The sequence below is a fragment of the Saccopteryx bilineata genome, chromosome 7 (genome assembly GCF_036850765.1).
Source record: "Saccopteryx bilineata isolate mSacBil1 chromosome 7, mSacBil1_pri_phased_curated, whole genome shotgun sequence".
NCBI lineage: Eukaryota > Metazoa > Chordata > Mammalia > Chiroptera > Emballonuridae > Saccopteryx > Saccopteryx bilineata.
The window spans coordinates 32774518-32918696 of record NC_089496.1 but is presented as its reverse complement, the minus strand read 5'-3'; the positions used below and the strand labels follow the sequence as shown (position 1 = coordinate 32918696).

Sequence of the window (144179 nt, the reverse complement as noted above, 5' to 3'; positions counted from 1 at the left end):
TCAGGCCCAACCCAAGCTGTTTCAAGTGTTTTTTTCATACAAATGGCCTGTCTTGGTTCATGCTTCAGATTTTCCTAAATTCCCCCAAACAAGCAGCATCTACCTTCAGCATGCCCTACCAGGGGTCCCCAAACTACGGCCGTGGGCCGCAATGCGGCCCCCTGAGGCCATTTATCCAGCCCCCACTGCACTTCTGGAAGGGGCACCTCTTTCACTGGTGGTCAGTGAGAGGACCACTGTATTTGGCAGCCCTCCAATGGTCTGAGGGACAGTGAACTGGCCCCCTGTGTAAAAAGTTTGGAGACCCCTGCAAAAACCTTTGGCTAAATGGCCCCAGCCTGAAACTAGCAGCAGCCAGCCTTGGTTCACAGCTTGGCCTCACCTGGGCACCTCCAAGCCCAGCACAGGTAGCAGCCATCTGCAGATTGCTTTGTGTTCATGCTGGGTGGCCCCAGCAGAACATAGGCAGGGGCTGACCTTGGCCTGCACCTCCTAGGGGGTCCCAGAGCCATCGCACCTGATGAACAGCTTCAGACCACGTGAAAACACCACCAGCCAAACACCTCCATAGGCAGGCCACTGCACAGCTGACCCTCCATGGAGGATGAAGGCTGTTGGTCAGTGGTTGCCACCAGTCCTTGTAGCTGACCAGCCTGGGGGTAAATCCCTCCCATTGACGGGCCAACAGCAACCAAGGCTCAACTACAACAGGAGGGTGCCCACAGCCCTCATGGGGAGAGCACCGTGAGCACCCAGCTCGGGTGACCAGGGAGGCTGTGCCACTGTAACCTGCAGAACAACTAGAACATAAAGCCACTCTAGCAAGCCTAGGAGATACAGCAGCTCTGCCTCATACATAGAAACAAACACAGGTTTTGTTCTCAAAATTCGGTGAGTCTTCATTTTACCAGGAGGGCATTCACACCATGAGAAGTTCCAAGGATCTTGCCTAAGGTCATGTTCCCTGATATGACTCCCAAACTAATGCTGCTGTAAGTTTGTTCACCTAACAGTCCCCTACAGTAGACTCCGTATGTATATACAGGTACATTTCTAACTTGTATACACAAAACTTGATATATACTTCAGCTGTGGTCAGTTGAAACCATCTGATTATCCTACATTTGAATATTAATTTTATTAGTTTGGTAATCTGTATCAGTTCATATTAAGCTTTAATTTATTTCAATACCTCAGTCTTCAGTTTAATTTGTAATTAAATCTGGTCTCTAAATCAAGTTACTCTCACTATACTCTTAGCCGATTTTGAAACTAAGTATACATTTAATATTCTGCTACATTTTTTATTTTGGTAACACATAAAACTTACCATTTAAACTATTTTATTTATTTTTTTATTTTTTTATTTTTTTTCTGAAGCTAGAAACGGGGAGAGACAGACTCCTGCATGCGCCCGACCGGGATCCACCCGGCACGCCCACCAGGGGGCGACGCTCTGCCCACCAGGGGGCGATGCTCTGCCCCTCCAGGGCGTCGCTCTCTTGCGACCAGAGCCACTCTAGCGCCTGGGGCAGAGGCCAAGGAGCCATCCCCAGCGCCTGGGCCATCTTTGCTCCAATGGAGCCTCGCTGCGGGAGGGGAAGAGAGAGACAGAGAGGAAGGAGAGGGGGAGGGGTGGAGAAGCAGATGGGCGCTTCTCCTGTGTGCCCTGGCCGGGAATCAAACCGGGACTTCCGCATGCCAGGCCGACGCTCTACCACTGAGCCAACCGGCCAGGGCTAAACTATTTTAGATGTATAATTCAATGGCGTTAAGTACATTCACAATGTTGCACAAGCATGATCGCTATTCATTTATAGAATGTTCTGCTCAATTTAAACTTCAAGATTCCATATTGTATTAGCTAAATGTTAAGTCCTGTATCACTGAAAATTTTAAAAATTTTGTGTTAGCACTGATGAAACCATTGTTTTATACAATTTCATTATACAATTGTACAATCAATGAAATTGTATTAAATAGAACCTTGAAACACTCTACCAAAGACCTCCTTCCAGGTCAACATGTATAATTAATGAAACACTCTTTTAAGTGTCAAATGCCTGGTACAAACAAAAACATTCTAAGTCTATGCTTTTCCCTCTGTTCATAAACCATCATTCTTTTACGGGCTAGTCATTTCCTAGATACATATATTTATACTAATAACTTCACTTTTTGACTTCCTATGATTTATTCACTTTTTTGTAATTAATTCTTAGTAAACCTATGCTGGGTACTTAAAAGTATACTTCTTTTCCTGTTTCTAATCCATTTTGGAAAAACTGTGGACATTTGACTTTGAAGCCTCTAAGTATCAAAAGATTTTTTTTTAACTTAATGTTGCCTTTAATAGTAATTTGAAACTTGATGTGCCTAGCCCTTGATTAATATTTGGTATGAAACTGAATAACCTCAAGTGTAAGAAAATATTTTAGAAATACACTTTAGAAAAGGTATAACGTAGTACAAAACTAGATATAAAAACACTGTCTGAAGTCTTCAGGGTTTGAGACTTGTACTCCTACTGTCCTGATAATATTAACAGTATGGTGTTAACAGATAGAGTAGGCGGTGCAGAGCCTGACTTTACCAACCTGAAATATCTTACAGTAAACTTTGTAACTGAAAATGCACCCTATAAATAAAAGCTGGTAATACTGTTTACATCATTTTCTCTTTTTTGTTGTTTACTAAGTATGAAAAACTTAGATAACATGGACTTGCTTACCACATTCTTAGGCTACAAAATTAAGTGTCAACACATAGAAAAAATAAGGGTCAACTTTCAAGGGACAGTTAAAACTACTATTTTATACAGCAAGTATATAAAATGTACAAGACGGTTGAAAATTTAAACTGATTTTTTTTTTAGCAAGTTTTATTAATCCATCACAGATCTAGTGATGCTTGTAGTATACACATGATTTCATACCGCTGAAGAATAAAATAAAGATGCTCCCAGGAATCAACTTTCAGGGCCTGTTGCACTTGAGCAGAACCAAACAGCTCTCGGACTATGCAGCCCAGCTGTCAGGCTTCCACACACCTGATGAAAAGCTGCGGCGGAAGTGGGGACACATGAAAACTCAAACACTGTTCTCCTAGTGCCTCGAGTAGTTTATTGGTAGTTATCATCCACATTTCTATAAATATAAACATTCTAAGTAACTGTCACTAGTGCAGGTACATTTAACACAGGGAAGGCTCCACAGGAAGCCATTTCTTTTGTGTGTAACAAGATTCAAGGCTCCAAAACTGGAAAAAGAACAACAAAACTTTGCTAACAAAGTTAATTTCTTTTGGTTACCTTTATTACAAATAACTGTTGGTTTTACACATAGAAATTATATTGATTTTCTCATATATGATCACTGGAAGTCAAGTCTTTGTCCGTAGATAATACTTAGATAAAGGCTTTTTCTCCTTATAATTTATAGGGTTTTTGGATTCCAATGTAAACAGCACCAGTGAATTTTCGCAAAACATAGCTTTGCTACCTTCCCCTTCATTTTCTATAATCGTGAATTCTTTTCTGCAGTACGGTATCATTTCTTCCTACCTTATAATCAGGACTGGACTGCCTGGGTAACACTGTTCAGTTTTTAAACAAAGAATTAAAAAGCTCAGAGCACAATATATCTCTTACATTTCCACTCCACAGTGCATCAGGTGCTGTTTATAAAGCTTTTGCGCTTCTCAAAACACTACAAAAATATATGAAAAACCACATCTGTGTTCAGCCAGTAAATAGTAACAAAACAGTTTACAATTGGAATACTTTAGAGGCCATCTATTTTAAGTACATCCTCTTGTCTGAATTCATCAATTGCTTTCTTTATAAATCCAGACATACACCCAAACATGAATTTATGATTAGTCTACCTGCCCAAGTATACTATATGAAAGAGTTAATTGTTAGGTTCTCCAAGTGAAAGTGCTCCTGATAACTATTTCTAAATCCCCAAAAAAGGTGTTTTAAACCTGTGTAGAAAGATGTATAGCTATTTCTAAAAAAATAGAAGACTACACACCAAAACATGCTTGGTTTGGAAAACTAATCCATGCACTTGAGAATGCCCCAAATACCCTACTTTATTATTTTAAGATAGACCAACTTAAACATTGTCTAGAATTAAGATATAGCATTACATTATTTCATTGCAGAAAAAAGTCAAAATTAATTTGGCCAAAACTTAAAAAAACCAAACACTTCTTCTTTATCCCTTACTGTGTGGGCCAATGTGATCAATATAACTGTATACATATTAATCTACCTTAACATTTCCATTCATTAGCATTTGATCTTAACATACATACAAAGCCTTGTAAGCAATTTCCTTGCGAAGGCATTCCCCCAAGACAAGCACAAAACACTAGGCAGACATTCTTCTTCAAAGTTTTATTTCACTAACTTGAGGTCAGATTTCCACAACTGTTTTCTGGTCAATTTCCTATCCTTGCTTGGCTTCCCAAAATGGCAGTACCGAGAGATTTGTGGGGTAGGGAGAAGAGACCATTTTAAGAAGCACTGCATTTACTCATCTTCCACAAGGCAACAGAGTTGGGCATCGGACTGTTCAACATAACAAATCTTTAACAGCATCCAGGAGGGCAGGCAGGCAAACCAGGCTGTAGACACTCTTCCACTTGTCAAAATCAGACCAGAGAAAACCTACTCCACACAGATACGAAAGATACCATCATTCATCTTTTCTTTTTCTGTTGCCGCAACATTTTTCTCCTTTTAATTATCATATCGTGTAGCTTCTCGAGTCCTTCCTTTAGTCCATCCCCTATGATTGCACAGGTGGGCTGCAAATGCCAGGGAGTTGATGAGCTCAGTTCACCCATTGCTAACAATTTCTCAATTTCTGAGAGAGACAATGAGTTTCTCAGGTCTTGTTTGTTAGCAACTATAAGTACAGGGACTCCTTGATTTTCTGATATCCTTGTTATTTTATGAAGTTCAGTTTTTGCCTCCTCCATCCTTTCAACATCAACAGAGTCCACAACAAATACAATGCCATCTGTGCACCTGGTATATGACTTCCACAGTGGTCTTAATTTCTCCTGACCACCTACATCCCAGAAATGGAAAGTGACTGTTTTAGAATTGCCCAAGGTTACTTTAATTTTTTCAGTGTTAAATCCTTTGGTAGGTACGGTATTTACAAATTCATTGAACTGCAGCCTGTATAATACAGTTGTCTTTCCAGCACAGTCCAAACCCAGAATAACGATGTGGTAGGACTGAAAGGAAGGCAGGCTGGACAGGATAGAAGTCTGGTCTGACAGTCCATTCCCCATTTCCAGTGGCAAGCAAGCGTTCCAAATTGAAATGCTTCCTTCTTACTGCTGGAGAACTTCTCTTCCTAGGGGATCCCGCTACACGACTGCTGAGGGGGAAAATGAATAAGTTATTCTTGTTAAATAATGTACCGTTTTTCTCTTTGTGCTAAAATAAGCAACACGAGGAACTTGATAAATAAAACTTGCTTCAGTAAACAAATTACGTGAGATGAAACGTTGGCAATCTGAGCCAAACGGGAGATCATTGTGATTGAAATTGTTTAACATTCAGTGAAGTTGTAGTAATGCATAATTTCCTCTACCTCCGAACCCCCAAACCGCAAAGATCTCATTCTGGCGTAGACAACATAGTCACCACCGGTCCAGGTCGCAATAACCACACAAGTGCCTTTTTTGGCAGAAAACTTGTCACACACATCATATCTTGATCTAATTCCCAAGGTCCCTGGTACCCTCTCACTTTGCCCCCCCCTCCCCAAAATAATCCACAAGGCTCACCTCCCGAACTGGAGTCTCCAAATGAGAAAACATTGGTAGGCGTTTCTAGGCGGCGGGGAGAAGCCACGCACGTCCGCTCAGTTTAGCTGTCCACGCAGCTCTGGCGCTGGCTGCACTAAGAGCGGTTTCAGGCTCCGACCACGCCCACTCCTCAGGGTCCACCCATGAGCCCAAAGCCCATTGGCCACCCGCTGGACTCGCCGTGCTAAGCCCGCCCCCGCGCCCGCGCCGGTGAGAGTAAGAGCCGCTCCCGGCGCGGCGGGGCTGGGCTCTCCCGAGGTCCACTGGCACCACCTGTTGCCCTCAAGTTAGAGAACGAGGCGCCCGCGGAGGGAGCCGCGCGGCCCGCCGGTCAGCTCGCCAGCGCGCCCGCCCCGCCCGCCGCGCCCGCCTCGGCGCACCTGCAGCGCGGGCCACGGCCGCCACGCCGCGGCTCTCACATCCGGGGCCCGCGGTCACTGCGGCGCGTTAACCCTTTGTCCGCTGGCGGGAGGGCGCTCCCGGCGGCCGAGGCAGCTGCCGGGCGGGAACGACCGAGCGGCGCTCCCGCCGGAGCAGCGCCGCCGTCCCCGCAGCAGGGTCCCCCCGCTCCGGCCAGCCTCCTGCAGCGGCTCACCTGACCCGCCGGCCGCGTGTCGTGTGGACCCCGCGTCGCTCCCAGGCGCTGGGCGGCGGGCCGCTACCTGCTGGGGCGCAGCCGCGAGGCCAGCCGGCTGCCTGCCAGGCGCTGCACGGGCGCGGGGGCCAGGCCGCCCTAACGGTGCTCGCCGACCGCGCCCCGAGCCCGCCGGCCCCGCCCCCTCCGCGCTCGCCGCGCCGGCCCGGTCTCCTAGCAACCACAAAACAAGGTCACGTTCGAACCCGCGAGGAGCCGGCGGTTGGCTGGCGACCTCGGGTGGGGCCTTCCGTGTCAGCCAGGAGCCGTTGCTCTGTGCAGCCAACGGCTAGCTGCGGGCGCGCCCCGCTCGGTGCCACCCTGCACCGTCTGTCCTTAGGGCACTGTACGGCTTCCTCGGGGCCGAGGCCGGTGGCGCAGGTCAGGGAGCAGAGGACACCGACGGGCGGCCCCCTTATATAACGGTGACGTGCACGTGCGTCTCAGTAGCTGCCCCGAGCGGCCTGGGCCAGACTAGTGTCTGAAACGCACCTTCCTTTTGCAGAGCAAATACTCTCTCTTCCACGTGATCCTAGCATTAGCACTGAGGTGGTGACGGGTAGAAACATCCCGGTTTTATAGCTAAGGACAGACACTGAAAAATGAAATAACTGTTTCTAACGACCCAAGGAAAAATAGGAGTGGTCCTGGAACGTAGTTTTAAAGTCTACTAGTCATTAAATGCGTAATACCTTCCATTGGATAATTCTGATTAAATGCAATTGTGTGCTTGACCTATAAATTTGCAAATATTTATGGAACACCTGATTGGCAGTGGGAATAATTCTATGTGCTTAGGGATAGAATAGTGAGCAAATGCAGACACTACTTATACTCTGGTGGAATATTAGAGTCTCATGGGAGAAAAAAACCAAATTTCCATATAAATAAACCTAATTACAAAATGTGATCATTGATAATATCAGGGACCATGTGACAATAGCAAAGAAAGGTACTTAAAGTTCTGGGAAGGCGTTTGTAAACATCTTTTTGGCAAGGATTGTAATCGTTTTAAACTTGGAAGAATCTGTATGGAGCAGTTTATTTTTAAAAGTTTGCATCTTTTAAATATGTATTGAAACATCCTAAAAAAAAGTACTGATTTTTCTCAGAATCATTATTGCTAGTGGTATTCATCTCCTTTATAACTAGTACAGGAACAATATTTGTCCTCCTATATTTTCAATAATAACTGACCAAGCCTAGGACTAAGCAAATGCTATTTCCAAAACAGCAACAGTATTTATTTGGAAATAAAGCTAGAAGTATTGAATTACATATTTTACCAAATTATTTGTTGAATCTAGTATAAGCTGAGGCTTGCCTTATTATAATTATGAAATCTCATTAGCCATTTACCATAATCAGCAAGCAAGTGATAAAAGGCTTAATGCAATGACTAGTCTCCTTTTCTTGGAAATTTAACAGAATTAATGATTAAACTGGAAAAACTTGCAAATTGTCATTAAATCAAGGCATAAATAATTATGTAAGTGCATAATTCAATGACAGGTTCAGCTTTAGTCAAGTAGGTCCTTCCCATAATAGTGGCAGAGAAGCTTTTTTTCAGTGACTTGCCTGGAGCAGAAAGGTTGAGATAGGAAAATACTGAGAACTTCCAGCCTTGCAGAATAATGTTCACTGAAATGCACTTTACTGTTAGAACCAAGCTTATAACTAGAATGGGAGGTGGGGGGCAAATTATAGCCTGTGGGCCAAATTCAAGAGACAGGAATGGTTTTTACACATGTTTAAAGGGCTGCAATAGGAAAGATAAGAATATGCATTAGAGACCATCTGTGGCCCACAAAACCTAAAAATATTTGCTCTCTGGCTCTCCATAGGAAAATAATACTCCTGCTCCATAAGCTATAACAATCACATGAAACTGCAACAAATGATATAAAAGGTGATGAAATTTATGAAATACACTGTCTATTTTGTTGCACAATGTTCCTGTTCTAGGCCAATTCAGATATTTTATTTAGATGCTATGCTAGGAAAATGTTCCCTTTAGGCTATATAGTTCATCAGCTGTGCTGGGGCGCTTAGGGAACTCAGGGATTCTGTGGGATAGGTTGGCTTTTCAAGGGGAACACAGCGCCATCTGTTGGAATGTTTGAAATACAACTATTAAAGTGTCTGGGCCTACTTAAATGGAGCCTTGTAATATTTCTTTTGGCCTGAGTCGCCATGAAAAAATTACTGAGACACTAGGGACTCTGTGAAACTCTGTCTTTACTTATGATATTCCAAACGTGACTAATAATGAGAATCACCAGGTAGTGCTTGTAAAAATATAGATTCCCGGTCCCCATTACAGACCTGGCCAAATCAGAGTCATTAGGAGAGGGGCTAGTGATCTATATTTTCAACAAAATAGCCCAGGTAAGTAATAATTAGACATTCTGAGGAAATGGGTAAGTTTTCTCCTTTTAAATAACATAATCTGATTTTTAAAATGGGAAAAAGACCTGAATAGATATTTTTCCGAGGAAGACATAAAAATAGCCAACAGTTACATGAAAAGGTGCTGAACATTAATCATCAGGGAATGCACATCAAAAGCACAATGAAATATCACCTCACATCTGTTAGAATGGTAGTTATATAAAAAAGTGAAGTGATATCTTGACAAGGCTGCAGAAAAAAGGGAAACTTTGTGTCCTGTTGTTAGGAATGTAAACCACTATGCAAAACAGTATGGAGGTTCCTCAAAAATTAAAAATAAGAATCCCACGTGACCCAGCAATTCCACTTCTCAGTATATAAGGAGATCTCTTCACTATCTTGAAAAGACAAACCACCAGGTTTATGGCAGCATTATTCATAATACCCAAAACATGGAAACAACCTAAGTGTCAGTGGGTGAGTTGATAAAGAAGTTGTGAGATATATATATATATATATATATGCTAATATATATAATATTTCAGCCTTAAAAAAGAAAAAAACTCTGCTATTGGCAAAAACATGGGTGAACCTGGAAGTCATTATGCTAAATAAAGTAAGTCAGACAAAGATGAGCACCATATGTCACCTCTATCTGAATCTTAAAAAGTTGAATTTGTAGTATTAGATTAGAGAGTAGAGGGGTGGTTGCCAAGGGTTGGGGGAAGGGAAAATGGGTAGACAGTGGTCAAGTCATACATGACTATAAGCTTCCAATTATAAGGTAAGTCCTAAGGATCTAATGTACAACATTGTGACTATAGTTAACAATACTGCATTGTCATTAAAGATGCAGAGAGTAGACCTTAAATGTCATCTTACACACACACACACACACACACACACAAATGGTAACTGAAACGATGGATGTTTAACCTTACTGTGGCAATGGTTTCACAATATGTACACGCATCAAATCATCATGTTGTATACTTTAAATTTATACAATGTTGTGTGTCAATAATATTTCAGCAAAGCTGGGGGGGAATGTGCTAGAAAAAGGCATTTTTCTGAGCCTTTTGTTAGAATAATAAAAGAAAAATTGATACATTTCATGTTTCTGAAGTGTATCAATACCATTCATAGTCATGGTAATTTATTCATGCTTCATTACCTTATAATCAGAAAGTGTTTTTGAGCTGGACTCCGTTTCTAATTGCCTCTTGAACTCCTCTGCCAAATACCCAGCATGTTCAAGACTTAATTATCACTTCATTACGCCTCCTGCTAAAATATGGCCCTCCTCTTTCAGTCGCTGTTTTGGTTGATGGTAATTCATTTAATCATCATTTAATAGCCTCAAGAAGAAACCTCAGAGTTATTTTTAAAATTGTCCAATGCCCCCCCCCCCTTTAATCTATTTCTTCTTTACATTCTATTTCCACTACTTACATCTGGTTCTCATGATGTCTCCCCTAAATTAGTCAGTTCACCTTCTAACTGATTTTTTCAGTTAATAGGCAGTGGCGCTGGGATTGGCCCCCTATGTCTGGCACCGGAGTCTATTCTCTTAGTCATTACACTCTATGAAGTCCACATTTCGGTTATTCACTCTGATTCACTGTAGTATAAAGCCAGGGTACAATTTTGGACAAGGCTGTAAAAAGAGGATGTCAGAAGGGAAGTACAACCCAAAATTCCTTTAGTGTGACTCCTGCATAAGAATCCACTGGAGCCACATGTCCAAAACCCTCCCCTGAGGTCCAGCTCCACACAGTCTGAAGTCACAGAAAAGTTCCTCTGGGAGGAGGAGGGCCTTCACGTGCATCTAGACACCAACTGCTCAGAGGCCCAGGGGTAGAAAGATGTCAAACCACACTCCATGCAAGCCCTATTTATTGCTTCCCATTTTTGGTCTTGAACCTGCCTCTTCTGGAATGATTGACAGTGAGAATGTCCAGTCCATCAGGGCCCCAGAAAGGCTAATATATTCATCAGAACAGATAAGCCTTAATTCGTTTCAGTTTAACTGGCATTCTGGATTATATTTGATTTCAACAGTCCTGTTCTACCCAGTCCTTTTTACATTTCTGTCTTCTATCAAGAACATTTTAATCATTTCGGTCACGGGTTTCTGAGGCTCAGTTTCTAGGTCTTTACTTTTTCCTTAAGCAATCTCCTCCAGTACGAAGTTTCTAAAAATACCTTACTCTCCCAAATTTGTCTCTAAACTCGGACGTCTTTCCTGAACTCCGCAACGGAATTTAAGCACCTCTAACAACTTTACCAGACTCCCCAGATTCAGCATTTCTCATCCTATACATTGGGAACTCGATGCACCTGCTTACTCAGAGCAAGAACCTAGGAACTGTCCCCACACAGCACATCTAATCATAGCAAATTCTGTGTACCCACACACCCAAACCCGACCACTTCTCCCCACCTCACAGCTGTCATTCTAGTTCATGTCCATTGTGTCTCTGGTCCTCTCATGTATGTGTAGTTTCTCTGTTTCTGGGAGAAAGCTGTTACCCTATACTTGCCTGAGACAGGCCTCCCCCCTACCCTGAACATCTTGTCTAAAGTATCTGCCCTGACCTTCCTTCCCTGACAACACTATCCCTTACTCGGCTTTAGTTCTTCTTCCTAGCACTTGTCTTTACCTGGTACAATGTGTTTTTGTTTATTGTGTGCCCTCACTAAGTGGCTTCTTTTCCGTTAAAAGTTCTAGCAGGCAAGGATAACGTCAACCATGTGCTGCCCTTAGTAGGAGCTGAGTGAATGTACTGAATGAATGTTTAATATTCTAAGCATAACAACTCAAATAGGAACCCACAGTTCGCCACAAAAACAAGTGATCATTTTAAAGGAACAATTCCATACAGAGAAAACAAACAAACAATAAACAAACAACTTGTACATATTTATTCTTAGATAGGCAGCAAATCCTGTAGAAATAGCTTTGAAGTCACCTTTACTACAAAATATATAGAATGCTTAGCTTCTCAGTGTCAAATATCTGCATTACGTGTAACGGTTATTACAGTATTTCTAAGGCTAATCATTAGGTACTGTCTATGTTCACATAACTAATGGGCTCATTAAAGTGGTTTTCTCAATCCCAAGAGCAGGAGGATACAAAGGAGTGTTTAGATCATTACAACTCATGAGGCAGAAACATAATTTTGAGAATCACAATTTCCCTCCACCTTCAAACCATCCGTGTTTTAAATATTTTAACTCAAGTTTCAGCCAAGTTTTTCTATTGTATTTTAAGCTTTTCCATTTTTATTTTGTTTTCACCCAATATTTCTTTCTTTGTTTTATTAAAGGTATCCATCCTTTGGTGGGGTTGGGGGGACAGTTATCAGAGCGTATGTGCATGGTTGACACTCACGCTGTCCCCCTTAGATAAGAAGGGAAAATCATTATTGCCACAAGTTGGGAATAGGCAGAAATTCCCCTTCTTAGTTCCATAAAATGTGTCCTTATACTTTTAATGTCAAGGGCTCATATATGCCTGGTATAAAATATGTGCTAATCACTCTTGAACTAACTATTCAGAACAAGCACCTACAGTATAATTACAAGTGCTCCCTCTTTGGTCAAACACAATATAGAGGGATTAGATAACCAATTTCAAATTCCCTCATCTAAACCAAACATTTGTCTAGTGAGGGAGATTTAGTTATGACTCAAAATAGAATTGATATTATATATCAATTGGATGCTTTTGGATGCTTAAATTAAGACAAAACTACATTTAAAAACCAAATAAAATGGTATATTGTAAAATACTGTCTTAAATACTCACCCATTATTAAATAATTCCTAACAATTTAAAGTACAATTAAATGAGTTTTGTGAATATATGTAAAACGAACAAACAATAGATTAGTTCTCTTTGCAAAGAGCTAACTGCTAAATAATTTTATTGGAACAATTTAGAAAGATTATGGTCTAATATCCTAGGGAAAGTAATGAGAAGAAAAAGTTGCATCAGTTCTCTTAATCCCATTTTATTCAATTATTAATTCATTTAAAAATTTTACCATTATTCTATAGAGCAGTAGACTAGTACTGAAAGAAGTGTTTAGAAACTATAACTAGGCCTGACCTGTAGTGGCACAGTGGATAAAGTGTCGACCTGGAACTCTGAGGTCACCAGTTCAAAACCCTGGGCTTGCCCGGTCAAGGCACATATGGGAGTGGATACTTCCTGCTCCTCCCCTTCTCTCTCTCTCTCTCCTCTCTAAAATGAAATTAAAAAATAAATAAAGAGGCCCTGGCCAATTGGCTCAGTGGTAGAGCGTCGGCCTGGCATGCAGGAGTCCCGGGTTCGATTCCTGGCCAGGGCACACAGGAGAAGCGCCCATCTGCTTCTCCACCCCTCCTCCTCTCCTTCCTCTCTGTCTCTCTCTTCCCCTCCTGCAGCCAAGGCTCCACTGGAACAAAGTTTGTCCGGGCGCTGAGGATGGCTTTGTGGCCTCTGCTTCTGGTGCTAGAATGGCTCTGATTGAGGAAGAGCAAGGCCCCAAGATGGGCAGAGCATCGCCCCCTGGTGGGCATGCCGGGTGGATCCCGGTTGGGCGCATGCGGGAGTCTGTCTGACTGCCTCCATGTTTCCAGCTTTGAAAAAATACAAAAAACAAACAAACAAACAAACAAACAAATAAACTACTACAGTACTTGATCTTTACTCTTGAGTCTAATGTGTGTGTGTGTGTAATGGTGTTGGAGTAGTTCACCAGGTGATAATCTGGAAGAAAGAAAAAGGAGTACTCAATATATTTTACTAATCCTAAAAAAGAAATAGCCAATTATAATAGTGATTCATATAATAAACTAAATTTCATTGCCTTATATTTACAATTTAAGGAAAGTTTGGATTTTGGATTATTTTAAGATTTGCTTCCATTCTGTGAGAGCTCATGTACTGATGAGAAACAACATTGTTTACTGGAAACTTTGTTCTTGACAAGTGATAAGAAAAGGTTATTAAGAAAAAGATGACAAAGTATGTCACACGTGTTTGACTATTAATATATCTTCCTTCTATAAATAAAACATTTTGGTTGCCTATGGAGAATATTTAAAAAATAACTTTTCTGTTGTGATGCAAAAGTGATAAAGTCTAGCACCATAAAAAATTAACGTAAAGAGTCTCTTTTATTTTCCTTTTTTAGAGAGAGAGATAGACAGGCAGGAAGGGGGACAGATGAGAGTCATCAACAGTTGCGGCACTTTAGTTGTTCATTGATTGCTTTCTCATACGTGCTTTGACCAGGGGGTTCCAGCTGAGCCAGTTACCCTTTGCTCAAGCCAGCGATCACAGGGTCATACCTATCATCCCACACTCAAGCTGGTAAGCCCACTCTTGTGGAGCCTGTGCTCAAGCTGGGTGAGCCCATGTTCAAACTAGTGACCTCAAGATTTTGAACCTGGGTCCTCTGCATCCCAGGTTGATGCTTTATCCACTGTGCCATCACCTGGTCAGGCAAAGAGCCTATATATTTTAGTTTAAATTTCTTCTACATATAGGAAATCTTTTATCTCATCTATGGTATAGATTAAATGCTTCAGTGCTACCACATATATGACATTTGTTATTTCACTTTGAGATTCAAGTTGCAGGACATAGAAAAAGATTTACGGCGCCCTGGCCGGTTGGCTCAGTGGTAGAGCATCGGCCTGACGTGCAGAAGTCCCGGGTTTGATTCTTGGCCAGGGCACACAGGAGAAGTGCCCATTTGCTTCTCCACCCCTCCCCCTCTCCTTCCTCTCTGTCTCTCTCTTCCCCTCCCGCAGCCAAGGCTCCATTGGAGCAAAGATGGCTCGGGCGCTGGGGATGGCTCCTTGGCCTCTGCCCCAGGCGCTAGAGTGGCTCTGGTTGCAACAGAGCGACGCCCCGGAGGGGCAGAGCATCGCCCCCTGGTGGGCAGAGCGTCGCTCCCTGGTGGGCGTGCCGGGTGGATCCTGGTCGGGTGCATGTGGGAGTCTGACTGTCTCTCCCTGTTTCCAGCTTCAGAAAAATACAAAAAAAAAAAAAAGATTTACGTCTTATAACACAAGTAATTGTTGATAAAATGACATGTATACAAAAGATCATAGTGAATGATTTTCGGTATTTTGATAGTAAAAGGATATAAAATGATTCATAAGTAAACCTATCTTCAACAAACTTAGTCTAGAAAAAATATAACAATAATCCAATGTAGAAAGAGAGAACGGCAATTGGAGAGGTACATATGTACTGTGAAAATGTCAGAAGACATGGATTTACAGTTTTAAAATTGATTTTAAAGAGAGGAAAGGGGGGAGGAAAGGAGAGGGGAAAAGGGAAAGAGAGAGAGAGAGAAACATTGATTTATTGCTCTACTTACTTACACATTCACTGGTTGTTTCTTGTATGAACCCTAACTAGGGGTTGAACTGCAAACATGGCATACTGGGTCAATGCGCTAACCAGCTGAGCTAGCTTTCAGTCATGAAGAGCAGTCACACATCTTCACATCATGGAAAAGGTCGTGTTGTAGGCGAGTCCTAACAGAAGTCTTTGAACCTTGTATGCAGGGGAAAGTCAGGGCAAAGGACCAGGAGGAAGAGGGTACCATATTCTAGGAAGGAGGAGGAAAGACTATAAGCAAAGATAAACACAGAAGAAACCAGGATGTGTTCCAAGGAAATAGCAAGTGATGTAATGTGAGGAATAAAACAAATGATTGCTTTTCCCTTTTCTTCCACCCTCTAACTTCGTCTAGCTAGAATTTTAACCAAATTAACAAAGACAGATTAACAGGAAAAGATCAAATTTTAATACAGGTGCATAGGAATTCACAAACACATGAGAATTCCCAGGACAGCGAGGCAATGTTGGGTATATATGACATTCTGGACAAAGGAGAAGGTGCGGGATAGAGTAGTAGATTTCAGAAGGGAGAAAGGGTGATTTGCAGGCAATTGAGGAAGAGTGGAACACTCGCCTCGGGCAAATCCTTACTAGGCACTCAGAAACTATAGGAGCAGCGCGTATCTACCTGAAGCCCTATATTTACCATACTTAATTCAAATTCAATGAAAGTGAACAGCCAAAGATTTTTTTTCCTGAAGCAAGTTTTTCTGTCTGAATTTTTTGAGCAGAAAAAGAGGGAGGGTCAAAAGTTCTTTCTGAGTCTTCCTTCTTAATAAACAGCTTAAAATCAATACCCCAGATGGCAGCTTCAGAGTGGCGAGGCTTTGGGTCTCTTGGGTATCACCCAACAGGAGCCAGGGTTGTGCGACATGAAGCAAATTCAGAAAGATCAGAAAGATCTCACTCTCTTCTAGGTTATCAAGCCACATATCTATGATTTCTGTGCTTTTCTATATGCATTTTGTGCTTTTTAAAAATAAGGACAAAAAGGTATAAAGGAGTTTAAGATGCTGGAAAGAATGATAGTTGATTGAGGCTTTTAGAAATATAAGTCTAATGTATGGTCTAAAGATTTTACAGCTTTCCAACCCAGATCTAATGAATCTAACTACCTCGGGGTGAGGTCTTGGAAGCTTCTGGAACAAGAAATAGGTGGAAATCACTGATTCAAGCTGAGGATAAAAGTAGGTGCAGGATAAATTTCCAGAGTTTCTGGCATAGATGCAGTGTAGGTCTAATTAGTAGCGAAGAGGGGAGGTCAGAAAGTTGGAGGAAAGCATATGTTTTCACATGCATAGCATTATATTTATTATATATAATTTTAAAGATTATATCACTTTATACAGTTCTTTAACTGTCAGAAGGGGGTCAGAAGTGATGGTGCCAAAAGAGATGGGGGTCAGAAGAAGAGGTGCATTTGATGTGGCAGGGGAGACAGCTTCTCTGTTTTGTATGTAATCCAGCCCAGTGTGTATCAGTATTATGAACTTTGTGTACAGAACTCAAGGGCAGCTTGGCCTGAGGCTGAGGAAGCAATGGCTACTGTTCCCACAGGAGTGGGAAGGGCGCCCTCTGTAGGTGGTACAGGATCAAAGGAAGACTTACACAGAACCTGAATTCTCCTGCATTGTACAGCTAGTCCAGCACGTGGCAACTGACAGGCAGTTAGAAAATATTTGTAGATTGAATAAATAAGCAAATTAAGTGTGTTTAGAGCCTTTGCACCTCATTTCCTCCTTGGGTTTTCTGGTGGGAGGTATTGAATAAAGTTAGTCTATACATAACACCAATAATTGTTAGATTAAACAGTACTTTACCGATATATCATCAACATATAATTTTTTTAGCTTCCTGAAGGTCACAAAATTCATTAAATCAAAAGTGTTTTAGTCATAAGTAATTAGAATTTGAGGATTATTTTAAAGTACTGAATATTTTTGCTGTGATCTGGTAAACAGATAAAGAAACTTTCTAATTTCTGCCCTTCCTCTCATGTAATTTAATAAGAAAACGGAACCCTCAACTGGACATTTGATAAGTCATTGGCACTTTTAGAAATATTAGTATTTGTTCAATAAATGCGTTTACAGTTTATAAAGTTACTTAAAACGTTTTCCTCACTTATCAATTATCCTCAAATTGCCTTACAGGAAAGCAAAATCTGTGATTTATTCTGACTTATAAACGGAGAAACTGAGGCTCCGGGAGGTTCAATGATTTGTTTGCCGAGGGTCACCAGGCTGGCGGTTTTGGAGATGTGGCTTGGCTGACGTCATGGAAGGAAGCTCTGCCAGTGACCACATGCTGAGTCACTCCGGGATGTGGAGTGTGAAGGAGGAAAGAATGTTCTCTCATAAAGTTCCCACTACAACAGATTAGGGCAGTGAAAAATCTGGAAGAGCATGTCCTTGCTTTAAAAGTACATTTCCTGTCTTTAGCACAATGATCCCTTACTATCATTCATTTATCATGAGAATATATTTATACTATTTAAAGATTAATAACTATCAGTCTGAAATGTATTGAGAGCTGGCAACAAATGGATGATGTTCTAATCCAAAAGGATTTCATGGTTTTAAAACATATTCAGATGTAGTTTCAAAATCAGGGAATGAAATAAGTTTAAAAGTTGAATCCTTATACAAAAATAACCAGTGTTGGTAGGCTGTCCTGCTATCTTCTATTTAAAGATAAAACTAACTTTTAATAGAAAATTGGGGGTTTTCTTAGTACCCCTGTGATCATCATATGTTAAATCAAGAGATGTTTGTATTTTCTTTAGAATAGTAATTTTCTGTGATATAAATTGGAAGTAAGCTGGATGCCTTATTACACTTAGAGGCAAAATGCTTCTTCAAGAGCCTAAAAATTAAATCGGTAAGTTATTCAGAGTGTGAAATCACCATTTTAAATTATAGCTTAAGACATTAAATAAAAATGTACTAAGATAGGTTCTCAAATATTTCTATAATTCTGAAATTAAACTTATCTCCAAGATATCCTAAACACAAAATATAATAAGGCAATGTTGCTTCAGGGAGAAGCTGAAATATTAGAAACTTTTGTATTGAAAACTTACAAAGACAAGCAGCAATTTGAAATCCTTATCTATATAAATAGTTTGTGATCTAGACCAAAAAACAGAACTCAAGCCTACTGTTTTAGTCTCACACTGTAACAAAACTTTATTTCATTCTAAAACAGATGCATAGAGAAAATATAAATGATCCACCAGACTATCTGGGGATGATTACAGATCTGACTGTGAGACTGTCATCCCCAGTGTGTGTGTGTGTGTGTGTGTGTGTGTGTGTGTGTGTGTGTGTGTGTATTAAAATCTGACCATAAGAACAATAGTTGCTAAACTATTAGTATCAAAAGATCAACTTGAAATGTAATGTTTGTACCTAAGAGAAATGTAATGTTTTATATGTAAGAGTGAAATTATAATTATTCCTTAGTTCTTTTTATATCTATAAATGGTAAATATAAATAACAAGTGTTGGTAAAGATAAGGAGAAAGGGAACCCTCATGCACTGCTGATGGGAATGGAAATTAGTGAAGCCACAACAGAAAACAATATGGAGGTTCCTCAAAAATTAAAAATAGAACTACCATAGGCCCCAGCATTGCCACTTCTCAGTATTTAGCTGAAGAAAACAAAAACACTAACTTAAAAAGATATATGCACTCTTATGTTTATTGTAGCATTATTTATAATAGCTAAGATGAGGAAATTACCTAAGTGTTTACTGATGGATAAATGGATAAAGAAATTGTGGTGAACATACAATGGCACACTATTCAGCCATAAAGAAGAGTGAAATCTGTCCATTCGTAACAACATGGATGGAAGGGCATTATGCTAAGTGAAATAAGTCAGACAGAGAAAGACAAATACTTTATGATTTCATTTATATGTAGAATCTAAAAACAACCACCTGTCTCTACCCCCCACCCAAATCCCCGAGCTCACAGGTACAGAGAACTGGTTGTTGGCTGCCAGAGGTGGGGAGAGGGAGAGGCAGGTGAAGGGGGGTAAAAAGGTAAAAAAAAAAAAAAAAAAAGGAAAGAAAAGGTAAACCTATCTGAAAAATATTAAGAATTTTGTATATTCTATTAAAAAAAGAAATTATAAAGGATAGGCCTGGTTAATAATTTCTACTTTCTGTCACTAAATGGATTTTTATTTAGTTGGAGCTTAGAGGTAGGCGTTGGATTAGCTTGTAATACAGTGATGCAAGGCAGACTGTAATTGGATCTTTTGAAGTTCACATAAAACTTGAAGCTCACATTAAACTTGCAAAGTATAATTATATGTAATAAAGTAAAAAATATATTTGCCCACCTGACCTGTGGTGGTGCAGTAGGTGAAGTGTTGACCTGAATGCTGAGGTCACTGGTTCAAAACCCTCAACTTGCCTGGTCAAGGCACATACAAGAAGCAACTAGTACAAGTTGATGTTTCCTGCACATCCCCTGCATTCTCTCTCTCCCTTTCTCCTCTCCCTAAAATCAATAAATAAAATCTTTAAAATATATATATAGCCTGACCAGGCGGTGGTGCAGTGGATAGAGCGTTGGACTGGGATGCAGAAGACCCAGATTTGAGACCCCGAGGTCACCAGCTTGAGCGCGGGCTCATCTGGCTTGAGCAAAAAGCCCACCAGCTTGAACCCAAGGTCACTGGCTCCAGCAAGGGGCTACTCGGTCTGCTGAAGGCCCGCGGTCAAGGCACATATGAGAAAGCAATCAATGAACAACTAAGGTGTCACAACGCGCAATGAAAAACTAATGATTGATGCTTCTCATCTCTCTCCGTTCCTGTCTGTCTGTCCCTATCCCTCTCTCTGACTCACTCTCTGTCTCTGTAAAAAAAAAAATATATATATATATATATATATATGTGTGTGTATATTGGATATATATATATATATTGCAGTGAAAGAGAGAGTCAGAGAGAGGGACAGACGAGGGACAGACAGATAGGAAGGGAGAGAGATAAGAAATATCAATTCTTCGTTGAGGTTCCTTAGTTGTTCATTGATTGATTTCTCATATGTGCCTTGACCCGGGGGCTACAGCAAACCGAATGGCCCCTTGCTGGAGCCAGCGACCTTGGGCTCAAGCTGGTGAGCTTTGCTCAAACCCGGGGAGCCCACGCTCAAGCTGGTGACCTCGGGGTCTTGAACCTGGGTTCTCCGCATCCTAGTCTGATGCTCTATGCACTGTGCCATCGCCTGGTCAGGTTATTTTATATATATAAAAGGGAAGATATATTTATATCTATAGATTGATATCATAGATAGATATAGATATATCTATAGACATAGATATTAAAATCAGGTTCCTAAAAATTAAGTACATTTTAATATTTTGGATCTGAAATTAGAATTATCAAAAAATTAAAATTTTTAATTGTTTAAATTTTATTCAAATATTAAGAAGTATGTTATTAACAATGAAGTTAGAATTTTTAATAAATTCTAAGAATATGGAAATATTTTCCCTTGGCCATTTGGCTCAACTGTAGAGTGTTGGCCAGATGTATGGATGTCCCTGGTTCAATTCCTGGTCAGATCACACAGGAGAAATGACCGTCTGCTTCTCTACCCCTCCTCCTTTCCTTTCTCTCTATCTCTCTCTTCCCCTCCCACAGCCATGGCTTTGTTGGAATAAATTGGCCCCCGGTGCTGAGGATGGCTCCATGGCCTCGCCTCAGGTGCTAAAACAGCTCAGTTGCCAAGCAACGTAGAAATGGCCATAGATGGGCAGAGCATCCCCCCATAGGGGGATTGCTGGGTGGATCCTGGTTGGGGCACATGTAGGAGTCTGTCTCTCTGCTTCCCCACTTCTCACTTAAGAAAAATAAAATAAATAAAAGTAAGAAATATTTTGATATTAAAAGTTATATGCAACTACTGATTTGAATACAAAATGGTACAGCTGTTTTGGAAACAGCGGTTCCTCACAAGGTTAAAGATAGAATTGATATATAAGCCAGAAATTCCATTCCTAGGTAGACATCTAAGAAAAATAAAAACATGTTCTCACAAAAAAATTGTGTGTGAATGTTCATAGCAGCATTATTCAAAATGTGGGAAAACCCAAATGTTCATCAAATGATGAATAAATAAACAAAATGTGCTGTATCTATACAAACAAATGTTACTTGGCAATAAGAATAAATGAAGCCTGACCAGGCAGTGGTGCAATGGATAGAGCATCAGACTGGTATGCTGAGGACCCAGGTTTGAAACCCTGAGGCCACCGGCTTGAGTGTGAGTTCACCAGCTTGAGTACGAGATCACTGGCTTGAATGTGAAATCATAGACATGACCCATGGTCGCTGGCTTGAGCCCAAAGGTTGTTGGCTTGAAACCCAATGTCACTGGCTTGAAGAAGAGGTCACTCGCTCTGCTGTAGCCCCTCTGGTCAAGGCACATATGAGAAAGCAATCAATGAACAACTATGGTGCCACAACAAAGAATTGATGCACCTCATTTCTCTCCCTTCCTGTTTGTCTATCCCTATTTGTCCCTCTCTCTGTCACACACACACACATACACACACACACACTCACACACACACTGAAATACTGATACACAATATAGCATGAAAACATTATGCTAAGTGAAAGAAGTGAGCCTCAAAGGACCAAATATTATATGATTCTACTTATGTAAAATGTCCGGTACAGGACATTTGTAGAGACAGAAAGTATGTTGGTGGTTACCAAAAGCTGGGAAGGGGGAGGGTTGGGGAAAAATGGGAAGTGACTGCTAATGGGTCTGGGGTTTCTTTTTAGGGTTATAAGTGTCCTATCATTGATTTTAATGATGATTATACAACACTGACTATTCCAAATATTATTAAATTGGTAAAACTAAAAGGGGGGTAATAGCAATAAGCCCAAAACTAATCAGTTTACACAATTAAATCATGTTTCTTTAAAAAGATTTACACACTTTCTCATGCACAAGAATATTTAAATCTAGTATATAGAGAGGTAAGAAAATCATTTTAATATTGAAACATCTGCTTTTCAGAGTAGATATGTAGGCTCCTATTCATGGTGTGCTCAGAAGAACTAACATTTTGGCTGAATTTATTATAATCCTTTTATTTCCAAGAAAAACATCTCATCAATCTTGAATAGATCTCCCTGAGTTTTTGTCTGAAAATATCTGGTCATCTGAAGGGCATCTGTTTGACAGGCAAATAATTCACATATACTAGCTGACTATCTCCAGTTACATATGCGAGACGTCATAAAAATAACAGAATGCCTTTGAGGGGTTAAGTTCAAAACTGTGTCCATTATGTGTTTTCATCTCACAGATAACCCACTCCAAAGAAAGCATTAAAATCACATCACTACAACATCAAAGAAGAGGACTAAACAAAGATTAACCAAAGGTATTTGGCAAGCCACCGTGCCAGTGGATAAAGACAGGAATCTCAGTTTTGGCAGCCGTGTTGTATACATTCTAATCCAGGCTGAACATTCGGACCCTGTACCAAGCTGAACACTCATGAGACTGGTAAGGCTTTGGCATAAACACAGACAGTGCTATGTATATGAATTTCTTTGGCAGCCTGGTATTTATGTCTTGAAAGTGAAACGTGCATATATGCAAAGACAGAGTATAGCAGTATATATGTACCATATTTATGGACTGCCTTCTTGGCAGCACTGTGCTAGGCTCAGGGGAAATAAAATGCATGATGATATTTATAAAAACATGCAGAAGAAATACTGTATGCTCTTTAACCATTATTATAAGAGACCTTACCACATGTAATTTTCCTTCATGATGTTAACCCCAAACAAAAACCCTTAAAAAATAACCTAAACAAATGTAATAAAATACATAGAACACTAAAACTTTGCTTTCCCATGTCCCTCTTCTAGGAACATAACTTTAAGTGACTTAAAAGGAATCAGGATGCCAGATTTCTCTTTTTCTATCCACAGACAACAAATCATTTCATACTTGGAAGGGGGAAATTATTGGTTCTCTTTTAGATTTTTGAGATAAAAGATGTTAAAGCAACTTTGGGAACTCTTCTGAGATCATAGAACTTTCTGGATAACCCGCTAATGTTCTGGAACTGCTGTAGGCAGTTAGACTGACCAGAACAGAGCAAAGATGACAGCCAGGTATGGGAGGTCCCAGGGCAGAAAGCCCCAGGTACCTAGCAACGGTCACAACTGGGCTGGGACCTTGTCCCCAGGGTAACCTTTCCTCCTCTAGCTATTGCTGGTCGTGTGGCACAGACCCTCCCCTGACCTCTCCTCCCCTGGCATGTTGCCAGTCATGTGGTTAGACCCCCTTCCAGGGAGAATGAACAAGGGGACCAGAGAACAGCCATTAAGCATTAAGCCCTCACGACACTGAGGTTCTGATGCACATCAAATACATCTGGGCCTCAGTTGTGGTTCAGCTCCAGGCCCAGAAAAGCAGCAAACCCATACAAGCAATGTCATGGCTGACCTCAGGACCAACTGCATTGACTAATGACCCCTTGCCATGGAGCTGAGCAATTGGTGGAGAACATGAAAAAGGACACACCTGGAAAGCGATGAATACCCTATCAAGATCTTCCCCAGAGATGCCCTATAATGCCCGTTCTTAAAGCTCTAAAGACAGAGGGCTCAGCTCCTGGTCCCCTGGGAGCATGCCAGTGCCTTTCCCGTGCTCCTCCTCTTCCCACAGCACGGTGCCTTTCCTTTCTCTTTCCTAAGCAGCAAGGGTCCCTGCTTTTGGAACTTGTTTCCTGAGCCCATTCCTTCTACAGTTCACTTCTTCTACCTCTGAGATTTTTAAAAATACTTTTTATTAATTTTTAATTTATTGTGTTTACATGGCTTCAAGTGTCCCACTGAATATAACTTCCTCATCCCCCACCCCTGTGTCCCTTTTTATACCCCCTTTGCCTCCCTCCCCCTAACTCCCTTCCCCCTTCCCTCTGGGATTTGCTGTCCTGTGATCAGTATCTATGTGTTATGTATATATAGTTTCACTAATTTCTTCACCTTCTCTGATCCCATCCCCTCATCCCCCTTTCCTCTGACAGCTGTCCCTCTGGTCCCTGTGACCCTGCCTCTGCCTCTATTCCACTCCTCAGTTTAATTTGTTCATTAGATTCCATATACATGTGAGATCATATGATATTTTCCTTTCTCTGCCTGGCTTATTTCACTTAGCATATTAATCTTCAAATGAGCCTGCACTCAAGCTGTCGGATGACCTCGGGTCTTGAACCTGGGTTCTCTGCATCCCAGTTAAACACTCTATCCACTGCGCCACCGCCTGGTCAGGTGGTCTAGTTTTATTTTTTTTCATGTACCTGTCCAATTTTCCCAACACCATTTACTAAAGAGACTATCTTTACTCAATTGTATGCTCTTACCTCCTTTGTCAAATATTAATTGACCATAAAGACGTGGGTTTAAAAAAATTAAAAAAAAAAGTAAAAAAAAAAAAAAAATTTTATTTACAGCAAAATGGTGGGATCTTGATAACATGATACGAAGCGAAATAAGTAAATCAGAAAAAAACAGGAACTGTATTATTCCATACGTAGGTGGGACATAATAGTGAAACTAAGAGACATTGATAAGAGTGTGGTGGTTACGGGGGGGAGGGGGGAATGGGAGAGGGATAGGGGGTGGGAGGGGCACAAAGAAAACAAGATAGAAGGTGACAGAGGACAATCTGACTTTGGGTGCTGGGTATGCAACATAATTGAAAGACAAGATAACCTGGACTTGTTATCTTTGAATATATGTATCCTGATTTATTGATGTCACCCCATTAAAAAAATAAAATTATAAAATAAAAAAAAATAAAAAAAAAAAGAAAATTACAAAACAAAACAAAAAAAAAAATATTACACCCAATCCATATGAAAATTCTCCAGGCTCTATCTTCCAAATATATATAGAATCATTTCACTACCTCCATCACTTCTATCACTTGCACATGGGTTCAAGCTATCATCATCTTTTGCCTGGATTATTTCATTAATCTCCTGTCTGATCTCCTTAATTCTTTGTTTTACAGCACCCAGAAAATTCTTTAAATTTATAACTCAGATTATATCTCTGTTCAAGTCCCTGTGAAGTTAATTTTCTAAATAAAATTTTTTTAAAAATTATGGGATATACAAAAAGAGATATTAAAACACTTGGTTCTGAAGTCAACAAACCATTCAATGGTTTTAAATAATACACTATCATGCATATTTTAAGGAATAACCATAAAACTTTGTATACAACAAAGAAAAAAAGTATGTATTCTCAACACCCAATGCATTTATTGGAAAAATAAATATTATCAAGCCATGTGCTACAAAAAAAAAAAAAAAAAAAAAAAGACGTGGGTTTATTTCTGGGTTCTCTGTTCTGTTTTGTTGATCTGTATGCCTATTCTTATGCTAGTACCAAGATGTTTTAAATACAGTAGCCTTGTAGTATAACTTGATATCAGGAAGTGTGATACCTCCCACTTTATTCTTCATTTTCAAGATTGCTGAGGCTATTCATGTTTTTTTTTGTTGTTCTGTATAAATTTTTAGGATATTTGGTATACATCCTTGAAGTATGCCATTGATATTTTAATAGGAATTGCATTGAATTTATAGATTGCTTTGGATAATATAGACATTTTAATGATGTTTATTCTTCCTACCCATGAATATGGTAGTATATGCTGCCACTTGTCTGTTAACTTCCTTGATTTATTTTATCAATGTTTTATAATTTTTTGAGTACAAGTCTTTTACCTCCTTGGTTAAATTTACTCCTAGGTACATTTTTGTTGTTGTTGCAATAGTGAAGGGGATTGTTTCCTTAATTTCTCTTTCAGACAGTTTATTGTTGGTGTATAAAAATGCCACTGATTTCTGAATATTAATTTTATATCCTTCCACCTTGCCAAATTTATTTATCAGGTCTAGTAGTTTTTTGACTGAGACTTTAGGGTTTTCTATGTACAGTATCATGTCATTGGCAAATAATGATAGTTTTACTTCTTCTTTTCCAATTTGGATGCCTTTTATTTCTTCTTCTTGTCTGATTGCTGTGGCTAGGACTTCCAGCACGATGTTGAATAAGAGTGGTAAAAGGGGGCACCCCTGCCTTGTTCCTGATTTTAAGGGGATTGCATTTAATTTTTGCTCATTGATATATGATGTTGACTTTGGGTTTGTCATAGATGGCCTTTATCATGTTGAGGTATGTTTCCTGTATTCCCACTTTGCTGAGAGTTTTGACCATAAATGGATGCTGGATTTTATCAAATGCTTTTTCTGCATCTATTGATATTATCATGTGTTTTTTATCCTTTTGTTTATATGATGAATCACATTGATTGATTTACAAATATTGTACCAGCCTTGCCTCCCCAGAATAAATCCTACTTGATCATGATGTATAATTTTTTTCATGTATTGCTGGATCCGGTTTGCTAATATTTTGTTGAGAATTTTAGCATCTAAGTTCATTAAGGATAATGGATTATAGTTTTCTTTCTTTGTAGTGTCTTTACCTGGTTTTCGAATGAGGATTATGCTTGCCTCATAAAAGGAGCTTGGAAGTCTACCCTCCTCTTGAATTTTTTGAAATAGCTTGAGAAGGATAGGAGTTAGTTTTTCTTTGAATATTTGGAAAAATTCGCCTGTGAAGCCATCCAGTCCAGGACTTTTGTTTGCTGGGGGTTTTTGATAACTGTTTCAATTTTATTAGTTGTAATTGGTCTATTTAGATTTTCTGATTCTTTCAGGTTGAGTTTTAGAAGATTATATGTTTCTAGGAATTTATCCATTTTGCCTAGGTTGGCCAATTTTTTGGCATACAGATGTTCATTATATTTTCTTACAATCCTTTGTATTTCTGTGGTGTCAGTTGTTACATCTCCACTTTTATTTCTAATTTTATTTGAGTCCTTTCTCTTTTTCTCTTGATGAGTCTGGTTAAAGGTTCATCAGTCTTGTTTACCTTTTCAGAAAACCAACTCTTGGTTTTATTGACCTTCTGTATTGTTCTTTAGCCTCTATGTCATTTATTTCCCTCTGATTTTTATTATTATATTTCCTTCCTTCTATTTCCTCTAGGCTTTATTTGTTGTTCTTTTTCTAGTTCTTTTAGATGCAGTGTTAAGTTGTTTATTTGAGCTTTTCCTTGCTTCTTAAGGTATGCCTGTAATGCTATGAACTTCCTTCTCAAGACTGGTTTTGCTGTGTCCCATAAATTTTGAGTTGTTGTATGTTTGTTCTTATTTGTTTCAAGGAAATTTTTGATTTCTTCCTTGATCTCATTTGTTAACCCATTTGTTATTTAATAACATGCTGTTTAGTCTCCAAGTGTTTGAATGTTTTTCAGTTTTTCTATTGTAGTTGATTTCTAGTTTCATGCCATTGTGATCATAGAAGATGCTTGATATGATTTCAATCTTTTTAAATTTATTGAGACTTGATTTGTGTCCTAACATGTGGTCTATCCTAGAGAGAGCACTTGAAAAGAATGTATATTCTGCTGCTTTAGGGTGAATGCTTCTGAAGATATCTATTAAATCCAGTTGATCTAGTGTGTCATTTAAGGCTGCTGTTTCTTTGTTAATTTTCTCTCTGGAGGATCAATCCATTGATGTCAGTGGGGTATTAAAATCCCCTACTATTATAGTATTGTTGTTGATCTCACCCTTTATGTCCATCAAAATCTGCTTTATATATTTAGATGCTCCTATATTAGGTGCATAGATATTTACAATGGTTATATTTTCCTGTTGGATTACTCCCTTTATCATTATTTAGTGACCTTCTTTATCTCTTACTATAGCTTTGTTTTAAAGTCTATTTTTTCTGAGATAAGTATTGCTACCTCAGCTTTTTTTACATTTCCATTTGTGTGAAATATGTATACTTTTTTCCATTCCTTCACTTTTAGTCTATGTGTATCTTTTGTTCTGAGGTTGATCTCTTGTAGACAGCATATGTACGGGTCCTGTTCTCTTATCCATGCAGCTACCCTATGTCTTTTGATTGGTGCATTTAATCCACTTACATTTAAGGTTATTACTGATATGTAGTTGTTTATTGCCATTTTATTCTTTAAATCAACAATCCTCTTTTTAAAAAAAATTTTTCTTTTGCTCTTTTTACAGAAGACCCCTTAACATTTCATGCAGTACTGGTTTGGTTGTAATGAATACCTTGAGGTTTTTGTTTTTTTTTTTATGTCTGAGAAGCTTTTTATTTCTCCTTCAGTTTTTTTTTTTTTTTTTTTTTTTTTTTTTTTTACAGAGACAGAGATAGACAGGGACAGACAGACAGGAACGGAGAGAGATGAGAAGCATCAATCATCAGTTTCTCGTTGTGCGCGTTGCGACTTCTTAGTTGTTCATTGATTGCTTTCTCACATGTGCCTTGACCGTGGGCCTTCAGCAGACCGAGTAACCCCCTGCTGGAGCCAGCGACCCTGGGTCCAAGCTGGTGAGCTCTTTGCTCAAGCCAGATGAGCCCGCGCTCAAGCTGGCGACCTCGGGGTCTCGAACCTGGGTCCTTCTGCATCCCAGTCCAATGCTCTATCCACTGCGCCACCACCTGGTCAGGCTCTCCTTCAGTTTTAAATGATAGCCTTGCTGGTTAAAGAAGTCTTGGTTGTAGGTTTTTGCTTTGCATCACTTTGAATGTTTTTTACCAATCCCTTCTGGCCTCTAGTGTTTCTGTTGAGAAGTCAGATGTCATCCTTATGGGGGCTCCTCTGTAGGTAATTAACTGCTTTTCTGTTGCAGCTTTTAGTATTCTTTCTTTATCTCTTAACTTTGACACTTTAATTATGATGTGTCTTGCTGCAGGCCTCCTTGGGTTCCTCTTTAATGGAACTCTCTGTGCTTCTTGAACTTGTATGATTTTTTCCTTCACTAATTTAGGAAAATTTTCAGCTATGATTTCTTCAAACAGGTTTTCTATTTCTTGTTCTCTTCCCCTTCAGAAACCCTTATGACGCAGATGTTGTTTCTCTTCATGTTGTCACAGAGCTCTCTTAGTTTCCTCAGACATTTTGAGCCTCTTTTCTTTTTACTGCTCTGCTTCCATGCTTTTGTTTATCTTGTCTTTTAAATTGCTAATTCAATTCTCTGCTTCATCCAACCTGCTATTAATTCCTTCTAGTGTAGTCTTCATTTCTGATACTGTATTTGTCACTTCTGACTGGTTCTTTTTTATGATTTCAATGTCCTTTTTGATGCTTGCTATCTCTTTATTTAGGAGCTCATTGTATCCATCCATTATTGCTCTAAGATCCTTGAGCATCATAAAAATTATTATTTTATACTCTGCATCTGGTATTTTAGTTACTTCCATCTCATTCATTTTTTTTTCTGGGGATTTATCTTGTTGATTCATTTGCATTTCTCTGTCTGCCCATTTTGTCTGTGTTTTAGGAAATGCTTTCTAACTTCGAAATTTTTGTGGTATCTTTATGATGAAGATGGGCTCAGTGGTACTATCCTGCAGGCCACTTGATTTCCTTGTTCTAGGAATGCTTCCTGACGGTACTATTTTCCTTTTTGTTGTATGTGAGTTATAGGTGCAGTTGGTCCTTTTGTGGGTACTGTTATCCCTTGAGGCTGGCTGGCTCTATGGTCAACCTTGATCATGTGTATTACACAGTGTGCAATGTCTGTCCTGTTGGGCGTATTTATTCTCCACAGTGTCTGGTGCCTGCTAGACTCCACCTTTGTGTGTGCTGCTTGTATAGGTAGTTGAGTCTAGGGTTGGTGCTCTCTGCCACACATTACTAGTAGTGTTGGCTCTAGTTCTTCTTGGATTAGCATCAGCTTTTGTTTGTAACCCACTGTGGGCTACCAGTCTGCAGTTATGGCACTTTTTGCTGTTTGTGTCTGCGCTGCGTTTTCTGTGTCTGAGTACTGTGGGAGGGGCCAACCATCATATAAGGATCAGCTTTCTCCTTCTTAGAGATGACAACAGCTCCATAAAAGCCCCAAGATCTATAAAATTTGTCTCCACTTTTCAGCTGCTCCTCCTTCTCTTGCAGCTGCCTGGTCTTCCCACAGACTCTTCTGTAGTAAGACTGTAGTCTGGGCTCAGATTGGTCTCATCCTACCAACTCCTCTACACGTTGCATACTTGGTGAATTATGGAAGCTGAGGTTGTGAATCCAACGTTTTCAGGAGTCTCTTGGTCGGGAGCTCAATACAGAAAATGTGGCCCCTACTCCAGAGCTTGATCCCTCAGCCACTTGCTGGATACTCAAATTTTATTTCTCCCCAACAAGGTGAATAGCAGGTTCAGACTGAGTGTTCTGACAGTTCCCTCTGCAGAAGTTCTTTCAGCTGGTGAGACCCCAGTCTCAGGGAGGAATACTGAGAGAGTCCTCTCCTGGGGCTGACTGTGCCCCTCCCAAAGGTGGCTAAGCCTCTTGACCAGATTCAACAATAGACTCACAGGGACCCACACTTTAAATGTCCATGTTTACCTTCTAGCATTCTGTTCTATTTTTTCATCAATGTCACTGAAGATTTGTTTAAATTCCAAGTCTCCGGGAAATAAATTTAACAAACAATGTAGGTCAAAAGAACTATGGGAATATTCATCTCCCCAATTTATTTTTTAGGATCATGGTCTTCCTGGTGCCTGGGCAGTCATTATCCAATGTAGCTGGTCCAGACATCAGCCCTGGAGTCATTTATCTGGTTTTACTGCTTTTCTGGGCTTAATTTTGTTTCAGAAAATGCTGAGAATGAGCTGGTCTTCTAATCTCAAGAAGGTAGAATATCATTTTTTTCAAACTTGTCAGTAAATGAGCTGCCCTTTCTTTAGGATCTTCAGCAGAATTTTCCCCCAAAATATACAAACACACCTGAAATTATTTTCTTGATGACAATGTCAGTCTGCTCTAGGGTGAATCATCCTTCTTGATAGCTTTCATTCGATCAGCTGCTCCAAATCCTGCCTACTATGTCAGATGTAATGCCAATAGCCGAGACCAGGCAGGTCCAAACTGGATTCAGGCAGACGGTAGAAAAACAGTCTCCCACCTCCTGCACTCCCTCTGTGATTTTCTAAATAAACCTTCTATTATACTTTGAGTTTTGACTCTGGATTATTTCTTAGCCAGAACTTGAATACCGAGGTTGCTATGTGTGTCTTATATTTTTCATGCACTTCATTGTGTCATGTTTTTCTTTTATGCCCCTATCCCTTTTTTAGAGGAGGGCAGACAGACAGGAAGGGAGAGAGATGAGAATCATCAACTTATAATTACAGTACCTTAGTTGTCATTGATTGCTTTCTCATATGTGCCTTGACTGGGGGGCTCCAGCTGAGCCACTGGCCCCTTACTCAAGCCAGTGATGTTTGGCCTGACCAGGTGGTGGCACAGTGGATAGATCACTGGACTGGGATACAGAGGACCCAGGTTCAAAACCTCGAGGTAGTCAGCTTGAGCATGGGCTCACCAGCTTGAGCACAGGGTCACTGGCTTGAGTATGGGATCATAGACATGACCCTATGGTCACCAGCTTGAGCCCAAAGGTACTAACTTGAAACCCAAGGTCGCTGGCTTGAGCCCAAGGTCACTGGCTTGAGCAGGGGTCACTTGTTCTGCTCTAGACCCCCAGTCAAGTATCACCTGGTCAGGTTCTTTCATGTCTTCTGAGTGCATATGTTTTTGCCATGATGCATTCAGAAATTATATAGCTGTGTTTTATTTTCTTTCTTTGTTGGGGCAGGTTAAAACATTCTGCAACACAACTGTACAAATATTTTAGGCTCTTACCACATTCTTCCTTATAATCTTGCCACCTATCCCATTTTTGAGATTGTCATTTGTAAGTATTAACTGAAGCCGTACTATATGCCTAGAAATTGGAGATGAGAAAAGCCAGTAGGTAGACTACAGAGACACAGTCAAAATACAATTTACATTAACCCACTAATCTTGTTCTTTACTTTGTGAGAAAGTACTCTTTAACCATTTCCTTCTCACTAGCCTTTAAGCAATCACAAATTTATATAGACTAGACTTCCAAGTTCTTTAGCAATATAATTTGATCAAAAACATAGTTGAACCTTTGCTATTTGGTTCTAGGTAGTTCTGTATGAAAGAAACCACAGCTAAAGGCTTTACCTGGACATAAACCTGACAATGCTATCTGCTTTCTCTCCCTTGAATTAAGAGCAGATACACTGGGCCTGACCAGTTGGTGGTGCAGTGAATAGAGCTTTGGATTGGTATGCAGAAGACCCAGGTTTGAAACCCTGAGGTCGCAGGCTTGTGCATGGGGTTGCTGGCTTGAGTGTGGGATCACAGACATGACCACATTGTCACTGGCTTGAGCCCAAGATCACTGGCTTGAGCAAGGGGTCACTCACTCTGCTGTAGCCCCCAGGTCAAGGCACATATGAGAAAGCAATCAATGAACAATGAAGGAGCTGCAACGAAGAATTGATGCTTCTCATCTCTCTTCTTTCCTATCTGTCTGTCCCTATCTGTCCCTCTCTCTAACTCTCTGTCTTCATCAGAAAAAAAAAAAAGAAAAGAGAAAACCCAGCTTCACTGGGTGGGGAAACAACATCCCTAACCTGAGTCTGGATTGGCTCACATGCCTGGTTGGGAATACTCAAGGAACATCTCTGGAACAATGTCCCAAGTGACAACTTTCTCTACTGCTATTTTGTTTACAAACAAATGTCCCAAGTTACTGATCCCTTAGTCCATTTAGATGAAAGGCCACCTGCTCAGAAAAGAGCAATGTTATATCTCTTTGCATCTTTGCTTCACACTGACTAGTTCTTGCCTGATTTCACCCATCTTACAGTACATTGCTAAAAGCTGCCAGCAACAGCCAACAATATTAATATTCTCAATTTTCCTAACCCCTTTCTAGGAGGGACAGGCTTGATCTGTCCTGCCTTCCTAGTTACTTCTGGTAATAGTCTTATTTGAATGTGTCACCACAAAAGGGATTACTGGTTCCCCAGCCCACAATATCTCTTTACTCTTCTTAAGGCAGGGCCACACGTTAGAACATTTTTGTGTAGAACTTCACTTCTGATAACTAGTTTTTATACTAATTAGGGTGCAGGCTGAATGGCTCTAAAGAGGGACTCCAAAATACGGAACTTAAATAAGATGGAAAGTTTTTGCTTTTTATCTCTCAGTCTTTAAAGGGACAGATCCAGTGGTGGTTGGGAAGCTCTCGCAATGCTGCCTGAGGCTTCAGGCTCCAGGCCCACAGTGGCTGTTCGAGCTCTCACCACTTCCGGGCCAGCAGAAAAGGGAATAGAAAAGGAAGGACAAAGAGTTTCCTTTTAAAAGAAGAGACTAGATATCTGCCTTTATAACTCAAAGACCTTTTGCTCACATGTCATCGGCCAGAATTCAGTGAGATGACCACACTTTGGGGCCAGGAACACAGAGAATATGACCTACTAAGTCACGCAGGTGTGTTTCCGTTACAGCACTAAATGGAGAAAAGGGAAGACTCGATGCTGGAGGCCAGTTAGCAGGTATAGTTACTACATTAATATAATTTGTCCTTCCCTTGCTTTTTGTTTGTTTGTTTGTTTTTTATTGGACATTACTTAGTGGGAAATAGCATGCATAGTTAGAAAGAGTATTTTTAGCTCCCAAACTGCATACAAAATTAATTATTTTTAAGATAGATTTCATATCTTTGGAATATTCAGACCATTTATCAGAACCAAGTCACTAACCAATAAAAGCATTTTTATATTTGCAATACATTCTGCTTCTTTATTGTTCTTAGTCCTTCAAGTGACACTCAGTTTTTTTCCGGAGCTAGTGGGAACACCTCTTTGAACCTCTTCAGGCGTCCCCAAACTATGGGCCGCGGACCGCATGTGGCCTCCTGAGGCCATTTATCCAGCCCTCCACCGCACTTCCGGAAGGGGCACCTCTTTCATTGGTGATCAGTGAGAGGAGCACTGTATGTGGTGACCCTCCAATGGTCTGAGGGACAGTGAACTAGCCCCCTGTGTAAAAAGTTTGGGGACCTCTGCTACGTTCTATGTTCTGCAAAGTTCAGTAACAATGACATTTCTTACTGATGTGTTTGATGACAGGAGACTATATGTGGTAAATGCAAAAGGTGAGTGAATACATAAAATGGTTAATATTCTTATAAGAGGTGGGGTTTTTTTTCCTTCCAGAAAGAAAGAATTTTCCCTACCTTCTGCATATGTGTAGTTTATTTCCATTTTCAATGCTCAACTCTGCATATATAACAAATCTCATCAAGCACAAAGTACTTCAAGCTAGTAATAATTTCTGGTATTCAGTTTTTTTTAACCATCATCCCATCCTCATCACCGTTCTTGTTTTATTTATTTTACTCAATCCTTAGGCTTCTTTCAATACCACCCCCCCCCACCCAAAGTTTCAATTAGGTTTATAACTTCCACTTCTGACATATATGTTTATTTTGTTTTGTTTAGTTTTTTTTTTTTTTTTGTATTTTTTTCTGAAGCTGGAAACGGGGAGAGACAGTCAGACAGACTCCCGCATGCGCCCGACTGGGATCCACCCAGCACGCCCACCAGAGGGCGACGCTCTGCCCACCAGGGGGCGATGCTCTGCCTCTCCGGGGCATTGCTCTGTCACGACCAGAGCCACTCTAGCGCCTGGGGCAGAGGCCAAGGAGCCATCCCCAGCGCCCGGGCCATCTTTGCTCCAATGGAGCCTTGGCTGTGGGAGGGGAAGAGAGAGACAGAGAGGAAGGAGAGGGGGAGGGGTAGAGAAGCAGATGGGCGCTTCCCCTGTGTGCCCTGGCCGGGAATCGAACCTGGGACCCCTGCACACCAGGCCGATGCTCTACCACTGAACCAACCGGCCAGGGCCTGTTTTGTTTAGTTTTTAAAATAAACTTTTCTTACATAGATTTTTGAGAGAAAGGGAGAGAGACAGAGAGAAGTATCAACTCTTTGTTTTACTTAGTTGTCCCATTTAGTTGAGCACTCATTGATTGCTTCTCAGAGGTGCCCTGACCAGGGGTGGAACCCGCCTCTGGTGTGCACGGACAATGCTTCTATCCACTGAGCCACCCGGCCAGGACCTTGTTCAGTCTGTCTTCATATTCTGTATGTCTTGAGCCCGGGCCATGCTCTTGTCAGCCTTCTCCTTCTCTTCTCATTTGACTGAACCTGGTGGCAGTTCAGTGACCTCTTCCCCACTGCCAGCAGCTATGTTGGTTTCTCCCCACTAGGTGCATACTGACCAGCGAAGGTCATCTAGTACGTGGCTTGTAAGGTGAGTAGGTAGGCAGATGCATTCTTAACCAATAGAGAAACTGAAGTTGAAAAGTAGTTAAGTGACTTACCTAATATTCCTGGTCTAACTAGTAAACTCCTGATGGCCTTTTAAATTTTAAGGACCTATCAAGATACCACACAGTGTTCTTGAGTGTTGCGCCATTGTTGTAATTTACCACACTGTCTCAGACAAAGTGGAGGAAGCCCAACCGTATCAACCTGTCCCTTCTATTTGGATATTAGGTTTCATCATGGAGGTGCCCACTAGAGGATCCGGTTCTATCCAGACTGAATGGAGGGGGTGGGAGGGGAACATGTCGAGAAAATTGAAGAAAATTACACCCTTTCTTTTTGGTTTCACTTAATAATTATCTTAAAAGCTAACAAGTACAGTACAAAGTATATTTTTTAAAAACCCATAGAGCTGGAAATTTTAGAATCATAGACTATTTTCACAAACTACAGGGTACCTGTAATCCTTATAAGAAAATAGAACATAATTTCCATGCTTTTTCTTATTAACTATTTTTTTTTTAAATTAAAGATTGGGCATTCCTTATTCTGTATTTCTGCCTGAACATTCTTTTGAACTTGTGACAATTTGGGCGCTGGGCTATGGAATAATTTGCTCCTTCATATCAGCTATGAAATTCACTGAGAAATATACTGTGCTTGGCAATGACCTCTTCTCCAAAGGGGTATTATCATAGCAACAGAAAGAGGGGTTCAGCGGATTCCACAGGGACAGTTAGGCATTATAAAAATTCTCTGTTTTCAGTCACTAATGACCTCTTGGGGCCAGCAATATTACAAGGAAAGAAGAAAATGCAGACTCAACAGAAGATTTAAAGATTGTTAAAAAAAAAAAAGATGTTATCTCAGGTGCCCTCAGTAAAAGTTTATGTAAAATAACACTTGCCCTTATAAAAATATATGACCTTTTTAGAAGCACTTTTATATTCAGAAGTCAAAATCTCAAATGCTGCTTCTCATTCAATCCTGAGTTGAATATTGTACACCATCAGAAGCCTAATGCCCAAACTCACTGATGACCCGCTAAGAATATTATCATTCTAGCAATGATCCTACTGGATCTTTAAATACATAAAATTCACAGATATCCTGTGACTGAGAATAGAAAAATGCTGCTCTGAAAAAAATCTGAAGCTCCAAATTATCTTATTAAATTAGATGTCTAGTTCAAAATGTTTTGGTTTTGATTAAATTCAAATGAGATAGTCTACCTTACTCCCTGGTCTCCTTAACTGTCCTACCTATAATTTTCTTTCAGGTACTGTTATTGCAATTGTACAGACAGCAGCTGACTTATGTGAACCCAGTATGAGAAATTTCTTTCTGCTTCTGTTTACAAGATTGTCAGGTTAGAACAAGACCAGCAATTCTGCAAGGATTAACACAGAGATGAAGTGCTGTCTAGATTTCCTCCAGCTATAATTATATATATAAATGTAAATAATATATATAAATAAAATATATAAAAATATAAATATATATAAATATATCTATATATTTAAATTATTTTTATTTATTTATTTATTCATTTTAGAAAAGAGAGAGAGAGAGAGAGAGACAGAAGGGGAGGAGCAGGAAGCGTCAACTCCCATATGTGCCTTAACTGGGCAAGCCCAGGGTTTTGAACCGGCAACCTCAGTGTTCCAGGTCGACGCTTGATCCACTACACCACCGCAGGTGAGGCATAAATATACATTTTTTAATTTTAGCAATGAAGGTCTAGGCTGAAGGTGGGATTGATGAAAGGAAATGGGAAAATCAACTGCATCGCAGGCCGACTCTCTATCCATTGCTCCACCGCCTGGTCAGGCTATATTAAGAATCTTGAGATGGGGAGATTGTCCAGGATTATTCAGGTGGGTCCGATGTAATGACAAGGTTCCTTATAAGACATGAAAATCAAAGAAGGAGATACTACTGACGGTCACACAGCAGTTTAGATAGGCAGAGTTTTGAAGATGCTACACTGCTGGCTTTAAAGATAGAAGTGGCCACAGGCCAAGGAATGAAGGAGGCCACTAAAAGCTGCAAAAGACAAGGAAGAGGTATTCTGCCCCTAGAGCTTCCAGGAGGAATGCAGGCAACCATGGTTACCCATTTTAGAATTATGAGCTCCAGAACTAAAGGACAATACATACAACACACATGTGTCATTTTAAGCCACTAAATTTGTGATAATTTGTTATAGTAGCAATAGGAAATGAATACACTGAGATTCAATAACATCAATTTTAAATATCAAATTAGAATATCAAAATAATAGTGCATAAAAATTTTAAATTACCTTATACACATACCTGTATCTATATACTTTATATATGTTAACAAGTTAGGTCTCTGGTATAGAGTTTCTCTTTCATGACAAATTTAGTTTAATTCAAAGATCTTATTTGGTTCTTATAGTGAAACATTATATAAAACACGAAACAGCTACCCTATCATGTGGCATGATCTTATTTTAGTTTCTTTTTTCTTTAATTTCACGGTAGTAAAAAATGCTTTGTTTTAGATTTGAAGTATGTTACTACAGGTTATGGGTTCTCAGCCTTGGTCCTACTGACACTTTGGATAAGACAATTCTTTGTTGTAGGGACTGTTCTGTGCACTGTAGGAGATTTAGCAACATCCCTGGGTTCTACCCACTAGACACCTGTAACACTAGATGTCCCTCAGTTGTGACAACCAAAGATGTCACCAGACATTGTTGCCAAATGTCCCCTAGGGAGATAAAGCAGTCCTGGTTGAAAATCACTACTTTAGGAAATGCACAATTTGGTGATTACTACCCCATAAGCATCCACTAGTCCAGTGGTCCCCAATCCCTGGGCCGCGGACTGGTACCGGTCCTTGGGCCATTTGGTACTGGTCTGCAGAGAAAGAATAAATAACTTGCATTATTTCTGTTTTATTTATATTTAAGTCTGAACAATGTTTTATTTTAAAAAAGTGACCAGATTCCCTCTGTTACATCTGTCTAAGACTCACACTTGGGGCTTGTCTCGGTCACGTGATACATTTATCCATCCCACCCTAAAGGCTGGTTCTTGAAAATATTTTCAGACATTAAACTGGCCCGTGGCCCAAAAAAGGTTGGGGACCACTGCCCTAGACCATCCCCAAGAATATTTAGTTATTTTATTAGAAAATTATCAGAAAGGCAGAGGTGGTGGTTTCCTTATAGTTCACATGGTTATACTGAAGGTCAACAATGCAGCAAAGCGTTGTCATGGATTCCCTCCATCTTCCTCCTGCCTCACTGGGCTCTTTCTGCATTCCCGGTTCCCACTCCACCTCGCCTCCTGCACTTAGATATGATGGATGTCCCAGGACTCGTTACCCTTTCAGATGTTTCTATCTATACTCGCACCCTGGGTCACCACATCCACTCTTAGGTCTTTAAATGTATCTATACACTGTCTCATAGCAAATATTTGTCAATGAATTCTCTGTTGAACTTGAACAGCCTACTCAACAACCTCAGTTAACTGTCTAATAGGATAATCATCAACAAACATGATCAATTCCTGTTTCCCCAGTGTAACCTTTTCCTCACAACATGTTTCCAAGCCTGGGAAATGGCAGTTACTACAATACTTGATTTATCATCTCGCATCCTAGAGCAAATACATTATATGCCTGTTGGTTCATATGCAGAACCAATCAGAATCCAGTATCCCTGGCCTACCACTGCCATCAGCTCTGCCTGGATTCTAATCAAAGCCTCCTAATGGGCCTTTCCATCCAGGCTTGCAACCCTGCAGTCTCACCTCAACTCTTTAAATTCCACAAGTTCTATGTGATATATGCCTCTACTACCCTTCTTTTTTTAAATTTTTTTTTTTTTTTTTGCATTTTTCCAAAGCTGGAAACGGGAAGGCAGTCAGACAGACTCCCACATGCGCCTGACCGGGATCCACCCGGCATGCCCACCAGGGGGCGATGCTCTGCCCATCTGGGGCATCGCTCTGTTGCAACCAGAGCCATTCTAGCACCTGAGGCAGAGGCCATAGAGCCATCCTCAGCGCCCGGGCCAGCTTTGCTCCAATGGAGCCTTGGCTGCAGGAGGGGAAGAGAGAGATAGAGAGGAAGGAGAGGGGGAGGGGTGGAGAAGCAGATGGGCACCTCTCCTGTGTGCCCTGGCCGGGAATCGAACCCGGGACTCCTGCACACCAGGCTGATGCTCTACCACTGAGCCAACTGGCTAGGGCCTCTACTACCCTTCTGACCTCTGCTTTCACCCTCTTCTCTCTCAATCCACTCGAGCCACGCTACTGCCTCACAGTTCCTTGGACAAGCTACGCAGCTTCTTATCCCTCCACCTGAAAGGCTGTGCTGGTCCCCACCCACAGTTGTGCCCAGAGCTCTGTACTGCTCATCAGTCATAGTTCTCCAGAGAAAGAAAACTACAGAAATTGGTTCACATGACCATGGGGGCTGAGAGGTCCCACAATAATCTGCAAACCGGAGACTTGGGACACCTGGTGGTGCCAATTCCAGTCCAAGTCCAAAGGCCTGAGAACCAGGAGAGCTGCTGGTCAGTCCAAGAGAAGGGGACTGACTGACATCTCACTGAGCATTAGGCGGAGAAAACCAATTCGACCTTTCTCCTCATGTTTGTTCTATTCAGACCCTCAGCAGATGAAACTGTGCCCACCCACACTGGGGAAGCCCTCTGCTTTACTCAGTCTGCCCATTCAAATGCTAATCTCTTTGAGAAACACCTCCACCAACCCACCCCGAAATAATGTTGAACCAGATATCTGCGCAGCCTATGGCCTCATCAATGTCACACATAAGTGACCTCACAGACTCATTCCCTCATTTTTTTCAGGCCTCAATCCAAATGTCAATTTGGAGGGGCCTTCCCTATCTGAGATAGGATCCCACATCTCACAATTCCTATCTCTCTCTAGCCTTATGATTTCTTTATTAGCAGAATATGTATTTGAGAATTTTCTTCTTTTCTGTCTCCACTCACGAGACGATAGCTCCATGTGACTATCTGCTCTCCGCTGTTTCATCGGGACTGGGACATACCTCAGAGTGAACACACACACACACACACACCCACATCATGTCAGGACAGCCTAGCATGTAGCAAATGTTATAAGAAATGATTGCACTCTATTGAACCTCAAAATTGGAAAACAGTATTAAAATATTTCTAGACTAGGAACACAGCCACATTTAACCTGCCTAAAAACACTATACTTTTCCCATCTAAAATATAAGTAAATAGGGCTATTTCTCAGTGTTTTCAGGAAGTAGCAAAGTCTTCTTTCCTTACCATGGACAAAGAGTGCTCTTCACTATGCTGTTTGGATATGCACATCTTCTTTATTTTTAGCTAGAAAAAGAGAGAGAGGAGGAGGAAGGGGTGGACAGATCGGAAGGGAGAGAGATGAGAAGCATCAGCCCATAGTTGTGGCACCTTAGTTGTTCATTGATTGCTTTCTCATATGAGCCTTGACTGGGCGGGGGGTGCTCCAGCTGAGCTAGTGACCCCTTGCCTAAGCCAGCAACCTTGGGCTTCAAGCCAGTGACCTTTGGACTCCAAGCAGCAACCATGGGGTCATGTCTAGGATCCCACGCTCAAGCCGGCGACCCCGCACTCAAACTGAGGAGCCCGCACTTGAGCCAGCAACCTCAGGGTTTGGAACCTGGGTCCTCAGCATCCCAATCCGACACTCTATCCACTGTGCTACCGCCTGGTCAGACTCTGACTGTATTTTTTTAATTTCTCAATTTTTGTTTTAATTAGGCAGAACACTGTTTTAAAGAACTTGAACAGATACACAAATAGATAACATTCATCCTTAAAAACAAACCTACACATCAACAGCCTAGGGGTAACACCACGGAACACAAGGAGCAAAAAGAACAAAGATTTAATTTCTGTTTATTCTAGAAATAGATTTCTATTTTAAAGCATTAATAGAATATTCAGTCAAATTTTATTTGAGGCCAGGGCTTTTAAGTCAAAGGGATGTTTTCCAGTTATCAACTACTGTGTCTGAAAGAGTTTTTGCTATATGAACTGTATATGAAAATATAGTTGACCTTTGAACAACACAGGTTTGAACTGTGTGGTCCATTATACATGGATTTTTTCCCCCCATAAATACATTCAGGCCTTCATTTCCATGGGTTTTGCATCTGCAAAGTCAACCAACCACATATTGAAAACAGTATTTTTGCATTCCTAACCTTGTGTCAAAAATATTTGGTGAGCCCTGGCCATATGGCTCAGTTGGTTAGAACATCCTCTGGAAGCACAGAGGTTGCCGGTTCAATCCCTGGTCAGGGCAAATACAGAGACAGATTGATGTTCCTCTCTCTCTCTCTCTCTCTCTCTCTCTCTCTCTCTCTCTTTCTCTCTCTCTCCTCTCTCTCCCCCTTCCTTGCTCTCTAAAATCAATAAAATAAACATTTAAAAAACACTTGGGGGAGCGGGTGGAGTGTTGGGTTTGGTATCCCTAATCCTCACATTATTCATCTTGAATACAGACATACCTCTGAGACCCTGCCGGTTTGGCTCCAGATCATTGCAGTAAAGTGAGTCTCGCGATAAAGTGAGTTGTACTATTTTTTCTGGCGAAGGGTCTTGCTTTCAGTTTGCAAAAAATAAAACACCTGTGAAGCGCAATTAAGCGAAGTGCAATCAAACAAGGGACGCCTGGATGAACCGCTCCCTGGCTGGCAATGTGGGGTCTAGTGTTGGAGAGAGCTGTATCTGTAACAGGCTCTATAAAGCCTCTAGCCTGGCTGCTTATTATAATAACCTGGGAGCGTTTAAAGACTATGAATGACTAGATCACTTTCCCCAAGAGTACTTACTTCTTCTTTTCGAATTACTGGCCTTTTAGTTCTTTCTCTTACCTTACTGACGCGGTTCTCCACTGGGGACATTTTCTCTTCCCTGTCCTCTCAGGAACATTTGGAAATGTCTGTTTCTTCCTGAATTATCTTTAGTAGTTTGTCTCCCAAGAAGTTCGCCCATTTCATCAATGCCAAATTTATGAACATGGAATTAACGTTCCTTGTTTTCTTTTTGTTCCTTGTGTTCTCCCGTTTTATTCCTGGTTTAAGCAATTTGTTTTCTCCCCTTTTCTGTATTAGTCCGTATTACTCATTTCCTTCTCTCTCTCTCTGTACTGTGGGTTTAATTTGCTCTTCTTAGTTTCATTTTTTTTTCATTTTTTTTTGTATTTTTCTGAAATTGGAAACAGGGAGGCAGTCAGACAGACTCCCGCATGCACCCGACCGGGATCCACCCGGCACGCCCACCAGGGGGCGGTGCTCTGCCCATCTGGGGCGTCGCTCTGTTGCAACCAGAGCCATTCTAGCACCTGAGGCAGAGGCCACAGAGCCATCCTCAGTGCCCGGGCCAACTTTGCTCCAATGGAGCCTTGGCTGCAGGAGGGGAAGAGAGAGACAGAGAGGAAGGAGAGGGGTGAGGGGGAAAAGCAGATGGGCGCTTCTGTGTGCCCTGGTTGGGAATCGAACCCGGGATTCCTGCACGCCAGGCCGATGCTCTACCACTGAGCCAACCGGCCAGGGCCTCTTCTTAGTTTCTTACGGTGGAAACTTAAATCACTGATGTGAGGTCTTTCTAATTATCTGTTTAAGATTAATCCTATAAATTTCCTGTTAAGCACTGAGTTTGCTGTTCCCCACACATTTTTGTGGGCTATTTTAAATTTTCATTGAGATAAGAATATTTTCTAATTTCCTTTGTGAGTTCTCATTTTATCCAAATTTTGGGGAATTAGCCAGAGACCTCTAACTGATTTCTAGTGTAATCCACTGTGGTTGGAAAATATAGTTTGTATGATTTCAATACTTGAAATTTGCTGAAATTTGTTTTATGGTGCAGAATATTTTCTCTAAGTGAATATTTTAAGTGCCTTTAAAAAGCAAACATGCTTATTTTATCCCTCTGAATACCCTGTCCAACATAAGTTATTTTGAAGTCAATTCTCTAATGGTTTTGCAAAATAAAACAAATACTAGCTAAGACAATAAGACAATAGTTCAGTTAGGTTCCTTTGTACCTGGTCTTTTGCTCAAAGTTAATATAATCATCTCATTGCTTATTTGAAATTCCTGAGATGTGTTACTTCTGACTAGAATACTTTTTTAAAATTTATTTATTTATTTATTCATTTTTTAGAAAGGAGAGAGAGAAGGGAAGAGAGAGAGAAGAGAGAGAGAAGGAGGGAGGAGCAGGAAGCATCAACTCCCATATGTGCCTTGACCAGGCAAGCCCAGGGTTTTGAACCAGCAACCTCAGCATTCCAGGTCGACGCTTTACCCACTGTGCCACCACAGGTCAGGCCAAATGTGCACTTTTTAAGAAGTAGTCTGCTTCCCCTCCCCACCATACCGATCTTAACTGTGTTGTATTCCTTCAAGACGTATCAGCTTTGGGTGTGAAATTAAAATAGCAACTCCCTAGTGCCCCCTTTTCCTTCCAGGAAACTTTTACATTATTCCTTTATTTCTTCTTTCCACCAACCCAGATAGATGCCTTTCTGTTCATTAAACGCAGGGCTCCTACGTCCGTTTGTCTGTCTTCTCAATAGAGCAGCTGCACTTGCTGATAAAAAAGATAAAAAAAAGCAGCGGGGATCACGCACTGCTTCAGCAGGGCAATGCTACTCCACAGCTGTGTCCTCCCACACTGCTTGTGCTAACTAACGGTGTGGCTGTCTCCTCAGGTGTTGACATCACCGAGTCCTCATGTTTGGGATTTGGGAAAGTAATCTTTTCACAGCTCAGGCTTAAAATAGTAGTTCTGCTTAAGATGATTTAAAAAAAAACCCAAAAAACTAGGCCAGTGGTGTCGGCAGGAGAGAGCCTGAAGAATCTCCCTGCCCCGTTCGACTTCAGCCCCATTATATCAGGCATGTTCCCACATCTGGGCTTTTGTGTTCGGTGTTCCCTCTGCCTGGTGTGATTGCAAGGTTCACTCCCTCCCCTGCCTACATCTGGTTACCTGCTCAGCAAGCTTCCCTAATCATCCTATTACAATTGCACTTTGCTTCCCTCTTCACTTAGCAATTCCCATCCCCATTCCCTATATTTCTTTCTTTGTAGAACTTCTAATATTTTATAATGTATATGTTTAGTGATACTGGTTTTGTTAGCTAGCCTCCTTTCTGACAAAAAGTCCATGACAATTCATATTTTGTCTTGTTTCATTCACATTGAATCCAAAGTGCTAGAATAGTGACTGCCACCACGTAGATGCTTAATAAATATTTACTGAATGAATGAGCAGTCCCTGGAAATGTAGCTTGTCACTGCTGCCTCACCACCTGCATGCCTCAATTCCCACAACACACCTGGGCCACTTCCCCATGCCAGGACCTGATCTGAAACAATATGCCCTTCATTTCCCCACAGGGAGGGCGAGATTCCTGAGATCACTCTCAGCTCAGGGTTCCATTTCCATGGAAGGGTAGCTTCCCCTCCTCACCCAATCTACCCCTGACCTACTGCCAAAGTTGGTTTCTACTTTACTGGAGCGCCATCTTCTGCCCCAACTCCTGTTTTCTGGGGCTGTTAAATCAAACAAGGAGGGCATTAGACTGAGGTAGCTTTAATGCCGTGGACATCTACACAAGCAAACCAAAATCTAAGCCTGTAAATGCCTCAAGGTTATAAAAATCGAAACCTAAGGACAACCAATCAGAACTGGCCAAATTTGTTTGGCTTCCCACTTTATCTATGAATGTTTCAACATGAACCCTGCTGGTGGACTTCCAGCCACTTCCACTTTGGCACCACTTGATTGCAACTGATTTTTTTTTAAGTGAGAGGAGGGGAGGCAGAGAGACAGACTCCTGAATTCACCCCAACTAGGATCCAACCAGCAAACCCCCTATGGGGGGATGCTCTGCCCATCTGGGGCCATTGCTTTGTTGCTCAGCAACCTAGCTATTTTTAGCTCCTAAGGTGGAAGCCACAGAGCCATCCTTAGTGTCCTGGGGCCAACTTGCTCAGGTCAATCGAGCCATGGCTGCAGGAGAAGAAGACAAATTGAGAGAGAGAAGGGAGAGGGGTAGAGAAGTTAATGGTCATTTCTGTGTGCTCTGACCAGGAATTGAACCTGAAACATCCACAACCAGCCAATGCTCTACCACTGAGCCAACTGGCCAGGGCCCCAATTGATTTTTGGTCAAATAAACTTTTAAAACTTTTGATATATGTCAGTTTATCTTTTACCAGGACTCTGATTTCATATGTACTATATGCTATTTATAATCTTTCTTAATAATGTAACCATGGAAAGTTTTCTAAGTTTGACTGCTAGTGAGAATAAATTATGAAATATTACATTCATATTTATTCATTCATAAAAGGATTTAACCTTAACATTAATCATGTAATTAACTCACATATCACACTCAAATAAACTGTCAAAACAAAGAAACTTTTTCAAAAGAAGTATTTTAATGATGAAAGACAGCATTAGTGAAGTTTTTTGCTCATATTTTTTTGTGATATTAAATGTACTGTAAAATATACATATATATACCGGTATATATCTAAGTGGATAAGAATTCAAATTGTTTTGTCATAAAAGAGCTATTCTCTTAAAGGCATAAAAGGTGAAGTTGCTCTCAGAAAATGACACCTAGGAGTTAATAATGATAAAGTCACAATGGCTAAAAAAGGAAAATAGACTTTTCAAGCCATCTTAACATAAACTTTACTGCAAATAAACTCTTCTTTTGAACACAGCACAGAGAAAGGAGAATAACTTCAGGAACATCATGGCTTTCTTCTCTGGCACCTTAGAAAACAACTTTGGCTAATGGCTCCTGAATAATAAAATGTCCTGACAAACTCCCCTAGCTCAGGCGTAGCATTTCCCTTTTAAAAGGTCATATAAAAAGGCATACATCAGTTTCAAGCAGAGCTAATAATGGTCCATAACAAAAGTTCAGTTTAGGTTATTTTAAAATATTAACATAAGAAAATTCCAGTTTAAAAAGAATTTCAAAACAATACTAGGCATTCAAAAAATAGCCATATAGCTGAGGTTAATTCTCTAAAGTCACAAGACAAACCCCCCTTTTTACTGCACACCATTACTGCATTATGGGACAGCTGCTCCATAATGTTTGCTTTTTCCTGCAAAAATCTGTTTACCACTTGCTAGAATCCCAGCCCAGAAACCAGCCTGTAAATGTGGGTGGCTCGTAGCCCTCTTTGATGATGATAATTGGGGTCCTCTTGTCTCTTCCAGAAGGGTCTGTTTCAAGGTACATTTTGGCTAAAAAGAAGTGCAAAGACATATAAATTTAACTAGTTTTGATTCATGTAACTACAGAATGAAACATTTTCCAATAAAAATAATCAACTAAATCTTCTTTGCCCCCAACTAGTCAAGCAATGTTCTACATGAACACTTAGAGATTTCTCTCATCGACTATAGAATGTATTATGAGAGTTTCACTATTGCCTGAAAAAAAAAATCCAAACTTCATGAAATTATATTTATGGCATAATTATTCTTATGTTTTTAATAACAAAACAATTATGCCAGAATAAAACAGCATTATTCAAGAGGATTAAAAAAAAGAAAACTAGGTTATAACAGTTATGGAGGTTGATACTATTTCTATAATAAAAAATTTAAGTGAATTCAAATTTTCAGGATAATTGATATCTAGCTTACCAGACTTCAAAGATTCTTTCTTTTCAACTTCATTAGCATCTTTGCCAATCCAAATAAAAATCTGAAAAACAAAGCAGTAATAGCATAGCACGTACTGTTTGGGGAATACCGACCCAGCGCTGGGCCCCACACAAAGTTCCTCTCACACGTTGCATGTCTAATCTTCACAACAACCCTAGAAGTTAGACAGGTTGACACGGAAGTGTGGAGACGCTAAACTCCTTAGGAGACATCTAACCTTATATTCACACAAGTTTCACTCCAGATTTCCAATTCTGATTTTTTGTGCTTATATAGCATTTTCTAGATTATAAAGTGAACTTTCTCAAAAACAACTTACTTTTATTTTTTTGTACCACCTCCCCCCTGGGGTGCATAAGACAATCATTATTTCTATATCATATGGAGGGGACCACACTCAGCTTGTTCGTGGGTACCCCACCCTTCCGTGATGAGCCTCTGATCAAAGCTTAGTGTTCTCCATGGTATTGCATCCTCTCACAATGAGAAAAGTGCTGTAATCTTAGTATTTAAATATAGGTTTTATTTAAGCTGTTATAATTATACATTCTGTATGTATCCTTCTCCTTCTTAAATATGTAGGTTGGGTACTTCAGTGCTGAAAATTTCTCCTGAATTACCTTATATGTAAAACATTTTAAAATCGCTTGTTGGCAGAGTAATTTTGGTCAAATTAGTTTTAATTGTGTTCTGATTCATACTGAAAGAGCTGGAATATTTGTTGGCAGGGTGGAGAACAAACCATGGCAACATGGTAATATGCATAAAATGTATGAGGTATGATTGACATATAACATTATATTAGTTTCAGTTGTGTCACAAAATGATTCGATGTTTGTATCTACTGTGAAATGATCACCACAGCAGTCAGTCTAGTGAACTGAATGACTTAGCAATTAAGGGCAGACCTATAAGTAACAATATTTTTGGTTGACTCTAAGCATAGTCCAAATTCAGATAACTGTTTCATAATTGTTCTATATTATTTAGTTTCTAACATACTTATTTTTTCCTTTTATTATTGTTCATCTATAATAGTAAATAGAGGTTTAAAAAAAAACAACTATCAGATGTGCCATGTTAAATCATCATTAATTTTCTCCAAAATAAACCTAACAGCGACACATCTGACTTTGCAGATTCAAAACTATTCTATGTGCTCCTTTCCTAGGGGAAAGGTCTCCTGTGACATCTTATAAATTCTCAAGAGAAATTCTGAATATTTCAGTCTCCCTCATGGCACTGTACCCCTGTTATACCCATTCATTACAGCCACTAATGCATTTATTAGTTAAACGAATATATAAATGTATGAAAAAATTTGGAATAAATTTTACAGGTAAATAAAAAAATAGAAGTTTTTTGCCTAAAATCATACAACTGCAGATAGTAATCATGGAATTACTTCAGTATTAAGACATGAACTTGCCGCAGGTCTTAGTTTTATTTTTTTGCCAAAATGTATTCTGTCTCCTTTAAATATTGCCTAAATCCATAGGTCTATTTATAATTAGACTTGCCACTTCTCAAAGCAGATTTCGTCAGCTCCCTACTACAAGTATACTCTTTTGTTATGAATAAAATATATTTTTACCTGTTCCCAAGCATCTAGTAACATGACATCATCTTCTGCTAAGTCATCCTGGGTGAACTCTCCTGGAACCTCTTCAATCTGAAATGGATAAAAAATTTTATGACCAAACAGTAAAATAGTATTTTCTCTTATATAGAGACAAGTTGTTTCACAGATCTGTGCTGCCTTCCTGAAGTCTCTAAAGACATTTGTGGACAAAAAAAAAAAAAAGATGGGGTTCCATGGACAATAACTGCATAGGGTGATATATATCATAAATTCCTATCTGGGCAGATGATGGTGGGTGGGCAGTCACATCCCAGGCCTCTGACTTCTTTAGTGAAGGGTTTTATGTATATTGTTGTGCATCGAGGTTAACACACCTTTGAAATGCCAGAAGTCGATAGTCCCTGAAGGAGGTCTTGAGGAAGAGAGCGTGTTAGTTGCCTATCCTGTAACACAATTGCCACCTTGCTTTTTATCACCTCCACATAAACTCTCTTACAGTCCCTCCTTAATTTCAAATGCATCCAGGAAGCTGCAAAATTATATGTTATTCTGAAGGGCGTTGGAGATCTGCTCCTGGCATATGTTATCAGTTTTGGCTCCAATAAACTCTTACAAAAATTCTCCACAGGTTTGGACATTTCTTATGTTGACACATTTGAGTTTATGGTCTGAGTATGAAATTGCCTTCCATTTTGTAGGTCAAGGTTATTTTAATGTAAGCAATAGCTTTGGTCATTTTTATAAATCAACAGTTTTCAATAAGATGAAATCATAATATTCCATACACAAAGTTTCATTTTCTTTAAGTGGGTTAAATTGTATTCTCCGTAGTGAACATTAAAGGATCATGTGAAGTACCAGTACCAGTACCAGTAAGTACATATTAAAGTTCAATATTTTTAAAGAACTCGGGATAAAACCCCCCTGGATCCTAGGAAAGTGCTGTGGATTGGATTATGGTTCCCAAATTTTCACTCCTTCCCTCTGCCATGGGGCTGCAGTACCATCAAATGTGGCCTTGGCCATGTCATACTGGCCAAAGTGACTCGGCAGGGTCCCTGTTGTGCCCCTGGAGTCTGTCATGGGAAAAACAGGCATGAACCCAACCTGCAGCCGAAGGAGAACCTCCCAGCAGACACCAGGATTGGCCCCATTTAACAGATGAGAAAACTACAGCACAGAGAGGGTAAGTAACCAGCCTAAGGTCACATAGCCAGTAAGTAATGTCACCAAGTAAATAATATTACAAAGGCAGATTGGCTCCAAATGCTATGCTTTTAACCAATATCAAAAACCTGCTTTCTGATGGTGATAAGATAAAACACTTTTTAGTAACATCCGTATTCTTGAAATTGTGAAGGGAGTGGGAGTTCCCAATATCAAACAAGGTAATGAGTAGGTACGGAAGAAAAGTGCATTTCTCTTATACGTGTGCCTGACAAAAAACAGAAAACAAACCCCAAAACTAAGAGATATTTTTATACCCAACAACAAATCCTAGGTATTATTTTTGTTAAATATATCTTCATTTAAAACAAACATGCTATTTTATTTATAGCAATATTAGCAAATGATACCAATATGAAATTATAGAACCATATGCTGACAAAAAAGTTGTTTGGATGCAACATCAAATGAACAATCAAAAGAGTAAAACAACAGATTTTTCAGATAGCAGGATCATAAAATACAGGGATCTCCTGAAAAGTCAGGGGCACATGTGGTGCTCAACAACCAAAGATTAATCACAATCCACTATTTACATCTTCAATGTTTAGGTCAAGTCACTTATAAACATCAAGTGTGGTTTGTGCCCGAGCAGTTTCTTCAAAGCATTTTACTTCTAGCAAGCATGTAGCTGGGAAAATACTTAGGAAACCTTCGTGTGTGTGTGTGTGTGTGTGTGTGTGTGTGTGTGTGTGTGTGTGTGTGTGTGTGTATTGAAAAATAAAGCTTATATTCTCCAGGACGTGGTGACAAAACCTTTAGATCAAGTTTTATACAGTAAAGGAGTTTGTTCCTTAAACAAAAACACTTGCACAACAGCCCAGCCTGGCAGACAGAGAAAGCATTTTTATGGTTAAGCTGAGAAGATGAGCTGCAGCCCACAGTGCTCCAGAGCCCAGGATTAAATCACTCTCGTCCATACTCTACCTCCAAACGCCTAGAATTCAAAGCCTATGAGTGACTGAAATAAAACATCCTCCTGATTTCAGTTAACTTGCAGGTACACAGATAGCTTTCTGTGATTTTGCTCAATGGTGACAATAGTCTCATAATATCTTTTATTTGGTCAACATGGTAAAACCTTTGATTACCCTTGGCAATTGAAGGGTAACATTTACAAAGTCTGATCAGAAACCACTCTTGTTGCCCACAAGTGTCAAATTATTCAACTGGCAAAGCCAACCACATGCTTGCTGACATGGGTGCAAGGTAGCTTGGTGGTTTTAAAAGCAGCTTGATTGATACAGCCCATCTCAGTATTCCTGGGCTTTCACATCCATTACATTATTAACTCTTCAAACTACCCTGTGTTGAGTGGAAGCAGTCCCCTGTGGTCTGCAGGTAAGTGAAAGCAGAGAACCAGAGCCAACACCAGAACGTGCCCAGCACACTCACGATGAACCTTCCGGTCTTGTTAGAACAGGCGTAAAGCCGAGGCGGGTGGTCTTCGGCCAGGGTCTCCAGCAGTGCGGAGGTCTGGTAGTCCTTCTTCCCTCCCAGGGAATTCCAGAACACCTCTGTGGAAGACACACTGAGTTACCCAATGTATTTTCAGGGGCATATGGTTGGTACTGCTTTACATGAACAAATCATATTATCTTACCTTGATTTTAATGTTAAAATAATACTTAAATACAGCAGGTACCATCACCCACTTTGGCAACTAATGGACTCAACCCTGATAATCTTTACAAAGTGACAGTTTATGGAAAAAAATAAATGACATGCATAGCAACATACCAAGTGCAAGTGCTGGTGAGTGGCCGTGGGCCCACACTACGCACCTGGTTCCTGTCCCTCCTGAATCCTTGTGGTTTTGCACTGGAGCACACTTGCCACGTGCCCTGCTCCTCTCTCCTCCTCCTGGCTAGCCCCTTTTCCTATCCAGGTGAAGCCATTATTTTGGTGCAGTTTCAGGACAAAAACATCATTGGAATTCAACGAGTACGCATCAACATCTACCTACAGTATGAAGAAAAAGAACACACTGATTCAAACTCATTGCTGCCCCCTCACTAAACGGGTCAGAGAAACTGTGACAGTGACAAACTATTATTCATAGCATTCGGTCCTGATCCCAGGAAATTCAGGGCAGCACCTGGACACCACTATGGTGTTAAAAACATGACAGCAGGCCTGACCAGGTGGTGGCACAGTAAATAGAGTGTCGGACTGAGGACCTAGGTTTGAAACACCCATGGTCATTGGCTTGAGCGTGGGTTCACCAGCTTGAGTGTGGGGTTGACAGCTTGAGAATGGGATCATAGACATGACCCCATGGTCGCTGGCTTGAGCCCAAAGGTTGCTGGCTTGAAGTCCAAGGTCGCTGGCTTGAGCAAGGGGTCACTTGCTCTGCTGTAGCCCCCAGGTCAAGGCACATATGAGAAAGCAATCAATGAACAACTAAGGTGCCACAACAATGAATTGATGCTTCTCATCTTTCTTCCTTCCTGTCTGTCTGTCCCTATCTGTCCCTCTCTCTGACTTTCTCTCTGTCAAAACAAAAACATGAGAGCAGGATCACTTTGGTCTGTGTTGGTTTAATGCTCAACTGCTCACAGATAATAGCATAGACCCTAAGAATAAAATTAGCCAAAGGCAAGTGATAAGTAACAAAGATAATATTCATAAGACCATAAGAATAAGAATGAGCTATAATTGAAAAAAGAAAGGAGGGCATAATATTTACAGATGACACACATAAGGCAAAGGTATTGGGCTCTCTCTGTCTTGCTAAAGAGAAGGTTTATGAAATAATCAAAGGCACACCTAAAGATCACCAAACAGGGATTTGTCCAATGTAGGCTGTGGGGCAGCTGTGTTAGGCCTGCTCACGGGTGTACCAGCCTCAAGCACTTTGCTTGATTAGTGCGTGAGCACGTGGCAGAGGCATGTGTGCACAGCCTACATAAGGCTGTGGGTGCTTCCCCTGGGCGGTGATTCTCCCAGATCGCTGTCCCGCCACCGTGAGGTGCGGTTTCCCTTGCTCCCTTGCTCTGACTGCGAATAGCAGATTTTCCTTTGTTTATTAGCTCTTTCCCTTTGGTTGTTTATTTGCTTGCCTGTCTTTGTGAGCCCCCAATAAACAGGTACGGCCCGACGCTTTTCGGCTCCGCAGTTTCTCTACCGACTGCCCGGATCCAATGTGAACCTGCCTGGGCTTGGCCACTGGCGTTACATAAGCAGAGGTGATAATACAGATTCACTAAAAAGTGCTCCAGATGCAGATAAATTACTGCTGAAATTATTAAAGACTATTTATAGAGGATTAAAAACAGCACTCACATAGCCCTTCTTTTCAAGCAAGAAGCAGCGGACGCTGTCTAGGATCAGCCAGGTGAACACAGTTCTGCTCCGCATGGCCACAGGGAGTGACAAGGACCCCAGTGGGCCCAGCCTCCGGTCGGAGAATGAGGCTAAAGGTGGGACCTCTGGCCAGGAACAGGCATGTTCAGTCGCAGGTTAAGTAGTGAGCTGAGGGTTTAGGATGGGCTATCTTCATGTTAAAATCTTGTGATTTTGTGACTCTGATTTTGTGTCAGTGTCCACGAGAACCTTGTCTGGCTATGTGACAAGGTAGAACTGTGGTAGTATGTATCATTTTCTGCATGACAGTGGGACTCAATGTTATGTGTGATAAGAGGGAAATGAAGAATGGTAAGAAACATTGCGACAAAACAGTGTGAGGGAGGAAGAGCACAAGGGTGTTGTTCTTGAGGCCAAGTGGAGAAAGTGTTTCCAGAAGGAGCTGGTTATCAGCTGAGCCAAATGATGCTGTTTGGCCAACTGCATTGAGGGTCAAATGAAGGCATCAACTATGTGTAGAGTTGGATTTCACCAGGTTTATCAGGACCCTATCTCCAGAGAGAGCAGTACAGGAGAAAGGAATGGCTGTTGGAATTTTAAAGATGTGATCAGGGGTTGGTAACATTTAGGGATGTCATTATTGTCCTCTTTTAGTAGGAACAAGACTTCATGGACCAAGCTCAAAGGAATCTATCAGATGTGATGACAGAGAATTATAGAAGTCATGACTTCTGATTTCTAATCCAAATTTCTCTTTACTGGTACAGAGGAAAGAGTATGGCTGATGGAGAGACAGGTGACAACAGGCAACGCTGAGCATTAAGCCACGTGAGTGGGAGGTGAAATGGCATCAAGGACAAGACTGCACGAGAGAAGCCAGAGGATGGGGACACTGAGGCGTGGCTGCCATCCAAGACTAAGAGAGGAAGGACTGGCTGCTCAGTAGGTGGCAGCCCAGGGGCTGGAGGAGGGAGAGTCGGATATGAAGAGAAGTGAAGATGTTGGGGGTAAGTGGGGAGGGTACCCCAACCACCTCATCGGTGGCATATGCAGAAAACACAATGTCTACTTGAGCGGGCTGTATGGGAATCTCCGAGGACAGTATGGATCCTCAGAGGACAGTAGAGCATGAAGGAAGAGGGTGGCTGGAAGAAGAGGCTGCAGGTGGAGAGACGCCATGAGCTATTTGGTTTCAGGACTGAGCTGAATGGCTCGTACAGGGAGGAAGGGTTGGTAGATGGGCCCGTGTTTGAGGATATGCAGGGAGTAAAGAGAAGTTTAGGTTGATGTGGGAGACTCGGATTTCAAGAGGGACTGAGATGACTGGGATAAGAGGTGATGGATCATCCTAAAGGTCAAAGCACTCAGCCATTTAAAACCTGCACCAGCTGGTCTTACCCATACCTGGGGCTCTTCTTGCCTTGTGACACTGTAACATGGGGTTTGATTTCTTCCCCTGCTTCTGTCAGACAGCTTATTTGGCCAGCTGAGTTATAGTCTGGCCCCATGTGGTAAAGCCTGTTTCCCACATTCGTTACACGTGTACAGACAAGGGGCTTCCCTCTCGGATTCCCCAGTGTGGTCATCTGACCCGCAGTCGCCCATAAATCTTCCCCAGGCCTTCTGAGACAGAGAGTAAGCTGCCTCATGCCTTTGACAGCTTGATTTGTTACATTCGTCTTCAAATTCATTTGTTTTGGTATAAGGTCTGGTTTCTGGAGTTATTTTTTACAGAGTTCTCTTGCTTTTAGTATTATTATTGTGGACACTAAACTCATTATAAAAATAAAGGGAGTTTACTTGCCAACTTTTTAAAGGCCAATACTTGCTGATGGCGCAGGCTGTTTTAGTGAATGCATGCCATTACCTCCACAATTCTGGTGATAGATGCCAGGTTTCTTCGGACTTGAAAGAGGCGTGTCGGGGGAGCAGGTACCTGACCTCCTTTCTTTGATGTTCCATTCTTGTAAATAATGAGTGGCTTGTCTTTGAACAAACTCAGCAGGTGAGCAGGCTCTTTGCCCTGGGAGACCCGAATCTGGGGGCGGGGAGATACAGGAAATAAAACAAAGGGTGCCCTGAGAGAAGGCTGTGTTTCCAAAGGTGTTCCTATTTTTCTTTTGGAAAATAAAACAAAAAATGAACCAAAAGTCAAGAGCAGGAGGAATAACGAGTAACAGAAGATGCCAATGAATGAGCATTGAGCACAGTGTCATCACTAACTTAAGAATCATGTGTTACTGTAAACCCCACCCCCGGAACCAGTTTCCTCTTGGAGGAAACATCACAATACCGCACCGGCTTCCGGAAAGAATAAAGATAGAAGGTGCTCATCTATACCCCCAAACGAGAGAGAAAAACGTGCTGAAGTGTGCTTTGAAAACAAACAAACAAAAAAAACCTCTTTTTTTTTTTATATTCTCCAAGAGTACCAACACCTTACAGATGTTTAGGGATACGCCATATTTTTCGCTCCATCAGACGCATTTTCTTTTACCCCAAAGTGGAGGGGAAAATGCCAGTGTGTCTTATGAAGTGAATGATCTTTTCTTTTTTTTTTTAGCTACTGCAGGTTCCCCGACAATTAGAAGAGTATTTGAACATTTAAGTCTCTTCTCGTTTGTTAATAACAGTGCTAACGGTTGTTAATACTGCTGCCGAGTTTACACTGTTGAAATATTATTGTGGTATATTTTATTAAATATTTTAACACAGCATTTGGTTCAGGATATTTGTTTTTCTTATTTTCCATTTTAAAACCCTAGGTGCATCTTATGGCCAGGTGCGTCTTATGGAGTGAAACATACGCTACTTGTTTCTTACGTATTTTGGATCTTATTCAGGTTAAGAGATGTGCATTCCAAAGCCTCCACACATAAGGCAACACACAAGCATACTAACTGTTCCCATGTCCCTACAACTCAGATGAAAAACTAATTGTAAAGCCATTTGGGGATAAATGATTTCTATCCAAACATCAAAAAACAATAAAAATAAATGGGGTATACTTTCCAGTTTTTAACTTAAAGTTGGAAATGGTAATAATAGATTTGCTTAACATAAGCACGTTAAAAAAATACATTATAAAGGCTTTTCAGGAGGAGGAAATTTAAGAAAATAAATGGGAAATTATTTAATTTCACCTATTAGCTTAAGACCAAATATTGCATTAGAAATGTATTTCCTATTTCTTGTATAAACTATTGATGCATTTTTTAATATAAAGTATTTGAATTTTGTGCTGGTCCCTTATTTTTGTCAATTACTCGGTCCTGTTCTAAAGCTAACTCACCTACCGTGTCTTTGTCTGAAAGGCAACAGTGGGAATGCTGGTGCCTGAACTAGGTAGGGAGGCCTAGGGAGCATTAACAATAATTAACTTCCCAGATTCCCTTCAGTGAGTAAGCATTCATATAAGCAAGTAGCAAATTATGAAAATGTCTTTTGAGTCAGAGCCCCAAAGCCTAGGGTCTGTTTAGCTAGGAGTACCTAAAACTATTATGGTTGGCCTAGCACTTTCTATAACATTGAGAAAACCATTATTGCCAACGTAAAAGAAGGACTGGTTAAAACCTATTTTACCTGTGAAGTGAGAATAAGAGAGAAAAGGATAGTTGAAAAATTGTCAATACTGTAAATAGACTGCAGAATGTTTAAAACAGATAAAGGACTTGTAGTTTATGCATTATTGTAAACTACTGCCATCTAGTGATTACACTAAACATTACCACTTCATTGTTAATTTAGGATTCAGTTGACTAACAAGGGAAATTCATTAGGTATCTCAAATATTTTACTATGAAATGTGGAATTTATAAGGCATGGCAAATATCTGCCAAGTTTTTACATAATTTTGTAAACAGTATGTTGAAAATTAATTAAATGGTATAGATGATGCCACGTTTTAGCTAGAAATATTTCATTCAACAAATGAATATAATACTTCATGGTAAAATAGAGTTCATTACAGTAAAAAAAAATCAATCATCTTATTAATTTGTTAATTAACAATTAAATTTAATTTTTTAAGTTAATATGCATCTTTACATATAGATCTAACTTGCTTTATAGTATATCTATAACTATAATATTAAAAAGTACCAAGGGAGAAAGAAAACTAGCTAGAAGACCAAATTCTGCCTCTGCATCTCAGATTATATATAATAAAGTATCTGACTTACCTATTTAATTATTACTTTTGAAGAAGCAAGTACACATTTATAAAGCTTTGCAAACAAAACAAAAAACTTGCAGACCATGTAGAGTCTTGGCTCACTTGACATCAGACAAGAGGAAGTTAGACACGTTCCTGTGAAGGGAATGCTTAATGCTGTGGTATCAGAAATGTAACTACACTGGCCAAACAGCACCTGCTTTCAGTTTGCATCCCAATCTGGAAGATGCTTTTCCCAGCAGATGGGAGCAGACTCCTTCCCCAAGCCAGCCATATAAAATACTTACACAGTGTAAGTTGCTCTGGCTAGAAAGTAAGGTAGGGAATGGGGGAGAGGGAGAGAAAGAAAGAGAGGACACACACACACACACACACACACGCCATAGAGATCTTGCAGTTGGGCCAAGGATCAAGCCAGTGCCACTCCTGGGGTTAAGAAGAGTAGACAGGCTGGAGCACATTAAAGAGTAACAAAGTCTTCTTGAAGTCTGTATTTAAGTTACACATTGAGGATTAATTCAGCAAAGACCTAGAATTTCCTGTGGTTACTAACAAAGGTCTTAAAACATGTAGGAAATATTCCACCCTACACATTAGGAGAGGAGCTTGAGAGAAGAGGAGAGAGGGTCAAAGCAGCCTCAAAATGGTCTCTCGGACAGAATGAAGACAACTAGAATGAGACACTAATACTGGAGTCTTGTATGATGTTCAAATTTATAATTACTCAATACATATTTCTCTCTCCCCCTCTTCCTGTTATCTCAATCCGTTTATTTCTCTTTAGATAAACATATAAATATATAGTATATATGATATATAGATATATTAGATACTATATATAGATATATATACACTGTATATAGATACACATAGACACATACATACATATATATTCACACTAAAAGGTTGGCTCATTTATATAGAATTGTCACTTAGAATTTGGGTTCATTCATTTTCAAATTACTTATTTTCAGAAATACCCAAATAAAAAATTCACCCCTCTTCCATCATACCTTCCTATCCTCTCTCCGTTTTCTTCTCTCCTCCCCTCCCCTCCTCTGTGATTTCCCTCCCTCTCTTCCCTCCTAACCTTTCTCTTTCCCTTTTCTACCTTCTCTTCCCTCTCTCTCCTCCACTTTGTTTTCCCATTTTCTTCTTGTTCTCATTTCCCTCCCCTCCTCTTTCTTTTCCTCTCCCCTCCCCCATTCCCCACCCCCTCAATCTCAGTGCTAGACTTAGTATCAGTCAAAATTCTGGATCCCAGAAGGGAAAAAGTAAAGATCCAAGCCCTCAACAAGTTTATTTCAGATTGCCTGTGCAAAACATATCTTACATAATTTTGTGATATGGGAAAGTATAAAACACTGTTCTATGTTTCAACTAGGAATTAGAATTATTAATTTGTGCTTGGTTTATGCTGCTATATTTAGTTCCTATTGCTTTAACAACAAATTATCATAATTTTAGTGATTTAAATAGTACAGATTGATCTTAGAGCTCTGGAGGTCAGAAGTCCTTGGTGAGTCTCACTGGACTAAAATCAAGGTGTTGCAGGCTATGTTCCTTTCGGAGCTCTAGGAGGGAACCCATTGCTTTGGCTTTTCAGCTGTAGAGACTGACTATATTACTTGCCTGGGCGCCCCTTCCATCTTTAAAGCCAGTACTTTCTGGCTGAGTCTCTCTCATGTTGTGTCCTTCTAACTCCGCCTGCCTTCCTGTTTCACTTGTAAGAATCCTATGATTACATTAATCTACCCCATCATTCTGGATAATTTCCCTATTTTAAGAAATGCTATTTTGCAACCTTAATTCCATCTCCACTCTTAATTCCCCTTTGCTTTATAACATATTTACAGGTCCAGAAGATTAGGATGTCGACATCTTTGCAGGGATGGAGCTGGGGGAATAAACACATCTGTTTAACAGTAACTGGAAGTAGTAACTCAGAATAATTTTAATGTCATGTAAACTGACATTGACATATGATGTGATTCTAAAGGAAAGATTATTTTGGGCTCTCATGTATTTTAATAGTTAATAATAGTTTATTTTGGAGTTTTTTTACATTTTGTTTGCTTTCTTTCTTCTAGGGTCTCAGAGAACTTCTGTGGCATAAGAGTAGGAGTAGTTGAAATCCAAACTGAGGGGTCGTCAAACTTTTTATAAAAACCGCCCACTTTTGCAGTGCTGGTCGACCGGGTCCCTACCGCCCACTAGTGGGCGTTCCAGCTTTCATGGTGGGCCAATCGCGGCGCTTTTTGGTTGCACGGTAGGGACCAGGTTGACCAGCACTGCAAAAGCGGGCGGTTTTTATAAAAAGTTTAGAGTTTGGGAGGTAAAATTATTCCCACCTGCACAGCATGTCCTCCCAGGGATCTATCCAGCTGGACAGTCAGGAATGCAGACGTGGTCAGCTCATCTCTCGTGGCATTTGCTCCTTGCCTGGAAGGACCAGAGGAAAATGAATTAGCTTGTATTGAAGTTTTAAGATCTTCTAACATAAACTTTTCAAGCAGAGACTTAAGTTATTATGGTTTCACATGATACGGCTATAGAAACCATGGGGGGGGGGGTTGTTGTCTTTTGTTGTTGTTGTTTTGCAAGTACAAAGTTGAGCTATGAATTGTCCTGTGTTCTGTCTGGCACTACCTGTGGCAGGTGTCGTTATCCCCATTTTATTGATAAAGGAATCGAGGCTTAGCTCCGCTGGGAGCACAGGGTGGGGCGTGACGCACAGCTGGGGGAACTCCATGGTCTGTCACCACCTGGCCCTCCATCACACCTGCCGTGTTTTGGCTATTTCTCCATTTTGCTTTTTCTTCTACAGGAAAACAATTCAACCAACTAATAGACAATATCACCAAACTTTTGTCTCCATCTTGCTCCACCCCTTGCAGTGTTTCAAACAGCAAACCCCCCAAACCTGGCGTTTTTATCCACTCGGGAACAGACCGTCCCTCCCTGTACTCTTACACTGAAGTCTGGATGTATTATCATTCAGCTGGATATTACAACTCATTCCCCGTGACCTCCCGGTCGCCAATTTTCTCCCACTAGTCTAGTCTTTAGATGTCAACCAGAATAATTTCTCTAAGATAAAAACCAATCATGCCCCATGCAAAGTCTTTGACTGTTTCCCAATGGCCTGAAAATTATACTTCTTCCTCCACAGCCCGGTTACAAGGCCATTGACAATTTTACTCTTAATTTCTGTGGTTTAATTTTTTGCTCAGGAATTTTCTCCAGTCATACGTCATCAATAGTGGATGAGAACACAATTCCTGGCATTGCTCGCCTGCCCAGCTCCCACGTGGATGTCCCTGCTTCTAGGAGCCCTTACTACTATCCACGGAGCGGGCTGGGGCGATCAGCTATGACCCTCCAAAGATCACTCAGCTTGGTCTTATCCTAAAATCATTTATACTTCACTGAGTTGCTTATTAATCATCTGCCTCTCTTTAAAGCAGGGCTCCCCAAACTGCGGCCCCCTGAGGCCATTTATCCGGCCCCCACCGCACTTCCGGAAGGGGCACCTCTTTCATTGGTGGTCAGTGAGAGGAGCATAGTTCCCATTGAAATACTGGTCAGTTTGTTGATTGAAATTTACTTGTTCTTTATTTTAAATATTGTATTTGTTCCCGTTTTGTTTTTTTTACTTTAAAATAAAATATGTGCAGTGTGCATAGGGATTTGTTCATAGTTTTTTTATAGTCCGGCCCTCCAGTGGTCTGAGGGACAGTGAACTGGCCCCCTGTGTAAAAAGTTTGGGGACCCCTGATTTAAAGTATAGTAAGTTCTTGTGGTCCCAGGGCATTTTGTTTGTTTTTTACAACTGTATCCTTTTTTAAAAATGTTATCTTTATTGACTTTAGAGAGAGAGAAGAAGAGAGAGACGGAACATTAATCTGTTTCTGTATGTGCCCTGACCGGGGATCAAATCGGCAACCTCTGTGCTTCAGGATGATGCTTAACCAACTGAGCCATAAGACCAGGGCACTACTATATCTTTAGTATCTAGTGCAGTGCTTGGGACATAGAAAGTTTTCAATAATGCTTTCAAGTGATTTAAGGAATAGCTTCTGCATTTAAAATTTATAACCTGAATTAGTCTGTTCTAGTTATATCCACATAGTTATTTATGTAGATTTGAACATGTTATTTCCTCAAAATATCTTCTTGGATTGCTTTAGTCTATCTTCTTGTATCTAACTGCCACAATCAAATCGATTATACATTTTTTTACATACAAAAGAGAATCAAGAGGGAGACCAAGAAACACAATGTAAAAGAAATAGCTGACTAGCTATTTAATTTATCGCTATAGATGCCATTCTCTTGCACAAACATTTTTCTGAATTAAAGTTTTCAAAAAGGAAATTGTAAAATAAGGACATACCTACAGGGTATAGCTGCACTCGACCTGACCTCAGAGTTAGAGACCTACGTACCAAGGAGTCAAATGTTGCTTCACCAGTTACTATTGTGCCTTTTGGTTTAGTTCTTTAATCTGTCTGATTCCTCCTCTCCCTTTTTTTCTTTTACAAATAACCTTGTGGTGAGCAAGAGAGATAATATATGAAAACATCTAGCACTTTGCTGGCACAGACATGCTGATCAAATAAATGGTTGCTATAAAGATGGCATCTTAAACACAAAGCTAGCTAGCTCAATATGGTCACCTGTGACAGGATACAATGTGGCTGCAGGGTCAGAAATATCCCTGGTGCAGTGGTTCACGGAAGCCACAGTGCACATTAGAATCTTGGGAGTCCTGCACACTGAGAGTCAGAGCCATTTGGCATGGGGCAGCCAGTCATTTGAACTTGGGAAAAATGGCCAGGTTATTAAGCATAGCTAGTACTTGGAACCGTCACATAAGGCCATGCTTTCAGTTGCTAAAGTGCATATGAGTCACCTAGGGATCTTGTTAAAGTGCAGGTTCTGCTTCAGTGGGTCAAAGGTGGGGCTTGAGAGCCTGCGTTTCTAACCAGCTCCCAGGTCTCACTGATATCTCTGCTGCCTAGTTTGAGTAGCAAGAGCCTATGGTGTTTCCTCAGAAAATTCAAAATGGAACTGCCTTATTACCCAGCATCCCACTTCTAAGAATAGAGATTAAGAATCTCAAAACACTAATTTCAAAGAAGATATGCACCTCCATGATTATTGCAGCATTGTTTGCAATAGCCAAGATCTATAAACAACCCAAGTGTCCATCAGTAGACGAATGAGTAAAAAAGTTGTGGTACATTTATACAATGGAATACTACATGGCTTTAAAAAAGAAGGACAACTTACCTTTTGCGACAGCACGGATGGACCTGGAGATTACTATGCTAAGTGAAATAAGCCAGGCAGAGAAAGACAAGTACCATAGGATCTCAGTTATATGTGGAGTCTAAAGAACACAATAAACTGAGGAACAAAATAGAAACAGAGGCAGCGTCACAGCGACCAGATGGACAGCTGTCAGAGGGAAGGGGGATGAGGGACAGGATCAAAGGTGAAGGGATTAGCCAAAATCATATGTACATAACACATACATACAGACAACAGAACAGCAATAGCCAGAGGGCGAGGGGGGAGGTAGGGGGAAGGGGGCCAAAAGGGGAGAAATGGAGGTGGAAAAGACTTTGCATGGGGCACGGGGGGACACGATGAGGTGATTAGAGGGTGTTATATTGAGTGGGACACTTGAAACCATGTAAACACAGTAAATTAAAAATACAAATGAAAAGAGCTTATGGGATAGAGATAATTATTTCATTTTCTGAACTTGCTTGAACTCAAGGCACTGAACAGTGTACATGGTAAGGGTAAATAGTAAGGTGACCCTGTGGGGACAGATATGGATCTGTCATCTGGCAGAATACTCAGCAAAGAGAAATGTCACTATATATAAGCAGGAACCTGAGTTCACGCTCATTCAGTGGCCCACAGAGCCATCACCATGTGGGCAAAGGGAGCAGGTGCTCTGCTCCTAGTACCTTCTAGCTACTACACCTCTCGGCTTTAAGATCTGTTTTTGAGGATTCTTTTCTTTCTTTCTAGTCTTTTCAGAGACGTTCTATTTTGCCTGGTTTTACTAATAAAAAGTTAAAAAAACCTCACATTATATGTTTTATTGCAGGACCCCTATCCCTTTGAAATAGCTCAGCATGGTATGAGGACCTAATTCACTTGGTTTGACATTCCCTATGGAACAGTCAGTCACTTAACACTGACTCTAAGTAAATTTAACCTTCACCTAACTCAAGTCATTATGCAAAACCATGTAAGATGTGGAGACAATGGTATTTTTTCTATTATATGAATTTCATAGGGACAAAAAATAAGAATGCATCAATTTGAGGTCTTGGGAGTATAAAACATAATCATTAATTATATCTATCCCTTATAGAGTTTGCCTGATTGCAACTTTGTGATTCCAATCAGTATAGGCCTCTGAATTTTAACAATAAGAAGGCACGGGACCCAATGCTGGCCATTTGGAGTGTTAATGTGCAGAGGAGGTGGGAGACTCAGGTACATATCTACTACGAGAACACTATCCTGTCGGTATCATAGCCTTTTCCAAGACTAGAGAAAATGATTTTAATCTAATTCTTCCTGCTTGTTGACAGCAGCTACAAAATATAGTCAAAGTCATATAAAAAATACTACAAGCTATACAAATATCACTGGGATAACTATAAAACAATTCTATCCCCCGTTGCATAGAATTTAATAAAACTTAAATGTAGGGGAAAATTTGGCCTCTATGAAACTTCAGATTTTATAAAAGAGGGTAACTTACCATGTATAAATAATCTGTCCTCTGGGATAAGTGTAGAGTATAATGTAGCAGTCACCACCGTAGAATTCACCGTATGAGTTTTGGTCAATTTCGATTCTACCATTGCTTTCTACACGCCAAATCTAAGACGGATGAAATATGCACAGCAAAATTAACATTTTCTTAATCTGATCATACTTCCCAGAAGTTAAAAAAAAATTGGTTTGGTCTATCATTAAGTAACTTTTAAATTACTTTTCTAACCAGTTTAGAAATCAAGCAAAGAGAAGAAATTTTACTAATTTGGCAATTGGTGTATTTACTTTTTTAAGTGTTTACATTTCTTTTGCAGCCTCCACAATACTTAGCTCAGGTCTGAGTGTTGATTAATAAATATCTGTTTTTGATTAAGTAATGAAAATAATAGGATACTCTGGTGGAATATACTCAGCTCAGAAACATAGCTCTTAACTTATGTAAACTTTTTCATCAATTGGGAGATAATTTTTTTAAATTACTTTTCCTCCTGCACTTAAAGGTATGACACTATTGTTTTTCTCAGGCAAGAGTGACAGATGTGACCAAAACAGGCAGAACCAGGTTTTTTTTTAAATTAAATTTATTGGGGTGACATTAGTTAATGAAATGATATGAATGTGCCTATGAGTTTTTGTTTGTCTTGTTTTTAGAACCAGTTTGGTTTCTAATCCCTCATCCTTATCACAGATTAAAAATACTCCAAGTCTGAGAGATGAGAGCTATAGATGAAAAGCGACAGTAACATATGAGTGAGAGACTGCCAGGCACTGTGCGCGCACGCACGCACGCACGCACACGCGCACATGGGACCTCCTGCCCGGGTCCTGGGGAGGGCTGGGTAGGAACATGGAGACAGCAGGTGGAGAGGAGAGGAGAGGGACAGTGCTTTCAGAGAGGAGCCTTCCCACGCCATCCTGCTGAGCAGAGGAGAAAGGGCAGCAAGGCCTGACTACACCCAAGGGCCAGTCCTTGGATTTCAGTAGCCCAGGTGGCACAGGAGGACATCTCAGAGACGCTGTGACCTGACACGGGGCTGCAGCTGGGACACAGCTGGTGCGGAGGAGCCATCTGTATAGGGACCTCCCGCTGTGCCAAGCTCCGGAGAAGGACGTCTGAGCAGGAGACAGACCCAGACCCAGAAGTTGTTACCCTTCTGACAATGGCCGTGAAGGGCATTTCTCCCTTTGCAGTCCCCACAGCGCTGCGCGGCTTGGATTCCCACTACAAGTCCCTGAAAGGACAAAAACGGTATCCTAAATCTCCTCACTATGTATGTGGTTGAAGCACTGTATAAAAAGATAAAATAGGCCCTGGCCGGTTGGCTCAGCGGTAGAGCGTCGGCCTGGCATGCGGGGGACCTGGGTTCGATTCCCGGCCAGGGCACATAGGAGAAGCGCCCATTTGCTTCTCCACCCCTCCCCCTCTTCTTTCTCTCTGTCTCTCTCTTCCCCTCCCGCAGCCAAGGCTCCATTGGAGCAAAGATGGCCCGGGCGCTGGGGATGGCTCCTTGGCCTCTGCCCCAGGTGCTAGAGTGGCTCTGGTCGCAGCAGAGCGACGCCCCAGAGGGGCAGAGCATCGCCCCCTGGTGGACAGAGCGTCGCCCCTGGTGGGCGTGCCGGGTGGATCCCGGTGGGGCGCATGCGGGAGTCTGTCTGACTGTCTCTCCCGGTTTCCAGCTTCAGAAAAATACAAAAAAAAAAAAAAAAAAAAAAAGATAAAATATTCAATTCCTGCCCTCAAGGAAATAAAAACAAATCCAGGAGGAGAAATGTGTAAGCAAATGAATAATTCTGAGGTACTTACATAATAAGGTCTATGAAAACTGTTACTTATGGTTTGAGCACAGAGAAAGACCATTTCATTGTGGAGGGAAGCTTCTTGGAAGACTGAAGCTTACGACTTAACTGAGTTACAAAGCAGGAGTGGAAACATTACTCAGATGGTGGAGGAAAAGAACCATCCAGGCACTGGAAGCGTGAGGGGGAAAGGACAGCAAGGATCAAATTATAGAAGGTCCGACTAAGATGGACGTTCTCAGGAACACTGTATGAACCATTAAAATGTTAGAACAGGAAGTGACATCACCCAGTCCTCGTGAAGTTAGATGACTCAATAGTGCATTGAGTGTGAAGATTTGAGTTAGGAAAAATTATTAGGGTTGTTATAAACCCTAATAATTGATTTTTGTGAAAACAATTAACAAATAATCAATGAGCTCAATTTGAATGCTCTAAAAATACCTGTGATTTTAGCACATAATGAAGTGGTTCTCAAAGTGTATGCCAGGGCACACTGGTGCGTCCTAGATTTCCAGGTGCGCCCTATGGTATTCCAGAGAAATATGTGCCTGTTGGGGACCAAAATACCAACAGGGTTTTTGGAGTTTAGATTTTTGGGGCACAGAGGTGTGGGGAATTGGCTGTAAGCTGACAGTCTACCCAACCCCGCACCTCACTTGCCTGATTAGGTTGCAAAAGACTGTTAAGCTGTGGTGCTGGATTGTTTACACTACCCTCTACGTTCCCCAGAAAGCCTGGAGGCAAGTTTCTTCTATCCTTTGTTTGGTGTAAAGTTAAGATGATATGTATGGTGGGGGTTTTCTGCACTCAACACAAGAGTAAAAAGAGAGGAATTCTTCAATGTATTGATGAGGAAATGAGAGTTTGCCTTTCAAATATACGCCCAAATATTGAAGAAATCACTAGGACACATCAGGCTCATGTTTCTCATAAACACAAGAATGAAAAAGCTTAATACATTCGCACCGGGACCTGCCGAATTTACTAAATCTTACTAAAATGTCTGGGATACGGAAGAACCCAGGTTCGAGACCCTGAGGTCGCCACCTTGAGTGCAGGCTCAACTGGTCTGAGCAAAAGCTCACCAGCTTGGACCCAAGGTCGCTGGCTCAAGCAAGGGGTTACTCCATCTGCTGAAGGCCTGTGGTCAAGGAACATATGAGAAAGCAATCAATGAACAACTAAGGTGTCACAACGAAAAACTGATGATTGATGCTTTTCATCTCTCTCCATTCCTGTCTGTCTGTCCCTATCTATCCCTCTCTCTGACTCTCTCTCTGTCTCTGAAAAAAAACAAGAATATATATATAAAAAAATAACTTTGTTGTTTTTTTAATTTTTTAACCCCTCTTTTTTTATGAATTCTAAAAAGCGTAACACAAAATGCAACATAAAAATGTTTTTCAATGTCAGAATAATTTTGTCGTATTTATTTTGTTTAATTACCATAAAAGCACACTTGGACTTTATTTTTTATTTAATATTTGACTTAATTATTATAACATATTTCTCAAAATTTTGTATATGGTGCACCTACAATTATTTATAGGATTTTAAATGCACCCCGACTTCAAAAAGTTTGAGAACCACTGACATAATGTAAGTCCAATTTGCTCTTGTGAATGCCTCTAAGGTGCGAGGGAAGGACAAAATGATGATAGTCGGTACATTCAGGGCAACACACCTGTCTGGACAACCCCAGTTCTAAGAGCAGAAGCAGGTCTGATCCAAGAAACAAGATGGTGGGGGGATTCCATGTCAGATCTCCAAGATAACTAGGTGATCTTGCACAAATCACTTAGCTACATGGAATCTCAACATGTACTTATAAAATAGAATCAAAGGTCAGACAACATCTCTTTCAGCTTTAAGTTCTCGGAGTTAATATATAGTCTTGGATCATCTTTATTAATAAGTAAAATTCACATTTTACCAAGTTTGTATTTTCCTGACGTTATACTGCCATATATACTGGCATAAACAGGCTGATATGAACAAACAAACACAAGATGAGCACCTGCACTTTGCCAGAACCATCATCCACCATATTGTGCTGGGCTGCCATTTGCGGAGAGCTGTGTAACTTTGAGGCATCAAATGGGATTTGTTTTATTCGCGCCACTTTCTCTGTGACGTATACTTTCCCGAAGCCATCACTCTGATCTTTATCTCTCCAGTCCTTAAAGAACTGCTTGAAGATTGGGGTTTCGCCTCCTTCTGGAAGGACTTGAATCTAAAATTAAAAAAAAAATTAACAATTATAAACTGACAAAATAAGAGACTGGAAAAACATTCATCTAGTAGTGAAGAAAAAACTAGGGAAATGAACAGACTGTCCAGGTTTTTGCGATGACAGATGCAAACTTAGGAGCCGGGGTCCTTAAATGGCTGCAAAAGGAAAGGTTATCAAATACAAGGCTAAAACCATCTGACACTGCTTTGTTCTTATAATGGAACTGCCACTGAATTTGGATGTTTGTGGTAAGAACAGAGTGTTTTCATATCTTATCATGGCAGTTAAATAAGTTTGTTTTTCGTTAAATATTATTTTAAAAATTTACTCATTTTATAGAGGAGAGAGAGAGAGAGAGAGAGAGAGAGAGAGAAAGGGGGGAGGAGCAGGAAGCATCAACTCCCATACATGCTCTGACCAGACAAGTGCAGGGTTTTGAACCAGCGACCTCAGTGTTCCCAGGTCGACGCTTCATCCACTGCACTACCAACAGGTCAGGCATAAGTTTGTTTTTCTCAGTTAGGTTCACAAGAGGTCTGAGACCCGGAAGAAATGATCTCATGGTGTTACTTGTGCCAGGGCATAAAAATGAAGATAAAAGATGAAGCTGGGAGATGCAGAGAGGAAGAGGAAGTAGCTAGTGTCTACGCTGATCCTGATAAAGCCAAAGAGTATCTAGTCCATGTCTGCATAGCATGCCCTAAGGCAGTGGTCCCCAAACTATGGCCTGCGGGCCGCATGTGGCCCCCTGAGGCCATTTATCCAGCCCCCACTGCACTTCTGGAAGGGGCACCTCTTTCATTGATGGTCAGTGAGAGGAGCATAGTTCCCATTAAAATACTGGTCAGTTTGTTGATTTAAATTTACTTGTTCTTTATTTTAAATACTGTATTTATTTCAGTTTTGTCTTTTTACTTTAAAATAAGATATGTGCAGTGTGCATAGGGATTTGTTCATAGTTTTTTTTATAGTCCGGCCCTCCAACGGTCTGAGGCACAGTGAACTGGCCCCCTGTGAAAAAAGTTAGGGGACCCCTGCCCTAAGGAATAATTGGGAAGTGCTCTCACTTAATTCAACTGCAGTGGGCTATTCTGACTTGAAGATTGTGGAGGAAACAGATGAACTCTTATATTCATTGCGTAGCCCCGTGGAAGATTTCTTCCCCAGTTTCTGCAAAATTCCATCCTCCACACCAGTAATTTTCAAACTATTTCATCTCATGGTACACATAAACCAATTATTGAAATTCTGTGGTACAACAAAAAATGTATTATACTTTTTGTCTTAAAGAAATCTGACAAAAAATTAAGTATAATTTTTTTTTTTTTTTTGGGAGTTTGTAATTTTTTTTTTTTTATTTATTTATTCATTTTAGAGAGGAGGGGGGAGATAGATAGAGAGAGAGAGAGATTGAGAGAGAGAGAGAGAGAGAGAGAAGGGGGAGGAGCAGGAAGCATCAACTCCCATATGTGCCTTGACCAGGCAAGCCCAGGGTTTTGAACCGGCAACCTCAGTGTTTCTAGGTTGACGCTTTATCCACTGCGCCACCACAGGTCAGGCAAATTAAGTATAATTTTGGTTCATTCACACCAGACAGCTACTATTGTGTGGGTTGTCATTTTTTTAATCTTTTATTTGACAATCTAAGGGAAAAGATGTCAATGCCCCTGACTAAATAGTCAGGTTGCGTGTTTTAAAAATTCTTGCAGTACACTGGTTGAAAATGGCTGCTCCATACAGATAGGTTTCTAGGGACATGTGACACGCCATTGCACACACTCCTATAAAGAACGACTTCACACTCCTACATGACTTTAAACCAAATTATTTCATGAGTTTTGTGGAGACATCATGAGGTCCCAAGTTTTAAGTTTGTGGGTTTTTTCTCGCCAGTTCATTTCCATACATACTTGGGTTTTGGTGGAATAGTTCATTTGCTCTAGGAATTGCTCAGCTGTCTTCATTGCAGCCTTTCTTTCCCGGGGATTAGCATCTTTACCTGAATTACAAGGTAAATTAAAGAGAGACAGGATTTTAGCAAGGGAAGATATTATACGATCAAGTAACACTTGTGTATAAAAATAAACATAATTATTCAATTTATAAATAATATAGAAAATGTCAAAAATTTCTAGGAAATTAAATATATCCAATGTAGTAATGAACACTACACATAAAAAAGATTCTCTTTATAGTGTCCAAATGTGATTTGAGCCCCATCATTCCTGACAAATGAGACTAGTAGAAAAAAAATGTGGCTTCGATGTCCACATTTTATATGAGCTATTAACAGATCAAGTATCAGAAAGGCAGGGGTTTTTTGTTTTTTAAAATTTATTTAATTTTTTAAAGAAAAAACCCCTCAGCGGTAGAGCTTCGGCCTAGCGTGCGGAGGACCCGGGTTCGATTCCCGGCCAGGGCACACAGGAGAAGCGCCCATTTGCTTCTCCACCCCTCCGCTGCGCTTTCCTCTCTGTCTCTCTCTTCCCCTCCCACAGCCAAGGCTCCATTGGAGCAGAGATGGCCCGGGCGCTGGGCATGGCTCTGTGGCCTCTGCCTCAGGCGCTAGAGTGGCTCTGGTCGCAATATGGCGACGCCCAGGATGGGCAGAGCATCGCCCCCTGGGGGGCAGAGCACCGCCCCTGGTGGGCGTGCCGGGTGGATCCCGGTCGGGCGCATGCGGGAGTCTGTCTGACTGTCTCTCCCTGTTTCCAGCTTCAGAAAAATGAAAAAAAAAAAAAAAAAAAAAAAAAAAAAAAAGAAAAAACCCCACAGAGACAGAGAGAGAGTCAGAGAGAGGGATAGATAGGGACAGACAGGAACAGAGAGAGATGAGAAGCATCAATCATCAGTTTTTCGTTGCGACACCTTAGTTGTTCATTGATTGCTTTCTCATATGTGCCTTGACCATGAGGCTACAGCAGACTGAGTGACCCCTTGCTTAAGCCAGTGACCTTGGGCTTAAGCTGGTGAACTTTGCTCAAACCGGATGAGCCTGCGCTCAAGCTGGCGACCTTGGGGTCTCCAACCTGGGTCCTCCGCATCCCAGACTGATGCTCCATCCACTGTGCCACCTCCCAGTCAGGCGGCAGGGTTTTTTTAAATTAAAAAAAAAAAAAGATGTTTTCTTTATCCTGATGAAAAAATATCTATAAATCTGAGGTGTAGCAACAAAGTCAAAAGCATCTTTTACCTTTCCACACAAAAATTTTTTTTGCAGCACCATGGTCCAAAATAAAGCATTCTTCTGAACGCAGCATTGCCATGGAGAAGGGGTTCTCTTCTGCCACCACAGTCACCCGCATGGATCCGCTGGCATCTGAAACCTAATGTAGAAGCTATGAGCTCATGTGGCGATGATAAACATGTTCTAGAATTAGATTACGGTAATAATTGCACAACACTGTAAATGTAATAAAAACTACTGACTTGTACACTCTAAGTGGGTGACCTTGACGGTAGTAAATTATATCTCAAGAAAGTCATTTCAAAGAAAACAAATAAAATAAAAATTCATGAGCTCAACTCTGTGTACCCTAAAAAACCTTTCTAAAAGTTCTTTGGGATGAAAGAAGTACTAATAAAAAGTTAAGTTTTTCAACACTGTGTCTAAAATATCCGAAAGTAACAGTGATGATAATAATGGCTAAGGTTTGTTGAGATTCTCATATATGTATCAGGCACCATGCTGTGAACTTTACATGATTGCTTCTTTATTTTCATAGCAATCTTTTTATATAATTAACAATCTTACAGTCATTGTGCACACACAGAAGCTGACGTTTAAATATTCAATCAGTTGGCCTTGGCCAAGTTAGCTCAGTTGAAGAGCGTCATTCCAAAGCACCAAGGTTGCAGGTTCAATCCCTGATCAAGGCACATATGGGACGCAACCAATAAATGCACAACTAAGCCATACAACAAATGAATGCTTCCCTCTCTCTTCCTCTCTCTTTAGCTCTCCCCCCTTCCTCTCTTGTCTCTCTAAATAAATCAATCAATAAAAAAATTCCATCAGTCAACATTTACTGAGTGCCTGCCATATGCCAGGTATTGTGCAAAGGAAGGCATTGCTATATTACAGCTTATCTTTATAGATTTTTTCCCCCCAGTAAACACCCTGTAACTTAAGTAAATTTCTTTTGTCACAAATTATTTTTTTATCTAGATCCTTGAAGTTTGGAAATGACAATAAAACATTTTCTTTTTAAGTTAGAGCTGGACTTAAAAACTTAAAAGTGAGGCCCTGGCCGGTGGCTCAGCGGTAGAGCGTCGGCCTGGCGTGAGGGGGATCCGGGTTCCATTCCCGGCCAGGGCACATAGGAGAAGCGCCCATTTGCTTCTCCACCCCCCCCTCCTTCCTCTCTGTCTCTCTCTTCCCCTCCCGCAGCCAAGGCTCCATTGGAGCAAAGATGGCCCGGGCGCTGGGGATGGCTCCTTGGCCTCTGCCCCAGGCACTAGAGTGGCTCTGGTCGCGGCAGAGTGACGCCCCGGAGGGGCAGAGCATCGCCCTCTGGTGGGCAGAGCGTCGCCCCTGGTGGGCGTGCCGGGTAGATCCCGGTCGGGCACATGCGGGAGTCTGTCTGACTGTCTCTCCCCATTTCCAGCTTCAGAAAAATACAAAAAAACAAAACAAAACAAAAGAAAAAACCCAAAAAACAAAACTTAAAAGTGATATTAATGCTCAGGTTAGAATTTACTGGTTTTCAGAGGTCATTTTGCAGGCTACAATATAATCACCTGGGTACCTTATAAACATTAAGATTCCAGGGCCCTCCCTAGCTCAGGGGTGGAGTTTTGCAGCACTGTGGTGCGGCCTAAATTCTGTATGTTTACAAACTGCCCGTAGGTGACTCTGTTCCCTGCTCTGTTCAGCAATCCCAACTTAAAGTATTTCCAAGCGGACTTTCTACTTAGATGTAAGCAATACATGACGGATGCACTAGAAAAAGCGAGGATTCGGGATTAACATGTTCACATTGTGAAACAGTTCTTCAGTCCATAACACTGTTCAAGAAAGAGAATGGTTTTACTTGATGATGTGACATAAAAGATAATTGTTCAGCTGTTGAAAATGAGTTTTAGAAACTATAATAAAAAAAAATAATAAGCAGCCATGAATTGTTTAGATATTTCTGCGTGGCTTATATTAAAATTATCGGTATATTAAACAGAAGAGGTACCCACATTTTCCTTTGCCATCTAGGAAGGAAACAGTCCTCTTCCCCTTTACAAAGTGGATGTTATGCTGCACAAATCAGTAACCTAATGTTCATTTAAAATCAGTAGTTCTGAGCCAGAAGGTTACTTAAAGAATAGCAAATGTAACTCTCCCTTATAACAGATGAGAAAATGATTCAGTTCTGGAAGAGATGACAGTCTGCTCCAAATCATATGCTTAGGGCGTTACAAGGGAAGGGAACATTCAAATGACTTCATCTGAGCAGTCTCTTCAACCAGTACATTTTGTGGCTTTTCTTACCCTTACCAACAATAAAGTAATTAAAATTATAGAGTTGGCAGGAACTGAGAAATCTAATGTAATCTCTCTATCTCTTTTCCAGAGAAGAAAACTAAGACTCAGAATGGTCACATCTTGCCCAAAGTCACCCAGGCAGTCATTCACTGCAGAGGTGACACAGACCAAGTCTGCCAGTCCTGAGGACAGAGCTGGTTTTACCCTGTGGGCCTCCAGCTGTTTGATTTGTTAGCTTTGCCTCCTGTAACAAAGAGAAGAACCTTCACTATGGCTAAACAGGACATTTAAAATAAGGTGAAGAGTTTATAAGAACAAACTTTCAAAATACTTTTACTCCATGAAGGAAACATTTTATTGAACGTAATATATCAAAGCACATTGTTGAAAACTAGTAAATCAACAATGTGCAATTTTATTTTGTCAGCAGTATGTTCTCTTGTTTTTAACTAAAATAACAAAAAGCTAAAAAGAGGAATTTTAATAATTACATTGAAACAGACAACAAATTTTTACCTACACAGGACTCCCCACTATGGCCAGTCCAACATAAGAACTCTAAGGGTGAACTCACCATATAGAGTTTAGCCATTTTCCTGTTCATCATGTCTGCTACGGTGTCGTCATACTCATCTCCGTCCCTGAGCGCTGGCTTTTTCCCTAAAACCTGGAAAAAAGTGAACAGATAAAAAATAAAGACCTCCCATTAAAGAATGCAGAATTGGGCCCTGGCCGGTTGGCTCAGCGGTAGAGCGTCGGCCTGGTATGCGGGAGATCCGGGTTCGATTCCCGGCCAGGGCACATAGGAGAAGCACCCATTTGCTTCTCCACCCCCCCTCCTTCCTCTCCGTCTCTCTCTTCCCCTCCCGCAGCCAAGGCTCCATTGGAGCAAAGATGGCCCGGGCGCTGGGGATGGCTCCTTGGCCTCTGCCCCAGGCGCTAGAGTGGCTCTGGTCGCGGCAAAGCGACGCCCCGGAGGGGCAGAGCATCGTCCCCTGGTGGGCAGAGCATCGCCCCTGGTGGGCGTGCCGGGTGGATCCCGGTGGGGTGCATGAGGGAGTCTGTCTGACTGTCCCTCCCTGTTTCCAGCTTCAGAAAAAATACAAAAAAAAAAAAAAATGCAGAATTGAAAAAAAAAAAAAAAAAGGAAACTGTGTTACAGTTCTAAAGACATAGGTTATAAAATATTTTCAATTAAAATGACCTGGCTCAAACACTTTTCAACAATATACTACATTGGCCTTTTGCCACGGGTCAAATCAATCCATGGCATTAAGTAAACAAGCTCTGAGTTTGCTAGTGGTGGAAACTTTTAAGAAAGTAAAATCTCAAATGTATAAGCTTAGGTATCCATATTATTGAACACTAGCAGGAATTAATTTACGTATGAGTTCTAAGGTTAGCTCTGCAGCAGAATGTTTCTTCAAGAAGCAGAGGTCACAGAAGACAATCTACAGGTTTAATTAATTTATTATTACAAAGACTTGAATCAAAATCACTATTTGAATGTAAGGTACTATTAGCATTATTGACATATGATAGGCTAGATAAAGAGCAAGTTCTTGATGAGCATATTATGCTTCGTCTTCTACTCTATCCTTGGCATCTAGACTCTGCGTAGGGCACAGTAGATGCTCAGTAAGCAAGTCATTTAGTAGAAACTACGCTTGCATCTGCTTTGAATTTCTGTATATTCAAATCACAAAAACAGCCCATTAAGCACCTAAATTAACTTAATACAAATATCATAGACTGTTAAGGACAGAAATGAAATGTAAATTTATTCTAAATAATGTGATATTTAGGTCCTGGCCGGTTGGCTCAGCAGTAGAGCGTCGGCCTGGCGTGCGGGGGACCCGGGTTAGATTCCCGGCCAGGGCACACAGGAGAGGCGCCCATTTGCTTCTCCACCCCCCCCCTCCTTCCTCTCTGTCTCTCTCTTCCCCTCCCGCAGCCGAGGCTCCATTGGAGCAAAGATGGCCCGGGCGCTGGGGATGGCTCCTTGGCCTCTGCCCCAGGCGCTAGAGTGGCTCTGGTGGCGGCAGAGAGACGCCCCTGAGGGGCAGAGCATCGCCCTCTGGTGGGCAGAGCGTCGCCCCTGGTGGGCGTGCCGGGTGGATCCCGGTCAGGCGCATGCAGGAGTCTGTCTCTCCCCGTTTCCAGCTTCGGAAAAAATACAAAAATAAATAAATAAATAAATAAAATAATAATGTGATATTTATAACAGATATAAATTTGTTTAGAACATGCATAAAGGTATTCACTTAAACAAATATTTAATATACAATGAAATTCCTTACATCATGTGTTTTATACTCCATAGTCCTTACAATATGTTGTGTGAAATACAGGCTGCTGAATGTCAGACAATACAAATGTATATAAATTCTAATCCTTACAGAAATGCAGGCACAGTCTTGAATTTGGAAATACATTAAAGAACTGATTTCCTCCTGGAACAAGCCTATCTTCTTGTTTATACAATAATCAGTAAAATGCTTGAATTATTATACAACCTAAGTTATTATAATATGGTCTTTCTTTTATGCTAAAAGTAGGATCAAGACAAAAAATTAAAGGACTTACAACCAAAAGCTTTAAAAAATGTTTTATTTTGGTAGATGTATGTATATCTTTGAAGAGCAGTGACAGGTGTCCTGATACACCCTTTTGTAACTGTATTCCCACCAAAGAGATGGAGTCTGGATCAACACTCTGGGTTAAGCACATGGCCAATGCTGGTAAGTCTCTCCCTCAGGAGGCCTAGGAAGTCTGAGATTTGGGGCACCTTCTAACTGTTAATTTCTAGGCAGTAGTTCTCCTATTAGCCAGAGATAGCCTCTCAAAGGACTGTAGCACAGTTGGGGATTGACCCCAAGGGATTTCACAGAAACAGGCTGACCTCAAGGGGTAGAGAGTTACTATTAGGTATCCCTAAGGGTCATTTTAAAGTTCAGTTCAACAACTAAGTATTTACCAAAAACCTTAATGGGGTAACAAACGAGTTTCTACCATCTTGCCTTGCTCTTGGGAACTTTACATCCTGCCTAGAAAGAGGAAAATTAAATAAGCTCATTTTATCAACTACGCGATACAGTTCGATCTTTGAAATAAACTGTAAATACAGCTTTCCTTTGGTCTCCACAGGTAGGAGAATGCTTACGTTTAACACACTCGTATAAGGCCTCTCAAGTAATCAGCATTTGGCTCATGTAATCCTTTGTGTGGGAAATAACATATTTTGACAATTTAAAAAGGAAGAGAAACAGAGAAGCCTTATCTGAGGATGTTCCTTAAACATTTCATCTGCTGCTCTAGCCAAGACCTGTCACTCAAGTGTGGAGCCCCACTTTCCATTGATGATTTTCTAGAAGTTTCCACTTGAAAGTATCACCGTCCTCTGACATGCTCCAAACTGAACTGGTCTTTCCACAAAACTGCCCATTCTCAGCTCACCGTTTGTCAGTTACTCCAGTCCCCTGTCCACCTGAACAGAAAACCATGTGGACAGCGGGGAATCCTTGCTGTCCTCCACTTTCAATCTCCTACCCAGTTAGTGACTAAATTCTACTTTTTTATGATAATGTTTGGAATCTGATTTCTTTCTACTCCTTTAATCCCCACCCGTGTAAAGTACCCCATCCTACTACTCATGGGTTATACCTACCGTTGTCAACTCCCTCCTGCCTCAGTCTCCCCTCATCTTTTTATCCAGAGTGTCACCCTGGACACGGACTGTAAAGTTCCTTATTTCACTTCACTCCTATCGCTCAAGAATATGACTCTAAATCAAGATATACCTGGAGCAGTGGTTCTTAAAGGTTAATGTTCAAACAACAGCTGGGTAACTTGATAAAACACAGATTGCTAACTGCCAGCTATTAGTAATAGGTTGGGGTGACTGAGCTCAGATCATTCTGAATCAAATGCCTCTCTGGACAGAGCAAAACTCCTCTGTGTGGGTTCCAAAGCCCCCCAGAGGCTGGCTGTCACGCACCCTGCATTAACTCCCAGCATCTCTACCCAACACCGTCTCTAACCCGACTGACATTTTCGGTGTTCCTTATGGGAGCCTGCACTTTCCTTCCCCAGGGCCGTACCTAATGCTGCATGAAGCGCAACTGAACAATTATTGTTTGGTTGGTTCAGCTAATTATAAGCAGCACGATAATTGTTACCGCTTACTGAATGTCTACTATGAGTCCCACACTGCATCTGGAGCTTCAGACACCATGTGTTCTTTCACTGTTATGAGTCCCCAGGAAGGTCACAGACACTCAAAGAGGTGAAGTGATTGTTTCACAGAACTGCTGAATGTTGAGGATGAGATTCTGGTAAAGGTCCCTTTCATGCCATTTCCGTAACTTTTAGAACAATCGGTTGTGTACTTCCCTAAATCAAGGGAATCTGAGCTAGTCTTTGAAATGAACAGAAAGATTCTTTTTTTGTATTGTTTTAAATTTTCAATTACAGTTTAGAGTCAGTATTCTTCTATTAGTTTCAAGTGTACAGCATCATGGTTAGGCAATCATATACTTTACAGAGTGTTCCCCCGATGTTTCCTGGAACCACCTGGTCCCATACATAGTTATTACATTGTTGTTGACTATATTCTCTATGCTGTAATTTACATCCCAACGACTGTTTCGTAATTTTGACCCTTCTGGTGATCTGATGCTATAGAGGTCTGTCTGCACTTTTTCTTTCCTTTGAGTTAATTTCTAACTCAGTAGAGGTTTGATAGAAGCAAATGATTTTGTCCAAAGAGATTCACAATTTCTGTCTGGTAGAGATGAAACTAATTTCTGCACGGTGGTTGAAGCCAGCTTTGCATTTATTAGAAAATTCATCTTAACACTCATTGTCCCCTACATCTGTCTGTTCTTTGAATTCTTCTTTGAACTCATTATAATTTCTTATTAGTTCTCTTATGAATGAATGACTTAAATAAAGTCTTTCCCGTGGGTCATTTTGTATTTGTATGAGATTCATGATTTTTACTTCTTTGAAAATTACCCTTGGCTTCAGAAGTAACAATAATAAAAAGAAAGCGATACTTGAAATCTAGTGTCCCTCTTTTCTAAACCACATGTATGGGAACCTGTTCATATATTTAACTGCCTGTATTAGCATTACATACATACATTAGGCTAACACTTTTTAAGAGGCATTCTGTGCCATGGCAGGCACTTTTTAAATCTTATTTAACAAAGGCTTACTTTGTACCAGACACCATTGTAAGCATTTTACATTTATCAAGTGATTCCATGCTCACAACCACCCTCAGAACATCCTCATAACAACCCTATAAATTGGTACTTATCATTATCCCATTTTATGCCAGAAAAAAGACAGGCTAAGGCACCTGCTCAAGGGCATGCAGCTAATAAGCGACAAAGTCAGGATTAGAACCCTGGTTCCAGAGTGTGTGTACCCAGCTAATAGGCTGTGCTGGTCTTGTAGGTGCTTGAAAAGGGCTTTACTTAATAGTTGAGGCCTTGGCCCTGGAGGTGAAGTATACATGGCTTCATCGCAGAGGTTGTACAGGAACCACTGTGAGTTCTCCCATCCTGGATAGAACAACACCAGCAAATACACTGTGCAGCACACATAATCTGTTCACTGCAGTTCTAGTATTCTGCCGTCCTCTTCACATGGCTATTTGCATCTTTCTCCAAATCCTCTCTTTCTATTCCCCTTTCTTCTTGTTGGTTCTGCCCATCTTGTGGGCATTAAAGGCGGAGAAAGGAAAGTTCTTTTATTACATCAGAGTGCTGTGTGAGTAAATAGTCCTTAAAAGAAATGAGTGTTCAACAAACACAAAAGAGCTACCAAAGAATGTAAAATGAAACAATAATGTTTCTTTATCTATAAAACTTCAATGGTTAAGAGAATATGGATTATACCCAATGTTGGCAAAGATCCAGAATTCTACTAGGCAGTTTCCTAGTGAGCAGAAACATTATTGCAAGTGATTAGCAGTAGGTAACAGAGACCTTAAAAGCATGCTAATTATCTAATCCAATAATTCTATCTAGCAGTTTATTCTAAGCAAATGATTAAAATATAGGCAAAGAATTAATAAATGTTCATCACAACATTTTATAGAATTTAAAAATGCAAATTGTCTAAATGCCCATCATAGAAGCAATTGATTAAATAAATCAGGCTATATCCACATAATATAAAACTACATAGATATTAAAATGTTATTAAAATTATGTGATAATCTGGAAAATGTTCATAATATTTTAAGTAAAAGTTTAGGTTGCAAAGCCTTATCTATAAAATTTCTTGTAAAAGCACAGAGATATGTATATTAAAACAAAATTTAGAAAGAATTTGGTTATTTTTTTCTCAAAGGTGAAAAGTGAGATATTTTTTCTCTATATCGCTCTATATTTTGTAAAATTTCAACAAAAAACATATATTTTTCTTTAATAAATACCATCCTCCGTGTCTTGTGTTTTTTTCTATATGACCTATTGTGCTATTTCTTTAAATTCTTTTTAAAATTTTTTATTTATTGATTTTAGAGAGAGAGAAAGGAGAGAGAGAGAAACATCAATCTATTGTTCCATTCATTTATGCATTCCTTGGTTAATTCTTATATGTGCCCTTAACAAGGATTAAACCCACAACCTTGGCATATTGGGTCAACTCTCTAAACAACTGAGCTACCTGGCCTAGGCCTGTGCTGTTTATTTTAAAACTTACGATGCTCTATGTATAAATTTGTTTTCTTAGAAGGAAGGATCAGGCAGTTAAGGAAAACTTTGCTGTACCCTCATAATTACTAGTTAATTTTCACCTTTGCATCTGTCTTTTAAAAAAAATTATTTTGAACCTTTAAACCAACCGAGTTATTTTGGCTATGAAATCCCAACAGTTATAATCTTGCTTGTTCAAGAGGAGTTTTTCCTCAACTCTTTACAGAAAAGTCAAGACACTTGGAAATCTTACAGTCAAGTATTTGAAGTGGATAATAGGAACAGAGAGGATAATACATGGCCTAGACCAGTGGTCCCCAACCTTTTTTGGGCCACGGACCAGTTTAATGTCAGAAAATATTTTCACGGACCAGCCTTTAGGGTGGGATGGATAAATGCACAAAATAAAATTATGCGACCGGTGTAAAAACTGTGGTATTTTTAAATATAATTGTCAAACTTACGAGACAAGCATCAAGAGTGAGTTTTAGACAGATGTAACAAAGGGAATCTGGTCATTTTTAAAAAATAAAACATCATTCAGACTTAAATGTAAATAAAACGGAAATAATATAAGTTATTTATTCTTTCTCTGTGGACCGGTACCAAATGGCGCATGGACCGGTACTGGTCCGTGGCCCGGAGGCTGGGGACCACTGGCCTAGACTAGAGGAAGGACAGTATACAACCCAAAACTTGAGGTTTCTTTGAATAAATACGTCCTAAGTTGGTGCAAATCCAAAAAGCACTAAACATAGAGGCTCTTCTGTGCTTCTCAACTCCGAGTTCATTTTGACACGTTAGGAAAAGGATGCTGAGAGCCGTGAAGAGTTTTGCCTTCTGTCCCAGTCCCCGCAGTACTAGAGCAAGGCTGTAGACCCAGGCCCCCCAGCCACCACTGCTCTCTGTGGAACACAGACATCACCCTCTTCTCACCTACATCGCTTTAGTGTAAACTCTGCTTCTACTTTCACTGAAAACAAAGTAAGCTCTCAGGGTCTGCAAGCTAACACTTTAATCACTCAGTAATTCTTGTGCCTTATTTCCTTTCCCTAACTGGAAAAAAAAAAAAAACAACCAATAGTTTCCAAGCATATGGTGAATAGAAATAAACTGTAAAAGGGAAGAATTAGCCTTGCTAAGGTGTATCTACTTGCTTTAAGGCAAGTAAACATTTGCCAATAGGGAAGGGAAAATATTTGCTAACAGAGACAAAAGGACAGGCAATTCTGCAGAAAGCTGTGACCTCACTTAGCCGGCTCCACCTAAGGTGCATATGCGATCCCAACACCTGCTCTCCTGTTCTCCCAGACATGCACTTCCCTGCCTCTAAAACATCTCCATCTCTCTATTCATAGATCAAGTAGAAGCTAATCTAACATATCAAATAGTGGGTAAAGGCATTTTAGACTGAGAGAAACCATGTGAAATATATATTTAGATATAGGATCAGGTGAATTGGAAGTCTGCAAGAGAGACTTGGCTATTTAATTATCTGGGCCAGGGCTGTCCAATAGAATTTTCTCTAACTGAAGTATTTCACAGCAACATTGTCCACTATAATAGCTATCCAATATGGCGTCAAGTCCTAAAAGCATTTAATTTTCTCTAACTCAGGGGTCTCAAACTCGCGGCCCACCGAACAATTTTGTGCGGCCCGCAGACTAATCCACGAAGTTCAAAATATTTTGGATAAAATTAAGTAAGCCTAGGGGCCTACTTGTATTTTTCATTTCTCTCGCATCCTAGCTAGATATTAGCTTAGTTAACAGCAGTTGTGATGCGAACTACAGTTTCTGGTCGTTTTGTGACACTGAGTAAACTGCATGTACGATTGTGCTTGTTGTACTGATTTTTTTTTGTTTTCAACTGCAGTGAGAAAAGTGTTGCATAACAGTTGCCTTTTGTAGACCTATTGCAGCCCGCCGAACGGCTGTGATCTTGCTCTGCGGCCCACATGCTGAGTTGAGTTTGAGATCCTAACTGAAGTATTTCACAGAGACATTGTCCACTATAATAGCTATCCAAGATGGCGTCAAGTCCTAAAAGCATTTAACCTAGAGGGTCTCCTGTGCTTCTACTACAGGTAGCTGGTGAGTACTTGAACTGTGGCCAGCATGACGAAATAATTAAATTTTAAATTTTATATAAATTTAATTAATTTTAATCAAAATTCAGCCATGTAAATCTCCCAAATGCTAGTTGACCATTTAGCTCAGGGAATATGGCAGCCTTGGGGAACTCACCTTGACACAGGTCTGGTCCTCAGTTTACCATAATATCAACCCACTAGAGACTAGATTCAGAGGGTACAGCTCATAAGAAAGTTAACTCATAAATCATTCTTATGTGGGAAGCTACTTCACAAGTTACTATTATATGGAAAACTAACTTTCAAGTTACTATAACATGAATATAGCCAGAATGCCAACTTATTCAACTGGAGCAGTTGTTCCCTTTGGCTGCATACTGGAACCATCTGGGGAGTAAAGAGTACAAAAGTCTGGATCCGAGCCCAATATTCTGACTGAAGCGTGGCATTGTATTTTTGAAAAGCCCCCTGGGCCTGGTTCAGCGATGAATTCAAGGGTTTAGTGGTATCAGCTCTGTTTTAACCGAGTTCATCTGAACCATCAGGACAGGTCTACCAAGCATTTCTGATGTCCACGTAGCTTCTTAGTGAACTTCTGCCCTGGACTATTCATCATTGTCTGGAGGTCTGGAAGTGGCCCTGGAGCAAATCGGGTAAAGATTTGAGGCCATCTGCCTTTTCTGGGGTTCATGAAACCTTTTTCTGTAAAACCTCATACCCGTTTGAACGTTTCTACCCAATCAGTGTTGGAACGACACCTCCATTTGCCTTTGAGATTCCTAATTTCTGTACTTCACAATAAGCATCCCCCCTCATCTTTTTGAAAATCCTTTCATTTGATGTGAAGCGGTCTGCGCTGGATGGACCCACTACTAAGTGACTCTGACCTTGTTCCCACATTTAAAATGATATAGCAATTAATTCCACTCACAATTTCTTAGTATATGTGCTACCGAGGTGAGCATCCACTCACAATTATTATGATGATTAAGTGAAATAATGTATGTGAAGAGATCATCTCTGTACCCGGAACATGGTGAAAACTCAACAGAAGTTGGATCCTGCATCTTGAGTCAAATCCTACTTTGGTCAAAGTGTCATTCTGTCCTCCTGAGATGCCCCTGCATTTCACTGTTCTAGTTCTTTGCCTGATGATTATACCATTAAACTTCTTGTCCCACCTCATTAACTTACACTTACTTATTACTTGTTCATGTCTTGATCTAACATGATTAAATTATCTGTATGTCTTGATAGTGTACCCTTGTCAAAACCTTACATTTTAGATTTAAAACTACAAGTTGAAGACAATCTATATATACTTCTTCAAGCAAAGCCTAGCGACAAGTCAGCAGGAATTAGTTAATGCTGAGAAGGAAGAATAAGGTGTAGTAATCTTTTCCCTCCTTTCAAGTTTCTCTACAATAACCTTGGTGGATAATGTCATTAGTCCTTGACCTGATCTTCTCATGCATTTTCAATCATATTGCCCCATTTAATGTTGTACATATGCCGTTATTTTGGTGAGGCAGGATATATCAGTCATGCAAGATTAGGCAGTGTCTGTGAGTCATTGTCAGTATGAGGAAGGTCCGGGGCTATCCTGGTTGAGTTATCTGTGGTTCCTGCCCTCAGCAAACAGACTGGCACTGCCAGGATGCTCACTAGGTTTCACCCGTCCCTGCTGAATCCCAGAGCAGACAGAGGCTACTGAAGCAGCCTGCAAACAAACTTCTAAGGTTCCTTCCACACTTAGTGAGAAAGCTTAACATGATCTACCAGTTACTACAGACAAGGCCAGGTAGGAGAAGTGGCAAGACACATTTCATTTCTTTTAACCTCAGATACATAAAGACAGGCTGTTGTAAGGGTCCTGAAGTCAGAGATGTTTAGAGGGTACCAGGTGCACGGAAGACCCGCCCTCCTCCTTGCAAGGTTGGCTCCCCGCCTGCACGCTCCTGGGCTTCTTCGCTAAGTCACTTATTGCTTATTTTCACCAACTTTAAAGGTCACCGGAGGAAAAACTACTTTAGGTTGGATGAGGGGAAGAATGGAGAAGAAAAAAACTGCTCTTGTTTCTCCAGCTACTTCCGTTGAGGCCAACAGGAAGACAAACAGCTACGCAGAGCATGCCTTTCATGAGAAGATGGGCTAAACCTCTAGAAGCATTTTCTTGTTGCCTCTCCTCACCATAAACACATACACACATTTATACTATCTATCTCTTCCTATCGCTGTAGGGGAGGGAAATGAACTTGATTTACACATCATGTTTGTTTTATTTTATTTTATTTTAAATCTTGTTTTTTTCTTTTTTTCTTTATTCATTTTTAGAGAGGAGAGAAAGAGGGAGAGAGAGAGAGACAGAGAGAGAGAAGGGGAGAGGAGCTGGAAGCATCAACTCCATATGTGCCTTGACCAGGCAAGCCCAGGGTTTCAATCCACTGACCTCAGCATTTCCAGGTCGACGCATTATCCACTGTGCCACCACAGGTCAGGCTACACATCATGTTTAAACAAATTAGACTAAATTTTATGACAAGAGAGTTGTGAAAATTTCTTCTGTATTTCTGTAATTCAGAAAGTTTCCAAGTACGAAAATTTAATTGAGCAAACTCAAAATGGCTTTTATATACTCTAGAGCAGGGGTCTCAAACTCGCGGCCCGCCCACCAATTTTGTGCGGCCCGCAGACTAATCAAACTTCGTGGATTAGTCTGCGGGCCAGTCTGCGGGCCGCACAAAATTGGTGGGCGGGCCGCATGCGGCCCACGGGCCCGAGTTTGAGACCCCTGCTCTAGAGTACTTGAAAGATATCTGCATATCCTTTGTACTTACATGAAAAGAATGTATTTTCTGTAGTCAATATTAATGTGTAACATGTATGGTGCCCATTGGGGTGGTAAATCAGGGGAGGGAGACTCTTATAAAGTATATGATTGTCTATTCACTACGCTGTGCACCTGAAACCAATATAAAATAATATTAAAAGTCAACTATAATTGAAAAATTAAAGTGAAAATAAAAAGGAATGTAATGTCTTTCCAAGAAAATGTCTACCCAGTTACCCTACCCAATGCCTCCATGATGATTGCTAGAAGGTTGAATGCTCACAATAAGAGATATAAAACAAAGGGTCAAGCTGGTCCACTGGGCACAGACATTATGCTGCTAAAGTTATTAGTTATGAATGGTTGGCAAAATTTTGGAAGTTATAAAATAACTTCATAGCAGATGTGACTGCATGTCTAGTTAGATTTAAGATTGCACGCTCTGGAGTGAAGACTGCCTGGATGTGAGTCACAGATCAACTGCTCCCATTCCTACTTGGGGCAGTTGCGTCATCTCTCTAGGACTTAACTTTTCTGCATCTGTAAAGTGAGGGCGGACAGCTGCTGTTGGTGCTCTGCCCATCTCCCCTCGGTCCACCACAGGGCTCGCCTGCAGAGGATTTCTTAATGGTCAAAGCCTTCCACTTTATGTCTGATGGTGTTATCTGGCACCAAGCTCCACTGTGTCCACAGGTTCTGGTAGTTAACACCGGGGAGCACCCCTCAACCGATGAGGGATGGGAGTTACTGGCAAAGTCCTGCAGCCACTTCAGCCTGCAGTGGGCAGATTCTGAAGTATGTTCCATACAGCTTCTCAGAGGGTCCCTCCGGGACTATGTCCCAGTGGCTTGAAGTAAATAACTTAACAAACCACTGCCTCATTTGACTCCTGCTTCCAAGATCATCTCCCAGATAACAGCCTGCCTCAAGTTCCTGTCTCAGAGCTGACTTCTGGAAGAATACAAACCAAGATAGGGAATGATAACTGTATCCACTTTGTGAGGCTGTTGTAAGAATTAAATTAGCTTGTCTTTAAAAAGCCCATAGATGAATGCCAGCCACAGGGTCAGCACTGGATATCTGCCATGCTAGTGCTGGTTGTTACGCCCTCTGAAGCAAATAAAATCCATGAAAAATAGTTATTTAGATTATGGGACTTCTGTGGCAATGACATTATGCCATCACCTAGCAAGGCTGCTCCCTAACGGTGAATATCACAGCGACAGATACTCAATTGTAACACATTCCCATTCGCTTCGAAACAAATTTTCATCAGCATCTCTGTCTTTTCCACATGTACTCTATCAGGCTTCATTGAGTTTTATTTTCTTTAGTTAGCTTTATTAGTTGCCAGCATTTACTGAAATAGAGCACTGATAGTTGGTTTCTCAGTTATGCCTGGCATAGGACTTTACTTCCCAGTTTGTGTGACTTTTTGTTCTTTGCATACACATACTAATATATTTTCTTTAACAGTTTGTTAGTATCTTGTTCTTGATTAACAGACAGTTATGGAATATCCGGGATTCAGGATTTTCTACTGGTTTATTTACAGAGAGAATACCCTATTTACATGAACAAACTGCTTTCCTGACAGTCACATTAAATTCCTTTTTGTAAATAATAAATGTACGTGTGTGTGAGTGTGTGTGTGTGTGTGTGTGCGTGTGCTCATGCACGCACATCCAAAGCAACGTAAAGTCGTGATGCACAAGATACCCTTACAAACATAATGGTGAGTCTAATAGCAATAACACCGGTTCTTCATTTGCCTGAGTACTACTAATATAACCTTGTCCCACCACAGTGTGACTCTTGGCTCTGAGAAAAATAGGACTTCAGAGCACCATCCAGATGGCCTTGATTTTAGGGAGTTCTTTCCAATATGTGAACACGTTTCCAATCCTGATATTAAACAAATATGAATTATGTAACAAATTCTAAAGAATTGTGAGTTTCTGACTCTTGAAGAGTCGACCTTTTAATATCTGGGCTGGCTAATTCTTAGAACAAGACATATAAGTAAATTGATATAAAATGAATATTACTGTTAACTATTATTATGTATTTTAAAAACTAATTTATAAAATGAATGTCAAAGAATGGTGAATCACTGAATTGTAGTAATCTGGCCCTTTGATATCTGAATTTGGCTAATTTTTAATATAAGGATAAGAATTCACCTAAATTGCTGAAAAAAACTATAGACTTAATGTTAGGTTTTTAAAAATTATATATTATCACTGATATTATAACAAACACAAGGGGCAATATAAATAGATTAGAAACTTGCCATTCTAGTTTAATATTTATATTAGTTTATCAACTCAGATGTAGATTTTGTGGGGGCAAAGATCCATCCTTCCATACTGTCCATCTGTCCTAGAATTGCATTAACCTATTTATACTGTTCGCTCACTCCAGCTGCAAAGTAAAGGAAAAAGTATCTCATTCAGAAATGATTGCCAAGTGTGGTATTAATTTGGACTGATCATACAAGAGTGACACCTTATCAGTAAGGTCACAGTCTTCATTTTGAACTTTGGTGTGAAGGAGTGAAAGGCTATTTGAAATGTTATTATTTTATTACAGCATATGGTTAACTCTACTGTTTGTAGTTCGCCAGCCTGCTGGAAACTACCAGTGCTACATGGAAAAACTGCTCAAGACACAAACTGTTGTCAAGAGAAGAGGGAGAGGCAGTCAAGAGAGACTAACCAAGCCCTGGCCAGTTGGCTCAGCAGTAGAGCGTCGGCCTGGCATGTGGAAGTCCGGGGTTCAATTCCCGGCCAGGGCACACAGGAGAGGCACCCATCTGCTTCTCCACCCCTCCCCCTCTCCTTCCTCTCTGTCTCTCTCTTCCCCTCCCTCAGCCAAGGCTCCAATGGAGCAAAGTTGGCCCGGGCGCTGAGGATGGCTCCATGGCCTCTGCCTCAGGCACTAGAGTGGCTCTGGTTGCAACAGAGCAACGCCCCAGATAGGCAGAGCATCGCCCCCTGGTGTACATGCCAGGTGGATCCCGGTCAGGCACATGCGGGAGTCTGTCTAACTGCCTCCCCATTTCCAACTTCAGAAAAATACAAAAAAAAAAAAGAAGAAAAAAAAAGAGAGACCAACCTCCTGAATCTCCTTTTCCCTGAGCTTTTATTGATTAGAAGGTAACAGTATTGCAGGGGAGGGGCAATCATAAACCTCTAGGTTTAGGCTAATTTCCTAAAGTCCATTCACAAGTATTCCTTTGTGTTTTGCACAAAGGTCACTCACTCACAGTTTCTTGGTGTTTGCATCCAAGAAACCTGCCTCCTTGTGTCTGCAGCAGGGATCACATTCACATTACCATTCACTCAGGGCTTTTGAACTTAAGTTCCCTAATTCAAGTTATAGAAGGTCCAAGATCAGAGAAGTGATTCCCTACACTGTTAATATATTTCTTAGCTTTCTTCAGAATATTTCAACTTCCCCCATTTGATAAATTGGTAAGGAACAAAATGAGTAACTGGATTAAATACCAGAAATCCAAACAAAAGATTCACTAAAATAACACATATATGGTGCCTTGAATATTACCTGGCACATAATAAGCTGTCAATAAATGGCAGATATAAACATGCAGAGCAAGTATAGGGCTCTTGAAAGCATTATACCCTCATATCAGGTGCTACTTCACACTAAGATTCTTTAGATTTTGGGTGAATGCTAACTATCACTGCCTTAAAACAAAATGAAGAAAATCTTACCTTTTGCGATAGCATGGATGGACCTGGAGATTATTATGCTGAGTGAAGTAAGCCAGGCAGAGAAAGACAAATATCATATGAGCTCACTTATATGTGGAATCTAATGAACAAACTGAACTGAGGAATGGAATAGAGGCAGAGGTGGGGTCACAGGGAGCAGAGGGACAGCTGTTAGAGGGAAGGGGGATGAGGGGATGAGATCAGAAAAGGTAAAGGGATTAGTGATATTATATATACATAACACATAGATACAGATAACAGGACAGGAAATCCCAAAGGGAAGGGGGGATGAAGCTAGGGAGAGAGGGGCAAAGGAGGTATAAAGGGGGACACAGGGGTGGGGGGTGAGGGTGTTATAATTACTGAGTGGGTCACTTGAATCCATGTTAACATAATAAATTAAAATTAATAAAAATTAAATAAATATATATGTATTGAATGGTAAAGACGGTGAAGAGAAAACCAGAACAGAGTAGGATGTGGCTTTAGTTACAAGCTTTAGTTAATTCCATTTACTGAATTATCTTCATATTTAGTCATATGAGCTTTCAGAGGTTACTAAAGACACAGATAAGCAGCTGACCACATGTCCTGTTTCGCCAGATGGCCTTGTTGATACATGTCTCTGTGTCCTGTCTGGTTAGTGCCTGTAATACCCTCCAAAGTGCTTTGGTTTGAAAGAAAAATTTATGATCCTACTAAAGATAAACCATATTAAAATTCTAAGGAAAGAATAGTGTGCTCAATAAACAGCGGAATATCTCAAAATAATGATCAATTTTTTAAAAAATTCTCAGAAAAAATATTTTTCAATATTTTCAGTGTTGAGCACACTAATGTGTTAGAAAGATATGTTCCAAAATTTCAGCATTGACCATGGAGTAATGATAATAGGGTCATCTAATTGTTTGAAAAGTTTTCGATTTCAAGCCATTACTAATCATCATAATTAAACTTTCAAAAAATTTTAAGATAAATAATTTTAGAAGATTCACATTAAAAATGATAACTTAAAGTTAATTTTAAAAGATATTTCAAAAGATTTTTAGAATCTGTCTTTAGCAATTAGTTTCAGAAAAGGAAAATAGCATTTCATTATCTTAAATAAGATAACCTTTTATGTGTGTGCTATGGACCAGTTTGATTACTTTAAAGTCTGTAAGTCCCTTCTAAGACAAATATTTTTTAAATGTGTAAAACAAAATACAAACATTACAGTGGAAACCAATTTTATTGAAATACAACTATTAAAATATCAAACTATATTTTAAAACAAATGTGATAGAAAATACATGGGTTTCTTCATTAACCCATTAAATAATATTATTGAACAGCATGTCTAATAACTACCGTTATTACCAAGTATGACTATAAATGATATTTTGAGGTTATCTGCAGTAACAGTAATGACACCTGGAAAGTCACAGGTACTGCACATGTTACTTTGGCTTGTTGACTAAATTCACAATTACAAGATTAGTGAAAATGAAGTTGAGATTTTTTTCCAACCCATGTTCATGACCTCTTTGAAGTCTATAATTAGAGATAGGCACAACATTAAGAAAGCCCAAACAGTCTAGTTTATCAAAGGTACATATTGCATTCATCAAAAACTACTAAAAGCTGTGATCAGGCTACAAAACAATTATAGGTGGGACATAAAAATGAGACTCAGAGACATGGACAAGAGTGTGGGGGTTACGGGGTGGGGGGGAGGATAGAGAGGGGGTTGGGGGAGGGGAGGGGCACAAAGAAAACCAGTTAGAAGGTGATGGAAGACAATTGGACTTTGGGTGATGGAAATGCAGCATAATCAAATGTCAAAATAACCTAGAGATCTTTTCTCTGAACATATGTACCCTGATTTATCAATGTCACCCCATTAAAATTAATTAAAAAAATAAAAATTTTTTTTTAAAAAGCAGGAAAATTAAAAAAAAAAGACAGTCACCTGACCTGTGGTGGTGAAGTGGATAGAGCATGGACCTAGAATGCTGCCCAGTCAAGGCACATATCAGAAACAATCAATGTACAACTAAAGTGAAGCAACCATGAGTTGATGCTTCTTGCCTTCTCTTTCTACCTCCTCTCTAAAAATCAATAAATAAAAATCTGTAAAAAAAAAAAGAAGAAAACAACAACAACATTTATAAAACAAAAATCCCACTGAATGCTTTTTCAGAAAAAAAAAATGAAGGCTCTCTCTGAAAATTCAGTTCACTGTTTGAGTGAGAGCTGTCAAATAGAACGCAGAATATACTGAGTGTATTGAATGGAAACTAAGTAGGCGTTTTCTAAGATTATTTTAAAAACCAAAGAATAAAAATCCCCTAAAATAGAGACATGCATTTTACATTAAGCAGTATGTCCCCTATCCCTACCATTAATATTTTATAATTAAAGTTATATTTTACACATACTTTTCTTCAGATTTGCATGTTCTTATTTTAATGTTATAATATATTAATTGGAGGTTTAAGCTGTTCTTTCTCAGAACTTTGGGTGGAATTCAATAAGCAAGAACACCAAATATATATATATTGGTGTTATTATACACACACACACACACACACACAAACACACAATTAAGGCCCTCAGCATCAGTGGCTTTATTTCCTGGAACAGACTACAAATGACTGAAATTAAACACAGACATTGCCCAAGAGACAAGATAGAATCATCACAGGTCATTGAACAAAAAGTGACAATAGCAGTCACTTATCTAACCCCTCACTTTACACAAGACCGGAAACAAGAGGGTAGGGGACTTGCTTGGGACCCGAGATGACCATGAAAAAGCTTAGTTTAAGAGGTAATGTAACATTCTGTCCACCATGTACTCTACAGGACAAATTCTGTTCTGGGTCCATTTATGTCAAAGAATAGCTTTGAAACTATCGAAATAAGATATTACAATCAATTAAAAATACAATTTATATATAGATTTTTGCCTCAAAATATGATAATTAGAAGACTAAAATAGTGATCACATGTCTAGAACAAAAACTTTAGAAGAATATTAAGATCAATAATTTGTTTTGAATAGTTTCCAAGATCTAATTTATTAGCAATCTTATTCTGACTATTGAAACCCAGCTAAGTTTTCTCTAATGTTTTTGGTCTTTTTTTCTGATTATAAAAGGAATACACATCTGTTACAATAAATCTGAAAATAGAAGGGCAAATGAAGAAAATATCAAGCAGTCATATAAAAAATGTCAAAGATAATATTGGTATTATTGGCATTATTTCAGCATATTTCTTTCAGATAGATGTATGTATGAATATATAGCTATATTATAAGCTTATATATTCAGATAATATTATTTATAAAATTTTATATCCTAATTTTTCTCTTAGCATTAGACCATGGGCATTTTTCCACTAAATTAAAATTATTTTCAAAACATCATTAATGTGAAAATTTGTGTTTGGTGGTAATTAAAGTAATAAAGTTTAAAGATATTATAATCAATAGTTATCTCATATAATTTTTGATCACTGTGTTATAAAGGCTATCATTGGACAAGGTAACTTTAATGTATTAAATTGCTCTAAGTGAAAGTGTTTTAGAAATATTTTTACAAGGTAGTCTTTAAAAAAATTTAAATGCAAATGGCTAAAATCATTGGGGAAAACTGCATAACATTTCAGGAAAATACAAAAATGAAAATTCAGAGATACTATTAAATGCAGAAAGATTAAAAAATATTTACAAACTACATCCTGACAGGGCTCTGTAAAGTGAGGAGGAACATGGAGTTTATGAAAGCAGCAGCATTTGGTGCAAACATTTAGTGTCTGCCTAACCATAGGAGTTTAATAAATATCTGTTGAATAAATTCATGGGAATTAACTTATCAACATGTATCTAGACACCTGAATATGATCACAACCTTTGACTGATAATCTTACTTAAGAGAATTATACCATATACACACTCAAGTACTCACTGCAGTTTTCTTAAAAGGGAAAAATTGGTCAAAACTGAATGTCCAAGACTGGTATAATGTAATGGTAAAGTAAGTGATGGAAGTAATAAAGAGCCATGAAGACAATTTTCAAATTAATTAAAACTATACTAAAAATCACAAGTGTCTTACCTATAACTCTTATTTTAAAATTATTAAAATATCTTTAAAATGGAGTATTTAATCTCTTGGTATAACATTTTACTTAATTCTTTTAATATAATAATTGTTAATTTAAAAAAATTTAAATCATTGAATTAAAAAATGTCAAGAAACTTAGCTGAATAAACATTTTTTCTTTCAAAATATATTTTTAAGTCAACCTCAAAAATGTTATCTGTCTACTTGTCCTTGAATATCACAGAAGAGAGGGTCAAGGCTTCCTCTGATATCATGCAATGGTGAGGAAAACCACTCTTGACATTGTTGCTTTCCTAGTGCCATGGCTTAGATAACTCTATTTCCTCTTACCTAACCCTAGCTAAGTAGTAGAGAGTCTGTTAAAACTAATACATATAGACATACGCACACCTTGCCCACATACAATTTCAGATTGGTAACCTTTCAAAAACAATCTAAGTCACAATACCTTTATAAGCTCCGCTGGTTCGTTTCCTTCTTCCACCGTAATTAACTGAGATCGTCCATTCCTTTCATTGTCTCGAATGTCAATGGCAACCTGGCTGGCCTTCAGACGCTCATATTTGTTGCATGAGGAACCACACCACAGGTAAATTTTCTAAAAGAAAGAGACAGATCTCTTGACCCCAGTAATATTTGGAGGACATGCAGGCCTGTCATAACACTCATTGTGATTAACCACACACACACACACACACAAGGGATATAAATAAACTTAAAAATCAAGGTCACAGATGGAGACCAGATTTCAGGTGGTGAGCACATACAGCTGTTTTATTATAAAATTGTGCACCTGAAATTTTTATAATGTTATTAACCAATGTTATTCCAACAAATTAAATAATAAAAAAACTTTAAGATGATATATTGTTGAGGTATATATAATTTTATATATTTTATTTATACCTCATTTTGTATTCTGTTGCTCTTAGCATTATATAAAGTAAGCATTTTTTAAACATGAAAAATACAAATACATATCTCACCATTCTTTACATGTATAATCCAGTGAGTAAATTTATGAAAGTAAACTTATATAGATTATATAAATAAAAAAATTAATATACCATATTTCAGATAGTGTACAAGAATCTGTTAATAGTAATATGTTCTTGATGGTCATAAAAACACTCTGTAAAGCAATTTAACAATTCTTATCAGGAGCCATAAATGTGTTAAAACCTTTGACCCAGTAATATCACTATCCAAAATTTATGTTAAAGGGTTTTCACTACTATGTGATCATATTAGTGAGGCATTAGAAAGACATTATATGTTTAATAATAAAATAATAGTTATATAAATTATGACACAGAAAAAAAGATACTTAAATATCATAGTTATACTTCAACAGCAATGTAGAGAAATAAAAACAGAACAGTTTGATATATTGTAAATTAAATAGACTAGCTGACACTTATATTAAAATATATATATTTTAGACTTGTGTACAGTGTTCAAAAGCTATATAGATACAAATGTGAAATAACAATAAACTATATAATTTTCTCCATTAAATGTGGTTTAACAAAAATAAGAAAGGAAATTTAATAGTACGTAGGCCTGGCGGGGTGTAGGAATGGGCATTATCACATGCTATGTGGGAGGCATAAAATGATACAGGCTTTTGGGGGGTTGGGGACGCAGAAAGTTTCTGCTTTGAGAATCGGGAAATTTCACTCCTAAGAATCTATTCTATAGATAGTCAAACATGGGATGCAAAAACAAACAAACAAAACAACAACTTTCTTGTCAACTTCTAATCGCTGAGCATTATAATCAGGTGGTAGAGTAGGAATATGATTTTTTAAAATTGTTTTCATTTTTAAATTAGAGTTGACTTTCAATATTATATTAGGTTTAAGTGTGTGGCATAGTGGTTAGACATCAATATAACTTATGAAATGATCCCCTCGTATGTCCAGTACCCCCATAGCACCATACATAGTTATTATAATATTATTAAATAGATCGCCTATGCTGTATTTTAGATCCCTGTGACTATTTTCATATGTTTATTGGCCATCTGTATTTCCTCTGCCCATTTTTTAATTACTAGATTATTTGGCTTTTTTTGGTGCTAAGTTATAAGAGTTCTTTATGGATTTTGGATTTTAACCACTTTTTGGATGTGTCATTGGTGAATATGTGCTCCCATTCAATAGGGTGTCTTTTTATTTTATTGATGGTTTCCTTTGCTTTGCAAACACTTTTTAGTTTGATGTAGTCCCATTTGTTTATTTTGTTTGTTTTCCTTGCCCAAGGAGATATCCCCAATATATATGTGTATATGTGTGTGTTTGTATATAAATGTGTGTGTGTATATATTACTAAGAGCAATGTCAAAGAGTATACTGCCTATTTTTTCTTCTAGGAGTTTTATGGTTTTGGGTCTTACATTGAAATCTTTAATACATTTTGAGTTTATTCGTGTAAATGGTGTAAGAAGTGGTCTAGTTTCATTTTTTTTTTGCATGTATCTGTCCAGTTTTCCCAACACCATTTATTAAATAGACTGTCTTTATACCTCATTGTATATTCTTGCCTTCTTTGTCATAGATTAATTGACCATCCTGGCATGGGTTTATTTCTGGGTACTCTATTCCATTGAGCTATATGTCTGTTTATACAACAATACCATACTGTTTTGATTACTGTAACCTTGTAGTATAGTTTGATATTAGGTAGCATGATAAATACAACTCTTTTCTTTTTTCCTTAAGATTGCTGTGGCTACTCAAGGTTTTTTAATGGTTCCATATAAAATTTAGGACCCAAGGTTGCTGGCTCGAGCAAGGAGTTACTCGGTATGCTGAAGGCCCATGGTCAAGGCACATATGAGAAAGCAATTAATGAACTAAGGTGTCGCAACAAAAAACTAATGATTGATGCTTCTCATCTCTCTCTGTTCCTGTCTGTCTGTCCCTATCTATCCCTCTCTCTGTCTCTGTAAAAAAACAAACAAGCAAACAAAAAAACCCCAAAAAACAAATCCTGAGCCCTATCCTTAGGTAATCTCAGGTGTGTTTATATTGAACATTCCTCAAGTAATTCTAGCATTTGCCCAAGACTTAGAACCCTGTTGGTTGCCCTGAGCACCTTGCATATGACACAAATTACAGGAAACCTATCACATCTCATTGTCTAATGCAGCCAAGCAAGTTACTCTGCAGAGTACATTTAGGCTCCTAGATCAGATTCCTTTCCTACCTTGCAAAATCCTCCATGTGATTTTGCAAATGATTCTTTTCTCAGTATCCCTGAGGAAGCAAACTTTTAATATTTATATTATAGTGCAATTTAGTGGGTGATTGAAATTAAGCTCTAGATTCCTCAGACTCATTAACAACTTTCGTTACTGACTGGCTCTGTATTTATACAATCCTCTCTAGCAAATGTTCTCCTTACCTTACTTGTATAATAACCTCTCATCTACTTCAAAGAGACTATATAAAATCATACAAAATTTTATTAGCTTCTGTAAAGCAATATAAAAGCCTGGTGAATGTGTTTTTAAATGGCAGATAATGGTAATTTTACAAATATAATTACCATTTAATGTAGAATTTAATAATATTTTATGGATCCTCAAATATTTTCTATGATATTACTTTGGGTTGGGAGTTTTTCTGTACAGTATCAATTCACAGATAAATTTAATTGTAGAAAATATTCCTCACTATTGCTTGGAGACCACAGTTTCTATATTTAAAATAGCAAAAAAACATATCTCAGAGATACCTATAAAAATATTCAAACCTTTTAAAGTGAAGTTTTCCTTTAAACTTGAAGATGACTCAATCACTAAAGAAAGTATTACAGAAAAAAATCCTACCAAGCAAAAAAGATGGTTTGTATTATGCTAACCCTTATTATTTTCACCTTATTCTGTGCAAGTAGACTTAATTTTCAATGGATAATTCAGACAAGAAATGCAATAAAATATGGATTCTAATCATAAACCGCTAAAAACCAGAACTGTTTAAACAGTATTAATTAAAACACCTTCTTCATTCAATGCTAATTATTAATGCAAATATATTTCATTCGATTATGGCAGCAGCACCTTTAAATGCTTTAAAATCTTTAACAGAATTTTAGCAACTCATTAAGTTTGAGCAATTTATATTCTACCATGTGTGGATAATGTGGTTAGGGCATCTCATTTGAACAGAGCTCTACTATGCTGAACTAAGTGTGTAGGACTATTAATAAACTGCACTGTTCAACATGTACTCTATTTAGAGGCAGTTGGTTAAGGCAACTTCACCACTCTGCGCACAAGGAAACTTTGTACTCAACTGGCGCTGTGCTTGAGAAATTCTCTCCTGTGATTCAACTTATCCTGTTCTCTAGAGGGAGTGGGTTGCAAAACAGAAACTCTGCATGGAGCTAAGAAATGTCTGAATTAATGGCACAGGTGGACCTGTATTATGACCAAAAAAGAAAAGTTTTTATTATAACTTAAATTGTTTTATTTATAATACTTTACTGGGATTTAGAAGAAAGATCTTACATAAACCTGATCTGAGTGTATTAGACATGGAAAACTGTAATGCAAACATGGTTTCAGAGGCCGTATTTATCCTCTCAGATCAGAAAGGCTTTAACAACTCAACAGTAAGAGTTATATTTCTTTGGGCAAGGGACATAAAATACTCCTTGTAAAGGTGGAAGTATCCATTCAATTCAGAATGAAGTCCACTTACATGTTGGCTGAAATTTGATGATATACTTATAGCCCATGAACACTATCTAGTAGAAGTTGAACTATAATTAACTCTTAATACACAAACTCTTAAAGAAAACAAAGTTCTATGAATAATTAGAAAAGGAAGAAATAAAGAGTGAAGACAAACTGTTGTTGGCAATTAACTTGGTCCACTAGTAACAAGAAATAAAAGCAAGTGAGTGATACAGAAACAACCATATTAGAGGCAAATTAGAGGTTTCTAAGATTTTCCGTTAACTAGGTAGTCAAGCTTAACTAGTAAAACATCAAAATACAGCCAAACCTCATTTGGGGGACAGGAAATAAGAGCAGAAATAAACAATGCTCAGTGACTGCCTTGAAAGGCAGGAAAATTTCAGAAGCTGTGTTTAAGGAAACACCCAAAACAGCCATGTGATGGTGACTCATAATGTGTGCACAGAATTCAGCATAGACTAGCCACCTTTTGTCCTTTTTAAATTACTTATTCTAAATACATCTAAAATTTTGTAAAAGGAAAAGGGGGATCATACCTTGTCCTCTTCCTTGCTTCTACTGCCTTATTTTTTACTGTGTTTAGTTATCCCTTAGAGCTAGCTAACCAAATGTAGAAATTCATTCAAGTATCCCTCTAGACTGGAAGTTCTCTAAACATAGCTTAAAAAATACTAATGACTTACTTGTGTGATACCTCCAGTAATCTACTATATTGTTTTAAATTTTACAACATTAAAACATGATTTTGGGGTGTTTTAGAGAAACAAATAGTAATTTATGTCCTATTCTATTGTTGTCCAAAGCCCAGCCAACTCAGTATCCACCGATGGCACATAGGTGTTTTTAAAAAATGTCTTTGAAGGATGGACGATGAGTGGAGTGAGTGTGCAGGGCCACTGGTGTTCAGCGACCAGAAAGGAAGTGATTGCTCGTGAGCTAGGGCAGAGCAGTGGTGATATCACGGAGGGAAGAGAAGAATCAAGGGATATTTAGTAGGCTAACACCTTTAGGGCTGATCAACAATGCCCTCTGGACACATCCCGGAGGACAGGGAAAGGGAGATGAATTGAACAATTCCAGTCTAGCAGCTGGTAGTGATACCACTTACTGGGAGCAGAGGACAATTTTGGAGGGTTCTTTTCGTAGGGACAGTGAATAGATAAATTATGTTCTTTTTACAAGCCAAAATGTTTGGCATATCAAATAAGTTTTACCATCACAGTTTATCAAAAACTAATTCTGCCACCCATGCAAGTTGTTGAGGCAGCTATTTTTAACGGACTCATTGGTTCTTCAAGCATATAATTTCTGAATGTTCCAGCAACATTACGTTTTACATTTGTTGAAAGATTTTTAAAAACTTTTTACTTATTGATATCTTTTTAGAGAAAGAGAGAAAGGGGCAGAGGGAACATCCATTTGTTGTTTAATTCATTGGTGGCCTCTTGTATGTGTCCCAACTGGGGATCAAATAGCAACCTTGGCCCATCGGGAGGACGCTCCGTCCAACTGTGCCATCTGCCCAGGGCTGTCCCCACACCTTTAGACATTTTCCATATTAAAGTGGTTCTCAATGTTCATTAGACATTATACTAGGGGTCCCCAAACTTTTTACACAGGGGGCCAGTTCACTGTCCCTCAGACCATTGGAGGGCCGGACTATAAAAAAAAACTATGAACAAATCCCTATGCAAACTGCACACATCTTATTTTAAAATAAAAAAACAAAACGGGAACAAATACAATATTTAAAATAAAGAACAAGTAAATTTAAATCAAACTGATCAGTATTTCAATGGGAACTATGCTCCTCTCACTGACCACCAATGAAAGAGGTGCCCCTTCCGGAAGCGCGGCGGGGCCGGATAAATGGCCTCAGGGGGCTGCATGCAGCCCGGGCGGTAATTTGGGGACCCCTGCATGATACAATAGACTAGCCTGAGGTGGGCTCAAAAATCACACCAAAGTTCCATACCATAACTTTAAAATCAGAAGCCTAAAGATGAAATCACAGGCACTTTGTAAAAAGTCTTCCAGATAATTCTAACGTGAAATACTCTGACTTGCGCGTGTGTCTGTGCCTCACTATTGGACAGCACCTAGCGGTCAAAGGCTATCTGGTTTTCCCCTTTATACTCCGGGCACCAGGTGAGCACTAAGCACACAATAAATGCCATTCATTCCTACTTCCACTGCAGGTAAATTTTAGAGCTTTCAGATCAGGTTCATTTTTCCCATTCTCTTTCCTTGTTGCCTCGGGGCTCTTCCCTCATAAAGCTAATGAAATGCATTGCTTTCGGGTAAGGACAAATTGATCCAGAACAAAGAAGATTTTGCTTTATGAAGATTTAAAAATAAGCGTTTTTTAAGTCATAGCAGAGATAAAAGTCTGAAAGCCAACACTGTTTTAATTTAACTTATCTTATATATCCAAAATTTACAAAGAACTCATAAAACTCAACAACAAACAAACAAACAATCCAATAAAAAAATGGGAAGAGGACATGAACAGACACTTCTCCCAGGAAGAGATACAAATGGCCAACAGATATATGAAAAGATGCTCAGCTTCATTAGTTATTAGAGAAATGCAAATCAAAACTACAATGAGATACCACCTCACCTCTGTTAGATTAGCTATTATCAACAAGACGGGTAATAGCAAATGTTGGAGAGGCTGTGGAGAAAAAGGAACCCTCATTCACTGTTGGTGGGACTGTAAAGTAGTACAACCATTATGGAGGAAAGTATGGTGGTTCCTCAAAAAACTGCAAATAGAACTACCTTATGACCCAGCAATCCCTCTACTGGGTATATACCCCAAAACCTCAGAAACATTGATACGTGAAGACACATGTAGCCCCATGTTCATTGCAGCACTGTTCACAGTGGCCAAGACATGGAAACAACCAAAAAGCCCTTCAATAGAAGACTGGATAAAGAAGATGTGGCACATATACACTATGGAATACTACTCAGCCATAAGAAATGATGACATCAGATCATTTACAGCAAAATGGTGGGATCTTGATAACATTATAAGGAGTGAAATAAGTAAATCAGAAAAAAACAAGAACTACATGATTCCATACATTGGTGGAACATAAAAATGAGACTAAGAGACATGGACAAGAGTGTGGTGGTTACCAAGGGTGGGGGGGGGAGGGAGGACATGGGAGGGAGGGAGGGAGAGAGTTAGGGGGAGGGGGAGGGGCACAGAGAAAACTAGACAGAGGGTGACGGAGGACAATCTGACTTTGGGCGAGGGGTTTGCAACATAATTTGATGACAAAATAACCTAGACATGTTTTCTTTGAATATATGTACCCTGATTTATTAATGTCATCCCATTACCATTAATAAAAATTTATTAAAAAAAAATAATAATTTAAAAGACCCTTGATTTTGTTACAGTTCTTGGGGGAAGAGTGAGAATTTTGTGTAGAACGAAGGTTTTGCGTACGAGGAACCAGCCTTGGCCTCAGGGGATTGCATTGCAGGAGCCAGGGAGCAGGTATCAGTGAGAAAGGGTGTCAGACTAGTGTCAGGCCCAAGAACAGAACAGCAGGAGATGACAGAAGAAGTAGGAACTGTGATCAGGTGCAATAAATCTTTGAGAAGAGCTTGTACACTTGCCCTGCGACATATTTGTCAGATATTAATCCACGAGCCTGAGCATCACAGAAAGGACTGTGGGCAGTGTCTGGGCAGCTGGAGCAATGGGCTACAGTGTCCACACAGGTCCAGTGGGGCAGAGCAAAAGCGAAGCGGAGTTCGGGATCTGGGAGGGAGCTCAGGAGACCAAAGTGAGGCCATGGATATTGTCCAGCAAATGTCTTAGAACAGAAGCCAAAGCCCAAAGCTTAAAAATAAACAAAAGGCCTACGCCTCAATGAAAGTCAGAGAGGAGTGACTCGGAAGCCGGCAAACCAGACCACACTTCCATTCTCTACCAACCCCTTGCCCAGGTCATAATGATACACATGCCAAAATAACACCCTGAGGGGCAGGAAAGAAACGGGTGAGTCTGAACTCCTTTAATGGTAAACAAACTTCACCTTAATAAGGTAAGATTATTTTAGTGTATTTAATTCCAATGGAATTAAAAGCTTGACAATAAAGTCTGGAAAAAAATTATACCTTTATACACAGCACACGAGACTGTATGCTGTTGTGTTGGACAAATGTCTGAAACATTTTTTAAGTGATACTAAGTTCTGGGCTGTAGGAACAAAGTGAGTAAGTGCGGTTAATAAGTGAATGGACAGGCAATATGAAAAGTGCAAGAGGCACATATTTACATGGTGATAGAAAGTTAAGGTGTGCCTGCTTGACCAGGCGGTGGCGCAGTGGACAGAGCATCATACTGGAACTCAGAGAGCCCAGGTTTAAAACCCCAAGCAAGGTTGCTGGCTTGAGTGGGGGCTCACCAGCTTGAGTGCTGGGTCGCTGGCTTGAGCGTGGGATCATAAACATGACCCCATCGTTGCTGGCATGAGCCCAAGGTCGCTGGCTTGAGCAAGGCATCACTCGCTCTGCTGTAGCCCCCCTCTCCCCAGTCAAGGCACATATGAGAAAGCAATCATTGAACAACTAAGGTGCCACAATGAAGAATTAATGCTTCTCATCTCTCTTCCTCCCTACCTGTCTGTCCCTATCTGTCCCTCTCTCTATCTCTCTCTGTCACAAAAAAAAAGTTAAGGTGTGCCTAACTCTACAGGGGTGTGACATGGGACAGTGGCAGGAGAGGAGGAAGAGGTCAGGAAGCACCTTATAAAGAAGGATGAAAATGGAAGGATGAGATGACATTGGATGCTTGCTGGAGAAAGGTAACACAGACGAGGAGAGTATTCAAGGCAAAAGAACAATGTGCACAAAAGCAAAAGCATGACAACTGAGGGAGAGTGTCATGCACAAGGTATCACACTGACGGAGAGGACAGGAGGACTCAAGAAACGCTTCTGAGGTGGCACAGACTAGGCTTAGCGAATGACTTCACGCGCAGCATTTGGGAGATGTTGTCAGGATGACTGTTGGATTTTGGGTTTGGGGGCATGACTGAGTGGTGACACTATTCACAAGACAAGGACAATAGGAGAAGTCATTATGGAACGAGAGTGTGAAGTTGATGAGTTTAATTTTTTAGACTTGTTGCATTTGAGGGTCTCATGATGCATACAAGCTAAAATATCTGGGAAGCTGTTAGAAACCCTGACATAGAGTTCAGGCAAGGTTTTTACCAGACTATGAATTTGAGATCTACCAGTGGGTGAGCTGTTGAAGCTTTAGGTGAAGATGAGTTTGCTCAGGAAGAATGTATAAACAGACAATGATCCAAAGTGGAATCCTTGAAAAACAAAAACAAACAGTCAAAACAACGTGAAGGGGTGTGCAGACCACGTTCAGAAGATTGAGCAAGAGTGTCTGGGAAGAGAAGGGAAACTGGGAGCCAGGGAAGGAGTGAGACTCACATGAAAATAAGTAATCAAGTGTGTCAGCGCAGGGAACAAGTGGGGAATGAGCAGAATGTCCACATATTTAGCAGAAGGCATTATGCCCTTAGGAAGAACAGTTTCAAAGAAATAGTGGGAGTGAAACTCAAAAAACATGGGTTAAAGACCAACTAGAAAATGAGGAAGTGTAGACTTCTTGTCTAAAGCAGCATGACTGAACAATGAGAGAGGGGGTGAGGAGTATAAATAGCAGGGCAAGCAGGCGAAGCTGCATTACTGACCAAACAAGTTAGCAAGGAAACAGAACACGCAGAACTCACCACTCTGTGAAATTTAATTCTCCATTAATGGCTGGGTTGGGCATATATTTCTAAAGGAGTTAACTCCAGATGCCAAATTTGAGAATGTGGGCTTTTTTCATTATCATTCATTCATTCATTCATATTCTGTAGTTACGGATGTGTTGTTGCAATATATTTACATGTGATTTTACTAGTTAATGTCTACAAATACCCCATATATCTTTAAAAATAGTGGGTAAATAATGATGTAGAAATTCACCAACATCAAAATGTATGGTTCAAAACCATTTTCCAAAGATTCAGTAAATTCCAAATCGCTGAGATCTAACCACATGGCATATATATATATTTTTGAAAACCCACTAAATATAAGACAACTTATCCAAATCATCCTCTAAAATGTTGACAATTTTGTAACTTTCAAAGGGATTAAATGAATAATTTTACCATTTCATGTTTTAGGTTGAGGAGGTTACATTGCCGGATCTAGGGGGTATTTACTATAGTCTAAAATCCTATCATAGTAAATGTTTTTAAGGTATATGGTATATCATATTAATAATAGTGATTATTTATTAGAAAAGCAAACTTCCCTCAAACATAATCAAGTTATAAGATTTAGGTTATATCCATAACCTTGGTGCTGGGCCATCTGGTTTTACTTGGGAGACAGCTTTAGATGTTTAACCTACCTTTCTCATACCTGAGTAATCAAGCAAACATGAAGAAATTGCACTGGTTTCCTTTTGTGCTGTCTAATGCAGAGAGTGGTCACAAAATTCTTCACTCAAATTAAAATGTTATGGTAGAGAAAATTTTGGTTCCATACCTTCTCTGTTTACTCTAACACACCCCAAAAATAAAGTCCCCAAGATAACTCTAAGATATCATCACCATTTAGTAACTTTTGGCGACATACCAACTGGTTAAAGGTTAGTTAACATAAAGACAGATCACATGGGTATTTGTTCCAATGTGCTTAGTAACACAATGCTCGATTCCTACCGGGGTATCCCTCTGGGGTGTAGAAAACTTCCACTACAGAAGAGACAATCAAACTCTAGTATCTCTGCAACATAATCATTCCAAATGTCTCTAACCAGGCATGAAAGCAGGTGACAACTTGAAAGTTATTAGGGATAATTAACTATATAAAATAAAGCTAATTCACTTTTAAAAAGATGAGGGTCCTTGAACCTTCTAATAGAGACTTTGTCCCTTTTTTATGGACCTGAAATCATGGGTCGAACTCCCACAGGCAGGCGTTACCTATGGGGAGAGAGCATATGTTACTAGAATGACAATCTACCATAGCACCCAAATATCAGCTCCTGTGGAAACTCAATTAATACTTGTTCAACAAAATAAAGGTAGTACTGCTTTCAGGGAATCCTAAACCAGATTAGACATATTCAATTCTGAATTCAGGAGATTCTGAAACTACAGGATAGTTTTTATTTATTGATTTGAGAGAGAGAAACATCAATTTGTTATTCTACTTATTTACACTGTTATTGGTTGATTCTTCTGTGTGCCTTGACCAGGGATCAAACCCACAACCTTGGCATCCTGAGACAATGTCCTAACCTACTGAGCTACCCAGCCAGGGCCAAAAGATAGTCTTTTATAGAGCCACACCATTTTCTATACTAACAAGTTCACTTAGTGTAGTGAAAAGGATGTGGACTGGGAGTAGAAAACCCCAGATCCTAGCCCAGGTCACCACTCATTGTAACAATGCAAGTGACTTGCTCATACACTATAAGGCTTTTTTCCTCTTGTGAAACTGGGATGATGACTGCCATTTTTAGATGTGAATGTGTCAGATGAGATTGAATCATAGCCAGCGAAGGTTAAAAATGTCATTAGAAACCAGGGTCAAGATGAAAAAATAAATAAGGAAGTTAAGGCTAGAAGAAGTTAATGACTTGCTCAAGATCAAAGAGCAGTTAGTTGGAAAGCTGAATTCAACACTATTCATGATTAAGAGATTGTAGTATTTATAGAGCAATTACATTTCCCATAAGTGTTTTTTTTTAATATTTTCAAGTAATGGCAGTGACAAATTGCATTATCAGTGGGGAGTGCCTCTCATTTAGGGGCCCTGATTAGAGACCATCTAATCAAATACCCAGCTTTTATAGGCGAGAATCTGAGATTGCAGTAAACTTAGATAAAAAATGAAGTCCCTTTTCTATGAAAAAATACCATCTTATATGTAAAACTACTTTATAAAAGGATAAATAAAGGTCTTTAAAATATAAATGGTTGTCAATACAGTAAGGTCGCAGGATACAAAATCAACATACAAAAGTCCATAGCCTTTCTATATGCCAACAATGAAATATTAGAAAACGAACTCAAAAAAATAATCCCCTTCACGATTGCAACAAAAAAAAATAAAATACCTAGGAATAAACATAACAAAGAATGTAAAGGACCTATATAATGAAAACTACAAGGCATTGCTAAGAGAAATAGAAAAAGACACAATGAGATGGAAAAATATTCCTTCTTCTTGGATAGGAAGAATAAATATAATTAAAATGGCCATATTACCCAAAGTAATATATAAATTTAATGCAATTCCCATCAAAATTCCTATGACATTTTTAAAGAAATGGAACAAAAAATCATAAGATTTATATGGAACTATAAAAAACCCCGAATAGCTAAAGCAATCCTAAGGAAAAAGAATGAAGCTGGGGGCATTACAATACCTGACTTTAAACTATATTATAGGGCCACGATCATCAAAACAGCATGGTATTGGCAGAAAAATAGACACTCAGACCAATGGAACAGAATAGAAAGCCCAGAAATAAAACCACATATATATGGTCAAATAATCTTTGATAAGGGGGCCAACAACACAAATGGAGAAAAGAAAGCCTCTTCAACAAATGGTGTTGGGAAAACTGGAAAGCCACATGCAAAAGAATGAAACTCGACTACAGCCTGTCCCCGTGTACTAAAATTAATTCAAAATGGATCAAAGACCTAAATATAAGATCTGAAACAATAAAGTACATAGAAGAAGACATAGGTACTAAACTCATGGACCTGGGTTTTAAAGAACATTTTATGAACTTGACTCCAATGGCAAGAGAAGTGAAGGCAAAGATAAATGAATGGGACTACATCAGAATAAAAAGTTTTTGCTCAGCAAGAGAAACCGATATCAAAATAAACAGACAGCCAACTAAATGGGAACTGATATTTTCAAACAATAGCTCAGATAAGGGCCTAATATCCAAAATTTACAAAGAACTCATAAAACTCAACAACAAACAAACAAACAATCCAATAAAAAAATGGGAAGAGGACATGAACAGACACTTCTCCCAGGAAGAAATACAAATGGCCAACAGATATATGAAAAGATGCTCAGCTTCATTAGTTATTAGAGAAATGCAAATCAAAACTACAATGAGATACCACCTCACCCCTGTTAGATTAGTTATTATCAATAAGACGGGTAATAGCAAGTGTTGGAGAGGCTGTGGAGAAAAAGGAACCCTCATTCACTGTTGGTGGGACTGTAAAGTAGTACAACCATTATGGAGGAAAGTATGGTGGTTCCTCAAAAAACTGCAAATAGAACTACCTTATGACCCAGCAATCCCTCTACTGGGTATATACCCCAAAACCTCAGAATCATTGATACGTAAAGACACATGTAGCCCCATGTTCATTGCAGCACTGTTCACAGTGGCCAAGACATGGAAACAACCAAAAAGCCCTTCAATAGAAGACTGGATAAAGAAGATGTGGCACATATACACTATGGAATACTACTCAGCCATAAGAAATGATGACATCAGATCATTTACAGCAAAATGGTGGGATCTTGATAACATTATAAGGAGTGAAATAAGTAAATCAGAAAAAAACAAGAACTACATGATTCCATACATTGGTGGAACATAAAAACGAGACTAAGAGACATGGACAAGAGAGTGGTGGTTACCAGGGGTGGGGGGAGGGAGGACGCAGGAGGGAGGGAGGGAGAGAGTTAGGGGGAGGGGGAGGGGCACAGAGAAAACTAGACAGAGGGTGACGGAGGACAATCTGACTCTGGGTGAGGGGTATGCAACATAATTTAATGACAAGATAACCTAGACATGTTTTCTTTGAATATATGTACCCTGAATTATTAATGTCATCCCATTAACATTAATAAAAATTTATTTAAAAAATAAAATAAAATAAAATATAAATGGTTGGAAGGAAAGTTGAGATAGGCAATTATTGTGCTTTGAGATACTCTAAATGTTGTCTCTGTTTTTGAAACTGTGTGACTTGATGACATTTGTGGTTATCTATTTGTTTAAGTTATGGTTTTGGTTGTGACACTGAGAATTACACTTTGGACATATTATGATCTTACCTATCCACACAAGCTGGTGTGAGCTGAATTATATATCAGGGGCAATAAAACTATAGGTGTACCCTAATTTAGAGAAAGCAATGAAGCTTATAGCTTGGGGTCATTTTCCAAACCATTTATAACCTCAGCACATTTCATCTTTGTGCTGTTGCTAAATTAATAATGCTTAAACAGAACTTTGTATACTTCATTTTCAAAACCCTTAGTGTCCCTTCTCTATGTATATAAAATAAACTCTTTGGCCTCTGTCTAATGCTTTTCCTCAAAGTACTGCCCAAGGAGAGGCAATAAAGCAAAATACCCTGGTGGGAATCAAACGCCACTGTCCTAGGGTCTAATTCTGGTTCCCCTTGAGCTAGTTCCACAGTCAGTCCTCAAGCCTGATGTTCACTGAAACAGTACAGGCCATCACGTCTCGGTATAATGCTCAGCCCAGAAATGCTAGCGATGACCCTGAGGTGCTGAACTATGAGGTGTGATGATAATGACAATTATGAAGAAAAGGAGGCCATCATAAACGTGCTCTGTTTTGCACGTGGGTTTTCAGCGTTAGGAAGTGCCCTTTCTTTCTACTCTTTAAAACCTTACAGAGTTGTAGAGACACAACTTAAATTCTACCTACTGGAATCTACCACAAGACCCCGCAATAATAATTCTTTGTCACAACAATAATTTGTAAGTATACCTGACAGTAGAGAGAGATGTCTCTTCTCCTGAAATAAGTCAGATATAATATACCATTTACCATCACATTAAGATGACACCTGATATTTGACCTTGTGCTTGTTTCTTTAATAATCCTAAGATAATTAAAAAGTGTGGAAATAGTATAGGCTGTGTGTGTGTGTGTGTGTGTGTGTGACAGACATTGCCTAAACCTCTTCAGGTAGACTGTTTGGACTCATACTGTGTCCACTTAAACTTCTAGAACCTTTGCTCTCTGGGGGAATCCCTTTTCCCCTCAGGCAATGTTTTCCCATACACATTTAGAGAGGAAAATAATTAGAGGAAGTGCTGTTCAGCGAGAAGGGGAAATATATAAAAATTATTCAATTTCTATTCTATAGTAGGAAGAACTAAATCACTACTCCACTCTAAAACATTCAAGCAAAATAAAAACTCTGAAGTCCCACTTTATGTCATTTAAATACTAGCCAGGCCCTGACCGGTTGGCTCAGCGGTAGAGCGTCGGCCTAGCGTGCGGAGGACCCGGGTTCGAGGACCCGGGTTCGATTCCCGGCCAGGGCACACAGGAGAAGCACCCATTTGCTTCTCCCCCCCTCCGCCGCGCTTTCCTCTCTGTCTCTCTCTTCCCCTCCCGCAGCTAAGGCTCCATTGGAGCAAAGATGGCCCGGGCGCTGGGGATGGCTCTGTGGCCTCTGCCTCAGGCGCTGGAGTGGCTCTGGTCGCAACATGGCAACGCCCTGGATGGGCAGAGCATCGCCCCCTGGGGGGCAGAGCATCGCCCCTGGTGGGCGTGCCGGGTGGACCCGGTCGGGCGCATGCGGGAGTCTGTCTGACTGTCTCTCCCTGTTTCCAGCTTCAGAAAAATGAAAAAAAAAAAAAATACATACATACATACATACATACTAGCCAGTTCCTCATATGATAGGATTGCATCCCATATAAACACAACGTCTCTCCAGGGTGTGGAAAAAGTGGTTATGTTCCATGATACCTGTAGCAGGTTTGATCTGAAGACAATTCACTTTCGTTTTATGTTTATATGTGCATATAAAACTCACAGTGCCAAGGTCAATGATGAAGCAGTCGCCTTTGTTGAAACTGCGCCAGCTCAGGGGAACTTCTGTGGCCCTGACCACTCGGCGACCCTTCACGTGCAGGAGCCTCTGGGCCCTCAGGTCATTGGTGACAACGTGATTTAGTCCAGACGCCACGCCGCCAGCCTAATCAAGGGGAGAGGATGGAAAATCAAACGAAACAGATGAAGCTTCTAACTAGACACAGCCATGTATGAAACCGCAGGTGTTTGTCCCCAAACAGCCTGGGAGCGAAGATAAAAAGGCCACCTCACTGCCTGTGAAAAATAAAATGAGAGAATTCTTTAGCAAATCAACGGGTTTTTCAAAACAATATTTAGGCTCTTTCACCTTCCTATTTCAGCATTCAATTTAATATTGCAAATATTTCCTGAGAATCTTTAGTGTCTAAAACCTGCTGGATAAACAAAAAGAGGCTGTAGCTCTGGCCCTTTGGGAGCTAACTATTCTCAAGTCATGGAATGAGCAGGTGGACAGGGATTTCAAGGGGAAAGGTAGCAGGAGGTTGGAGGGGAAACAGAACAAGGACAGACTGGAGCGCCCAGAGAACGAGGCACCCCTAGTGCCCACTGTCCCGGCGTGAGGACAGGGAAGGAGAGGGAAGTGCTGGCCAAAGATGGGCTGCTCCGATTTATGGCCCTCGTTTTCACATTTAAATAAATCACCTATCTTATTTATTTATTTTTTGATAAAAAAAAAGTTTACTAAATATGCCAGAATGAGGTATTTATAGTCTACACAAGGAGAAAGGAAGAATCTTGGTTGCACATTCCTACCCCAGAACAAAACGTGAAAAAATACCACATTAAATTAAGAAATGCTGAAAAAAAATATTAACTGTATCAAGTTCATTTTCTTGCATTATTTGATTTCAGCTTTTATCTTTTCACTTTTTTTCTAATTAAATATTAGGAACAATAATCTTTATTAATTATGAGGTAATGTGTATAATAAAGATGCAGTACAAACAGATCTCTCACTTATCAATCAAAGGCCTACTGTACTATACTTGTACTATGGTACAAGAAATAAGCAGTATAAGAAATATAAAGTAATCCAACTATTCCATTTATTACATAGACATATTCAGTGAATCCACAAAAGGAGGTTAAGCTGCATATGTAATCATCAGCCCATTCTTTGTATTTCCATTGACTTTCACTTCTTCCCATTCTCCAGGAAAAGGCCCTCATGAAGAGAAGGGTTTTGTCACTATGGGCTAAATGTTGACTTCAGGACAATTATAACCCCCAATTTCTTTTAAAGATTTTTTTAAAAATGTATTCATTTTAGAGAGGAGAGAAAGGGAGGGAGGAGCAGGAAGCATCAACTTCCATATGTGCCTTGACCAGGTAGCCCAGGGTCTCAAACCAGAGACCTCAGCATTCCAGATTGACACTTTATCCACTGTGCCACCACAGGCCAGGCTATATCTCAAATTTTAAGAAATATATAATAATTTCCCAGTCCATAATTGTACAAAGATTACCATGTTTATTGACTGAACAAACTAAGTATTATATAATAAAAATAAATATAAGTTTTCATCACATATATGCTGTTCTAGGGCATTTTCATTTTTTTCAGTAAGTACATTGTGATCTAATGAAAAAACAGTATAAGAACACTGTAACCTGGAAATAAAGTATAAAATACAGACTAGACTGAGGATACATATACAAACAACATTTGGGCTAATTGCATATGGTGAACTATCAGAATAATATATAGTTTATGAACATTCAACAGTATTTTAAAAACTAATTTTGTCTCTAACATTTGATGTCAAAAATGCATAAAAGAAAAGGTAAGTTTTATATCTGTCTGTATCAGACAGTAAGTAGTCCTGAGAATACTGTTTGAATCAAGCCTAGAAACTCCCTGTCTCTTCCTCCCTATTCACCAGAATGAAAACAAGGTGGATGTTTTTATTCAGCAAGATCCTCTAAATCTGTGGCACCATAAATGCACTTTTCTTGGCTGACAGCTGTCAGATGGTTGCGATTACAATCATGGCTGAGGGCTGGGTGTTCTTGACCTTGGGAAATGTGTGATTAACCAGAGATTTGATATGAGATAGCCGTGGTAACTAATAGTCCTCCCAATGCCTAAAACACTTCAGAGAGAAAAAGACCTCAAGTCAGTGAAATGACATGAGAAGATGCCTTTAATGTTTCCTAGCTGAGTTTTTATATGACATATAACAATGTGGTTGTTGCTGACTTGGTAACAGTAGGCTTTGCCAAGTTTTTCCTATTTCAAATAAACATAAAAGTATTTTGTCTTGACATTTCAAACAGGTATTTATGTTGAGAGCACCCCAGTGTAATGATTACTAGCTTAGGCACTGGGGTGAGATGATCAACCACTCACATAGCTGCTGTTAGACCATGGCAAGTTACATAGCCTGTCTAAACATCCGTTTACTTATTTTAATAGAGTGATAATGATAGAAACCACTCCATAGGGCTGTTATTTAAATTTAATGAGATAATATTCATGAAGTGCTTAGCATATTGCTATAAGCATGAAAATAAGGATAACATAATAATCTTTGCTATTCTGGGTAGAAGATTATCTCTGCTTCTACATTTCCTATCAAGTATTGTTGCAACCGCAACATGTCACCTGCTCAATGTCTCTCACGATAAGATAGTGAACTGATTTTTTTGCTGATAAATTTGACCTCTATTTGCAACTATCCTGTTTCTAAAAAAAAAAAAAAAAAAAAGCTGACTCATAGTGGTTTTAATGTATAAGATTAGGAGATATTCTTTCAATAACTGTAAAATTACTTTTATCATGGCCACTTTTAAATATGTATCCTGAAGTTTGATGTCAGAAGTTCTGCAAATAGCCAGGATTGCTAATAACATCAGTTTCTACTGATTGTGCATATGCAATATAGGTATTTGTTATTTAATTCAATTCTTTTTTTTTTTTTTTCTGAAGCTAGAAACGGGGAGATTAAGTCAGACAGACTCCCGCATGAGCCTGACCGGGATCCACCCGGCACGCCCACCAGGGGGCGACGCTCTGCCCACCAGGGGGCGATGCTCTGCCCACCAGGGGGCCATGCTCTGCCCCTCCGGGGCATCGCTCTGTTGCAACCAGAGCCACTCTAGCGCCTGGGGCAGAGGCCAAGGAGCCATCCCCAGCGCCCGGGCCATCTTTGCTCCAATGGAGCCTCAGCTGCGGGAGGGGAAGAGAGAGACAGAGAGGAAGGAGAGGGGGAGGGGTGGAGAAGCAGATGGGTGCTTCTCCTTGTGTGCCCTGGCCGGGAATCGAACCCGGGACCTCTGCACGCCAGGCCGACGCTCTACCACTGAGCCAACCAGCCAGGGCCTAATTCAATTCTTAACCATCACAACACTTATATGAAGAAGGCATTGTTATACCCATTGCACGTTTGAGACAACTGAGCACAGAGAGCTGACATGTTTGCCCTGAGGCAACCCGCAACACGGGGCAGCAGGGGCTCCTAACCAGTATGAGGCACAGCCCATACTTTAGTAACTGCAAGACTCAGCTTTTCCAAATGCTGGGCTCACAGGGCTTTCAGGATCCTGTGACATAAACTCTCGTAATTCATGCGTATTAAGTAAAATGAGAGGTAATATTGTAGTTCCATATTAGGGAGGCTGATACCCTAGAGTGGAAAAGCGATTTCAAGAGATATGAGGACTTGTAAGTGCTTTGTCCTGATCTCAATGGCATCACAAATTATTCAACTAAACCTCAGAACAGGTAAGAGTGAAAATAAAGCCTAGCATCAAAACCCTATGAAAATGTAGTATATATTCAGAATTTTAGCCTAGCTCTTAGGTTTTAGGTCTTCACTAAGCTAATAGGTTTAGGAAGAGTAGTGAAGTCTGCAGAACACCTATTGGGAGCATGTTTGATTTTTTTTTTTTTTTTTTTTTTTTTTTTGTATTTTTCCGAAGTTGGAAACAGGGAGAAACAGTCAGACAGACTCCCGCATGCGCCCGACCGGGATCCACCGGCACACCCACGGGGGGGGGGGGGGGGGGGGCGATGCTCTGCCCCTCCGGGGCGTCGCTCTATTGCGACCAGAGCCACTCTAGCGCCTGGGGCAGAGGCCAAGGAGCCATCCCCAGCGCCCGGGCCATCTTTTCCTCCAATGGAGCCTCGGCTGCAGGAGGGGAAGAAAGAGACAGAGAGGAAGGAGAGGGGGAGGGGTGGAGAAGCAGATGGGCACTTCTCCTGTGTGCCCTGGCCGGGAATCGAACCCGGGACCCCTTGCACACCAGGCCGACGCTCTACCACTGAGCCAACCAGCCAGGGCTAGCATGTTTGATTTTGAAAGAATTGCTTTTAAAATGTTTGTCCAGGGAAGGTATGGGAACACTCCTGGGACAGGCGGGATGGTGAAGGGTAGCCAGTCTGAAAGGTCACTGCGAGATATCACCAAAGAGCTATCCCTTACTGAAAATTATACAGACAGAACTACTTAACATTTTGTTTCAGTTTTTCTTTAATTTTCAAGAATAAAGCCATTTGATGATTATTAGTGTTTCAGGCCAATACACATAAATTATGTATATGTGTTTATGTGCCAGGGTATGTGCATTTGAATTTGTGAGGCAAACCACACATATTCAACTCAATGTTTTCATCTGTATCCTTCCAAAGATTGAACCATACCATATGAAAGTGTATGTATTAGCTGAATTTATAATTCAGTGTAATACACTAATTATAATACAGTAATACACTAATTTATAATATAGTGTATTAAGATATTCTAAAATAATTGGGATTCCCATGTCATGGGTTTTTTACAGAAAATACAGAGATTCTTTAGAATAACACAAACAAAAACTGTTAATACCCAATCTGCCAGTATTTAATTATTAAAGTAATTTTACTTAAATAATTTCTTATAACAATATAATTAAAAGCTCTTAACTTTATGAAAAATCAACCTATTAAATGAAATCAAATCAGAATAGTTTATTGCCCCATACATTCCACAATCATTTACTGAGCACTTACTATGTGTCCACTGGTGATTTACCAGTGAACAAAACATCAAAACAAAAACAAAACAAAAAACTCTGCCCTCGATGAGACTTTCATTCTATGAGGACATGAGGTGTGGATGGACAGGAAGAGAAGGAGATCAAAACAAAAACTATTGAGAGAGCTTCTTACCCTGTATTTCAGACCTCCTTTGAAATAGCCCACAAATTCAGTGGACTCATAGCCCTGAAGTTCTCGACTCTGGACTGGTTTACCACCCAAATAGTCATCCATCTGCACAGTAAAGATGGCGGCCGCTGTGCTTTCATCCTGGGTACACTCTCTTCCTGAAACAGCAAATGATAGCGCCTCATTTATCAAGCAAGGAAAAGGGTTACAGCAGAGTTTCTGATATAAAACAACAACAACAAAAAACCCTTATGATTGTCTTTGAATTATAAATCAACACAACAAAATCTTCTTCAACAGAACAATCTGTTAGTGAAAATGATGTAATATAAAATATTGTGTCGCTAATAACAAATAATTGTTTTTTTTCCTGCTGTCCAATTCTTTTTAAAATTAAAAACAAAACAAAAACATGTCTGACTGTGCTCAGGAAGAGATAATAATATTTCTAGTAGGATTCAGATTCATTTGGTCCATAAGCTCAGGCTATGAAAACATTTTCCCATTGTTATAGTATTTTTTTTTTTTGAACAGAGACAGAGACTGAGAGAGGGACAGATAGGGACAGACAGACAGGAAGGGAGAGAGATGAGAAGCATCAATTCTTCATTGTGGCACCTTACTTGTTCATTGATTGCTTTCTCATATGTGCCTTGACCGGGGGGCTACAGCAGACTGAGTAACCCCTTGTTCAAGCCAGCGACCTTGGGCTCAAGCTGGTGAGCCTTGCTCAAACCAGATGAGCCTGCATTCAAACTGGCGACCTCGGGGTTTAGAACCTCGGTCCTCGGCGTCCCAGTCCAATGCTATATCCACTGTGCCACTGCCTGGCCAGGCTATTTTAGTCTATATTAGCATGAATACTTAGGCATCCAATATGTCAATATGTTAGTATTTGTAAAGGCTATACACATTGTAGGCCATAGCTAAACGACTTCTGAAGAGATAGTGGTTGCTAGAATGGGAAATGAAGATAGCTTGACCTTATCCTTATATTTGAGTCCCAATATCCCCACTTCCTACTTTAATGGCGTATTTTCTGAAGGAAAGGGGAGAGTAAAAGAATTAGCATGCCAACACCTACTGACTGTTAAGGTATGTATTGCTATCCCAGGAATTTAACACACAACACATTTAAGTTTTACAGCTGTAACCTAGATCCCATCCAGGCAAACTCACTCACTGACATAGAAACACCAGCTCTGAAGAACCAGTGTCTTCAGTGTACACAGAAATCAAAGCCAGTCCTGAGGAAAACTAAAAAAAAAAAAAAAAAAGTTTTTAAGACAGAGGCAGAGACAGACAGGAACGGAGAGAGATGAGAGCATCAAGCTATAGTTGCAGCCCTTTAGTTGTTCATTGATTGCTTTCCCATACATGCCTTGATGGGGTGCATGCAGGAGAGAAGGGCTCCAGCCGAGCCAGTGACCCCTTGCTTAAGCCAGCAACCTTGGGCTCAAGCCAGCGACCTGGAGGTCACATCTATGATTTCACCCTCAAGCCGGCGAACCTGGGTCCTCAGCATCCCAGGTAGATGCTATATCCACTGTGCCACCACCTGGTCAGGCAGGAACGTAAACTTTACAGAAGACACTTTAACATCCTTGCTACATCTGAGCTGTGTGAAAGTCATAAATGGATGTAAAAATAGTAATAGCTAACATTTATACACTTATAGTATCCCTGGCTATGGGCCAGACACTTTGCCGGGGTTTTATATGGATGATCTCATTGAACACCTAAGCAACACCATGCAGTAGAAACTACGTTCCACCATATTAAAACAGTGAAGTGGAAGCTGAGAGAGACCAAATACCTTCACTGAGGTCATAAAGCTGACCTTTGGTAGAACACCTCCCAGAGCCAGTTTCCTGGGACTCTGAAGTACAGACTCTTAGAAGCTACAATACTAGGTTTTTTATGTATATATTCAAAGTCTTATTAGCAGTAAAATTTTATGTCAATAGGGTTATGTTATTTTCCTTCATGAATAATTGATACATAAAAGTTTAGAAGCTATAAAAATATTACAGTTCACCTGAAACACCAATTAAGAATGTTTACCAAAGTTGAAAAAGGATCTCAGTCAGCTATACTAAAGAAAATATTGGATTTCTTTCAATTCCTCTTGTCCTCAAAGGGGACCTCTAAAGTAAGTATCTTCTCCATGAAGAAGACAGTAGCTAGAAGAGTATTTGACATGATATATATTTTCTAAAGTTTTTGAAGTCAAAGGAGATTATGTAACACAGATAAAAACACACAAGCAGTTTTGAGTCCTTTCAAAGGACTCCATGTCATTCTTACACTCACTTTCCCATCCATAAATGCTAATAAAGGTATAGATTTGTACAGTGATGCTTTAAAAGGAAAAATTAAATCAAGGTTAATACCAAGCCCTTAAGGATGATATGTTTGACAAACGTTCTTACTTGAGTACAAGTTGAAACCTGAGTCTCTTTAGGTAAATGTAAGTACACAGGCATGCAATTAATGAATGGACTGGAAGTGAGTTAATTAAATTATACTATCACTGGTTGATGTTTATGTACTGTTTATGCCAGGGAATATCAGTATGAATAAGTCAGAGTCCTTGCTCTAAAGAGGTTGGGAAATCTTTAATGAAAAGCCAATAGCCATCTTTGAATGTGAAAACCAGAATCAAATTCAGTTGTTGTATCATGATGAAATTCTAGCAAGTACTTAGAAACTTAAGTACTTTGCTTCATTTGTTTTCCCTATGCTAATTTTATTGACGTTGCTTTGTGTTGTTTTTATACTGTATTACATTATCATATATATGCTGTAAACTTCCTAAAATTGTTTTGGGGATGTGACTTTATATGTAAAACATAGATTAAAAGGGAGGTTGAATAACTAGGTTAATCAAGGAACCACTCATAATTTTTTAAGAAAAGAACTCTTACCAAGTTAGGAATGCAGGGGAACATACTCAACTTGATAAAGCGCATCAATGAAGAGCTCACAGCTAACATAGTTCTTACTGGTGAAAGACTGGATACTTTCCTTTAAGACTGGGAACAAGGCAAGGCTGTCTGCTCGCACCACTCTTACTCCACATTATACAAGAAATTCTAACCACTGCAATGTGCTAGAAAGAGAAAAGCACAGAGATTGGAAAAGAAGAAATAAATGTTTTTATTTATAAATGAGAGGATTGTCTACCTAGAGAATTTTTAAAAATCTACAAAATAAATAAATTTTTATAAACTTCCTGGTCCTAGCCAGTTGGCTCAGTGATAGAGTGTTGGCCTGGAATGTGGATATCCCAGATTCAATTCCCGGTCAGGGCACACAGAAGAAGTAACCATCAGCTTCTCCACCCCATCTCTCCCCCTTCTTTCTCTCTTCCTCTCCTGCAGCCATGGCTCAACTGGTTTGAGTGCATAGCCTCAGGCTCTCAGGATGACTTTGTGGAGCTTCCACCTCAGGTGCTAAAAATAGCTTGGTTGTAAGCATGGCCCCAGATGAGCAGAGCAACGACCCAAACAAGGGTTGCCAGATGGATCCTGATCCCGGGTCAAGGCACATGTGGGAGTCTTTATCTCCCTTCCTCTCACTTGGAAAAGAAGAAAACAACAAACAAACAAAAACACCTCCCAAAATAAGTGCATTCAGCAAAATTGCAAGATAAAAATTAATGATAACAAAAGGCAGTCCCATTTTTATATAGAAGCAATGCACATGAAAAAATTAAAATTATAAGCACCATACCATTTATGATAATGCCAAAAAAACTAAGGTATACATTTAATGATACAGGTACATGATCGATATGCTAAAAATTAAAAAATGGTGTTGAAAAGAAACAAAGACCTTAATAAATATAAAGACATAGTGTCATGGATTCTAAGACTCAATGTACTGCCTGACCTGGGGTGGTGCAGTGGATAAAGCATTGACCTAGAACACTGAGGTTGCCGGTTTGAAACCCTGGGCTTGCCTGGTCAAGGCACATGTGGGAGTTGATGACTCCTGCTCCTCCCCTGCTTCTCTCCCTTTCTCTCCTCTCTAAAATAAATAAGTAAATCTTGAAAAAAATAAGACTCCATATACTCAAGATGTCAGTTTCTCTCAAATTGATCAGTAGGCTTAATGCTATTTCTAGCAAAATCAAAGCAAAGATTATTAGAGTATATGAGCCTATTATAAAATTTATAAAATTTTAGACCCTAGAATAGCTAAAATAACAGACAAACAAAACTAATCTAGGAAAAATTACTCGATTTGACATTAATGTCCACTAAACAGCTACAGTAATTAAAACAGTGTGGTATGGATGCAAAGATAGACACGCAGATCAGTAGACCACGTTTCCCCCAATGGTAACATTGTATAAAAATGTCCTGTAGTTTAGTATATTACACTATACTAAAGTATTTATATAATCATGTAAGTATAGTTCAGCACTGACTTCCACAATCGGGATTGACAGTGATACAAGGCACTTATTTTTTCACATTTCCCCAAACTTACTTGTTCTCATCTGTGTATTTGTACATTTAATTCTACATAATTTTATCACATGTGTATATCCACCTTACTGTAAAAATATTGTATAATTCCATCACCCCAAAATCCCTTACGTTGTCCTTTTATAACGACATCTTCCTTCCCCCTGTGTCACCCTGACCTTGCTCTATCCCTAACCTCTGGTAACAACAAATCTAAAACTTTGTCATTTCTTTTTTTTTTTTTTAATTTTTTTTATTTATTCATTTTAGAGAGGAGAGAGAGGACAGAGAGAGAGGGGAGAGGAGCTGGAGGCATCAACTCCCATATGTGCCTTGACCAGGCAAGCCCAGGGTTTCGAACCAGCGACCTCAGCATTTCCAGGTCGACGCTTTTATCCACTGCGCCACCACAGGTCAGGCAACTTTGTCATTTCAAAAGTGGTATATATCAATAAGTAAAATCGCACAGTATAGAACATTTTGGCATTAGGTTTTTTTTCTCACTCGGCATAATTGCCTGAGCATTTATTTGCCTTTCTATATCAAAAGTTTGTTCCTTTTTATTGTTGAATAGTAGTCCTTGATACTGATGTGCCTCGATCTGTTTAACCAGTCACCTGCTGAAGGACACTGGAGCTGATTCAAGTTTTTGACTATCAAATAAAGCTGCTACAAATACTTGTGTATAGGGTTTTACATAAATATAAATTTCATCTCTCTGGAATAAATGTTCATGAATGCAATCCCTGGGTCATATGGTAGTTGCACATTTAATTTTGTAAAAATAAAACTGTCAAACTTTTCCATAATAATTGTACCCCTCTTTTTATATCCCCCCAAAGCAATAGAGAAAAGTCCAGTTTCTCAGCATTCATCCCAACCTTTGTGTTAAGTTCCTTGTGTTGTATGTTGTACATTGTAATTCAATTCTTTGGATTCCCAGTGCCTTACATAGAGCATAGCACAGACTAATTGTACCTCGAGTGTTTGATGCTCTCAAGTATATCTATGTAAAGTTTAAAACTGGCAAGGCAAAATGGTGGACGTTTGTAGCATAGGTCTCGGGTGTGACAGGCAGTAGCTTCATCAGCTAGCCTTGTTCTCAGACATGATGCTATAACCCAAGAACGCGGATGCATTTAAACCACTAGCCACAAGAACGCGGATGCATTTAAACCACTAGCCACAAGAACGAGGATGCATTTAAACCACTAGCCACAAGAACGAGGATGCATTTAAACCACTAGCCACAAGAACGAGGATGCATTTAAACCACTAGCCACAAAGCTGAGATGTTTAGGAAAGACTAATGCAATACTTTCAGTCATGTGCAACAAATTCTTACTTTGTAAATAAAAAGAAAAGTAATGAAATAAGCTGAGATATGCAAGAGTATTATTGAAAGACAATGAAAGAGACAGCAGGAAAGATGACTCTATTCTCCTATTATATGTCCCATTTCTTCCTTTTTTCCCTTTATTCCTCTTCCTTGACCCGTTTCTTTGTTTCTACCCTATGCACATTATTCAGCTCAGTCTATTTTTAAAATTGATTTGAGAGACAGAAGAAAGGAGAGGGAGAGAAACACTGGTTGGTTGTTCCACTTATTTGTGCATTCATTGGTTATTTCCTGCAAGGGCCCTGACTTGGGAGATCAAACCCACAACCTTGGCGTAGCAGGACAACACCCTCACCAACTGATCTACTCAGCCAGGGCTCATCCCAGTCTAATTTTAACTTCACTCTCTTTCACCTTCCTTCCAACTGCTTTCCTTTAGTCTCACACTTTCTTTGTCCTTGAACTTCCAGCTCTTTCTTTTGGAACTTTCTCTCAATCTCTCCTATTCATCCTCATGAATTCATCAGAGTTTAGGTCTTACAGGGAAATATTCTGGATGAAATCCAGCCTGCTTCAGGGAACAGAAGTAGGAAGCGCTGCTGGACGATGCCATCGAAATGCCTGTGGACTATTTTACTCTAAACTTTTCCATGTTCCCCATGATCTCGTCTTGACACAAGATCCCTCCCAATTACCCTCGTTTTCCTCTTCTCTGTCACGACTTCTCTGTTTCCCCCTAACCACAGACACTGAGTGTCTCTGTCACAGCGCTTATCACATTTTATCTGTCACATCGTGTTTTGTCTGAGTGCGCTTTTGAGCTAAATTTTCAGGGAAGTTTCATGAGGAATTCATATGCAAAAATGCCTTATACAATGCTGGGCACATTGAATAATTACTGAAGAAATAACATTAATTAGCACTAACTGTTAACTTCAGTTTTAGCAGATCTTTAAGATCATAAAATACTTCTGCCCTAAGCATTTTTTATTATATTTTTTGAAATTGGTGAGCACTAAATGAATAATTAAGAATTAATAATTAATAACCTTAGACAACACAGTGCTTAAAGACCTTATTTGAATAAGAAGGAACCTAGAGCATTAAAAATTCTGTAGTCAAAGCCCTCTTGCAATCTCCTGACAAAGTCAAACTCAACTGTTGTTTACAGCAAGATATGAAGTCCTTTCACATTTCAATTCACCAAAATGGCAAATGCATGCAGCATTTAAGACACTATTATTCCTTCCAGATACAAGTTCTGGGTAGAAAGACCAAGGTGAGGACATTATTATTCTATCTGGCTTCTTTCATTCATGAACATGGTTATATATTAAGGTTTCCTTGTTTTTCGGTATAAAATAGTAATATTATTTATATAATGGGAAGCCAAAATAAGTTTGGAACTCAGCTTCAGCCCCCCAAGCAAGCACAAAGTTTTAATAATAAATGTGTAATCAAAACAGTCCTTTCTCCCTCCTACGTATCTGTCATTTGAGCATCTGCTCCAAGTGGTGAGTAACACTGAAAACATTGCTTCTACAATTTTCTTTCTTAAAACCTTCAAATATTAGAAATAAAAATAATGGCTTTCAGGGTCTTCAAAACAGGTATGTGTCTGTGGTTTTGGTGCGGTTTTCCCATAAGCTCAGAAATAAAACTAAAAATAGGAAACCCAAGTCCACGGGAGGCAAGCTGGTTTTCAAAGCAGTCAATGAGGCTCAGATAATCGGCACGTTGTTAGATGGGGTGTGCCCACTGGGGCAGGATCTCACAGGGAGAGGCTGGACATTCAGGATGTTTACGAGTAAAAGTAGAAGGTGGAAAAAGTAGAACACACAAGGCCCAGTGTCCTGAGAGTCTGGCGTGAGTGCAGCTCAAAATAATTATACGACTGAAGGAGCCGTTTTGTTGCAGAGTGTCCTGGTTCAAATAGATAAATAATAAATTCAAAAATAATTATAATAGCGCAGCTCATCTAAACCCATACACAGGTCATAGAAAGCTATTTTATTTATATGGACAATATCTGCATTATTTGTTTCCTGCTTCTATCCAAGGTGTCCAGTATCCTAATTAACGGGAATGTTAGCCACACGTGCAAGCCGCGTGGTGCAGGTGGGATCGTGATTTTACCCGCCGCAGTTAGAGAAAGGCAAGCTGGTATTCAGGGGGTAAAAAAGAATTAATAAACAAACAAAAGGATTTCTCGCCAGCTGCGGCAGATGCCCACAAACTTGTTCGACTTCATCTCCTGCCCGACAGAGAGGCCAGGACTGAACATGCCGCGGTGCGCGGGGCGTGCCAGCGCGGGGTTGCCGAGCAGCGGCTCCGGCAGGGAGCGGGGTTTGGCGCTGGAAGGTGGAAAGAGGGAGGAATGAGTCCCCGAACCCGGGAGACGCACAGGGCAAAGGGCAGAGTCAGTGGGGTAAGACTGCCCGACTGACTTCGCGGAGCCCTGCGATGGCAGCTGCGGACCCTGGCGGGGAGAAGGTGGCCAGCCCCCCCAGGGCGCGGCGTGCAGCTGGCGCCAGGTCGCCAGGTCGCCCCGTTGCGCCTCCTTCTCCCCAGCAGGCGAGCCTCAGCGCCCCGCGGCCGCGCCCCTCCCGAGCCCGGGCGCGCCCAGGTCCCCCAGGTCCGGTGTCGGTGTTGGCTGCCCTTACCGAGCCAGAAGTGCAGGCGGTAGGTGTAGCCCCGGCACGCCTTGGACGTGTGCAGCACCAGGTAGGCGTCCCCGACGTAGAAGTGGCCGTAGGCGCTGTAGGGCACGGGCACCAGCTCCATCTTCTCGATCCTCCAGATCTGCAGCCCAGCCTTCTTGCCCGCCCGGGCGAACTCCCGGTGATACAGTTCCTGGGCCATGGCTCGGGGCACGTGGTTCTGAGAGGGGACCTGGCTGACCCGGAGTTGGAGCGAACCGAGAGCGAGAGCGGCCCGAGGGACACCGTTGGCCGCACCTTTATAGGGCTCGCCCTGCGGGAGGGCGGGGCGGGGCGGGCCGGGAGGGGCTAAGTGCCCAGGCGGGAGCCGCCCGCACGGAGAGGGGAGACGACTCCTTCCCAGCGGGAGCGCAGCGCCAGCCGCAGCACTCCCACGCCCTTCCCCGGGGCAGGAGGGAAGCCGAGTCTCAGCATTGGAGAGATTCGGAGGAAATATATAGAAACTCCTAGAAGTGCCTTCTTCAAGTTAGGACGTTTTTTCCTGGCAACAGATGGAGATTAACAATAAAAACCACGGCGCATCGTTTAGAAAAAATTGACTGTCAAGGTAACCATCATCCTAATTGTCAACGCCAGGATTTCATGGGTCACTCTCCATTCTTGGAGGCTGAAGTTTCTCTGTTTTGATCTTTCCCCTTGGAATATGCCGTGAAAAACAACACGTCAGGTTTCCTCGGAAGGATGAAAACCTGGAAGGCTGGTGGTTTTACTCGGGGGATAGATCTCTGTAATCCCCAGGGGTTCAGGGCTGTGGTTAAGCTCTTTGCCACCTGCCTCTTCGGCCAAGAAAGTTGTTGGAAAAAACTGTGTCCTCCTGGAGCGTTCTTAGGCTAGGCTGTTTGAGACTGTGAAATTATGCGTGGCCTGCCTTGTGAGTTACCTCTTACCTGGCTTCAAAGTGCCACCTTTCTCATTGTTTTCTATATTTTGCATTTACTTACCTGCACCTGAAATGGCAAAAGAGTTTACTGTTACTACTATTAAAAAAGCAAATCGGGCCCTGGTTGGTTGGCTCAGTGCTCGAGTGTCAGCCTAGCATGTGGAAGTCCTGGGTTCGATTACCAGCCAGGTCACACAGGAGAAGTGTCCATCTGCTTCTCCACCCTTCCACCTCTCCTTCTTCTCTCTCTTCTCCTCCGGCAGCCAAGGCTCCATTGGAGCAAAGTTGGCCCAGGCACCGAGGATGGCTCTATGGCCTCTGCCTCAGGCACTAGAATGGCTCTGGCAGCAACCCAGCAACGCCCCAGAGGGGCAGAGCATCGCCCCCTGGTGGGCGTGCTCAGTGGATCCTGGTTGGGTGCAGCATGCGGGAGTCTGCCTGCCTGCCTCCCAGCTTCCAACTAAGGAAAAATACAAAAAAAAAAAAAAAAAGCAAAGCAAATCGTTCACCATATAAAAGAGTAAGATGATTTTTATGCATGTACATTTCCCAAATTACAAGAATTCCCAAAAGTCAATAATAATGTATAATTCATTTATTTTCTTAGTTTTTAATAGGTATTACATGACCAGGGTAAAAAATAAAAAATACAAGATGTGCCTAACCAGGCAGTGGCACAGTGGATAGAGCATAGGCCTGGGACACTGAGGACCCAGGTTTGAAACCCAAGGTCACCAGCTTGAGCACAGGATCGCGGGCTTTAAGTATGGGATCATAGATATGACCCCATGGTCGCTGGCTTCAGCCCAAAAGTTGCTGGCTTGAGCAAGGAGTCACTGGCTCTGCTAAAGCACCATCTCCTCAAGGCACATCCGCGAAAGCAATCAATGAACAACTAAGGTGCCACAACTATGAGTAAGCTTCTCATTTCTCTCTCCCTTCCTGTCTGTCCCTCTCTCTCACATTCTCTCACTTAAAAAAAAAAAAAAAGAATGCAATAAAGTTTATCTACATTTCACCTGCCACTTTTAAAAAATCTGGAATTGTCCTGTTTTCTGTGTGTTATCGGTATAGATTGAGATCCTAGTTGATAAATATCATTAGCTACATTCTCTCATTCCCTCCTAAGCCAGACAATGAGAGACAGGTACAGAAGGCTTGTTTCACAGATAAGGAAACTGAGGCTATGGAACTTGTCAGAGGTCACACAGCTGGTGAGTTGACAAAGAGGAATCAAACGCTTTGTGTCCAATGTAAAGGTACGCTGTTTGCCAAAACTTCATCTTTCAATACAAACTATTTGGCCAAGATTTGTTCATATAAGTATATATAATATTTTAATTTTTTACTGCTTGTTCCTAGAGAGGCTTCTAATCGAGTGTGTCGCATGCAGCAAGAAGTTTAATTGTGACATTGTCACTGAGTCATTGTATATCTTGGTTTCCTTATCTGCAAAGTAGAATTCATCCTTTTCCTCCTGCTTTTTCTAGGGAAAATACAGGAGAACTGGTGCTCTGCACTTAAGATAAAGTTATTAAGTTCAGTTTCAGTTTTAGTGATAATTTCTTTCCTTTTAGTGAAGAAATAAAAATAAGAGGAAGTAATTTCCTTTTAATGGAAGAATAAAAAGAAAACTCTGGTATAGATACATGTCTGGAATGTACCTAAGAAGTTAGTAATCGAGATCAATCAACACTATTTTGAGGTAGTATTTTAAAAACTTAAAATTAATGGGAAAAATTATGATAAAAATATGCAAACTTCAAATAAAGGCAGAATAGTTAATAGTGCTGCACAGGACCATGTTGGGGCAGAGAGGCCTTAAAGGAAATACTAATCTTCCTTTACTTAAAATCAATATTTGGTTTATTTTAGGCATTAATCTTGATATTTCAAAACATATTGCATTAAAATAATATTTATCTTGATTACTAATTTTCTTCTTTGCCACCCCCCCTTAAATGTTGTGCCTGAGGCAAAAGCTCACTCCTGTCACACTAGCTCTGGGCTAAGCAACCTCCGGACTCGGTCTTGCAACAGCTACCTGACTGATCCTGCCAAGGTCAAGTTCAGCATGCTCAAACCATCTCATCATTCCCTCCAAACATGTTTCTCCAACTCTTCCTAATTTCACTAACAGCATGATTTCATTTTGACTCAGAACTCTCAATTTTTCTCTATATTCATTCAACTAGGTAGGGTGTCTGGAATGTTTCCCAAACCCATCTGAGCTGCCCACTCTCTCTTTTTTTTTGGACGGAGACAGAGTCAAAGAGAGAGGAACTGATAGGGATATAGGGACAGACAGACTGGAAGAGAGAGAGATGAGGAGCATCAGTTCTTTATTGTGGCACCTTAGTTGTTCATTGATTGCTTTCTCATATGTACCTTGGCCAGGGGGCTACAGCTGAGTGAGTGACCCCTTGCTCAAGCCAGCGATCTTGGGCTCAAGCCAGCGACCCTGGGCTTCAAGCCAGCATCCACTCTCTTGTTATTTCCCTGATTCCCATCTTCAGAAGAGACATGCATTGGAGTAAAATGACCTAGATTACAGTCTAGACTCCTAGGTTGACTCCTACCCACCCCTAGTCCTTGTCAGTTGATAAGCCTGGATAAGTTACCTAACATTATTCTGTCTCATTTTTAATGACCGAAAGTACCTTGTAGGATTGTTGAGAGCATTAACTAGGTTAATAACTGTGTAGTGTCAGCTTGTTCTGGTCACCACACAACAGCCAATAAGTCAAGTGATAAAGAATTGGGCAAAGAAAGCAACTTTATTCAGAAAGCCAGCAAACCGAGAAAATGGCAGACTAGCTTCCTAAAGAATCATCTTGAGAAAGTACAAAATCAGGTTCCTTTTATGTCAGGGGAAGTGGGGAACCGAAGGGGTTTGAGGTCAGGCGGTGACTCATGACTGTCGACAACTGGACATCAGCGAGGGTCTGAGGAGGATGTTGAAACTTCAAACTGGTTTCCATGGTCTCAATCACAAAGTTCCTACACATCTTTGATAGGCAGTCATTATTTTTGTACATACTTTAAATATCGGAGAGGGGCATGAGAACTATACAAATCAACTAAAGTCAAAGTTAAGCCTGGGGCCTGCTACGTGCTGCCTGACAAGGAGCTCGCTGACTGGAGGTGCAAGCAGAACACGAGAAGCATCCGGTCAAAGAAAATTCCTGCAAAGATTGATTAATGGCTACTCACCCAACCCTTGCCTCATGGTTTACCTCTACCATAAAGGGAAAACACAGGGCCACAAAATATACCTTGTAAAGGTTAAAGTAAGTCTCAACCTTTTTCCATTCTCTTCTTTCCCATACCAGCAATTTTCCATAGAAACGACAAAGAAAATAAGCTCATTTTTTAAGAGAGGTTGGGGTCTCTCTGCCTTCTCTCGTGAGGGAGAGTCCGCCGCTCTGTCTGTGGGGTGTCTTTTGCGGCCGGTCTCTCTTCCTTCTCTGGTCAGAAGAGTCCGCTAGCTTTTCTTACTTGTTCACTCTTCTCAATAAAACATGCTTTTCCACTTTAACCTCTCGTCTGGCTCGAGTCTTGAATTCTTTCCTGCTTGGAGCCAAGAACCCACTTGGCTCAGGGCTTGATTCCCGCTAGGGACTCATCCTGCCTGCATCGCCTTCCTTATCTCCTTGGATCGGAGGTTTCAATCAGGGAGGTTGTTTCAGTCATTTCTAGGTTACAGGCTAGATTCTTTAACGATAAGCATATCTATATGCTGGACTAAGCGGAAGTCACTAACTGCCATGTCAGGCTCAGCAAGATGGAGTCAGAAAGATGGGTGATTTTACTCTTTTCATTCTCGTACAAGTATAAGCCTGGAATGGTGCCTGCTTATACTAAGTGACAGTAAACTCAACTGAGGTTGGTGAGTGGTTAATTTACTTCTTCACAGCTAATCCTACAAGAATGATATTTCCAAGTCTAGTTCAGGTAAAGACTGTCAGTTTCCTATACAAAAAAGTTCTATAAAGTCAGATGCCAGTTTCCTTTCTATATGTTTTTCTCTCTCATTTCCTAGGTTCTCAGAAGGAGATTATTTTCTCCCCTTCATGTTATTGCCCTTCTTCCATTATCTGTCTGTTGAAGTTTTGCCAATTTTTAAAAGGTTTTAACCAAAGACATATGTCTTTATCAGCAGTATTCTCCTGGCTTCACTAAATTTCAGCATCTGCTGTGCTTCCAATTCCCTTCGTCTGCTCTTGCGTTAGAGCAGTTACTGCACTCTGACGCGTGTTTTCTCTCACAAGGTTGTAGGCTCACACAGAGACTTCTGTCTCATTCTTTTATTTCCTGGCTTTATGGCAATACATACTGAAAAGACGTGGTTGAATAGTTGATTTTGGATTAAATTACATTTAAAAATAAATTAAGTTACCAATCCTCTCTCAGTTCAGTTAGAAACAGTCACGGTGAATAAGTCTTTAACTAAAAGTCAGAAGGTTTGAGGTGTGGGGCCTGTGGTTAAATTCAGGATAGGTGTTCTTTTAGAACGTTAATGCCCAAGGGGAAATGTTATATAGTTTAATACTGGAAGTGAATAACAACGTTAAATAATTGATTCATTGTGCATGCAGTTTACTGGGATGAGTTGGTAAAACACGCGCGTGTGCGCGCGCGCGCACACACACACACACACACACACACACTCAGTTGGCTTCACATACTCTTCATTCCCCAAGTAGTAGATCTTAGAGTTGAGAAGGTCTTCTTTTATTTCCATCACTGCATTGTGACCACAGAGTTGTTGAAATTAAATACATGAGAAAGACAGGAGAAACAGGAAGTGTACTTTTGTCCTAGGAGAAAAACGTGCTGCAAGTGTACTCTTTGTTTGCTTTCCTTTGATTATAAATAATGAAAGAATATAATTAAAAATACATTTCTTGTACTGGTAGTCCTCCAAGTAACCAGTTTTGTCATTCCAAAACTGTGCTTTTTGGTTTTTAATTTTTTTAATGATTTTTTTTACAGAGACAAAAAGAGAGAGGGAAGCAGTGATTTGTTGTTCCACTTATATATGCATTCATTGGTTGATTCTTATATGTACTCTGGCCAGGGATCAAACTCACAACACTGGATTGTTGGGATGATGCTCTAACCAACTAAACCACCAGGCCAGGGCCTGGGATATTGATTTCAAGCTAGTTATTAAGAAACAAAAGTCTCAGAAAGAATGTTTGACCCTCCCTTCTTTTCTGCCTAAGAGATAAAAAAAAAAAAAAAACCCACAAAAAAACAGGAAAGAAATCTAACATATTCACCATTAATCTGAGTGGAGTGTGGTGGTGGGGCCTCTAGCAGGGGTCTCTTTGCTGGATTACCTCCCCCATCACTGCTTTTGGGTTGCCTAGCAAAAATGTACCTATAGGTTCCTTCTCAATTACCTGCAAATGACCATTTTCACCTCTACAAGCTAAGACCACATCCCCACTTTTGTCCTTTCTCCAAAACGTCATGTATACTCAATTTTGCCTCACTGTCTTTGGAATTTTCATGTGCATGTAAATTTCCCATGCATATGGATTAAAAATTTGATTTTCTCCTCTTACTCTGTCTCTGTCAAATTTGATGTATATTAGACCAACTAGAACTTAGAAGGTAAAAGGAAATGTATTAGTTTTTATCTTCCACATCCTGCTAAATGTTTGTTTTACCAAATTATTTAAAGACTTAAGCATAGAAACTAGAATTAGAAAATTTGAGTGCTTTGAGGATTAAAAGAGATAATGTATGTATGTCAAAGCCTTGGGGACACAGTCAATAAACACGGTTAGTTAATAATCAGGGATCCTGAGCCTCAGTACTTATCAAAGCTATGGGATGACTAAAAGAGAAATCATTCTCTTAAGGAAGTGTATTTTCATCCTTCCTCTCCATACTAGACAAACTAGAACGTGTGTTTTTTAATTCACTTTCTTTTTAAAGCCTCAGTTAAGATGTAGGACTTTCACTTTCACTAATGAGTCACTTTAAAATTATTCTATAACTCTAAAGATATAGTCATGGCTCAAAAGTAAGGTGAAAGTTTTAATAGTCTTTAATGTCTTCTTACCACAGCAGGTTAATTCAACACTTTCTTCGTATATTTGTATTATATACAAAATAATTTATTATCATTGTTACTATTATTATGTAGGAAATATCTAACCTCTGTAAGATTATTGAGAGGACATCACCATCACTTCAGGAGTTAGAGAATGCTTATGATCAAAAGAAAGGTTGAGAATCCAAGGTCTCATGAAAATTTATGATTTAAAAATGACAATTTTAGCTTTGAGCTTATATTAGTATAGGTAGAAATCTGTTGGTAATTCTGATTTTAAAATATAAAATTGAGCCTGACCAGGTGGTGGTGCAGTGGATAGAGCATCAGCCTGGGATGCTGAGGAAATGGTTCTAAACCTTGAGGTTGCCAGCTTGAGGCAGGCTCACCAGCTTGAGTGTGGGGTCACTGGCTTGAGCGTGGGATCATAAACATGACCCCATGGTTACTGGCTTGAGCCCAAATGTCACTGGCTTGAGCAAGGGGTCACTTACTTTGCGGTAGCCTCCGGGTCAAGGCACATGTGAGAAAGGAATCAATGAAGAACTGATGCTTCTCATCTCTCTCCCTTTCTGTCTATTTGTCCCTATCTGTCCTTCTCTCTGTCTCTTTCTCTGTCACACACACACAAAAAAATTAAACATCCAGCTACCTATTATCTATCTATCATCTATATCTATCTATCTATCTATCTATCTATCTATCTATCTATCTATCTATCTATATTTAAGTAAACCTTTTAATGTTGGCATATAAATATATACAATTTTTACCTATTTTACCTTACATAAAAAACATTATGTAAGGTTGTTGGGAAAATGAGTTTGTAAAATCTGTATTTTCTGAGTTTGCTCATCTTTATTGTTAAAAATGGCTACCCAGATATGTGATTTGTGAAACTGCTAATTATCTTCCTGCTTAGGAAGGGGCTTTGTTATGCTAATGTGTGTTGGAGGAGGGGTTTCGCACCAAAAAGTTTTAAGAAGGAGAAAGAAGGAGAAGAGAAGAAGCTAAGATGGAGGAGGAGAGAGAAGCCAGTTTGTGCAGAGAGTAAGAAGTCATGTTGGCAGATGGGGAACCAGAGGTGACTGAGCTGGTGGGGGACCTTTGATTCTAGGAAAACCCAGATGTGTCAGTAGCCTTGTGAGCACTGAATGAGTGGATTTTGGAGCCCTGTGTGTTTTTACTCACCTGCCAGGTGCGAGGCTAGAGTAAAGGAATGGCCCACCAGTTTTTGGCTCTGCAGTTTCTCTACTGTCTGTCCAAATCTAACCGGAACCTGCATGTGAACGGCCATGATGGCGGCAGCCCCTGGCCTTACAGGGATTTCAATAAATCTGGGGGGAAGGCTAAAAAATAACACAAAGAGAATTATTGAAGATCATAAATGTCCTAATTCCATTTTTCCCCTGTAGTATTCTTTTAGCTAATATGACAAAAAGAAAAATCTTTAACTCAGGAAGTGTTTCACATGAATTGTAAAACTCAGGTTACTGATTTACTATTTTATTAGCTTCTGGTTTAAAAATGTGTACAAAAATACTTACTTGTTTCTATGACCTGAAATCTTTCAGCCTTGCAAACAACCTATCATTACAAAATCATTCAAATGATTGTTGAAAATGATATGCTTTATATTGCTTTTTACATTGGCTTTTCTTGGGGTCTAGTTTTAATGCTTAGAATGATGCAGTTTATATATTTACTTATTGAATCAAGGGAACAACAGCAAGAAGAAAACAGCTTGGTGAGTATTTAATATCAGAGAGAGCAGAAAAATGGAGAAAAATGTTTATACCCTTGAAGCTATATTCTTTCCAATGGCCTTGATTACTATCCTCTTTCATTTATGTGATTGCAGTATTTAATTATTTAAATAATGACAAATGCAATGCATATATTTCTTTAAAATAAAAGGGAAAAGATAAAATGTCAGTCTAACTTAGAGATATAGTGAAACATTTATGAATAAAATGACATGGATCTGTGATTTACTTTGAAATACTCCAGAAAAAAAGTTTGGGAGGAATAAATGCAATAAAAAGGGTGAAGTGATAATAATTGTTGATATTGAATGATGGGCATATAGGGTTCACTATTTTCTAGGGCAACTTTTATATAAGATCAAAATTCTTCATTATCAAAAGTTTTTTGTTAAAAAAATAATAAAAACTGGAGTTTTGTATGGTTTAAAAAATTATTTTACTATCATTGCCCTCTGAAATATTTATGAATGCATCAAGCTTTCAGAGCTGCATGGCTGGACATATTTATAAAAGTTTATGATGCCAGTCCGAAAGGCCAGCCATATTCAGGATGAGGACTGGCTTGACACGTGTATCCTGTTTCCCAAACAATGGTGGGGTGGGCAGGCTGCTCTTCCATAGGAGCGGTAGTCATTAGAGAGCCTTCTTCCTCTCCAAGTTTGGGTGAGGCAGCTCCTGTCGGCAAACATCGCTGTCCCGCTTGGGCAATTTCAACGTTAAAATATCAAGTATTGGCCCTGGCCGGTTGGCTCAGCGGTAGAGCGTCGGCCTGGCGTGCAGGGGACCCGGGTTCGATTCCCGGCCGGGTACACAGGAGAAGCACCCATTTGCTTCTCCACCCCCCCCTCCTTCCTCTCTGTCTCTCTCTTCCCCTCCCGTAGCCAAGGCTCCATTGGAGCAAAGATGGCCTGGGTGCTGGGGATGGCTCCTTGGCCTCTACCCCAGGCGCTAGAGTGGCTCTGGTCGCGGCAGAGCAACGCCCCAGAGGGGCAGAGCATCGCCCCCTGGTGGGCAGAGCGTCGCCCCTGGTGGGCGTGCCGGGTGGATCCCGGTCCTGCGCATGCGGGAGTCTGTCTGACTGTCTCTCCTTGTTTCCAGTTTTGGAAAAATACAAAATATATATATAAAAAGTATTAAATATTTATGATAATCAAGTCACTTTGTGAGAGAAGAGAAAGGTTTTATTTTTTGCATTTTCCACTGATAGTACAGAGAACAATTGTCGCCAAAAAGACATCCGTGTGTGAAATTTGTTAATGTTATTGACACGGTTTTAACTAGTGGGTAAGTTATTTTAGGGAGATTGTACAAAGATATTTAAGTACTAGTTTAAAATTAGTAACATTTATTTGGAAAGTTCATGATAATTCTAACATTTTAAATTAGGAGCGCTAAAGCCTGAAGGCGCATGTGCAGAGGCTGATGAGAATAACTCCGGAAGTCTCTGCCAAGCAGGCTCTCCATTTAAAAAATATACCTATCTGGCATCTGTCTCTTCTCATATCAAATGAATTAAGCTCATTTTTTAGAAAAGGGTGACAGCTTTCAAAAATTATCAGGAGGTTAACTTTCTTTTGTTGCAACAGGTGAAAAAAATAGAATGCTTCTCCACGGTCATTAAAGAATATGGCAGTTATCTTTGCCTTAAATCTTTTTCTATTATTCTAGAAAATATAGAAAAGGCATCCTTTAACTTAAAGAGAATGGCCACCTTTTTTTTGCATGTCAAAATTTGTAGACAAATGAAAATGTCAAACCTTCGTGGTTTGGAGATACAATTGAGCAGAGTTGATTTTCCAGTGATAAAATTGGGAGATGAAAGACAGTTGAAAACTATTTCCTTGAGCGTTTGCATGTATAGTTAGGATTCTGGACTTTGAAAAGCCCAAATGACCTGGCTTTGATTTTCAGATTCTCCATCCATAATAGTGAGGCCTTTGGCAAACTGGTATCCTCCTAAACCTCCCCATCTGTAAAATGACGGTGATGAATATATACTGAACACATATATATCAAAACATATGCACGTTGTTATAAAGATTAAATTACATTGTGTATAAAAAGTACGTCACTTAACTAACTAGAACATTTACAGAAGGTGCTCAGTGAACATTAGTGATTAGTTGCTCCAGGATAACATTTACGTTTTACTTTCAAACATATATCAATGAATATGTATGATTGAAAAAAATAATTGTTTGAAATGTTTTAGAAACATATTTGTTATACAGAAGGAGGTAAAAAATGCAGCATGTTATCTGCACCGTTGAATGATTCTGAATGTTGTCCCGAAATTCCCTGACAAAATTTTCTCATTGGAAAACTTTGAGTTTTAAACTGCATCTGGTTTGAATTAGCCTTGGAAATCACTGCTCTGTTTTTCTACTATAAGTGTTTGATACTCTCCCGATAACCCTGATGATGTCATTATTTATTTATTTTTTTGGATAGTCACTTGATTGTTCAAAACTTTCACTAAGAGAAATATAAGCAGCAGGTTACATCTGGGTCTTTACCAATTGTTAATACAATTGTATGACCTTAAGAATGTGAACAGGCTCATCCCTAGCTCACCATTGTTTCACAACTGTATGCAAACAGAACATTTCTCCTCACTGCTTTCAATTCTTACCTAATATTCTCATCAAGCTCAGAATTAAATCAGTGTTATTGTGACTCCAATAAAAAACTTCTTGTTGTACAGTGTCAGCATTTTATTTCAAAAGCTATTTCTTATCTAATAGGACCTTAATATTTTAAATTCAATGACCCTCCATTTTATTTCAAAGAGGTAATTATTGAGAGATCAAATATAGAATTCAGCCCTGGACAGGTAGCTCAGTCAGTTTGGAAGCTCGTCCTGATATGCCAAGGTTGTGGGTTTGACCCCCGGTCAGAGCACATACAAGAATCAACAAATGAATGCATAAATAAGTGGAACAACAAATCTATGTTTCTCTCTCTAATTAATAAATTAAAATAAATTATAATAAAATAAAATAGGCTTATCAGGATGCATAGTTAAAAAAAAAGGATAGAATTCAGCCACCCATTGTTGGAGGAAAAATAGGAGACAGAACCTTTAAAGAATGTAATGAGAGCTCTCAAAATGCTTATGGATAAAGCAGCAAAGAGATTCTAGGACTCTTGGGATCCTGAGAAGCTAACAACACTAACTAGGTTGTAAGGGAATTTTATAACTTTGATTCTGCTCTTTAGATATTAAATCTACATATGAAATACTTTTGCACATAGTGATTATAATTCTAAAGCTTTCTATCAAGTAGACCATTTTCTCACAGTTAAATAAATGTGAAATCAAAGATAGAAATGGAAAGATGATGGGACTTTAAATATTTTTCAGTCTATAGTCACATCTTATTTTCAGATGACTAAGGCCCACCAAGGAGTAACCCCATCATTAAGGGCAATTTATATTAGAATACTAAAGGGTCATGTTTGTAACAGCCTGGATGACCAGGAGAGTAGTATGCTAAGTGAAATAAACCAGTCAGAGAAAGACAAATACCATATGATCTCACTTAAGTGTGGAATCTAATGAACAAAATAATTTAACAAACAAAATAGAAACAGAAGCATAGATACGTAAAACAGGCAGACAGCTGTCAGAGAAGAAGGGGGTTGTGGGGCTGGGTGGAAAAAGGTGAAGGGATTAAGAAAAATATTTTATATATATATGTATGCATAACACATAGACACAGACAACAGTGTGGTGATAGCCAGAGGGAGAAGGGGATGAAGGGAGGTGGAAGTGGTCAAAAGGATGATAAATGGGGATGAAAAGGGACTGTACTTTGGGTGACAAGAGCAGGATGCTGTAGGCAGATGATGTTTTATTGAGTTGTACACTTGAAACTTGTATGGTGTTATGAACCAATGTCACCCCAATAAATTAAATAAAGTTGTGGGGTTTTTTTTTAAAAAAGGTTGATGTCTAGTCTAAAATTTCTTCATTTAGCTAGATCATCTCTTGTCATGACACATCTTGTCACAAGGGTCTGCATTGAGCAATTTGGCTGGTACTATTTTCATTTATAGCTTCCCCTTCTAGATATTTTTTGCCCTTCCCTGAAATCATAAGCCTTTGAAGTATTATTTAGATAGATAGGATGAATTTCAAAGCCCCCCTCCTCCTTTTAAGGTAAGGTTTTTGTTCTTTTCTAAAGCTCTAACTGCAGTCCTTCAATTTCTGGTCTGGCTCACCCCTTCTTCTGAATATAATAAAGTTTAATATTCCACTTATAAATGTTAGTGTTTTAGGCAAGGCTCAGGTAGGAAAACATGCAATCTGAATTTTAAAATACATCTGTTGGCACACTTGACAAAATTTTAAAGGGATGATCTGTTATAGAATTTTGTTTTGAGAGGGATGATTTTTTAACTTGGTTTTAAAATATTTATTAGCATTATTTATTAGTGGTTGCAGGTTCCATCTCCAGTCAGGGCACATATAGGAACAGCTTGATGTTCCTGTCTCTCTTTCTCCCTCCCTCTCTCACTAAAATTAAAAATAAAAATAAAAACTAAAAAAAAATTCTATTCTGACATAATCGCTTTAAATACTGCTCACAAAAATTAGGGGATATTTTATAGCTTCATATTCATTTTGAAATATACCCTAATTTTTGTGAGCAGTGTATGTGTGTGTGTGTGTATATGTGTGTATATATCAATATATATATATGTGTGTGTGTGTGTGTGTGTGTGTGTGTGTGTGTGTATATATATATATATATATTTGTATTTTTCTGAAGTTGGAAACGGGGAGGCAGTCAGACAGACTCCCGCATGCATCCGACCGGGATCCACCCAGCATGCCCACCAGGGGGTGATGCTCTGCTCATCTGGGGCATTGCTCTGTTGCAACCAGGGCCATTCTAGCGCCTGAGGCAGAGGCCATGGAGCCATCCTCAGCGCCTGGGCCAACTTTGCTCCAGTGGAGCCTCGGCTGCTGGAGGGGAAGAGAGAGACAGAGAGGAAGGAGAGGGGAAGGGGTGGAGAAGCAGATGGGTGCTTCTCCTGTGTGCCCTGGCTGGGAATTGAACCCGGGACTCCTGCACACCAGGCCGACGCTCTACCACTGAGCCAACTGGCCAGGGCTGTGAGCAGTATATTTTCACATATATTTTCCAATGGTTATATGTATACATATGTAATTTTTTTAAACAAAATCAGTATCATGTTGAACATGATTTCTCTTATTGACAATTACTTTTATTATGTAGAATAGTAATTGAAAACCATGAGATGTAACATTAAAATCTGGGAAGATTGATGGCAGCTCCATTTATAATTTGCTGTTGCTTTTAAGAAAATATATACCTTTCTGATGATTTTTACTTAAAAAAACTTCCCTCAATTCTTAATATTAATATTTTGTTTCCACTCTTTGAGAAAGCTAATTAAGTATAAAAGCCAAATTGTCAAAGTTGCCACTCTAGAAAGGAAGCAAACTATTTTGCTTCAACAGCTGACTGGTATAAAATGAAGAAATCATGTATAAAATTTAAGTTTTTAGGCAAAATTTTTCCTGTGAGAGATTAAGTATCTGAAAGAAATAAAGAATGGCAGACCAATGCAGTGACAAGAGCTAAGAAAACATAATGAATTATTGCAGAATGTGTCCTTTTCATTCTAGGACAGGTGTTGGGAACCTATGGCTCGCGAGCCAGATGTGGCTCTTTTGATGGCTGCATCTGGCTTGCAGACAAATCTTTAATAAAAAAAATAATAACGTTAAAAATATAAAACATTCTCATTTATTACAATCTATTCATTTTCTACTGCTCATGTTCATGGTTGCAGGTGGCTGGAGCCAATAACAGCTGTCCTCTGGGACAGCACCAAATTTTTATTGGATAATGCGTAACATACATGGGTCATTGTATGGCTCTCACGGAATTACATTTTAAAATATGTGGTGTTCATGGGTCTCTCAGCCAAAAAGGTTCCCAACCCCTGTTGTAGGAGGTAATTTAAAGTATAGTAGTGAAGGGAGGTAAATGTCTGATTTTGAAAACATTATTTAGAAATTTAAAAAATATTAATCATTTATGCTTTCTAATAAAGACGATCAACAGGATAAAAATAGCAACACAAGACAGGGAAATAATAAACATAACATAATTAAAATGAAATGAAAGGGAGATGATTTATAAAACTAAAAGCTGCCTTTTTTTTAAAGATTAGTAAGCGAGACATACATTTGAAAAATTTGTTAATCAGTTAAAGAGTGTGTATGAACAAACAAAACAAAGATTAAACTAGGTTAAATAATTAAAGATATAGCATATATATTTAAACTTACCATAATATGTTGTAAATAATAATTTCACAGTACATTAGAAAACCAAATTAGCCCTGGACAGAGAGCTCAGTTGGTCAGAGCATTGTCCTGATACGCAAAGGTTGCCTGTTCAATCCTGTCAGGACCCTTACAGAAACAAATGGACGTCTCTCTCTCTCTCTCCCCCTCCTACTCTCTCTCTAAAATCAATCAATAAGTTTGTTTTTAAAATGGGTTATTCAACAAAAAAGAAAAGAAAATCAATCAGTGCTCTCTTAAGCAGCACATATACTAAAATTGAAACAGTACAGAGAAGATGAGCATGGCCAATGCACAAGGATGACAGGCAAATTCCTGGTATTCCATGTTTTTAAAGTATAATTTATTTATTTATTTATTTATTTATTTATTTTTTGTGAGAGAGACAGAGAGAGGGTCAGATAGAGACAGACAGATCAGAGGGAGAGAGATGAGAAGCATCAATTCTTCATTGCAGCGCCTTAGTTGTTCATTGATTGCTTTCTCATATGTGCCTTGATGGGGGTCACAGCAAAGTGAGTGACCCCTTGCTCAAGCCAGCAACTTTGAGGTCATGTCTATGAACCCACGTTCAAGCCAGCGACCCTGCGCTGAAGTTGGATGAGCCTACGCTCAAGCTGGATGAGCCCGCACTCAAGCCGGCGACCTAAGGGTTTCGAACCTGGTCCCTCTGCGTCTCAGTCCGACGCTCTATTCACTGTGCCACTGCCTGGTCAGGCTAAAGTATGGCTTCTTATGGGATGAAAAAAAAAAAAAAGGAAAACCAAATTAAATGAACAAAGAATGTAAAAGTGTGAAGTGAAAAATTAGTAAAAGATTAAAAAAAAAAACTAGAGGAGACTAATAGCCACTAAAAATTGAAAGTTTTCTCTCTTAGAAAGTACCAGACAGGAACATTTTTATAAAGTACAGCATAGGGACTATAATGAATAATATTGTAATAACTATATATGATGTCAAATGGGTACTGGACTTATCAGGGAATCATTTCATACGTTATATAAATGTCTGATTACTATTTGTACACCTAAAAGAAATGTAATACTGTATGTCAACTTTAATTGAAAAGAAAGTTTTAATTTTATAGGGAATTAAAAATTCCTAACACAAATTCATGGAACAGTGCTAATCACTAGCTTTTATAAACTAAACAGCCCTGGCCAGGTAGCTCAGTTGGTTAGAACGCTGTCCCATATGCCAAGGTGGTGGGTTTGATCCCAGGTCAGGGCACATACAGAATTAGAATCAACCAATGATTGCATAAATAAGTGGAACAACAGGTGAATGTTTCTCTTTTTCTCTCCTTTCTTTTATCTTTAAAAATCAATAAATAAAAATAAAATTTTAAAAAGAAGAAAAACAGCAAACTATTATTATGAGCCCACATTTTATTTGGCTGCATGTCCTCAAGGAGACTTCTGCCTTTCAAAATCATTCAGCAACAAGCTTTTTCTAATTTAATTTCTATTTTAATTGTCTATTTCCATTTCAAAATACTTCAAAATTGTACTCTGTGGCAGTGAGAATCAGAATTAATCTCTTCTGCTTTCTACCTATCAAATAAGAGCAGATTACAAGCCAAACCTATAAAGTATGACTGAGAAAAAGCAAAAGTGTCAAACTTAATTTCACTAAAAAAGATTTACTATGAGTAATTTCTCTCCCTTAAATAATCTTTAAAAAGACTTTTTTGATTTTAGAGAGAGAGAGAGGGAGGGAGAAAGAGAGAGAGATTATAATTGCTTCACTTTAGCTGTTCATTGATTTCTTCCTGAATGTGCCTTGACCGAGCAAGCCTAGAGTTTCGAACCAGCAACCTCAGCATTCCAGGTAAACGCTCTATCCGCTGCACCACTACAGGTCAGGATATAATTTTTTATGTAATGTAAAAATAGTATGCTCCTATGGTTGTTCAGAAAAATTTTGGGGAGTTATAGGTGCTCACTGCTTTTTGTAGAAAACCAAACAACAACAAAAATGATTCTTCCAGTGTAAAGAAAGAATGATCAATCCTTGACTTTAATTTTCACAGCAATGTTTAGCTATTTCATTGATATGTGGTGGAAGAGTTAATTCTGAGGTCATCCCTGCATAGAGCATAATAAGAAATGGGTCAGATTTTGCAGTAAAGTTGCCTGGATATTATTTTCAAGTCCTCTTTACAGGACCTGAAACTATAACCTTTGCCAGGTTATATAAACTTTCATACTGTCCCCATTTCTACAACATCTTAAAAGAATTTTTGTGAAAATTAAAATAGATGACAAATCTAAAGTAACTTAGAGAAGCTGGCTCATGGTAATCCTCTATGCATCTTAATTATTATTTGTGATGTGATAGATTTTTTTTTTTTTTGTATTTTTCTGAAGCTGGAAATGGGGAGAGACAATCAGACAGACTCCCGCATGTGCCCAACCGGGATCCACCCAGCACGCCCACCAGGGACGAAGCTCTGCCGTGACCAGAGCCACTCTATCGCCTGGGGCAGAGGCCAAGGAGCCATCCCCAGCACCCGGGCCATCTTTGCTCCCATGGAGCCTTGGCTGCGGGAGGAGAAGAGAGAGATAGAGAGGAAGGAGGGGGGTGGTGGAGAAGCAAATGGGTGCTTCTCCTATGTGCCCTGGCCAGGAATCAAACCCGGGCCCCCCCGCATGCCAGGCCGACGCTCTACCGCTGAGCCAACCGGCCAGGGCTGATGTGATAGATTTTGTTAGAATAGTTCAATTATATATATAATTTAAAGTAAAGAATCTTTAGCCTAACCAGGCAGCGGTGCAGGGGATAGGGTGTCAGACTGGGACACAGAGGACCCAGGTTTGAAACTTTGAGGTTGCCCGGCTTAAGTGCTGGCTCACCAGTTTGAGCACAGGGTTGCTGGCTTGAGCGTGGGATCATAGACACAAACCCATGGTTGCTGGCTTGAACCCAAGGTCGCTGGCTTGAGCAAGGGGTCACTGGCTGTAGCCCCCTGGTCAAGACACATATGAGAAAGCAATCAATGAACAACTAAGGAGCTGCAACAAAGAACTGATGTTTCTTATCTCTCTCCTTTCCTGTCTGTCTGTCCCTATCAGTCCCTCTGTCACACACACCATGCACACACACACACACAATCTTTAGTTAAAAGCTTGAGCAACATAATACCTGAGACAAAATTATCTTTAAAATAACTTTCAAAACAATACCTTAATTGCACTAAATGAGTTAATGCTATAGAAAGATTCAACATGCTATTCTTTAATACCCTGAGAGCCAATGAAAAAGACTAAAATTCCTCACTGCAAATGTGAGGTCAAAAGACTCAAAACTGGGGTATAAAGACAAAAAAGTACAGTATGATCTCTCAACATCTTCCTGCAGCACTGGTAAGCCCTTTCAATGACCATTTAATCATCTAAAACTTCACCATTATGATGGCAGCCACTCACCATCTGTGACTATTAAGCACTTGAAATGTGACTAGTTGGAATTGAGATGTGCTGTGTATGACCAGGAGCCGCCATCGTGGCCATTCACATGCAGGTTCCCATTGGATTCGGGCAGACGGTAAAGAAATGGCGGAGTCGGAGGATGGTGGGCCATTCTGTTTATTGGTGTCTCACCAAGACAGGCAAGCCACAAGAGAAGACAAGGGAAAAGCAGAAAACCTGCTTTTCCCATGAAGGGGCAAGGGATCAGGGAGGCCCCTGCAATGGTGATAGCAGGAACCGAGAGAGAGCAAGCTCCAGGTCTGCCCCACTTTACAGTATAGAAATCAAAACCTTTAATCCAATATACAAACAAGGAAGTCTCTGATACAAAGTCACTCATCTGAGGCATAATGGGATTCCTCATGAGAGTGTACCATCCACATCATACAACAGTCAAGGGTGTGGGGTAAAGCTTATAAGCGAGCAAACATATATATCAATTTACAAACTTATTTAACCAACATGCTGGAAGTGTAAAATGAACATAAGATCTTGAAGATATAGTTCAAAAAATGTAAAGTACCTCATTAATAATTTGTTATATTACATGTGAAATTAAAATACTCTTACTATATTGGGTTAAATCAAGTTTATTAAAATTATTTTTATCTTTTATTTCTTTTTTATATGTCTAGTGAAAAATTTTAAATTATGCATGTGGCTGATATTTTTTTTTCTATTGGATGGTGCTGATCTTTAGAATATAGTTTTGTAAACTCAACATTTACTATTAACTAAGGCTTGGGCACTGTGAAGTTACATATTAACTGGTAGGGTTAATTCTGGGAGTGTTGGGCAGATAAAGTATATTATGCTCACTTTGTTAAAGATGGCGCTGCCCACATGGAAGCCATTGCCCAGGTGATGTTAATGTGTATTGGGGGTGGGCTGTGGGCAGGCAGGATCCTTGTAGCCTGGGGCTTGGTTTTAGGACTAAGCCTTTCCCACCATTTTTGATGTGGTGTGGTGCAATCCCATCATGCCTCTGATAAGTGACTTTGTATTAGAGACTTCCCTATTTTGTATATTAGATTAAAGGTTTTGATTTCTACAGTATAAAATGGGGGCAGACCGGGAGCTTGCTCTCTTGGTTCCTGAGATTAGCATTAAAGGAGAGAGCAGAGAGAGGCCACATGGAGGAGGCCAGGAGAAGCAGCCAAGATGGTGGAGTGCTGAGTGAGAAGCCAGTTTGTGCAGAGTTTGTGCAGGGAGAAGGAAGGAGATGGGGAACAGAGGTGAATAAGTCTGGTGAGCTAGAAACCTTTGATTCTAGGAAACTCGGATAAGTCAGTAGCTTTGTGAGCACTGAATGTGAGTGGGTTTTGGAGCCCAGTGTGTGTTTTTTACTTGCCCACCGGGTGCAAGCTAGGATTAAAGATGGTGGCCCACCAGCTTTTGGCTCCATTGTTTCTTTACCGACTGTCCGAATCCAGTGCGAACCTGCATGGGCCAGGCGGCTGTGATGGTGACCCTCGCTACTGGCTTTACAGGGAGGGACACATGGATTTCTCTCCGGTAGAAAAGATAACCCACAGGGTATGATTTTATTGTTGTAAAAGACAGCAGGCAGTTTTGTAAAAACCTATAAATCTTACTATGTCATTAAAAATGTGTATAAAAACCCCTTATTTAAAAATGTTTTAACAAGCCTGGCCATCTTTTTTGATTCCCCCTATAATGACTTAGTAAAACTTTGCCATGCATTCACTCTGGTGGACTTAATAGATATAGAATAGAAGAGTTCATTTCCAGCTAATAGTATACCCAAAAGAAAGTTTTTTTTAACTTCCTAAAAATTAAACTTTGATGGTAAAATGTTCTCATTATGTTAGGCTTTCAGGACCCTGTGTTAGCAAACTGATTATGTAATATTTTCTTAAACTTCAGGTATGGCAATGCGATGCTGT

The 144179-nt window shown here is 39.8% G+C and overlaps 2 protein-coding genes and 1 non-coding gene across 9 annotated transcripts; 1 reads left to right on the top strand and 2 right to left on the bottom strand.

The window, feature by feature from the left end:
• Positions 1 to 3296: 3296 nt before the first annotated feature.
• Positions 3297 to 6772, bottom strand: ARL4A (ADP ribosylation factor like GTPase 4A). Of its 7 annotated transcripts, none has more exons than XM_066239388.1 (3): positions 6428 to 6769; positions 5812 to 5926; positions 3297 to 5399 (listed from the first exon to the last, which is right to left on the bottom strand). In XM_066239388.1, exon 3 carries the CDS (start codon positions 5308 to 5310, stop codon positions 4708 to 4710), a length of 603 nt encoding a protein of 200 aa, XP_066095485.1. In that variant the 5' UTR covers positions 5311 to 5399; positions 5812 to 5926; positions 6428 to 6769; the 3' UTR covers positions 3297 to 4707. The 7 variants fall into 7 exon arrangements, with proteins under 7 accessions (XP_066095485.1, XP_066095484.1, XP_066095486.1 ...); XM_066239387.1 differs by having other exon boundaries at positions 5812 to 5921; XM_066239389.1 differs by having other exon boundaries at positions 3297 to 5396; positions 6428 to 6768.
• Positions 6773 to 46042: 39270 nt separating this feature from the next.
• On the bottom strand, positions 46043 to 123967 carry SCIN (scinderin). The gene is made up of 16 exons (XM_066239699.1): positions 123687 to 123967; positions 115213 to 115367; positions 110002 to 110163; positions 93852 to 94001; positions 74497 to 74589; positions 71640 to 71772; positions 70357 to 70445; positions 68231 to 68446; positions 64397 to 64518; positions 59955 to 60045; positions 55297 to 55467; positions 51908 to 52085; positions 51519 to 51640; positions 48909 to 48986; positions 47294 to 47354; positions 46043 to 46888 (listed from the first exon to the last, which is right to left on the bottom strand). Exons 1-16 carry the CDS (start codon positions 123883 to 123885, stop codon positions 46761 to 46763), a joined length of 2148 nt encoding a protein of 715 aa, XP_066095796.1. The 5' UTR covers positions 123886 to 123967; the 3' UTR covers positions 46043 to 46760.
• A 15063-nt stretch (positions 123968 to 139030) lies between these two features.
• On the top strand, positions 139031 to 139135 carry LOC136311339 (U6 spliceosomal RNA). Its single transcript, XR_010726740.1, has one exon. It is a non-coding gene; the product is annotated as a U6 spliceosomal RNA (small nuclear RNA).
• The last annotated feature ends 5044 nt before the right edge of the window (positions 139136 to 144179 follow it).

Bases quoted from the DNA above. Each gene is read 5' to 3' on its own strand.
- ARL4A (XM_066239393.1), bottom strand. From the start codon at position 5,310: ATGGGGAATGGACTGTCAGACCAGACTTCTATCCTGTCCAGCCTGCCT.
- SCIN (XM_066239699.1), bottom strand. From the start codon at position 123,885: ATGGCCCAGGAACTGTATCACCGGGAGTTCGCCCGGGCGGGCAAGAAG. The intron at 94,002-110,001 runs GTGAGTTTTATA...TCTTTCTTTTAG, and splicing joins TCATCATTGACCTTGGCACT to AAAATTTACCTGTGGTGTGG. The intron at 74,590-93,851 runs GTATTGTGACTT...ACTTTTTTCCAG, and splicing joins AACCAGCGGAGCTTATAAAG to GTTTTAGGGAAAAAGCCAGC.